Raw genomic sequence first — 144,179 nt, 5'->3', positions numbered from 1 at the left:
GCTTCCCAAATGACGAACAATCACCAACTGTGATTGAACACATCTGACACTCTTTTATAGAGCCTCACACCTGATTTGTAATTACGTGTACATTAAACCAAAGAACTAAAGTGTAATACCACTCACCACCACCGGGGCAACTTAGAACAAATGACACCACGTGTAATAATTCTAATGGCCACCGGGGGGCAATCAACCCACTTTGGCACCAAGCCAAAGGAAAAAAAGTTCACTTTGTCTATTTACTTGTCAGATCCACCTTGGATCATGACACCCTGACTTCCATACTGGAGATCCCTTTAAGAAAGTCCTGGGGTCAGTACCAAAGCGCAGAGTGGATTTGCCCTAACTTCCATACCAATGATCCCTTTAACCCCTTCACGACCTTTGACGCCACGTAGGCGTCATGAAAAGTCGTGCCAGAACGACCCATGACGCCTATGTGGCGTCATGACTTTAAAGCCCCCCTGCGGGTTGGGTGACCTAGGTCACTGAAAGGTCACCCGACCCGCAGATACAGGGGGCTTTGTTCTTCGCCACAGGGGGCGTGGCTTCACCCCCACGTGGCTACGATCGCTCTGATTGGCTGTTAAAAGTGAAACAGCCAATCAGAGCGATAGTAATATTTCATCAATGAAAATTGATGAAATATTACAATCCAGCCATGGCCGATGCTGCTGTAGCATCGGACATGGCTGGAGACACCGATTCCACCCCCCACCGGCGATCGCCCCCCCTGCAACTGAATGACAGCGGCGATCTGCTGCCGCTGTCATCATCTGCCCCCCTCCCATTCCCTCTGCTCCCCGCCAGCTTCCAATAACCCCCTCACCCCATCTCACCTCCCCCGGCACCTTCTAAATCCCCCTGTCGCTCCCGGTGTCCGGCGGGTCCGGTGCATGGGCGCCGCCATCTTGAAAATGGCGGGCGCATGCGCAGTGCGCCCGCCCGAATCTGCCGGCTGCAGATTCCATTCTTTCATTTTGATCACTCTCACAGTGATCAAAATGAAAGGAAAAGTAAATAAACTTTTGGGGTCCAATTCATCCTGTTACTGTTGTGAAAAAAAATTGCGGGCTAAAAATCTTTTTTTTTTTGAGGAAAAAAAATGATTTTTTATTTTCACGGCTCTGCGTTATAAACTTCTGTGAAGCACTTGGGGGTTCAAGGTGCTCACCACACATCTAGATAAGTTCCTTGGGGGGTCTAGTTTCCAAAATGAGGTCACATGCTGGGGGTTTCTACTGTTTAGGCACACAGGGGCTCTGCAAATGTAGCATGACACCCTCAGACCATGCCATCAAAGTCAGCATTTCAAAATGTCACTACCTCCCTGCTGAGCCCCGACGTGTGCCCAAACAGTGGTCCCCCCCCACATATGGGGTACCAGTGTACTCAGGACTAACTGTACAACAACTTTTGGGGTCCAATTTATCCTGGTACCCCTGTGAAAATAAAAAATTGCGGACTAAAAATATTTTTTTTAAGAAAAAAAATATTTTTTATTTTCATGGCTCTGCGTTATAAACTTCTGTGAAGCACCTGGGGGTTCAAAGTGCTCACTACACATCTAGATAAGTTCCTTAGGGGGTCTAGTTTCCATACTGGGGTCATTTGTGGGGGAGCTCCAAAGTTTAGGCACACAGGGGCTCTCCAAACACGACATGGTGTCCGCTAACGATTGGACCTAATTTTCATTTCAAAAAGTCAAATGGCACTCCTTCCCTTCTGAGCCCTGCCGTGCGCCCAAACAGTGGTTCCCCCCACATATGGGGTACCAGCGTACTCAGGACAAACTGGACAACAACTTTTGTGGTCCAATTTCTCCTGTTACCCTTGTGAAAATAAAAAATAGCGTGCTAAAAAATCTTTTTTGAGGAAAAAAAATGATTTTTTATTTTCACTGCTCTACGTTATAAACTTTTGTGAAGCACTTGGGGGTTCAAAGTGCTCCCTACACATCTAGATAAGTTCCTTAAGGGGTCTAGTTTCCAAAATGGTGTCACTTGTGGGGGAGCTCCAATGTTTAGGTACACAGGGGCTCTCCAAACGCGACATGGTGTCCGATAACGATTGGACCCTGCCGTGCGCCCAAAGAGTGGTTTATGACCACATATAAGGTATCTGTGCACTCAGGAGAAATTGCCCAACACACTTTAGGATCCATTTTATCCTGTTGCCCATGTGAAAATGAAAAAACTGAGACCAAAAGAAAATTTTTGTGAAAAAAAAGTACTTTTTTTTTTTACCGATCAATTTGTGAAGCACCTGGGGGGTTCAAAGTGATCACTATGCATGTAGATAAGTTCGTTGGGGGGTCTAGTTTCCAAAATGGGGTCACTTGTGGGGAAGCTCCAGTGCTTAGGCGCACAGCGACTCTCCAAACGCGACATGGCAAGCGCTAAATATTCCAGCATATTTTCCATTCAAAAAGTCAATTGTGCTCCTTCCCTTCCGAGCCCTGCCGTGCGCCCAAACAGTGGTTTATGACCACATATGAGGTATCAGTGTACTCAGGAGAAATTGCCCAACAAATTTTAGGATCCATTTTATCCTGTAGCCCATGTGAAAATGAAAAAATTAATGATAAAAGAAAATTTGTGGTGCAAAAAATAAAATGTCCATTTTTTCCTGCCACGTTGCTTTAGTTCCTGTGAAGCACCTGAAGGGTTAATAATCTCCTAGAATGTAGTTTTGAGTAGCTTGAGGGGTGCAGTTTTTAGAATGGTGTCACTTTTGGGTATTTTCTGCCATATAGACCCCTCAAAGTGACTTCAAATGTGAGGCGGTCCCTAAAAAAAATGGTTTTGTAAATATTGTTGTAAAAATGAGAAATCGCTGGTCAACTTTTAACCCTTATAACTTCCTAACAAAAAAAAAAATTGTTTCCAAAATTGTGCTGATGTAAAGTAGACATGTGGGAAATGTTATTTAGTAACTACTTTGTGTCACATCACTCTCTGGTTTAACAGAATAAAAATTCAAAATTTGAAAATTACGAAATTTTCAAAATTTTCGCCAAATTTCTGTTTTTTTCACAAATAAACGCAAAAATTATCGACCTAAGTTTACCACTAACATGAAGCCCAATATGTCACGAAAAAACAATCTCAGAATCGCTAAGATGCGTTGAAGTGTTCCAGAGTTATTACCTCATAAAGGGACACTGGTCAGAATTGCAAAAAATGGCCAGGTCATTAAGGTCAAAATAGGCTGGGTCATGAAGGGGTTAAGAGACCCTGGGGTCAGAACCACAGAGCTGAGTGGAACGGTTTTAACTTCCATACCGGGGATCCCTTTAAGAGAGGCCTGGGGTCAAAACCAAAGTGTTCTGTGCTCCTTTCTGTGGGGCAGACAATGGCTGGGAGCTTATGTTCCCAGGGATGCCAGATTTCTCCCACATAGTCAGTGTCCGCTGAGGTGTTGTCAAGTGGGAAAACTTGCTCATAGCAACCAATCACAGCTCAGCTTCTTTTAACCAGCTCTGGTGAAATGAGAGATGCTTAGTGATTGGTTGCAAGGAAAACTGTTGCTCATAGCAACCAATCACAGCTCAGTTTCCTTTAAACAGCTCTGGCAAAATGAAAGATGCTTCATGATTGGTTGGTGATACAGACATACATACATTCAGATTTATATATATAGATAGACAGAGAGATGCATAGTAGAATAGCTCCCGATTGTAAACTATTTAACCCCCAGATATGGATTTACGCTGTGGGACTGACTGTACGCTGGACAGGTATGGTATATTGTTGTTTTTTTTTATTTTTTACAGGAGATCTAGGGCTTCATTTGGATTTAGCAGAAGAATAAAGATGGCCAAACTGTGTGTTCTTTTATTTCATTAAAATACTTTATTCTGCGTGTGTGTGTTTATTTAACCCTTTACAAACTTCAGGATTAGTAATGGATAGGTGTCTTATTGACACATCTCTATTACTAAGCCACGCTTACAATACAAAGGTGCCATTAACCCCTTATTACCCCATATGCCACCCCTACAGGGCAATGGGAAGAGAGAGGCTAAGTGCTGGAATTGGCGCATCTTACAGATGTGCCTTTTCTGGGGTGGCTATTAATATCTGCCCTCAGTCATTGGCTTTCCCTCTCTGGCGCAGAAAATTGCGCGGGAGCCCACATAATTTCTTCCCGTGAATACATTCTTTTATTAAATACCTACAGCTCCCAAATTTTACACACACATTCTACTAACACTATTAGTCACTGACATATATAAATCTAACTGTTCTGCAATTAGTTAATAAAAGGTGTAAAAAGGTGTTGGCAGTGTTGATGGTGAAATAGGGTGCAATAAGTGATGAATAAAATAATAAAAAATTGGTAAAAAATAAAAATAAATGTAAAAAAGATAAAAAATGAATAATAACGGTAGGGTTGTTAAACAGACAATACTATGAATATAAGTAAGTGAGGAATAAATAAATTCATATTTATGTGAAAATAATATCACAAAGTTGACAATATAAGGCGTGAACAGATATAGAAATAAATAATTATGCTATCATAAAATATATATAAAATACAGTAACGATTGTTAATGAATAATAATGTAATACCACTGGTCATAAATTATTATACATGAAAAAAAAAATAGTTCAAAATTGTTGAAAATGTGATGATACAATTAGAAAGGAAAAAAGTCCATAATTCTGTTATGTAAAAATTTACGTCATTCTTCTTTGTTGTTTATGGTAGGTTAATGCTGTAAGGCACCGCGAACCAAGTGATGTCATCAGGGGCACATAGAGGCACAGGTATAGTACAAATAGAAAAATAAAGTAAGATGTGAAAAAAGGATAGTGAAAAATGCATGGGGGAATAAAATCAGTTAAAAACATTAAAACACCTAAAAGGAGGCGTTTAGAGGAGGCGGAACTTACTGACGTGCGCTATTCTGACCTATGGGGGCACCTTTCCGGGCACATGTTAAGCACAATGCACCTTAGTTTATAAATGTGCATCACACCTGAATACCTCCACACCCCTGGAAGAAGCTACAATAGCGAAACGGCGCCCGTCGGGCAAGGGGAACACTCCCTGGCATCTGATTTGTGTACATGACAGTTGCATTCATCCACCAGCAGGTAAAACCTTTATATCTAACTGCCATCATACACCTGCTGGTCTCTTTATAACACATTTATATGAGCCTTTTTTGCATCATCAGTATTGGGGACCAATCTTATGATAGTTTATATATTGTTTTCCCACTTTACCGATCAGCGCGCAATATTGTTACTACAAAACTTGGTGGTAAAAAACAAGTACATATCATTGTCTCCACCAAGTAGCCCCCTTTTCTATTCTTTGGCCAGCCGCTTCCAGTATAAGTGCAAAAAAATCCTTTTTCTATTTATCCTGTATTTTATAAGGTTCTAATGGAACTCAACTGTATTTGTAACGTATATATTATTCTCTGCCACGAAACAACATGCCCCTCCTATTTGGAGGCTAAATACCCTGTCTTTTTAAATTGTCTATTTTAATGTTAACTAATAAAGATAATCATTTTTATTTATTTCCTTAACCCCTTCACTTTATTTTCGTATGGTACCTACCATCACGAAATATGTGTAAATTCAAAACCTGATACCTGCGGTTTTTGCTGCATTTTTGTACTTACTCATTGCTTTCTATGGGTTAAAACACGCTGAAAGAAGTGACCTCCTGCAGTTTTCAAAAATGCAGCAATTTTCCAATTCAGTCAGGAAAAAAACCCAATGTGTGTGCATGAGATTTCCGAAATCTCAGAGCTTTGCTTGTGCTGTAAATCACAGGTTAAAAGTTGCATTTAAAAAATCAGCACAAACACAACATGTGAACATAGCCTAAGGCCTGTTTCACACATCAGTTTTTTTGGTCAGACAAAATCCGCTAAAATGGCGGATAACGGATCCGTTCCTGTACTGACCACAACGTTTGGCACCGGACCGTTATTTTAACGGATCCGTCAAAGGAAGAATTTTAAAGGAACCGCTGCCTGGGGGGGGGGGTAGAGAGAGAGAGAAAAATTTTCAGCCGCCAGAACAGAGTTTAGGGTTAAATTTGCGGCTGAGTGAAGTCTTTCGGGCATGCGCAATGAGAAATGCGGATCCGGCCGCCCGAAAAAACGTTGCATGGTCCGTTCGGGCATGTTGGCGGACGTCAAAATTTTGGTGGATCCACAAAAAAACGGATCCAACGGATGGCCATCCGTCAAGATCCGCCGGTAATGCAACTCAATGGGAAAAAAAACGGATCCGCCAAGAAAAATGGCAGATCCGTTTTTTTTGCAAAACGGCGGATTTTGACTGATGGACACAAATGGATGTGTGAAACAGGCCTTAGTGTGCAGATTTCTGCTAGTATGCAAATTGTCTCTTCAGAGAGGAAGACGACTAGAACTCTAGTGCCACCTATTGGAAGTAGCAATCCTAAAAGTCAATGTCGACCCTTTAACGAGCCTTGTCTCATGACTTAGGATAAAAGCCAAACCAGAAGCCGAGGTATGTAAACTTTTGAGCACAACTGTGTATATACAGTATGTGTATATATATATATATATATATATATTAGTTCTCAAGATGAAAGCAGCACACCAAGAAGATTCCAGTTAAAGTGCTATTTATTAGCCCATCTGGCAAATAGCCAGATGGGCTAATAAATAGCACTTTAACTGGAATCCTTTTGGTGTGCTGCTTTCATCTTGACGACTATATTTGAGGTTTGGTATATGCCTAGAAGGCCTGCACCTGCATTGTTAATATTTTTTTTGCTGCTTTTTTCCCCTTTTTCTATATATATATATATATATATATATATATATATATATGAATACAATATTGCTAAAGTCATAGCACAACCCCTCCCCCCACAGACACAAAAAATCTCTTAGGCCTCTTTCACACTTCAGTCTTTTGGCGTCATTCAAAATCCGTCAAATTGTGAAAAAACGTATCCAGTGAAGATTGCCAAAAAACTGATGCACCGGATCCGTTTTTTGGACGGATCCGTTGAAGCTGCAGCTTTTGGAATTTAAAGGAATAAGGAGAGAGAGAGAGAGAGAGAGAGATTTTTTTCCAGAATGGAAAATGCAGCCGTAGGGTTTAAAATAAAGACAGAAAATCTTCCGGGCATGCTCAGTTTCAAAAGACGGAATCCATCACTGATTACGTTTTTTGACGGACGGCGACAGATCCTGCGCACATTGGCTTCCATTATAGCCAACGATGGATGGCGCAGGATCTGTCTCGATCCTCTTTTCAACGCAGACAAAAAACGTTACAAAGTCCATCTACTCCAGACGACTGACGCTGAAATTCCGACGGATCAGTCAAATGACGGATGAAACGGACAGTCATCCGTCGCAATCCGTCGCTAATGCAAGTCTATGAAAAAAAACGGATTCCGCTAAAAAAACCCGACAGATCCTTTTTTTCAAAAAAGGGTGGATTTCGACTGACGTCAAAAGACTGTAGTGTGAAAGAGGCCTTAGCTAGGCTGAAAAATAAATAACGTGTAGCCGTTTGTAATGTACATGGGGGAATGTGTTAAATTTTGTTGGTAACTGTGGTGGTGTGTGGGGGTTGCCAGGGCATTGTGGACCATAGTACTTGTGTGTTCTGTCTCTCTACTCTGACATGCCTGTGTACTTTATTCTGGTGTTATGATACTGACTTTATTATCTGTGCAATGTTGTCAGGGTGGTCCTTAGCCTTTGGCCGGCGTCACACACAACGTATAAAAATAAATAGTGATCCGTATGTCATCCGTTGTCAAGGTGTGGCCGCATATTTTTCCCATGTAAGCCTCCGTATGTAATCCGTATGTGATCCGTATAGCGTTTTTTTCTTGCAACCTTGCAAAATAGACATTTAACGGTTTTGAGGTCTGCACATAATTTAAATCATCATCAGCAACCTTATTTTTTGCCTCTACACCAGGTGCCAGCCTCCAATCTGACCATTTTGGTGCTGTGCTTGTGTTGGTGTCTTGGTGGTTGTTTCCAAACATGTCAGACACACTTCAGTTCACCCCAACTGACCGTGTTCTGTACAACTGGGCTTTGTCCCGCCTCTTTGGCCAGCTGTGGTAAGGACCAGGATTGAGGGGTGGTCCACTGCTTACCGCGACCAGACAACACAAAGACGAGATGGAGGCAGATTTCAGTTGCAACAGGTCCGAGTTTATTGGCCGTCCTACTGACGACCGTAGCCATACACCGCAGTACCTTTACAGCTCTCCGTTTCCAGGTAACTTCACCTCTCCTTCAGTCGTAGTCATGTTCCTCGTGGATCTTTCGCTGGGACTGTCCTAGACCTATCTACTGCCAGCGCTTCACCTGCCCGAGGTCATCGTCCAATCGGTACCCCCGGGGCCTCGTCTGTCCTGCAGTTCTTGGTGTCAGGGCCACCCCCTGACTGTCTCTTCCTGTCAGTCCCCTGGTCGAGCTCTCCACCGTTGTCAGTCTTCTGTCCTGAGTCTTCTCCTCCTGAGCTCCTCCCGGGGTTAGCCTATCCTGGAACCCTGTCCTGTCCTATTTATCCCTCTCCTTGGGAATTTCCCTCCTGGGCTCCTATCTCCCCATCCCCCATGACTAAGTGGTTTCCTAAGCCCTAAGCTGATGTCCAGTCCTGAACTACGCTCCCCCCTGCCATCTTGTGGTCAATTCTAGGTATTGCACTCCCTTTTCCATCTACCCCCAGCTGTCTCCCTTCTGTCATTACTACCATCCGTCTCCAGTGCACAAACCATCCCTTCTCCCTCCAGTCAAGTCCGTCCATCAAGTCACCTTCCCCACACAGCCATACCCAGTGATTATGGATCCGAGGAGGAGGAGACGAATGTGGGTGCATCTGCATTTGAGATAACGCCTCAATAAAGGCCATTTTCACAGGCTTTATGCATTTCTGAGGACACATCCCGACAAGTTTTTCCTCTATTGTCGGATGACCGTTTCTACCTTTGATATTTTGTTGGAGACATTGCACCCAGGGATCACCTTCCAGGACACCCAGATACGCATATGTATCTCTGCTGAGGAGCACCTTCTCCTCACGTTACAGTATGTATTCCTCAGCTACAGAATGTATGTAGATGATTCGTTTTCTAAATAATTCTCTTACTCAGTAACCCCTTTTTTGCTGAGTGACATTCTTAATGTTTCCCAAATCTATAGTCTAAGTAAGAATACTTTGATGTTTTATTACACATTACATAGCCGTGTTACATGTGTATATGTACAGTACTGTAGTGTAAGCCTAGCTTCTTACCCACTGTTCTGGTGATATATATGTAATGTGCGCATCCTTTAGCTTGTAGTAATGTATATATTTTCTCCACTTGTTTAATTGTAGGTTCCTCACAACTGGCCTTTCTTATGCTGCACTCCATCTGGAGTTTTTGATTGGGCGATCGACAATATCTGGCATAGTTCGGGCTACATGTTCCCATATCTGGACCAGACTTCATCAACTGGTCATGCCAGAGTCAAAGATGGGAGACTGGTTGAGGATTGCCAGGGGATTTGTGTTGCACTGCCAATTCCCCAAATGTGTTGGAGCCCTGGATTGGAAGCACATCCGTGTGCGTAAGCCGCAAAACTCAGGGTCCCAATTCTATAAGTATAAACAATATTTTTTTGTAGTTTTGTTGTCTCTGGTTGACAGTAACTACAGGTTTATAATTGTAGACATTGGGGCTTATGGAAGAACTGGAGACTGAAGAACTGGAGACTCGAGAGTCTTCAATTCTTCCATTATGGGTCGGCGGCTGCGCAATAACCAGTTGGACCTACAACCACCACGTCAGCTGCCAGGCTCCATTCAAGAAGCGGTGCCTTGTGTCCTAATGGGGGATGAAGCCTTCCAATTGACCAGGCACGTAATGAGGTCATACCAGTGCAGAAACCTTGACCACCGGCGCAGGATTTTTAATTTGCGCCTTTCACGTGCCCGAAGACTAGTGGAGTGCACCTTCAGCATTCTTTGTGCCAAATGGTGTGTCCTCCAGTCTGCCATTCAGCTGAGTGAAGCCAATGTCAATGGGGTCATCAAACTTTGTGTGGTCCTCCATAACTTCACTAGACTGCATGATTGCTCCTCATCTGATGTGGCTGAAGGTGAGGTGGACAATGGGGATAGGCCTAGGCTACATGTGCTCCCTTTGCGTCGTCCTCTCTCAGGACTTAAAGCCCGTGATGTGCTCGCACAGTATTTTGTTTCACCTCAGGTTGCTACTACCTGGCAAGATCAGGCTGTATCTATGTTGTGATGTTCTTATGTGTGTGTATATAAATATTATTTTTTCCTGTCATATGGTTTGTGTGTTCTGTTAATTTGGCTTAAAGATGTGTTACTTATTAGATTTATTAAAATAATGAAAGAAGAGGCAAAAAGTTGCATTTTCATAATTTTTATAATTGCAAACTTAGGATAGTGGTTACCATATTGTGTGCATATGGCAGATATTGCCCTTAACATTTGGGCTTTTCAGGATTCAACATTATTTGGACAACCAAATAGATAACATTTGCTAATGCAAACAAATAACCAACTTTTTTTTTATAATTGCTGATAGCTTGGTGGAGGTGAGGGCGGGAGGCCTTCATCTCTTTGTTGGGGGTAGGGGTGCCCAGCTTGACCATCACCCTGTTGGGGTGGAAGATCTTGGCCCTGTGGTAATATGTGTATCAGAGGCAGTGTTGTCTCTTCTCCGTCTCCCACGGCGGCCTACGGCTGCAGGCTGGGGGGAGCCCTCAAGACGGCCAGTAGGGCTGCTGATGTTGCCGGGGTCTTCTACATTGGTGGGTGCTGGTGGCTTTGCTGGTTCAGGACCAGGTCCAGAAACAGATGCTGCTCCTGGTGCTGGTGGAGCTTGGGGGTTGCAAATGCTAGGCTCAGAACTTGGGCCAGCCACCTCTTCACCTCCCCCGGCCGGGTCTATAATGGCCTCAGAATCCGACCCTGTCTCCCTCTCTGTGAGGTTGGACTGAGTTCTGTTAGGAAATGTAATAACAAAAAAAATGTAGCTCTGACCCTAAACAGCATATGTGTCATGTGGTGTGATGTCTGTACTTAAGGTCTGAGATCCATAAAGGGTGCCAAAAAAGACAAGCGGTCAAAATATATATATATTTTCGCTTGGTCGTTGCTGCTGCCCCACTCCTGGCCCTCTGCTGTCTTTCCCGCCGATACTGGTCGCGGATGCTGCGCCAGCGTCTCATCACATCTTCAACTGCAATGTGAAGGGAAAATGTAATTTTACCTTTGGGAAATGTGCCAAGCAACTTTCCTAACATTTCACATAGTCGTGTGGCCTAGTAGGGTGTGCTTTATTTCCTAAATTTACTTTTACAAACAAGAATAACTACATACACAGTATAGGATTTTAGGGGCTACTTTAAAAAAAAGCTGACTTCTGGCCTTTAAGATGATTGTTAAAAAGGGCAATTACTTACTCATTAGTTGCTGCTCCTCACGTGGCCGTTGCCCAAACTTTAGAAACATCTGCACACATATGCGCCTCCATGCCGCCTCTTTTCTGGCCCTGTTGGAATAATGGGCATTCCGTTGGTCCCAAATTTTGTGCCTTTCCTGGACCAACACAATCAACAGCTCCACATTAATGTGGGTAGACATGATGCTGTACTCCGTGGAGGCGTACTTCCTGGATGTCTGGAGCACTTTTTGAGCTAATTTGCATGTCTAAGCTTCCTGATAATGGATTTGCCAATTTCCTGTCACCAGGAGAAGTCTTGCGTATTTCTCACAAGTCATACATGTGGTCAGTGTGTAATGCGTTTTTTTTGCACACCTATAGACTTGCATTGGCTTACTACGGGCATACTACTCTGACAATCGCAGCATGCTGCGATTGGCACAGCCCGTAAAAAATATGCGAGAAAAATACGGCTGATGGGAGCTACCCCATAGAGAATCATTGGTCCGTGTGCAATGCGTGTTTTTAACGCCTTTCACTCGTCCGTATTTCTCTCTAGTGTGATGCCGGCCTTTGTGTGGTCCTCACTACTCTGTTCTGTGACATCACGGTTGTCAGGCACGCGTGCATCGTGGACCAACTGCGCCACTATCCGGGCTTACCTCTTTATTACTTAAATGCACTTTTGCTTTTTATTTATTTAATTACAGCAGGGTTTTTCTCATTTTGTTGGTTTTGTATCCTTTATGGCCAATGTGAACATGCGTTTATATGTTGCATGTAAACCAACTCAAACCAAGCTCAATTTTTGTGTTTTTTATTTCTTTGAATTTTTGCATTCTGTGCAAGCCGGGGTGTGGCTTCCCTCTTCTGAGCTGGAAATTGTATTTAAAGGCTTCCCCTGACTGGTATCCACTGGTTGGGACCCGATCCTGTTGTCTACCCTTATTCACACACTGACGTCAACTTTGTCACAGGATAAGGTTTTTAATATTAGACAGTGTAGGACCGCCCCGACCACAGAGTCACCTTGTCGATGGTGAGACAGCTTTTATGCTATATTTGATCAAATACAGTATTAATAAGTACTCTGTATTGCTTAAATGCACTTTTACTTTTTATTTATTTAATTACAGCAGGATTTTTCTCATTTTGTCTTTTGTAGGTTTTGTATGCTTTATGGCCAATGTGAAAATGCGTTTATATACTGCATGTATACCAACTCAAACCAAGCTCAATTTTTGTGTGTGCTTTTTTTTTTTTTAACCTAGAAAGGTCGTGGCTAAGCAGCAACCTGGTTTTCGCTAGAGCTCCTGATGATGGAGTTAGAATTGAGGTGCAAGTAGCCCCCGGTACCACGCCTAGGCAATCCCTGGTAAGGCCGGGGTCACACTAGAGAGGAATATGGACGAGTGAGAGGCATTAAAAGCATGCGTTACACACGGACAAATGATTCTCTATGGGGCAGCTCCCAACAGCCGTATATTTCTCGTCCGTATTCTACGGTCCGTGCCAATCGCAGCATGCTGCGATTGTCAGCGTACTACGCCTGTAGTACGCCAATGAAAGTCTATGGGTGCGCTAAAAATACGCATTACACACAGACCACACATGTGACTTGCGAGAAATACGCACCCGGTGTCTTTTAGAAAAGCCGGCAATTCAGTGCGCTATACAGTAAACTCACACTGACAGGTTTAATAAAGAAACGAAAGAATAGATATATACACATATAATACATATATATATATATACATACATGTCATTGTGACAAACATATATACATATTTATATTTCACAGAGTTCTTCATAGCAGAATAGCCGCTAATTAAATTGCCGGCTTCTATGAAATTATTCCCCAACCCGACATGAAATGACACATGGTTTACATTCAGTAAAGCATTTCATTTCATGTTTTTTTATATGTCCCTGACTAATAATTAGATGAGAGTTTGTGTGCAAAATTTGGGAGTTGTAGTTGTTATTTTAAGGGGTTAATTCGTTGTTAAAAAATGCGTGGGCTTCCCATTGCCCTATAGTGGTGGCGAGTGGGTTAATCTAACAAAGGGTTAATGTCACCATTCGATTGTAAGGTGAAATTAACCCTTTGTAAGATTAACCTATTCGCCACCGCTACAGGGCAATGGGAAGCCCACGCATTTTTTAACAACGAATTAACCCCTTAAAATAACAACTACAACTCCCAAATTTTGCACACAAACCCTCATCTATTTATTAGTCAAAGACATAGAAAAGAACATGAAATGAAATGCTTTACTGAATGTAATCAATGTATCCTTTCATGTCGGGTTGGGGAATGATTTGATAGAAGCCAGCAATTTAATTAGCGGCTATTCTGCTATGAAGAACTCTGTGAAATATAAATATATATATATATATATATATGTTTATCTCAATGACTTGTGTGTATATATATATATATGCATTCTATGTGTCTATATCTATTATTTCATTTCTGTTAGAAACCCTGTCATAGGGCTCCATTATATGTCCATTTTGCAAGGCGGCAAGAAAATATTGCCATACGGATTGCATACGGATGCCATACGGATGCAGACATGCGCAAAATACGTGACCACACCTTGCTTACGGATGACATACGGAGCACTATTTAGGGGTCATTCATTCGTATTACGCATGTAAACTACGGACCGTATTTTGCATCGGTTAGTGTGACCCCGGCCTAATGCATCTGCTGACCCAGGGGGTCAGGATCGCAGACATGGACAGGGCTCAGAGTCACTAACAGGACAGGATTCTGACTCTGTTCAGACAACACAGGTTACAGATCGTCGGGCAGAACGGATACTGACGCGGAGTCACAGGCAGGGCTGGATTAGGCTACTGGAACAGGCTCCGACAGAACAGACTTTGGAACGCTAACCAGAGGAGACACCGGTGCTAGTTGAAGTACCATGGGTGCGGCCTCAAGGTTCAGGAACTGCGGGTGCGGGTTCAGGTACTGAGAGTGTAGCTACAGGGTTCAGTTACCACCGGTGCGGGTTCAGGTACCACCGGCGCAGATTCAAGGTCCAGGTACCAGCGGTGTAGGTTCAGAATTCAGGTGCCACCAGTGAGGCTTCAGGGTTCAGGTAACACCGGTGAGGCTTTAGGATTTAGGTACCGCGGGTGCATCTTTTGGCATAGGTACCGCAAGAAACGGTGTCAGACACAGGTACTGCAGGGAGCAGTATCAGCGTTCTGGTACCGCAGATGCGGTTTCAGGATTTAGGAAACAAAGGTGATGGAAGAGGGTCTGGGTTAAACAACCATGGTCTTGGGCACAGGTTCAGGAGCTAACAGAGTAGGTACAGGAATAGGTTCAGGGACCTGACAACTTAGCAGGAAAGCCTAAATACAAATGAGGGCATTGTACAGGTGTAGTGACCCAGTCCAGAGTGTGTCTGTCCCTTTAAGAATAAGGACAACACTGTAACTTGAAGAAATGCACAATTATACAGCAACACAGTTTGTGAAATGGAAGGCTTCCCCTCTTGAATATAGCACTGCTGGAAACGAGAATTTGCACTTATCTGTATAACTTGAGAGGCAAGAGAGGAGAGAAGCTGTTGCAGAAGTCGGTCACAGTTTTGTGTGCAAAACAGGCAGGCACCGTCCAGCCGTGAGAAACACAAGGATCACAGTTCTTGGCTTCACGCACAAATACAAGCAGCAGCAGCAAGACAGTCTTTAGCAGTATTCACTAGCAAGATAGAGGTTAATGAGCAGTGCTGGGACTTGTAGTGCAGTAACAGTAAACAGGCACAGAGGAATAGATCCTGTTCGTGACGCCATTTTTTCAGCCTTGTAATGACCAGGCTGAGCATTTCCTGCTATCCACCCTCACACGGTGTCCGCAGCCGAAGGAATTATGACACACACCGGTCTTGGGGATAACAGTTGCTTTTACTTCAGCAAGAACGGGAATTATAACTTGGAACAAATAAGGAACAGTCTCTCATGGGTAGTCCACGGCAATTACAGTTCACACTTAGATGCTGAGATGTGATTGGGATCTGGAGCTTTAAGAGCACTAGATAGACAGTGTCTTTTGGTATTTTACAGAGGGAGGTAGAGGCAGCAATTAGAGGTTACAGACCTGTACTCTGGGTTAGCTCCACAGTGTGTCACAGCACGTGCACAAGTACTTATAGGTGAATGTAGAAACTGTGGTGAATCCAGTCAGAAATACTTTAGATGTGGTGAATCATGTCAGCAATACTTTAGATGTGGGGAATCCTGTCAGCAATAGAATGATTTCTGGACAGATTAGAGGGAACTAAGACTTTTACACCTGCAGCAGATCTTGAGGTAAAAACCTCCTCCACGTGGGTTTGCTCTCCCTGAAGGCATCCCTCAGACTAAAGAACATTCTAGACTTGCCTGGAAAACAGCTCCTCCTATTGACCATGTGACTAGGAGCTGGCCAATAGGAGACCAAATTCACATCTCAGATCCTTACAAAACAATAATTCAGTCATTGTACACTTTCACCATTAGATGGCAACAGAACACAGCAAACGAGAAATGCATTGCATCTAAAATGAAGGTGACTAGAAATGGAGAATTACCTCACAAATAATGTAGAGAGCCAGCTAGAGAGTGAGCAGTAGTGTACAGAGGCTACTCACAATTCAGTATTACTTAAAGGGACAGACACACTCTGGACTGGGTCAGTACACAGGCACCTCCCTACAGGGGAGGTTGCGTTAAATACTAGATGCCTCCCAGCTATTGACTGGGGGCATTTGCAAAGTGCGAGTGCAGCCTCTTCAAGAATTGGGGAAGTTCTCGCACTAGGTACTCTGCCAGGATGGTGTACGCAGGCCTCACGTTGGCATAACGTTACAACAGTGCTCATTGTGTGACATTAAATAATCCTTTTTAGGATTTCATTATGTGTATTATCTGTATACTGCATACTCTCTGTTAGGCACCGGATTCCTGCAGCTACACAACAGGAATCCAGAGCCTCACATGCTGCTCTGCATCAAGTCATTCTTGAGGCCAAGTTCCTCTGCCGCTCCACTGAGCATGCTCACGAGACGATCTCCCATTGGAGGTCGGGAGCCTCGTGATCAGGTCCTTCTCCAGATCTGATTGGTCCATCTCATAGATCTGGAAGGTCCCGCCAGCGCATGGCTATAAAAGGCCCGCATGGCCGCTCGGCTAGTATAGACTCTTCTTGCTAGATGTGTGAGTGGGGATGGATGTATGATTCTGGTGACTGACTTATTAAGATTCCCCTCCCTCTGATATTACGCATGTGGATAGGGAACTATAGAAAGAGTCAGCGCCAGTCAGTGGCAAGCCATAGGCCACTGTGCACACCACACCTCTACATTAGCATCCGATGGTGTCACGTCTCTCACGGCACTATCGCATAGCGGCTGTGTGTGCCACGGCGCTGCATTCAGCAGCACTTACCGACGTCCGCAGTAGCAACGCCGCACGCACGGTAGGTCTAGACAGACGCCGTCCCCTGTCTTGGACCCGTGTCCTGTGACCTGATACCGTGCGTGCAATTTCGCTGAGACCTGTGAGTCTAACAGGCTCGGTGTTTATGTTACAGCGCCTCTGTGAGTTAACAGAGTCCGCTCTGCGCACATCGGGTGACGTTGAACCCGTGCGCATTATACCGCCATATAGCACGTCTGCCATTAATTAGCAGCAGTTTAACACCTTCTGCACGGTGGACCCCGAGCGGCGAACACACTTTATTATTTATTTAGTGTGTTCCGCCGTTCCTAACACTCTCCTCAAACATCTGGAAGTCTCCTGGAAAAAAGGTAATACCTCCTAGTTCCTCGGAAAGACACTAAATCTCCTGGGTGCATATTAAAGTCTCTAAGGTTTCTTGTGCATTCTGTTAGGATGCTCCACCACTAGATGAAGCCCCATTGTCCAAATGAACACTCAGAGGAGGGGCCCTTGTGTGTCCTGAAAAAGCGACCATGTTAATGGGGAAGAATTTTTGCCAATGTCTTTCACACTAAATCCACCTTCATTACCTTTGCCTTCAAGCATTTGAAAAAAATCATGTTATTAATTTCATCAAATCTTGATCAAATCTTGATCGAATCTGCTCCAAATTGGATACTCTCAAATCAGAAGGCTGCAAAAGCACTTTAGGAAAACACTCAGGAAAAAGTAGAACCTTTCCAAAAATGAACGTTTCCTGAAAAACTCATATCTTGAAAACCTCGTAGGCCCCGATTCATCAAGACCAACGTGAACAATGCCGATCTTGATGACAGGGCAAGTTGAAGTAAGACACTCCTGATTCATTAAAAGGCGCACACCTCTTAGTGAATACAGTACGTCTGAAAAGTGGAGGGTGCCTCTCTGTGCCGCATCACAAATTTACTCCAGTGTAAGATTTCATGCGTAAGGTATGCCACAGCTCCTCATGAACCAGAAGAGCTCTGCCGTTACACTGGATTACGCCCCAGCTCTGCTCATTTTAGCAAACATGGGTGCCAAAAGTTGCAGAATTTTTGCACAACTTTTTGCACAACTCTAAAATCACTTTTATGAACCAGGGCAGTAGTTTTTAAATGCCTAAAAAAAAAACAAATCTAAATATAGCCTCAGGGATTTGTTACAGATTTTACATTGAGGATCATCAACTTCAAATTAGGTTTCTGAGTAATTCACCAATATGATATTCTTTTATATCTTTGGCTGAATCAATGCCTGCATTTGTCTAATATTAATATTGGTAGATTTCCCAGGCATAAAGTCCATCTGATCTGGATCAGGGTTGCCAACTGTCCAGAAATTCCAGGACAGTCCATAAAAATTGGTCATTCTTTGCCCTGTCCGTAAAAAAAACAAATGCAGCACAGGATGCAGTAGCTGCCCTTAAAAAAAAAAGGAAGAGGCTAAACAAGGGCAAAATACTGATTAAACAACCACTCACAATATATCAATTCATGAAGGGGGTGGTCACCTAGTATTAGGATTGCACTCTAATAAGGTTGTATGTTGGGTGCTAGTCACACAGATATAGTGCACAGTGACTGGCTTTTAGCCTATTAATGACCCCCCTATACTATTAGATTTGGAGGCTGTCCAACACTATATAAGTGTACTCCACAGGGACAGGAACCCTTGTTTACAAGGCCAACATTGATGGGCCTGGCTGCAACCTGTTTAAAAATGAAAACAAAAATTGCAGGAAAATATACATTGGACAGCATGGTGGCTCAGTGGCTAGCACTGTTGTTTTGCAACGCTGGGGTCCTGGGTTCAAATCCCACCAAGGACAACATCTGCAAGGAGTTTATATGCTCTCCCCACGTTTGTGTAGGTTTCTTCCCACACTCTAGAGACATACTGATAGGGAATTAAATTGTGAGCCCTGATGAGGACAGCAATGATAATGTATGTAAAGCACTACGGAATATGATGGTGTTATATAAGCAAAGAACAATACGGTACATAAAATATTCCATTTGTTCGTATTTTGGCCAAAATACACATGTTTTAACCAATGTCAAGGATCCTCATTGTCTTCCAGACGTATTCTGTAGGCTAAGTGCACGGACGCAGTGTTCACCTAGCCTAGACGATCTATGGACTGCATATAGCAGTCTGTGCTTGTCAGCCGCTATCTGAGTACTTCATACATTCACTTCAGTAGGTGATAAAGTTGCATACTAAAAACTCTGATTTAGAAAAATGTACCGTAGTTGTTTTTGCATCGCCATATTCTGAGAGCTATAGTTTTTTTATTTTTCCGCTGAAAGAGCTTGTTTAATTACATTTTTTATTCATACTTTGTTTTTGTTTGCTATATTTTACCTGATTTTTAGGTGTTTTTTACACACCATTCACAGAGAGGTAAAATTCATAAGAAAACATTATACTTCGGGTCAGTACAATCACAGTAATAACACACTTATATACTTTTTTATGTATTTTACTACTTTTGCCCACTACAATTTAATACAAACCATAATTTTGTTTCTCCATCATCATATTCTGATAACTACTTTTTTTTCCTGACAGAACAGTTTAAGTACCTGTTTTTTACAGGATTATATTTTTTTGTATATGATTTTTACTGGGTAACCTGATAGGTGAGTGGTGTCCAATGGTAAGAAAAGTTTTTAATAAATCTTCTTCATTCCTCTGGTAAATCCAAAGCAGAAATGGTTCCTTTGAAAGTTATAATCAATTTTGTGAGAAATTCCCACATGGAATGTTCTTCTTTCTCAGGATGGTGGTGAATTATTTGAAAGCTTTCCTTGCTGATAAAATTATTTGGAAAAGTCTGTAAAAAACCTTTAGGCTGGAGTCACACACAACGTAGAGAAATGCGGACCGTATTTTACGGCCATAATACACATAAATGGTCCCTAAATAGTGCTCCGTATGTCATCCGTTGTCAGGGTGTGGCCGCGTATTTTTCTCATGTAAGCATCCGTATAGCGTTTTTTTCTCGCAGACTTGCAAAATGGACATATAATGGAGCCCAATGACAGGTTTTCAAACACAAATGAAAGAATAGATATATACACATAGAATACATATATATATTGTAAGGTAGCGCTGTTATTCAAGTAGGGGTTACTCGCTTAGCCGCCACAAAACCAGATCCGGCACAGGTTTTCCATAACCAATCATAGTCCATGCAGTTTATTTAGCATCATAAACCCACAGCAGCAACATAAACTTCATAAGATCAGCATAGCGTCCATGACAGAGTTCAGCTCTGTAATCCCTGTGGTCACACAGGTTATGCATACACAGACTCTTCAGCCTCAGTTATCTCACACACGTCAGGGTTTCCTCATAGTCCCTTCATCATTCTGCAGACGTCCATTCCCTCCAGGGAATCATCAGGCACGTGCAGCCATTCAACACAGCGTTCCTTGCTGTCAGGAAGACAGCCCCCATCTCTCCCAAATGGGGCCTTCCAAAACGGACCAACCAGGTCCCTGCATTCACCCTATGTGACCTACCCTGGCCACCTTATATGGTCCATAGCCACGCCCACCGGGTCACATGGCTATGACCTCATCACAGGTCCTTGAACCACTCATATACACTTTATACTAGCATTCTTAACCCCTTCCTGACATCCGACGTACTATCCCGTCCATGGGACCTGGGCCCCTATGCCCATGGATGGGATAGTACGTCTTGCATACAGGTAACAAGTTCACACAAGTGCAATTAATACAAGTAATAAGTGCAGAGTGGAAGTGCTTCTTAACCCCTTTCTGCCATGAGAAGTACTATCCCATCCATGTGCCCTGGGACTTAATTCCCAGGGATGGGTTAGTACGTCATAGCGATCAGCGGCGCCCACGTGGTGAGCACCGCTGATCGCGGCCGGGTGTCAGCTGATTATCACAGCTGACACCCGGCACAATGTGTCAGGGGCGGTCACGGACCACCCCCGACACATTAACCCCTTGCACACCGCGATCAAACATGATCGCGGTGTACCGGGGGTTAAAGGGAAGCATCGGCAGGGAGGGGGCTCCCTCCGTGCTTCCCTGAGCCCCCCACGGCAGCGCAATGTGCAGCGCTGCTGCGGGGGTCTCCTTTCCTGCAGGCCCCCGAATCCAAGATGGCGACGGGGGCCTTCGGGGGCCTGCAGGAAGCTGGCTTCCTCAGTGCCTGCAAAGCGCAGGCATGAGGAAGCCTTCTGCACTGCCTGTGACAGATCGCTGATCTGTCACAGTGATCTGTGATGTGACAGATCAGTGATCTGTGATGTGACAGATCAGCGATCTGTTACAGGACAGTAAAGTCCCACCTGGGACTATGTAATAAAGTTAAAAAAAATAAAAAAAAGTGTTAAAATAATTTTAAAAAAATCGCCAAATAAATTAGAAAAAAAAAAAAAATATTCCCCCAATAAATCCATTTTTTGGAAATAAAAAAAACCAAACAATAAAAGTACACATATTAGGTATCGCCGCATCCGTAACGACCCGCCCTATAAAACTGTCCCATTAGTTAACCCCTTTAGCGAACCCTTTAAAAAATAAAAAACGAAGCAAAAAATAATGATTTATTATCATAGCGCCAAACAAAAAGTGCAATAACGCGCGATCAAAAAGACGCATATAAATATTCATGGAACCGCTGAAAACGTCATCTTGTCCCGCAAAAAACGAGCCGCCATACAGCATCATCAGCGAAAAAATAAAAAGTTATAGCTCGCAGAATAAAGCGATGCAAAAATAATTATTTTTTATATAAAATAGTTTTCATTGCATAAAACCGACAAAACATAAAAAACGACCTAAATGAGGTATCGCTGTAACCGTACTGACCCGAAGAATAAAACTGCTTTATCAATTTTACCGCACGTAGAACGGTGTAAACGCACCCACCCAAAAGAAATTCATGAAACGCTGGTTTTTGTTCATGCTGCGTCCCAAAAATCGGAATAAAAAGCGATCAAAAAGTGTCACGTGCCCGAAAATGGTACCAATAAAAACGTCAACTCGTCCCGCAAAAAATAAGACCTCACATGACTCGGTGGGTCAAAATACGGAAAAATTATAGCTCTCAATATGTGGTGATGCAAAAACTATTTTTACAATAAAAAGCGTCTTTTAGCGTGCGACAGCTGCCAAACATAAAAACCACCATAAATAGTAAATCAAACCCCCCCGTTATCACCCCCTTAGTTAGGGAAAAATAATAAAATAAAAAAAAAATGTATTTATTTCCATTTTTCCATTAGGGTTAGGGTTAGGGCTAGGGTTAGGTCCAGGGCTAGGGTTAGGGCTAGGGCTAGGGTTAGGGCTAGGGTTAGGGTTAGGGCTGAGATTAGGGTTAGGGGTGTGTTGGGGTTCGGGTTGGAGTTAGAATTGGGGGTTTCCACTGTTTGGGCACATCAGGGGCTCTCCAAATGCAACATGGCGTCTGATCTCAATTCCAGCCAATTCTGAGTTGAAAAAGTCAAATGGTGCTCCTTCCCTTCCAAACTCTGCCATGCGCCCAAACAGTGTTTTACCCCCACATGTAGGGTATCAGCCTACTCAGGACAAATTGCAAAACAATTTTTGGGGTCCAATTTCTCCTGTTACCCTTAGGAAAATAAAAAATTGGGGGCAAAAATATCATTTTTGTGGAAAAAAATGATTTTTTTATTTTCACGTCCGAGCGTTATAAACTTCTGTGAAGCACTTGGAGGTTCAAAGTGCTCACCACACATCTAGATAAGTTCCGTGGGGGGTCTAGTGTCCAAAATGGGGTCACTTGTGGGGAGTTTCAATAGTTTAGGTACATCAGGGACTCTCCAAAAGCACATAACACCCGCAGACCATTCCATCAAAGTCTGCATTCCAAAACATCACTACTTCCCTTCCGAGCCCCGACGTGTGTCCATACAGTAGTTTTCTCCCACATATGGGGTGTCAGCGTACTCATGACAAATTGGACAACAACTTTTGGGGTCCAATTTCTCCTGTTACCCTTGGGAAAATAAAAAAATTGGAGACTAACTGATCATGTTTGTGGAAAAAATACGATTTTTTTATTTTCATGCCCGGGCATTATAAACTTCTGTGAAGCCCTTGGGGGTTCAAAGTGCTCACCACACATCTAGATAAGTTCCTTAGGGGGTCTCGTTTCGAAAATGGGGTCATTTGTGGGGGTTTCCACTGTTTAGGTACATTAGGGGCTCTCCAAAGGCAACATGACACCCGCAGACCATTCCATCAAAGTCTGCATTCCAAAACGTCACTACTTCCCTTCCGAGCCCCGACGTGTGCCTATACAGTAGTTTTCTCCCACATATGGGGTATCAGCATACTCAGAACAAATTGGACAACTTTTGGGGTCCAATTTCTCCTGGTACCCTTGGGAAAATGAAAAAAATGGTGACTAAAAGATCATGTTTGTGGAAAAAATACAAATTTTTTATTTTCACACCCGGGCGTTATAAACTTCTGTGAAGCACTGGGGGGTTCAAAGTGCTCACCACACATCTAGATAAGTTCCTTGGGGGGGACTAGTTTACAAAATAGTGTCATTTGTGGGGGGGTTTCCACTGTTTAGGTACATCAGGGGTTTTCCAATCGCGACATGGTGTCCGATCTCAATTCCAGCCAAAAACGTCAAGTGGCGCTGCTTCCCTTCTGAGCTCTGCCATGCGCCCAAATAGTGGTTTACCCCCACTTGTGGGGTATCAGCATACTCAGGACAAATTGCACAATAATTTTTAGGGTCCTGTTACCCTTGGAAAAATAAGAATTGAGGGTGAAAAGATCATTTTTGTGGAAAAAATATGATTTTTTAATTGTACCACTGTACGTTATAAACTTCTGTAAAGCCCTTGTGGGTTCAAAGTTCTCACCACATATCTAAATAAGTTCCTTAGGGGTCTAGTTTCCAAAATGGGGTCACTTGTAGGGGGTTTCCACTGATTAGGTACATCAGGGACTCTCCAAACGTGACATGGCGTCCAATCTGAATTCCAGCCAATTTTGCATTGAAAAAGTCAAACGGCGCTCCTTCCATTCTGAGCTCTGTCATGCGCCGAAACAGTCATTCCCACCCACATATCAGGTATCAGCGTACTCAGGACAAATTGCACAATAACTTTTGCAGTCCAATTTCTCCTGTTACCCTTGGTAAAATAAAAAAATTGAACCTGAAGTATTTTTTTTGTGAAAAAAAGTTAGATGTTCATTTTTTTTTTAAATATTCAAAAAAATTCCTGTGACGCACCTAAAGGGTTAATAAACTTCTTGAATGTGGTTTTGAGCACCTTAAGGGTTGCAGTTTTTAGAATGGTGTCACTTTTGGGTATTTTCTATCATATAGACCCCTCAAAGTGGCTTCAAATGTGATGTGGTCTGTAAAAATAAAATGGTGTTGTAAAAATGAGAAATCGCTTGTCAACTTTTAACCCTTATAACTTTCTAACAAAAAAAAATTTTGGTTCCAAAATTGTGCTGATGTAAAGTAAACATGTGGGAAATGTTAGTTATCAAGTTTTTTTGTGTGCCGTATCTCTGTGATTTAAGGGCATAAAAATTCAAAGTTGGAAAATTGCAAAATTTTCAAAATTTTCGCCAAATTTCCGTTTTTCTCACAAATAAACGCAAGTTATTTGAATGAAATTTTACCACTATCATGAAGTACAATATGTCACGAGAAAACAATGTCAGAATCACCAGGATCCATGGAAGCGTTCCAGAGTTATGACCTCATAAATGTACAGTGGTCAGAATTGTAAAAATTGGCCCGGTTATGAACGTGCAAACCACCCTTGGGGGTGAAGGGGTTAAAGACACCCCCTGGGTGGGTTTGTAGGTAACTAGCCCCTGACACATTGAACCAGCATATCAGCAGTATCACTGCTGATTAACACACACATAAATCTCCATCTCAAGGCCACCCACCTTGAGATACATAACGGTCATTCAGTATTTTGCCATTCATCCACTCTCCTGGGACATCTATACAGCGCCCCCTAGCGGACACAGTGGTCACTACACCACAATATATATATATATATGTATTCTATGTGTATATATCTATTCTTTCTTTTATTTATTAAACCTGTCATTTACTGTATCTCGCACTGAATTGCCGGCTTTTCTAAAGGACACCGGGTGTGTATTTCTCGCAAGTCACACGGGTGGTCCGTGTGTAATGTGTTTTTTTTTGCGCACCCATAGACTTGCATTGGTGTACTATGGTCGTAATACGCTGACAATCGCAGCATGCTGCGATTGGCACGGACGGTATAAAATACGCGAGAAAAATACGGCTGACGGGAGCTACCCCATAGAGAATCATTGCTCTGTGTGCAATGCGTTTTTTTAATGCCTCACTCGTCCGTATTCCTCTCTAGTGTGACGCCGGCCTTAGAATGTAATATGGATGAGGAGCTTATTGATTTGAAAAAAGTGGATATGCAGGATAATACCGCAAGGTGGTTCCCTTGGAGCAAATCCAGGTTTGAGCAGTCTGGGAGCAGTCTAGTTTTGGGCAGTCTATCAATCAATTGCATTTGCATTCGGGATTATTTTCCCTACGAATTCTCTAACCAATGAAATAAGGTCAGACTGGGCAATTGTCTCAGGAATCCCTCTCATTTTAATATTGTTTTGCCTTATTCCGTCCTCCAAATAAAGCATTTTTGCCTTCATTGCTTTAAGCTCCTCTCTGAGGACCTTCTGCTTCTCATCTATGGTTCTTCGTAACTTTTCCACAGATTCTATCTGGTTTTCTGAACCAAGTACTCTTTAATTTCCGCTATAGATACGTGGAGGGATTCTATTTTTTATACATATATTTAATCCTATTGACATATTCACTGCAATGATCAAATGGTTTAGGTGAGATTCAGAGGTTGAGCGTTTAACTTCAGTATTAATGGCTATTGTCTCATTGAGAGGGAGATTGCTGCAACTATCAACATTCCACTCCAGCCTTGGCTGATGTTCATTAGGGTTAGCCAGTGAGGAGTCAGAATCTGATTAGCCCCCAGACCCTTCTGCATTCAGTGCCATTGCTCCATTACATGCCACATCATGTGCACCCTCCAACTCCTTCCTTTTCATTCTTCCCAATTGCAGGCCTATTGATGAGGATTTGTCATGTTCTAGCTGTATTGTCCCTCTCTCCTCTGCTTGAGGAGAGTAGAAGTGGATGTCACAGGCAAGCTGCGGACCTCTGAAGCCATCACCATCTTTGTCAGTGAGACAGGCTTGGAAGAATGTAAAGGAAGCTTACTTGTAATGCTGGTCTTATGGTGAGTGTCATCTTTACCAGGTAGGTATGAACGTTTTCTTCTCCAGTTCTATTTCCTACTTTCGCTTTGATTTCGGAATTGTAGCTGGAGGCTTTAGCAATATTTACAAAAATATTAAGGTTTGAGAGTCCTCAGTGGTTGATATCTTTTAATGGCTACCTGAAAAGATGGTAACACATTGCAAGCTTTCGAGACTACTCAGGTCTCTTCATCGGGCATAGAATAACACAAAATCTGAAGAGTCACATATTTATACACAACAAAGTACAGAAATAATGCAATAGATAAGACAAGTGATGTGAAGCAGAACTATAATTTTGGAAGAGTGATAATTAGTCCCTGTAGCAATATTTACAGACACTTATTGAAGCTAAAAGCTGTTCGGGGGGGGGGGGATGCTCAGTGTTGCTTTTACAGAAAATCTTAGTGGGAGTTCAGTCCAGTGCTGTATGCAGCAGCTCCGGCCATACCCCTATTGTTATTAGGTTACAATCCCCCTTGTAAGTAGTGCGCAGTACATATGACCTGTGATTAGGGCAGAGTTACCAGGCAGCAAGCTCAGGTTCCATGTACAATGATGTGTGAACAGAATAGAACTCCAGAACTGAATGTCGTCAATGGTTGCCAGGTAACGGACTGTACACATTCAGCGTTGCCGGGCACCAGCAGAATCTTTGCTGGAGTTACCAGAGTGAAGTTCTCGGTTCCACAGAGAGCGATAATGGGAGCCGAGAGGAAAGAGGAGCCGAGCCTGATCTATAAGGGGAGATTTATAGACCGCTACCCCCATATCCGCAGTGTGAGTAGCACCCTGTCCTCTGCTTTCTGCACAAATTATGGGGGGCAATGTTCTGTTAGTAGAGTGACATCTCATAAGATGTGGCTCCAATCCATAGGACTGTTCTGTTTGACTTCTTACATTACTGCAGTTACAGATGGGTTACAAACTGTTCTGTAGAATGTACAATGTCCTCATTCAGCCTCAGTGTCAGGTTTGTAATGTAGTGAGGGGAGATACGACTGTAAAATCAGCATTCTGTTTTTTTTTAAAGGGGAATCTGTCCCCACATTTGACCTAAACTATAAATATGGACACACATTATAGAATGCTGAAAAAGTCCTCCCTGTTTGCCTCATATCAGATGTCTTATTGCTGAGGAGGATGCTGTCTGGAAGTAAGGCGATGTTGAGGAGTTGCGTTTTTGCTGCATTTATCATGCAAATTTTAACCCCTTTCCGACCTTGGAAGTACTCAGTACGTCATGTTTGGTTGGTACTAACCGATCTTGGACGTCCAGGCAGTTTTGCGGCAACATATGCACGCTTAAGACGGCTGACACCCGGCTCTCAGTGCCAGGAGTGGTGCCCGCACCCCTCCCGGCACATTATCTTCTAAATGCTGTAATCGGTCCGATTGCAGCATTTAGCGAGCAAGGACCCCCGTGATGTTATCGTGGGGACCAGATCGTTGCCATGGTGGCCAGATCCAGGTCAACAGACTATGGCAAACCCCTCAGACCATGCGCAGAGCATGGGCTCAGGGGCTTGTGTCAGTGCAGACAGTTTTAACTCATTGCAATGCTCGTGCATTGCAATGGATTATAACTGCGATCAGGCTGCTGAAAATGTAAGTCCCATAGTGGAACAAAGTGAAAAAGATTAAAAAAAATAAAAAATATATATTTTTTAATCAGAAAATAATAAAAAAGAATAAAAATATATTGTACTGATACATTTCTATTTTTATATAAAAAACAAAAGTACACATGTTTGGTATTGCCGCATCCGTGACAACCCGCCCCATAAAACTGTCCCGCTAGTTTACCCCTTCAGTGAACACCGTAAAAAAAAAAAAAACAGGGGAAAAACCATGCTTTTTTATCATATCGCCAAATAAAAGGTGGAATAAAATGCTATCAAAAAGACGCATGTAAATACAAATGTTGTCTCAGAAAACATAATCTTCTCCCACAGAAAGTTATAGCTCTCAGAATAAAGCGATGTAAAAAAATATTTTTTTCTATAAAATAGTTTTTACTGTGTAAAAGCACCAAACATAAAAAATATAAATGTTGTATCGCTGTAATCGTACTGACCCGAAGAATAAAGCTACCTTATCAATTTTACCACATGCAGACCCCCCCAAAAAAATAATCCTGAATTGATGGGTTTTGTTCATGCTGTCCCACAAAAATCAGAATAGAAAGCAATCAAAAAATGTTATGTGACTGAAAACAGTACCAATAAAAACGTCAACTTGTCCCGCAAAAAAAACAAGCCATCACATGACTGTGTCAGACGAAATATGGAAAAATTATAGCTCTCAAAATATGGTGATGCAAAAACTAGTTTTTGCAATTAAAAGTGTCTTCTAATGTGTGACAGCAGCCAAACATAAAAACCCGCTGTAATCGCACCAACCTGAAGAATAAAGTAATCTAATTGCTTATACTGCATGAGAAATGGCTTAAAAAATAAATAAAACCAATTCTTCACCTGCTTTTGATTTTCTCATTCTGCCTCTCAAAGCTCTCAGTAAGGCTGAGCGCTTGCAATGGGGTTTCCATGTACAGTGGGGAAAAAAGTATTTAATCAGCCACCAATTGTGCAAGTCCTTCCACTTGAAAAGATGAGAGAGGTCTGTAATTGGCATCATAGGTAGACCTCAACTATGAGAGTCAAGATCAGAAAACAAATCCAGAAAATCACCTTGTCTGATTTGGTAAGATTTATTTTGCAAATTATGGTGGAAAATAAGTATTTGTTCATTAACAAAAGTTAGTCTCAATATTTTGTTGTATATCCTTTGTTGGCAATGACAGATGTAAAATGTTTTCTGTAAGTCTTCACAAGGTTGGCATACACTGTTGGTGGTATGTTGGCCTATTCCTCCATGCAGATCTCCTCTAGAGCAATGATGTTTTGGGCCTGTCGCTGGGCAACATGGACTTTCAAATCCCTCCAAATGTTTTCTATGGGGTTGAGATCTGGAGCCTGGCTAGGCCTCTCCAGGACCTTCATATGCTTCTTACAAAGCCACTCCTTCATTGCCCTGGCGGTGTGCTTGGGATCATTATCATGCTGAAAGGCCCATCCACGTTTCATCATCAATGCCCTTGCTGATGGAAGGAGGTTTGCACTCAAAATCTCATGATACATGGCCCCATTCATTCTTTCAAGTTCATGGATCATTCGTCATGGTCCCTTTGCAGAGAAACAGCCCCAAAGCATGATGTTGCCACCCCCATACTTCACAGTAGGTATGGTGTTCTTTGGATGCAACTCAGCATTCTCGCTCCGCCAAGCACAACGAGTTTTGTTTCTACCAAACACTTCTTATTTGGTTTCATCAGACCATATGACATTTTCCCAATACTCTTCTGGATAATCCAAATGCTCTCTAGCAACGTTCAGATTGGCCCGGACATGTAGTGACTTAAGAAGGAGGACACGTCTGGTACTGCAGGATCTGAGTCCCTGGCGGCATAGTGTGTTACTGATGGTAGCCTTTGTTACGGTGGTCCCAGTTCTATGCAGGTCATTCAGTAGGTCCCCCCATGTGGTTCTGGGATTTTTTCTCACCGTTCTTGTGATCATTTTGACCCCGTGGGGTGAGATCTTGCATGGAGCCCCAGATTGAGGAAGATTATCAGTGGTCTTGTATGTCTTCCATTTTTTTATTATTGCTCCCACAGTTGATTTCATCACACCAAGCTGCTTGCCTATTGCAAATTCAGTCTTCCCAGCCTGGTGCAGGACTATAATTTTGTTTCTGGTGTCCTTCGACAACTTTTTGGTCTTCACCATAGTGGAGTTTGTAGTGTGACTGTTTGAGCCTGTGGACAGGTGTCTTTTATACTGATAACAAGTTCAAACAAGTGCCATTACTACAGGTAATGAGTGGAGGACAGAGGAGCCTCTTAAAGAAGAAGTTACAGGTCTGTGAGAGCCAGAAATCTTGCATGTTTTTAGGTGACCAAATACTTATTTTCCACCATAATTTGCTAAATAAATCTTGCCAAATCAGACAAGGTGATTTTCTGGATTTGTATTCTCATTTTGACTCTCATAGTTGTGGTCTACCTATGATGACAATTACAGGCCTCTCTCATCTTTTTAAGTGGGACAACTTGCACAATTGGTGGCTGACTAAATACTTTATCTCAGCATGGGAACATTGTTTTTAAACCAATCCAATTGTGGAGTCTATTTTTATTCCTAGATCTATGGATAAAATATACTTTTGTTCATGGCACAACCCCTTAGCACAGTTTTTTTGCATTACGGTATATAAGTAAAAAGAAGAAAAGATAATAGATCTCATGTATATAAGTAAGTACCCACAAAATAGTTGTGCTATGCATATCTGTCCCACGAAGAGGCCAAAGGAGCAAAACTCTGGGTCGGGCAAGACAATCAGCTTATAGCTTTGATTTCCGAGAATGGATTATATTAGTGCAATGACTATCTTCTGCTCTTTTCTGAATAATTTAATCCTGTTTTTGAATAAAATTGTGTTATTGGTTTTACATGATGTTTTGGCTACTCTGATTTCTTAAAGAAGAAGTTACAGGTCTGTGAGAGCCAGAAATCTTGCATTTTTTAGGTGACCAAATACTTATTTTCCACCATAATTTGCAAAATAAATTTTGCCAAATCAAACAAGGTGATTTTTGGATTTGTTTTCTCATTTTGACTCTCATAGTTGTGGCCTACCTATGATGTCAATTACAGGCCACTCTCATCTTTATTTAGTGGGAGAACTTGCGGAATTGGTGACTGACTAAATTCTTTTTCTCCTACTGTAATTCTCTGAAACACGTGATTCAGACAGAGCCTCAGGCAGAAGATTCCCTATAACAAGGCAGTTGAAGCTACTGTGGACACCGTCTGTCTTATGATTAGGTGGTGTCCGTCTTTTAAGGTGTGAATAAAAGCACGGTCTTCCACAGTTTTGTGCACTTCTGAAAAGAAGGAAAAAGCTGAACAGAGGCCCGACGGAGTCCAGAGTAACTTTGCTCCCTCATTATAGTGAATGGTTCCCTTGGGGGTTTCATCTGAAACACGTCACTCAGCGATTTAGATAGAAGCCCCAAAAGTAAAGGCTTATCATAGAGCGTCGGATAAATGTGACTCGAAATGTTTTATAAAATGTTCCCAATAAAAGCTTCAACTCAATCCACAAAAATAGCAAGTCCCCACTCAGGTCCGTCATCTCTGAATGGAAATATAGAGAGCTTCCAGGTTACTGGTAGCACAAAGGCTCTGGAAAAATGCTATTGCTCCTCGCACCCCAAAAGAAATCCAGCGAATTCTACACTCTCAAATCCAAATGCCCCCTTTCCTTCTCAGCCCCACAGTGTGTCTAACCCACATTTAGTGCCCACATGTTTGGCATTTCTGTAGCGATGAAACCCCGCCTAATCTACAAGTGTGTGTCTTCAGAAGAATAAGTTGGGCACCACGACGTACTGGTCACTAAAGCGTACTGGTCACTACATCAGCAGTTTGCAATTTACTCAGTAACATCCTATGCTTCTTGTTTGTGAAAAACACCCATGGAGTCAAAATCATCACTACACCTTTAGATAAATTTCCAAAGAGGTATAATTTCAAAAATGGCATCACTTGGGGGGAGATTCTGCTCTTCTAGCACTTAGGTGCACTCAACATGGAGTCCGCAAACTATTCTAGGAAAATCTGCCCTCCAGGAGTCAAATAGCGTTCTCTATCTCCCGAGTCTCTCCGTATCACTAAGCAGCACTGTACAGCTACATACAGTATAGGGGATTTCTACATGTAGCAGAAATTGTGGGACACATTTTGGTGCCATTTTTACCCATCTTTCCTTGTGAAAATGTAAAATTTAGGACTAAATCAAATATTTTGTGGTAAAAATGTAATTATTTTTTCTCTACAGCCCAATGGTGTAAAATTCTGAAACACACCTGTTCTGTTAGTCAATATGATTACTGCACCCACCCCTAGGTTAATTCATCAAAATTTTGTAAAATGGGGTCACTTATGAGGAGTTCTGCTGTTATGGCACCTCAGGGTGTCATGATCTCAGTGCGGGTTTGACTCGCACACGTGGGGTTAATGTTTGGAACCAGTGCTGATGACTGGCATTTCTGGGGTTAAAGGTTGTGATCCCGGTGCAGGCTTACCTGCACACCTGGGGCTATGATTGTGGTCTCTCCCTGGTTCTGGGGGAGGCTTCTTATAGCCTCAGGATGCTCCCATCCCTGTCAGTTATACTTTCGCCCTTGGCATTGTGTGGTGACCCCTGAGTGTGTTTGTGCTGTGTTCTGGTTACTTGATTCTCTGTGTATGACTCGGTCTGTTCCCTGGATATCGCTTTGGATTCTGCCTGGTACCTCCTATGTCTGTTTGGTTTTGATCTCTGCTTGGCCCTGATTATCCGCTCTGTCTCCTCCCTGGTACTGTACTGTGATCCTGTGTATGACCTTTGGCTTTGTCTGACCTCCCATCTGTTTATCTCTCCTGTACCTCGCTGGTCTGTACTGTGCATAAGGCTACTTTCACACATCAGGTCTTCGGCGTCAGGCGCGATCCGGCGTCGTGCCGGAATGCCGGATCCGGCAAATGTTTTGTAAAACCTGATGTGCCGGATCCGGTTTTCTGCCGGATCCGTCTTGTTCTTGACAGACAAAACCGGATCCGTCTCATCCGGTTCATCCGTTTTTCTATCCGTTTTTCGACGGATTACGCCGGATCCGGTTTTTAAAATTGACCCTTGTGGCCCCTCAAGGCAGAGTACACTGGCAGGATGACAGAGTGTGAAAGATTTGTGCCCTAACCAAACTTGTGTACCTTCTGGACCAACAGTATATACCTTTGCCAACCAAAGTTGGCTATCTTGTCATGGTCTACTATTTTTAGCTTTAGGCCACAGGTGTGTACCTGGTTGTGTTTTATGCAAAGTATTTCACCTTTTAACAAAAGTTGTGTACATTGTTAGGAAATCACCAACAATAAACACAACTTTTTAGGTGAAATACTTTGCTTCAAACACAACCAGGAACACAACTGTGGCAAAAAGCTAAAATTTACCCACAGTTATATACCTGGTTTTGAATACCTTTTTACCTTTGAAATACCCTGTATTTAACCTTTTTTTTAAACATAGTTCGCCGCAGAAAGAAAAGACAGACAACCATTGTGAAACGATAATTTAACTTTTATTTAAAATTTTTTTTTTTTTTTGTAAAATGTTTTTAAAGTGCAAAAAACTTTTTTAATAATAGTTTTAAACCCAATGGGCATTTTTATTAAAAAACACACATTACAAATCTGTGTAGTGTGGGATGGAAATACTGCTGGAGGGGCTGCGGGACACTTCGACACTGGGTGTGTGGAGAGAGGACTGGGATCGTGGTGGGGAAGGAACAGTTAGAGGTGAAGGTGTGGAAAAAGCTACAGAATGGGTGGACATGTTGGAGGCAGAAGAGGTGGTGGGCGGTGGAGTGGAGGGTTGGGCAGGGACTGTAGGAGCAGATGATGTTGATGGAAAGTTGTATGGGGAAGGAGTTTGGTATGGGGAAGGAGTTTGGTACGGGGAAGAAGTTTGGTACGGGGCAGGTTGCTGGAAGTGGGGAGATATCTGGTACTGGGGAGGTTGCTGGTACTGGTGAGGTTGCTGGTATGTAATAGGAGGGGGAGGATGGAAAGTGGCTGGAGGGGGTGCAGATGTAATAGGAGGGGGAGGATGGAAAGTGGCTGGAGGGGGTGCAGATGTAATAGGAGGGGGAGGATGGAAAGTGGCTGGAGGGGGTGCAGATGTAATAGGAGGGGGAGGATGGAAAGTGGCTGGAGGGGTGCAGGTGGAGGAACTACAGTGGTGGGAGGTGGAGGTTGGGAGGTAACCTGCTGTAGAGCACCGTGGCACGAATGCATTACATGCATCTGCTGGGTAGGAGATAGTGTTGCCATGCGCTCCACAACAGACCTGAAAAAGGTGTGGTTTGGCGAAGATCTTGCTTCTGAATGCATGGTTTGCAGAAGTGTCTTCACCTCCAGAATGCTGGAGTTGATCTGCTGAAAGCCTGCGGAGATTTGCTCTGACAAGACTTTTAGACAGTTCTGGAAAGATGCATTCAGATGCAAGAACTCTTGCGCATAACTCTTTTCCTGACCCCTCTGCCGCTGCCGCCCAGTACCCGCAGGTGTACTAGAGGTGGCAGGGGCAGAAGGGTGGGGTAAAGGGAAAGCGATCTCCTCACCAGCAGCTTCATGTAATGTAGGCGGCCACGATGCTCCTGTGCTGGTGGATGGGACAGATGGGTCGAATGTGTGGGAAGGCTGGGAAGGTGCAGATGTACCGGGGCGGTCGAAGTGTCCCTCGGTGCCGGTCTCCTCAGGGATCGCCTCAGAAGGGTCCAATCGTGCAGGCTCCCGAGTGCTGCTCACCGTGCTGTGGAATAAAGAGAAAAAAAAACAATTAAAATACTGACATGGTATGGCCCTGGCTGAAAAAAAAAAGTTACATCTAACATTTTTTTTCACATGTGGTGTGTAATATTTACCTTCTGGTGAGCATTGTTTCCCGGAGGAACGACAGGGCTTGTGCGTACTTGTACTTGCTCCTGCGTCCTCCAGATCCACTCGGGGCCCGCATCTCTTTATTGAACTCCTTCTTGAAACGATCCCTCACAGACCGCCACCGATTCACAATTCTGTTCCCTGAAACGAGAAAGGAGTGGTTAGTATACAACATCAGTGTTTCACAAACTCCAGTCCTCATGGTCCCCAGGGGTCATGTTTTCAGGATTTCCATAGTAAATAGAAATCCTGAACACATGATCCGTGGGGACCACAAGGACTGGAGTTCGGGAAACACTGGTTTACATCAAGCAACCGGTACTGTATATACTTACGCTCTTTAATCTGGGCCCGAACATCGAGGTCCTCCCAGCGGCCCACAAGGAGCGAACAGATTTCCTCCCAGAGTCGTCGGGTAACGATAAGGTCAGCGTGGCGGCGGTCAGCCATATTCCAGAGCGGCTCCCTTTGTCTGACGAGATCGAAGAGGTGGTCCACATCGAGTCCTCCATCCTCACCGTCAGAGTCGGGAGCACGCTGTGAAGGCTGTTAAAGAAAAAGACAAAAATAACATTAGCCTCCACAAAAGAAATGAAATAAAAAGTGCAAAAAAACAAAGCAAAAATATTTATACTTACACGCTGGTGACCTCTGCGTTGCTGTCGCCGACGACCCTGGGAGGCACTGCGAGGACCTCTTGGCCGAGCACCAGATTGGGAAGACTAGAGAAGAAAACAAAAAATGTTATGTCTTTGGATGTAGGCATTTGTTTGCTGTGTGTGGTCTGCAGAACATTGTTTTCTATGTGTTGTGTGTAGTGTGATGTTGTGTTTCTGCGTTTGATGCAAAAAACTTACCAATTGTGAGCCCACTCCAGGTGTCTGTCCACCCCTTCCTTCTTCTTCTGGGAGCTCCTCTTCATCTTGTGATTCCTGTTTTGAAATAAAAGGCAATGAATAGACATATATTACAGAGATGATGGATTTTGGAAATAAAAACTTACCGTCAAACGCTGACGATGCGAGGGAGGGCTCCTAGAAGAAGATGTGCTGTCCTGTTGATGGCCAGACTCCATGGCTGTGGGTATTGCTGCTGCTGTTGCTGCTGCCAGTGATGCCATTTCTGCTGCTGCTGCATCTCTTTGGCGGCTGTTGAATAAAGAGAAACAAAGGGCCAATGAATATCTTGATATTCCATGGCCCTAGTTTGGAGGAATGGGGGATTTGATAATTACCGTCTCTCATCTGCTGCTGGACTCCCCTCCTCAGCATGTTCCATTTGCTGCTCCATTTGGGGTGGTGCTGATGGTGCTGCTGCTGCAGATGTCTGCTGCCTTCTCCTGCTCCTGGTTCTTGGCTTGGGTGGCATGTTGGGTGTGGCTGAGGGTCCCATTGTCTTGCTTTTATATATCTCCTGTGGGCAGAGCTACTGAGCATGCTCAGACCAAAAAAACGGATCCGGCCGCCGGATCCGGCTTTCGCCGGATCCGGCGCATTGCAGCGCTCATAGGCTTTCATTGTGTGAAAAAGCCGGACGCGCCGGATCCGGCGTGTCCGGCTTTTTCGCCGGAGACAAAAAACGTTACAGTAGCCGTTTTTTCCAGACGCCGGATCGCGACACATTGCCGGATCCGGCGAAAACCGGATGAAACGCATGGCCATCCGGCGCGATGCGGCGCAAATGCAAGTCAATGGGGGGGAAACCGGATCCGGCATTGCATTTCGCCGGATCCGGTTTCTGTCAAAAGCGCCGGATCGCGCCTGACGGCGAAAACCTGATGTGTGAAAGAGGCCTAACCTCTGCTTTGCTTGGACTCTGAGTTCTCTTCCTTCTCTGTGTGCAGGACGCTAAGCCCCGCCCCCTTGCAGTCACATGACCATTCACATGACCATAGGTCCTATGCTGGCTTCCTAAACTTCAGCATCCACAGGTCCTGTGCATCGGTACTTTCTGGCTGTACCTGACCCCGGTACCCCTACATTGCGGGTGAGTCACTGCTCAGCGGAGGCTGCACGCCGGCGCTGACACTCAGGACACGCGCACTGGCTCAGTGAGCAAGTACAGTGCGGTGTTCCTGACATTATAACTGACCATTTCAGTTTTTTTTTTCTTCAGAAAAAAAAAAAAAAAGGTGTGTGTTATCCTCATGGATCCCATACAAGCCTTGGCTGATCAGGTCAAGCACCTGACCCAAATGTTCCATAAGCTCAATGTGGAACAACGCACGATGACCCAGCAACAGTTGGTAGTTACTGTGCAGGAGGCTGTCGATGCAGGGGCTTCTAGTTCTGGGGGTAGGGATGTGTCATTAGCGTCCCCCGAATCTCCGGTCAAATTGCCAGACTTTTTCTCAGGGGACAAAAAGGAGTTCAGGTCTTTCAGAGAAGGATGCAAGCTTTTTTTTTCTCTAAGGCCCCGCTCCTCCGGGGATGAGTTCCAGAGGGTGGGGGTCATTATTTCCCTACTTCGGGGGGCTCCGCAAGCATGGGCTTTCTCTCTGTCTTCCTCTGCTCCTGAACGTATGTCAGTGAACGCATTCTTTGAGGCCCTCGGGCACATTTATGATGAACCGGACCGAGTGCGATTGGCAGAGGATATGTTGATGAGTGTCTGTCAGGGGAAACATTCAGCTGAGTAGTTTTGTTCTGAGTTCCGCCGCTGGGCGGCAGAGGTCTCTTGGAGTGACGCCGCACTCCGAGGACTCTTTCGCAGAGGCTTGTCCGAGCGGCTGCAGGATGCCTTGGCGTTACATCCCCCACCTAACTCTCTCGAGGACGCCATGACCCAGGCCGTCCGGATGGACCGCAGGCTGCGGGCCAGAGGGGTGATGCAGGTGGATACTCCATTATTCCCCAGTGGAAAAGAGACTGCCCCTGAGCCCATGGATGTAGGCGCCCTCTCCCTGAAGGATACGGAGAGGAAACGCCGGAAGGACAAGCAGTTATGCTTTTACTGCGGTAAAACGGGACATTGGAAAAGGGAGTGCCCGAATTGCCCGTCTTCAAACCCGGTCGGCGGGAAACGACTAGGTCTGGGTAGTCAACGGGGAGGCTGCTCAGACCCTCAGGTACCATTTTCCTCTTTTTCTAAAGTATTACTGCCTGTGGAACTATTTGTGGACGGTAGTTCTTTTTCCTCTACAGCCTTCGTCGACTGCGGAGCATCTATTAACCTCATTGACTCCCAATTGGTCACACACTGCAAGATAGGGACAGTTAGGCTCAAGGTTCCGATCAAGGTGATGGCCATTGACTCATCTCCCCTCACTAAGGAGGGAATTCGCTTTATGTCTGATGTGTTTTCGCTCAGAGAGGGCGCTATTCATGTGGAAAACATAAGTTGTTTTGTGCTGGACAATCTACCTGCAGGGTTGGTGTTGGGCATGCCCTGGTTACAACGCCATAACCCAGTTATTATCTGGAAAACAGGGGAGATTGTTCAATGGGGGTTTAATGATTTTGAGTTATGTGATAAATCCGCACTGCTGGTTGAAACAGTTAAATCTGTGTCTGTATCATCTGTCGAGCTGGAAGGTATTCCGGAATGCCTGAAGGACTTCGAAGATGTATTCTCCGAAAGCGAGGCCGAGACGTTACCGCCACATAGACCCTTTGACTGCGCTATTGAGCTGGTCCCGGGGGCTAAATTACCCAAAGCCCGTCTGTTTAATTTGTCTGGTCCTGAGCGCTTGGCTATGAAGGAGTACATTACTGAAAGTCTGCGCAAAGGACACATACGTCCTTCAGTCTCACCTGTAGCGGCAGGTTTCTTCTTTGTAAAGAAAAAAGATGGCGGGTTACGTCCCTGACTCGACTTCCGGGAGCTTAATCAAATTACTGTACGGAATACGTACCCCCTTCCGTTGATTCCCGATTTATGTAACCAGCTATCAGGGGCAAAGTGGTTTTCTAAACTTGACCTTCGGGGGGGCATATAATTTGATAAGGGTCCGGGAGGGGGATGAATGGAAAACCGCGTTCCTCACGACCGAGGGACTATTTGAAAATTTAGTCATGCCGTTTGGTCTTACCAACGCCCCTGCCATATTTCAGAATTTCATCAACGTGGTATTCTCGGATCTCATTGGTCGTTTTGTCGTTATCTACTTAGATGATATTTTGATATATTCCCCCGACAAGTATTCTCATTTGGAACATGTACGAACTGTGCTCCAAAGGCTTAGAGAAAATCATTTGTATGCCAAATTGGAGAAATGTGTATTCTGTGTACAAGAGTTGTCCTTTTTGGGGTTAATTGTATCCGGTGAGGGTTTTCTCATGGACCCCAAGAAGGTGCAGGCCATTGCGGATTGGGTGCAACCCCGAGATCTTAAGGGTCTTCAGCGCTTCTTGGGGTTCGCCAATTATTACCGCAAATTTATCCGGGGGTTTTCGCAAGTGGTCAAACCTCTCACGGATCTAACATGCAAAGGTGCGGATGTGAGAAATTGGTCCTCGCTCACAAAAGAGGCCTTTGCAACGCTGAAAAAATGTTTTATGTCTGCTCCTGTGTTAGTGCAGCCAGATCCGTCCAAACCATTCGTCGTGGAAGTGGACGCCTCTGAGGTGGGGGTGGGGGCGGTGTTGTCCCAAGGGCCTGCCACTCTAACCAACCTCAGGCCATGTGCTTTCTTTTCCAAGAAGTTCTCTGCTGCGGAAAGAAATTACGACGTAGGCAATAGAGAGCTTCTTGCGGTCAAATTGGCGTTTGAAGAATGGAGGCACTTTTTGGAGGGGGCCAGTCACCCGGTTACGGTGATCACGGATCACAAAAATCTGTCGTACATTGAGTCTGCTAAAAGACTAACGCCCAGACAGGCCCGTTGGTCACTTTTTTTTTCCCGTTTTCAGTTTACGATTACATTTCGTCCAGGGTCTAAGAATGTCAAGGCCGACGCCTTATCACGCAGTTTTCAGCCGGTGTCGCCCCCTGAGCCACCGTCCTCCATTCTTCACCCTGGGGTTGTGATAGCAGAGGTCTCATCTGAATTGGAACGGGAGATTCTGGGGGCCCAGTCGCAGGCCTCGGCGGCCAAGCCGGAGGGGAAGTTGTTTGTCCCAGAGCAACTTCGCCTGAAACTCTTGCAGGAGTTCCATGAATCCAAGCTGAGTGCTCACCCTGGTATTTCAGCCACACGTCTGGCGGTGGCTAGGATCTTTTGGTGGCCTACCCTTGGTTCGGACATAAAAAAATTCATTGCTGGTTGTGGGGTCTGCGCTCGTTCTAAAAGCTCTCATAGCCGGCCGGCAGGGGAGCTGATACCCTTGGCAGTGCCCGAAAGGCCATGGACTCATTTATCCATGGATTTTGTTACAAATCTCCCTCCATCTAAGGGTAATACAGTGGTATGGGTAGTGGTGGACAGGTTTTCTAAGCAGGCTCATTTCGTACCCCTGTCCGCACTACCGTCAGCTGAGACGTTGTCCAGGTTGTTTGTGCAGCATGTGATCCGGTTGCATGGGGTACCCCTGAATGTGGTGTCTGATCGTGGTGTGCAGTTTGTGGCTAAGTTTTGGCGTGCTTTCTGCAAAAAATTAGGTATGTCTCTGTCCTTTTCGTCTGCATACCATCCTGAGAGCAATGGGCAGACGGAGCGCACTAACCAGTCCCTGGAACAGATCCTCAGGTGTCTAACCTCTGCTAGACAGAATGACTGGTGCGATGCACTGCCGTTGGCGGAATTTGCCTTCAATAGTCGGGTGAGTCAATCCACTGGTAGGTCCCCTTTCTTGATTAACTATGGGTTCAGTCCTCATTTTGGTGAGTTTTCTCGTCTGGATTCGGGGTGTCCCGGGGCTGAGGATTCTGTTCAGCGGTTAAAACATACATGGGCAGAAGTCCAGCGGCGTATATCTAGGTCTCAAGGCAGGTATAAGTTTTTTGCGGACAGGAAACGAACACCTGGTCCCATGTTTCGGGTGGGAGAGAAAGTTTGGCTCTCCACGCGAAACATTAAGTTAAAGATTCCGTCAGCCAAGTTGGGACCCAAATTCATTGGCCCGTACAAGATTGTGGAAAAAATCAATCCAGTGGCGTATAGGCTGTGCCTTCCACCCTCTTTCAAGATCCCTAACGTCTTCCACAAATCTCTACTGAAACCTTTTGAAGCAGTACGGGGAGACTCCGAGTCTGCTGCTCCTCCGGTTTCGGTCGAGGGGCAGGTGGAGTACGAGGTTGGTCATATCGTAGATTCCAGGTTGGTACGGCGGTCGGTACAGTACCTGGTTCATTGGAAGGGGTATGGACTGGAGGACAGGTCCTGGGTACCAGCCCGGTTGATGCATGCTGATCGCCTGGTGCGGGCTTTCCATGCTAAGTACCCGGGCAAGCCTGGGGGTCCAGAGGCCCCCCGTTGAGAGGGGGGTACTGTCATGATCTCAGTGCGGGTTTGACTCGCACACGTGGGGTTAATGTTTGGAACCAGTGCTGATGACTGGCATTTCTGGGGTTAAAGGTTGTGATCCTGGTGCAGGCTTACCTGCACACCTGGGGCTATGATTGTGGTCTCTCCCTGGTTCTGGGGGAGGCTTCTTATAGCCTCAGGACGCTCCCATCCCTGTCAGTTATACTTTCGCCCTTGGCATTGTGTGGTGACCCCTGAGTGTGTTTGTACTGTGTTCTGGTTACTTGATTCTCTGTGTATGACTCGGTCTGTTCCCTGGATATCGCTTTGGATTCTGCCTGGTACCTTATATGTCTGTTTGGTTTTGATCTCTGCTTGGCCCTGATTATCCGCTCTGTCTCCTCCCTGGTACTGTACTGTGATCCTGTGTATGACCTTTGGCTTTGTCTGACCTCCCATCTGTTTATCTCTCCTGTACCTCGCTGGTCTGTACTGTGCATAACCTCTGCTTTGCTTGGACTCTGAGTTCTCTTCCTTCTCTGTGTGCAGGACGCTAAGCCCCGCCCCCTTGCAGTCACATGACCATTCACATGACCGTAGGTCCTATGCTGGCTTCCTAAACTTCAGCATCCACAGGTCCTGTGCATCGGTACTTTCTGGCTGTACCTGACCCCGGTACCCCTACATTGCGGGTGAGTCACTGCTCAGCGGAGGCTGCACGCCGGCGCTGACACTCAGGACACGCGCACTGGCTCAGTGAGCAAGTACAGTGCGGTGTTCCTGACACAGGGGCTCTCCCTGTGAGGCATGGCACCCGCAAACCATAACAGTAAAATCTGTACTGTAATATGGTGCTCCTTCCTTTCTGAGCTTTTCACTGTGCCTGAAAACTATTTCCTGTTTACATGTAGGGTATTGGCACACTTAAGTGAAATTTTTTTTTACAACAAGCTAAGGTCCAATTTTTCTTATCAGCAATTAAAACTTGGGGCTAAAACAACATTGTATTGGTAAAAATGTAATTGTTCTTTCTTCACCGCCAAATAGTATAAAAATATGTGAGGCACAGATGTGTCAATATAATCATTGCACCCCTAGATAAATTCAATAGGGAGTGGAGTTTGTAAAATGAGGTCATATATGGGGGGTTTCATCTGTTCTGGCACCTCAGGGTCTCTGCCAATATGACATGGCACCCTCAAACCATTCCAGCAAAATCTGAACTTCAATATGGTGCTTCTTCCCTTCTGAACTTTGCACTGTGCCTCAACAGTAGTTTTCAACCACATATGAGGTATAGTTGTACACAGGAAAAATTGCACAACACATTTTGGGGTCTATTTTCTCCTGGTAGCCTTATTAAAATGAAAAAAAATGGGGTTTAAACAACAGATAAACGTGGTAAAAAAAAAACTTTTTTATTTTCTCAGAGCAACTATGTAAAATTCTGTGAAGCACCTTGGGGTTCAAAGTGCTCACCACATGTCTAGATGATTTCCTTGAGGGGTCTAATTTCTAAAATGGGGGCCCTTCTGAGGGTTTTCCACTGTTTAGGCACACCAGGGGCTCTCCAAACACATGACACCTGCACATAATTCCATCAAAGTCTACGTTCCAAAACATCACTCCTTCCTTTCTGAGCTGTGCCATGCACCCAAACAGTAGTTTTCCCCAACATAAGGGGTCTCGGCGTACTCAGGAGAAACTGCACAGCAAATTGTATGGTGCAATTTTTTCTGCTACTCTTATGAAAATGCAAAGTTTGGAGCTAAAAAACATTTTTGTTGAAAAGATGTGATTTTTTTTTTATTTTCATGGTTCAATGTTATAAACTTCGGAGAAGAACCTGGGGTTCAAGGTACTCGCCACACATTTTGATAAGTTCCCTGAGGGGTCTTATGTGTTATGAATGAGTCACCGAAGGAGGACAAAACAAAAATACAAGCTAAGTCCAGAAAACCGGAGAGGTTGGTACCTATAGGATTGCAGACCCCTGATCCTATTCACACAACTAACAGTAGCCGTGGGGGGTTCCTACGGTGCCCTAGACCCCTCGTTCACAGCCGGAGAACTAAATAAGCCTAAAGAAAGAAAGGGGAAATCTAAACTGCCCCAGAGCAGACCCCAAAGCAATAGACAGCCCCCAACATGTATTGTTGGTGAAAAGCAGATGAAAACACAAACACAGACAGAAAGACAGGTTGAGCAAACGATGGGGCCCAACTAACTAAATAGGAAAGAACAGAAAAGATGCTGGCTGCAATCCGCAAAAATTCTGCCAAAATAATGTCCAACACGTCTGATAGAAAAAAGGCCCTGAAGTCACTAGACTTCAAAATCACTATATCAGCACTCAGGTATATTCTGAAGACTAAGCAAAAGATCAACTTGACCAGAGACAAAAATGGAGCTCAGCCTGTACCAACAAGGGCAGGCAGAACACAAACACTAAGTAAACAGACACAATCTCATGGAAAAATAAGAGAGCAAAAACTTAGCTTTCAGAAGGCAGGTACTGAACTGGTTTGCAAGAGCTCAGAGCAGAAAGGATCACCAGCACCCCTGTAGGGCATCGGCTGCCTTATATCCACTCAGTGATTCCTGGTGTCCAATCAGGCTCCACCTGTTCAGATGACAGGTTCTTCCCAACCCAATCAATTTCACTACCTCTCCTCACCAGCAGAGGGAGTTCATCAGACATCAGCGGTGAAGGGGAAAATGAACTCACAACACTTATGATTCCAGGAAATTTTGCATTCAGAGTCAAATGGCGCTCCTTCCCTTCCAAGCCATGCTGTACGCCCAAACAGTAGTTTTACTTCACATATTGGGTATCAGCATACTCAGAAGAAATTGCCAACAGATTGTATTGTGTATTTTTTCCTGTTACCATTTTGAAAATGCAAAATTTGGGGCTTATTAATTTTTTTTTGTGGGAAAAATGTGATTTCTTTTCATGGCTCATTGTTATAAACTTCAGTGAAGCATCTGGGGATTAAAGGCGCTCACCACACATGTAGATAAATTCCTTAAGAGGTCTAGTTTCAAAAATGGTGTCACTTGTGTGGAGTTTCTACTGTTTAGGCACATCAGGGGCTCTCCAAACGCAACATGGCATCTGCTAATTATTCCTTCACATTTTAAATTCAAAAAGTCAAAAGGCGCTCCTTTCCTTCCTAGCCCTGCCATGCACCCTAACAGTGGTTTTCCCACACATATGGGGTATTGACATGCTCAGGAGAAATTGCACAACACATTTTGAGGGTCATTTTTTCCTTTTACCCTTGTGAAAATAAACAAAAATGGGTCTAAAGTAAAATTTTTCTGAAAAAAGTTAAATGTTCATTTTTTCCTTCCCCATTCTAAAATTTCTTGTGAATCACCTTGAGGGGTGCAGTTTTTAGAATGGTGTCACATTTGGGTATTTTCTATCATAGAGACCCCCTCAAAGTCACTTTAAATGTGAGGGGGTACCTAAAAAAAAAATGGTTTTGTAAACTTTGTTGGAAAAATGGAAATCGCTGGTTAATTTTTAACAATTACGGTATAACTTCATAACAAAAATAATTTTTGGTTCAATAATTGTGCTGTTGTAAAGTAGACATGTAGGAAATGTTATTTATTAGCTATTTTGTGTGACATATGTCTCTGATTTAAGGGTATAAATAAAAGTATGAAAGCACCAAATTTCTGTTTTTTTTTTACCATTAAAGGCAAGTTATATCAAAGAACGTTTACCACTATCATGAAGTACAATATGTCACCAAAAACCATTCTCAGAATCAGTGGGATCCGTTGAGGCATTCCAGAGTTATGACCTCATAAAGTGACAGTGGTCAGAATTGAAATGATTGGCTTGGTCATTAACATGCAAGCCACCTTGGGGGGGGGGGGGTAAAGGGGTTAAATGCATATCTACAGGTTATTAGCATTTTTCTGGTGACAGGTTCACTTTAAAGGGAGTCTTTCACCCCCATTAAACAGCATACACATTTATATAGGTGACGTGGCCTACAAAATACGCTTTTATTTAATATGCAAATAAGGGCATTTATGTCCGTACCCTCCGCAAAATGGACTTTGGATGCATGCTATGCACCAACAGAGCCATAGACTGTAATGGTGCCAGCAGAGCGAACATATGCTCTGTCATACATTATTTTAAGGCGTATACGCCCACTGTAGGCTTACACCCAAACGTAGTAGACTGCATCTGAGTGTTTGCCTCCAGTAGGTGTAAATGCCCGAAAATGATGCACGACATTCGCTCTGTCCACACCATTATAGTCTATGGAGCCGTCGGAACTTAAGTCCAAATCCTGTTTTGCGGGGGTCTTCGGACATATGCCCCCACGGGGCCACCGAGAGCGTGTGCCTAAACGTAATGTGAAAGTGGAGCGCACTACAGGGCCAGGGGTTACTCGGTATCGGGCCGGTCAGGCTCTTTTAAAGGGGAAGGGTGTCACGGTGGTGATAGTGACCCTGTCCGTGGCCCTGGGTGTCCAATGAAGATGGAAGTTCAATGAGGGGAAGGTGGGAAGATGGTAGGATAATCATAGGGAAAAGGAGAATCGTGACGCCATCTGTGATATTCGGCAATGGGTAACCAACGCTGCAATGCAGATCCACTGGGACGTTGTTAGGGCAGCAGAGATGGTGAAGCTCTCCACAGGCAGAGCTGTGTCCCAGGGCAGTTGAGCCGGTGATGGCGATGGTGAATGCGGTGTAAAGCAGGCGAGATATTAATAACACGAAGGACACAGTTGGGTGCAGTTTCTGGGTTTTTACTCACAATTCTTGTGCACACGATGACCTGCTTGGCACTGTGTCCTTTGGGGGAGGGGTCCAGCCAACTCACAGGTAGATTGGTGACACCTTTTCAGGACTCCTCTTTATGTTCTCCTTTCTTGGCCATCTCTCTGCGCTACTCTCCACCTCTTTCTCTCCTGCCCTGCGCCTTCACAAGCAGTGTCCCCAATCCAGCAGCCTTGGACCTTGCCGAGCGATGTGGGTCAGGCCCCGGGGTCCTTTATCTCTACGGCTGCCTTTTTGAGGAATGTTTGTGGTTGTGGCTGAGTCACTTAAAGTTACCTCAGCCTCCGGCTTTCTAGCTGAGCCATGTAGTTCTCCACTAGCTTCAGGGGCCGGCTCCCCCACTGTGGCCTGGTCCTTCCCTTCCGGGATGCGGGCCCCACAGGTGGCTTATCGCACTACCCGTGCCCCAAGGACCCCTTCTTTCCTGTCTAGGAGCATACTCAAGATGTTTCTCATTTCTCTGACCCTCACTCCTCTCACGTCAGTCCTGCTCTTCCCCTGTCCTGCCACCGACTGACTGGATCTTTCCAGAACAATCTTCCATTTTCCTCACACTAACTCCTCCCACTAACTGTCACCTCACTGTCACTGATTGGATGTTCTAAATCACCCCACTTCCTAAGCTCCTCCCCTTCTACCTACCTTCCCCACTAACTCCCCAAAACCTTTCATAGCCAGCCTGGGATGAGGCCATCCTCCCGAAGGGTACACCCATATGCCCTGACTAAACTAGTGTGTGTTGGGTGTGAGTGTTAGGAGTCCTGGGTGGTGCCCCCTCCTTACCTGAGGGTGGGATACCACACCTCTGGATGAGGTGCAGTACCTCTGTGGCGACTGGACCCTCAGGGGTGCCACAAAAGCATCCTTAGTATGTTAAAACACATAAAGAGTAACAATGAGCGAGAAGCGAACAACATTAAGGTGGAGGCTTAATTATGACTTTTTTTTCAACACAGCTAAAGATCACTATGTGCTGCTCTTACATCACAGCATAATACAGGTATTCTATGGTACTGAATATGAGACAAGCAAATCAACAAAAACATAAGCAACATGTGCATGAGATTTCAGCGATCTCATTCACTTTTCTGGTACTGTAGAGTAAAAAACAATAGTAGACAAGGTGCAGTACCAACAGCGCTCATACTCACTAGCGTTTAAAACGGACGAGTGTAATCCGATAAAAAATCGAACTGCACTCTAAAGGTTCTGTCACACTTAGCGATGCACCAGCGATCCCGACAACGATATGACGCGGTCAGGATCGCTGGTGCATCGCTAAGTGGTCACTAGTGAGCTGCCACACAGGCAGATCTCACCAGCGACATAGCAGCGGTCAGCGGTTGCTACTTACCTGTCAGACGAGGCGATGAAGACGTCCTCCCGCCCGCGTCCACGCGTCGCTCGTCTCCACAGCAGGAAGCACAGCAGGAAGCTGACGACGAGAAACGGCCCAGGCCGCTCTCGCGCGATCAGCGATAATAAGCGGGGGAGCCGGTCGGAGGTAAGTATCACACATAGCGATATCGCTAGCGATATCGCTGCTGCATCACAAAACCAGTGACGTTATAGCGATATTGCTAGCGATATCGCTTAGTGTGACGGGGCCTTAACTAGTGGTAGTCAATGAATCATCTGTGTTTTTTAAGCTTGGATCACACTGAGAAAAAAATTGCAGCATCAGACGAGACTTGGCAATGTAAGTCAATGGGCGCAAGAAAAAAAATTTCACGGCACGCGGACCATGCATATGCCATGCAATGTTTGCACACCCATCTCATAGGAAACCCAACATTTCATTAGCTGAGTACAGTAAATTCACAGCCAGAACCATCAGACTAGAATAGATATATAGATAGAATAAAACAAAGAAATGGCATGGGGTCCCCATATTTTTATTAATCAACTGAGGGAGTTGATGTTTATAGTTTGGGAAGGGGGTAGTAAACCTGGAGCTTCCCATGCTATTAATATCAGCTTGTAGCTGTCTACTCAGCCTTTTCTGATTATAAACAAGGGGTGACCCCACCAAAATAATGATGTGGCATCTGCCCTATTATATTAATAACCAGCAAAAGCTAGGCAGACAGCTACAGGCTGATATTAATAACCACGAAAGGGGCCATGGATATTTTATCACGATGCGAGCAGTGCTGTTAGTAAGGGCACAGTGGTTCATCGGCTATGAACCCCAGTGACCTTACTCATATCAGTGCTAGACACTGCAGGAGCATTCTTACGCTGCTGTCTCTGTGTGTCTCAGCTGGCTTGCTAAGTGGTCACATCATTCCAATGCTAAACAAACCATCCAGATGTAGCAAAGCTGGAGCTCTTTGTGGGACAACATCCTGTAGGGATTATCTGTGGCCAGGTGAGGATTACTTTGTGTTTTTATTCTTATATAAATAAACTGGTAAAAGAGGGTTGGGGAGTTTTTATTGCAAATATAGGACTTTGCTCTGTGTTTATCTTTATTGCATTTGACTATAGGGTTAGTAATGGGGGTGTCTTATAGGTGCTACTCCATTACTAACCCCTGGGCTTGATATCAACTGACATTACAAAGCTAATATCAACCCCAATACTATTAACCAACTTGTCACTGTACTAAAGCAAATGACAAGAGCAGAGGCTGTGCCAGAATTGGCGAATATATTGGATGCGCCATTTCTAGGGTGACTGAGGGCTGATGTTCTTAGTCTGGTAGGGGGTCAATATGCATAGCCCATTCCTAAGCTATTAATATTAGACAGGAGCTGTCTGCCTAGTCTTTGCTAGTTATTAATAATATGCGGAAGCACATGTCATTTTTGGGGAGTCACCCCTTGTTGATAACCATTGAAGGCTAAATAGACAGCTGTGAGCTGATATTAATAGCCTGGGAAGCTCCATGTTTATTACCCACTTCCCAGGCTATTAAGACCACCTCTCAGCTGTCTGCTTTCTCTCAGCTGGTTAATAAAAATTAAGGGGACCCATGCCCTTTTTTTGCTTTTGTTTAATTTTGAAATAAATACAAGTACAGAAAACTACACACTTAAAGCACTGATTATGCATCTCAATGAGATCTATCTATCTACCTATCTATTTATAGTGGGGGAAATAAGTGTTTGAAACAATGACGATTTTGAAAGTTTGAACTTGATATCTGTATAAAAGACACCTGCCCACACAATCAATTACACTTCAACCTCTCTACCATTGTCAAGACCAAAAAGCTGTCTAAGGACACCAGGAAGAAAATTGTAGCCCTGCACAAGGCTGGGATGGGCAACAGGACAATAGGCAAGCAGCTTGGTGAGAAGGCACAACGGCACAATTATTAGAAAATTGAAGGAACACAAGATGACTCAATCTTTCTCAGTAAGCGGATCCATGCAAGACCTTGGCTCGTGGGGTAAGGATGATTCTGAAAAAGGTCAGGAATTGACCTAAAACTCCACGGGAGGACCTGGTCAATAACCTGGTCAATAACCTGAAGTGAGCTGGGACCACAGTCTCAAACATTACTGTTAGTAATTCACTACGTTGTCATGGATTTAAATCCTGCAAGGCACACAAGGTCCCCCTACTCATGCCAGCACATGTCCAGGCCCATTTGACGTTTGCCAATGACCATCTGGATGATCCAAAGGGGGCATGGGAGAAGGTCATGTGGTCAGAGGAGACCAAAATAGAACTTTTTGGAATCAACTACACTCTCCGTGTTTGGAGGAAAACAAAGGATGAGTACAACCACAAGAATATCATCCCAACCGTAAAGCATAGTGGGGAAAACATCATACTTTGGGGGTGCTTTTCTGCAAAGGGGATACTTGCACCATGTAAAAGGGAGGATGGGATCATGTATTGCGAGATTTTGGCCAACAACCTCCTTCCCTCAGTATGAGCATTGAAGATGGGTTGTGGCTGGATCTGCAAGCGTGATAATGACCCAAAACACACAGCCAGGACAACTAATGAGTGGCTCCGTAAGAAGCATTTCAAGGTCCTAGAGTGGCCTAGCCAGTCTCCAGACCTGCACCCAATAGAAAATCTTTGGAGGGAGCTGAAACTCAATGTTGCCCAGTAACTGCCCTGAATCCTGAAAGATCTGAAGAAGATAAAATGCAAACTAATTGTGTAAAAATCATACAATGTGATTTTCTGGATTTTTTTTTTTAGATTCTGTCTCTCACAGTTGAAGTGTACCTATGATAAAAATTACAGTCCTCTCCATTCTTTGGAGGTGGGAAAACTTGCAAAATCGGCAGTGTACGAAATACTTATTTTCCCCATTGTATCTCTATCTGTATATAACATTGTTTTATTAGTTAGAAATCTAGCTTGGAATGACAGAGAATTACTGTATGTAAAAGCTGATGTTAAAAACGCATTGCTTACGGATTGCATACGCATGTCAGACAGATGCTACTTGCTAAAAATCGCATTGGACTCGCATGACACTCATCCTACTCTTCAGGAACAACATCGGACCGATTTTATTTATGTGTGAGCCCTTATAACTTTTATTAAAAATGAATAAAGAAAATGGAATTGCAGGAGTCTTACAAAATGTAATTGCGGTCCTCCAAATTCACTGGCAGGGTGTGAGAGGTTCACACCTTGAGCTGTAACGCTGTGTACCTTTAGTTTGGAATACATTTTTTCATGTTTTTTGCTATGTTTGAAGTGCGACCTGTTTTTCTCCTATATTTCATTTAGGTAGGATTTAAAAAGACATATATATATAATGTATCTTTAACACAGTATGTAACAATAGTACAGAATTAAAGGTTTTGTCCAGGCTTGGGGTTAAATTCTGCAGTCACTCTATGAGACTGCACATTTGTCAATCCTCACAGTGCCATAAAAAGATTTGTATTAAGCTTACCCTTATAACGATTTCCACAGCTTGAAATTGAGTCTAAGAACTAGTGTTGAGCGATACCATCCGATATTGTGAAATATCGGATCGGATTGGATCGGACCGATATCCAATTATCGGAATTAAAAAAAACCCTTCCCACGGGCCTGCCGGGGGTCTGTGCGGGCTGCCGGGGGTCTATACGGGCCTGCCGGGGGTCTGTGCGGGCCTGCCGGGGGTCTGTGCGGGCTGCTGGGGGTCTGTGTAGCCTGCCGGGGGTCTGTGCGGGCCTGCCGGGGGTCTGTGCGGGCTGCCGGGGGTCTGTACGGGCCTGCCTGGGGTCTGTGCGGTCTGCCGGGGGTCTGTGCGGGTCTGCCGGGGGTCTGTGCGGGCCTGCCGGGGGTCTGTGCGGGCCTTCCGGGGGGTCTGTGCGGGCTGCCGGGGGGTCTGTGCGGGCCTGCCGGGGGTTGTGTGTGTGTGCAGGCATCGTCCGATGGGACTCCAAGTCCCATCGGGCGATGCCTGCTACAATGACAGTGATTGACACATTAGCCAATGATGGGACAGTAGTAGTCCCATCATCCGACTAATGTGTTGAATGTAAAGAAAAAACATGCATACTACATACATACTACATATATACAACATTCCCACGACATCATTTCAGCAGCCAATCACAGCCATGCCATTAGTTCACATGGCTAACAAAACTGGCTCATTGCATTATGGGAACTTCCGATTCCGGTATTCGATATTGTAAAAATATCGGTACTCGGTATCGGAATTCCGATACAGCGAATATCGGCCGATACCCGATATTTGCGGTATCGGAATGATCAACACTACTAAGAACACACAATGTGTTAGAAACGCATTCAGTTGATTTAGGCACTCTTCCTCCGATATAACGGCACACATGTCCAACAACTTTGTCTTTTTATTTTTAATGATGGGGCTGACAACACTGGGGTCCTGGGTTCAAATCCCACCAAGGATAACATCTGCAAGGAGTTTGTATGTTCTCCCCGTGTTTATGTGGGTTTCCTCCTGGTACTCCAGTTGCCTCCCACATTCCAAAGACCTACTAATAGGGAATTTAGATTGTGAGCCCCATCGGGGACAGTGTCAATAATGTCTGTAAAGCGCTGCGGAATTAATGGCGCTATATAAATGAGTAAAATAAAGAAAGAAAGTGGATTTTAATTCCGGAGCTGGATATTTTCCTAATTTTCACATGCATGAATCCTCACAGTGCGCAGTGTGCTCTGTCAGTATTCTCTGGTGCCGATGCCAGGAGCAGGCAGACATGTGACCATAAGTAAACAGTTTGCATACATGAATGCCAAATAGACATGTGTGTCCTTGCTCACTACAAGTGAATTGAGCAAGGCCGGTCTCGTCTAGTAGGAATGTGGCTGAAAGTATGCAAATCGTAAATTTGCGGTCACATTACACCCTGCTCCAGGCACCAGATAATTCTGACAAGGCTCACTGTGCACGCTGTGAGCATTCACAAGTCTGCAGTCACATAGAGTGAATAAAGACTTGAGCCTCAAACCTGGAAAACGCCTTTAAATATACATGAGAAGAGAAGCAGATCGCAATGGAGTGCCAAAGAAAGGATTCACTGAAGCCAAGAATAAAATGGAGTAGATGCTGAAATAGCAAGATATGTCAGTTCAACAATCAAACACATCCAATACACGTGTTTCACAAATGCTTAGTCAGGGGTGGTTGGTGGTGGGGCCAGGACAAGGGGTAGGCAGGGTAGGCACCTGCCTAAGGCCCTAATTCAAGCCTACCTGAGGGGGAGGCACAGGCACGGAGGTGAGCAATTTCAGTCACTGACACTGCTCACCCCTCTCTGTCCTGCATCCCGGCTGTCCCTCCCTCCCTGCTCTCAATTGCATTCGCGTCTATGAGACGCAAATTCAATTGCTGTGTGTGTCGCTGGCAAAGGGACAGAGGAGCTATCATTTCCCCTGCTCTGCTGGGATCCCCAGAAAGACACAAGCCACTTCCAGCCTGTGCCTTGTTGGAGAAGGATCATGCAGGGGACATTGGATGGCGCGGTGCAGTGATGTCATCATGCCATACAGCATTTACTGCTGCACAGCACAAAGGATACAGTGGACCGGTATAATTCATATATTATTGTGCAGGGGGGCATAAAATGAGGGGAGGGGCTGTGCAAATGGAGGGGGGAATGAAATGATGGAGGGGCTGTTCTGATGGAGAGTAAATAAAATGAGGAGAGAGGCTGTTCTGATGGGGGAATAAAATGAGGTGAGGGACTGTGCTGATAGGGGGAATAAAATGAAGTGACAGGCTTTGCTAATGGAGGGGAATAAAATAAGGTAAGGGGCTGTGCTGATGGAGGGTAATAAAATGAGGTGAGTGGCTGTGCTGATGGGGGAATAAAAGGAGATGAAGGGTTATGCTGATGGGTTGAATAAAATGTGGTGAGGGGCTGTACTGATGGGTAAAGTAAAATTTGGTGAGGGGCTGTACAGATGGGGAATAAACTGACAGTCTGTGCAGATGAGGAAATAAACTGACAGGCTTGCAGATGGGGGAGTAATCTGAGGGGTTGTGCAGAGGTGGGGAATAAAATCAGGGGTTGTGCAGATGGGGGTAATAAGCTGACGAGCTATCCAGTGGGGGGCTAAAATGAGGTGCTGGGCAGATGAGGGTAAAATTAGGGGCTTTGTAGATATGGGTGAATTAACAGAGGGTCTGTGCAGATGGAGGAGAATAAACTGACTGCCTGTGCAGATGAGGCGAATAAGCTTAGGGGCTGTGTAGATGGGGGTAATAAGTTCAGGAGCTATGCAGAGGGGGTAAAATGAGGGGCTGTGCAGAGGGGAGAATAAAATGAGGGACTGTGCAGATAGGGTGAATAAACAGTGTTGCTCTGCAGATGGAGGAATAAACTGGCGGACTATGCAGATGAGGAAAAAATGATGGGTTGTGAAGATGGGGGAATAAAGTGATGGGCTGTGCAGATTGGGGGAATAAAATTAGGGGCTGTGCAGATGGAAGAATAAGCTGAGGGGCTGTGCAGCGGGGGGTAAAATGAGAGGCTGCACAGATGGGGGAGTAAAATGAGAGGCTGTGCAGATGGGGGAATAAACTGAGGGGCTGTGCAGATGGGGGAATAAACTGAGAGGCTGTGCAGATGGGGGAATAAACTGAGAGGCTGTGCAGACGGGGTGAATAAACTATGGGGAATAAACTGAGAGGCTTTGCAGAGGGGGGAATAAAATGAGGGGCTGTATGGGTGGACCTGCGCACTGCAATACTTTGCTCTGCCCTCAACAGTGCGATGCCGGGAGTGAGGAAGCAAGCAGGAGGGCGGTGTCGCAAGAAGATGGGAGGTGCCGGACCTGGACCTGCGACACCCAGCGGATCGGATCGCATCAGACCACCCCCCCGGGTGAGGATAATAAAACTTATTTTTCTTATCTTTCAGAATGCTGTAGATAAGCCCTGAAAGGCAGCGGCAGCATCTTATAGCAGCCAAAGCAGGTGACAGGTTCCCTTTAATTATGGCTGTTAATAACTACTCCCATTTTTAAGGACATACTGGGAGTTGTAGGGTTGTAGGTTCATGCGATACAATTGTTTATAGGGCTGACTTGATATTACAATAGATTGTTGTTGCTATGATCCAGGTCGGGGTTTGCTTTCTACTTCCCGACCTTGTCAGGCGGGGGATAATCTTCTCTGACTCTTTCTGGTGTGTGGGTGGCTATATCCCTGCGCTGTGGCTGTCAACTGATGTCAGTGATAGTTCATGCGAGAGTTCACTTCAGCGAGAGCACCTGACCTAGCGTACCCTGCGTGTGTCCTTTGCTACGTGTCTGCCTGTATTTGTATTTGCCCCATTCCCTACATCTGACTTAGTGTTTTTTGTGTGACTGTTCCCTGCAGTGTATGACCTAGCTTGACTTCTGACCTGCCCGTCTGTCTTCCATCCTGTTTTGGATTGTTCTGTCTGGCTCTGATCTTTGGCGTGATTCTGGCTGTGCTTTCATCTCGTCCTCTTGTTACTGCACTCCCGACCGGCTTTTTGATCTCTGGCTGGCTTCAGACCTTGCTCCTGCCTTCCCCTCTGACATTGCATTCCTGGCTGTTCCTGACTTGGCTTGTACAACCTCTCTTCTGCCCCCTAGTGGTGTTTGCTCAGCTATACAAGTCTTTGCTTGAGGTGAGCTCCTGCTACCTCCCTTCCTTGCCCTCTGGTGGTTGTCCCTGTATTGCACGACAGTTGTACTAAGCTTGGTTCTTGTATTCAAGAACTCTTGGTTCTGGTCATGTGTTCATGTACTTATGGTGGATCTAGTGATGCATTGATGTACTAATGATGGGTCTGGTGATGTATTAATGTACTGATGGTGTTTCTGATAATTTATTCATGCACTGATGGTGGTTCTGGTGATATTCATGTATTGATGGTGGTTCTGCTTATGTATTTACGGTTCCATGACAATTGTGTACAAGATAATTGTGTACGGACAATTGTGTACAGAAAATTGTGTACAGGCCAATTGTGTCCAAGGACAATTGTGTACAAGGCTAATCAATTGTGTACAGGGCAATTGTGTACAAGGACAATTGTGTACAAGGACAATTGTGTACAAGGACAATTGTGTACAAGGACAATTGTGTACAGGGCAATTGTGTACAAGGACAATTGTGTACAGACAATTGTGTACAGGGCAATTGTGTCCAAGGACAATTGTGTACGGACAATTGTGTACAGGGCAATTGTGTACAAGGACAATTGTGTACAGGGCAATTGTGTACAGGGCAATTGTGTACAAGGACAATTGTGTACAAGGACAATTGTGTACGGACAATTGTGTACGGACGATTATTTACAGACAAGTATAGGGAAAACAAAAAATTAAACGTCCAAAAAAAGAAAATACTATATTCATCATTGATTTTAACGTAAGATTGCTTATTGAATAACAGTTTCAAAGCTTCTTCTATTCTTATTCTACAAATATTGCTGGTCTTGTCTATCGTGCCTGCATGTTGCTGATCGCTCGTAGATACCGCAGCTTGTCTCCTTGATTGTGATAATCAGCCACTTTCACACGCAGTCGTTCAGCTAGCTGGACATACTTGCTTCGTGGATGCTCAACATTCAGTACCTCAGCATTCTGGGCTGTAAGTCTATGAATTGCCATGTCACTAATGAGTCCGTTGAACAGTTTCCACACGGTAGGATGAGCACAAAGAAAGAGTGCTTGTAAGGCGTTATGAAACCCCTCGCAGCAATTCGTGGTCTTGGGGGCAGAGGCCAAAGCGTCAGCATAATGATTCCAGACCTCTGGAGTAAACCTTGCGTTTCGAAAGCGTCCACCTACTCCTGGCCCCCTAACGTAGGTATGCTCAAAGTAGGAGAGGAGCTGATTGGTAGCATCATCATCAGGGAAGATTTGGGCTAGTTCGTCATACCTTGCACTTACTTCGGCTGGTGGGACAAACGCCAAGGAGGCCAAAGATTTTACCTTGAGATTGAACTCTCCATCCTCAGCCTCAAATTCAGCCTTTAGGCCCAGCTCATTGACCTTTCGAATAATGGACTGGCTCAGATGAAAGAAGCAGCCAGAAATCGCTGCAGCTGGAAACTCATCTTGGAAAGCTGACATTGCTGCCATCTCAAAGTCAAGAAGAATTTTCTGGGGATTTGCACCTGGCATCAACCCTTTGAGCGCCGTGATCATTCGACGATAGGTTGGACCAGTCTTGTTTGGCAGCAGGCAGTAGATCAGGGGAGGATAGGAGTTGCCGACTTTTGCATGGAGAGAATACAGCTGAAAGAACATGGTTGGCACCACCTTGAACGTTCCATCGCCAAACCATGTGTCTCCTCTTTCGAAATAAGGCAACAGTTCATTGCTACCAATGACAAGAATCCTTTGGGGGTCATCTCTTGCAGAGTCATATAAAATGATGTCGCTGTATTCCTGGGGGATAGCAAAATTGATGCTTTGAGGAGGAGCCAGCATGGTGTTTGCTCGCTGCCTGACCCGACGTGTATTTCGCTCAACGTCACTTCGCTTGGGCATTCGAGACAACACGTCATCAGACCTGTCTCGAAGAACCTGTCCAACAATGCTTCTAGTAGATGCTTGAGAGCTGATTGCTTCTTGCCTCAGAGCAGCCATTGTAGCTCTGGCTTCAGCTTGAACTGGATCTGCAGAGTGACTGTGCTCAGTCGGCTGTTTAACAATCGCGGCTCCAGATGTGTGCATGCGTGCGGGACACTTGAATTTGTTGACTTGCCTGCACCGCCATTCTTTGATGCTGTCATCACGTGTCCTGTGCAGGATATACTCGTGTCCCCCAAGCCTAAGGACATCTTTGTCTTTTTCAGACTTGCTCATAGTAAAAGTCATGGTGAAAGTTGCAAGGGGTGAGTAATGAAACCGAAAGTAAGGGTCAGTGTGAAAGTGGCCTGTACAATTATCTTTGTCTTTTTCAGACTTGCTCATAGTAAAAGTCATGGTGAAAGTTGCAAGGGGTGAGTAATGAAAGTGAAAGTAAGCGTCATTGTGAAAGTGGCCTGTACAAGTGGCCTGTACACAACAAGTAAAAGTCATGGTGAAAGTTGCAAGGGGTGAGTAATGAAACCGAAAGTAAGCGTCAGTGTGAAAGTGGCCGGTACAAGTGGCCTGTACACAAATAATTGCCTTGTACACAATTGTCCGTACACAATTGCCTCTTGTACACGGTTCCATGACCTTGTACACAATTGCCCGTACACAATTGCCTTGTACACAATTGCCTTGTACACAATTGTCCGCAAAGTAAGCGTCAGTGTGAAAGTGGCCTGTACAAGTGGCCTGTACACAAATAATTGCCTTGTACACAATTGTCCGTACACAATTGCCTCTTGTACACGGTTCCATGACCTTGTACACAATTGCCCGTACACAATTGCCTTGTACACAATTGCCTTGTACACAATTGTCCGTACACAATTGCCTTGTACACAATTGCCCGTACACAATTGCCTTGTACACAATTGCCCGTACACAATTGCCTTGTACACAATTGTCCGTACACAATTGCCTGTACACAATTGCCTTGTACACAATTGCCCGTACACAATTGCCTTGTACACAATTGCCTTGTACACAATTGTACACAATTGCCCGTACACAATTGCCTTGTACACAATTGTCCGTGCACAATTGTCCGTACACAATTGCCTCTTGTACACGGTTCCATGACCTTGTACACAATTGCCCGTACACAATTGCCTTGTACACAATTGCCCGTACACAATTGCCTTGTACACAATTGCCTTGTACACAATTGTACACAATTGCCCGTACACAATTGCCTTGTACACAATTGTCCGTACACAATTGCCCGTACACAATTGCCTTGTACACAATTGCCTTGTACACCATTGTACACAATTGCCCGTACACAATTGCCTTGTACACAATTGTCCGTACACAATTGTCCGTACACAATTGCCTCTTGTACACGGTTCCATGACCTTGTACACAATTGCCCGTACACAATTGCCTTGTACACAATTGCCCGTACACAATTGCCTTGTACACAATTGCCTTGTACACAATTGTACACAATTGCCCGTACACAATTGCCTTGTACACAATTGTCCGTACACAATTGCCCGTACACAATTGCCCGTACACAATTGCCTTGTACACAATTGCCTTGTACACAATTGCCTTGTACACAATTGTACACAATTGCCCGTACACAATTGCCTTGTACACAATTGTCCGTACACAATTGCCCGTACACAATTGCCTTGTACACAATTGCCTTGTACACAATTGTACACAATTGCCCGTACACAATTGCCTTGTACACAATTGTCCGTACACAATTGCCCGTACACAATTGCCTTGTACACAATTGCCTTGTACACAATTGTACACAATTGCCCGTACACAATTGCCTTGTACACAATTGTCCGTACACAATTGCCCGTACACAATTGCCCGTACACAATTGCCCGTACACAATTGCCTTGTAAACAATTGCCTTGTACACAATTGTACACAATTGCCCGTACACAATTGCCTTGTACACAATTGTCCGTACACAATTGCCCGTACACAATTGCCTTGTACACAATTGCCTTGTACACAATTGCCTTGTACACAATTGTACACAATTGCCCGTACACAATTGCCTTGTACACAATTGTCCGTACACAATTGCCCGTACACAATTGCCTTGTACACAATTGCCTTATACACAATCGCCTTGTACACAATTGCCTTGTACACAATTGTCATTGTACACAATTGGCCTGTACACAATTGTCTGTACACAATAGTCCGTACACAATTATCTTGTACACAATTGTCCTGTCACCGTATTTACTGATTATATTTCTGCTGCCATATTCATGTATTATTAATTGCCCTTGTGTTCTATTTATGCACTGATGATGATTTTGGCTTTGTATTCATGTACTGATGATGGTTCTGGTGATGATTATATCACTAGAATCATCATCACTACATGAATACAGCACCAGAACAACCACCACTGCATGAATGTAACCAGAACCAGAATCCACCATCAGTTTTGTGCAAGTGGTATTTGTCGCATGACGCATGCAAAAAAAAAATGAGACAGATCTCTTTATTTATAATGGGGGTCTGTTCATTTTTCATTAGGATATTTGCCAAATGCTGGATGCCTTAATTGAAAGCAAACAGAGCCGATTATAGTTCCGCTTTATTAGTTTCCAGAACTATCCTTGGGTTCTACATTTTAAATATAGGAATGTATTGGCTTCATCTGCCTAGGGCACCAAAATGCCTTGTCACTGTCCCAGTTAGTGGTGATCAAGGTCTGAAATATTATATAAAGAAACAATTAAAGGACATATAAACAACACCTGGACAGATGTAAAGTAAACCATGAACATTGAATTACTTTCAAGGACATATGGCAGATAGCAGAGGCCGGCGCCTACTAAGGACATATAGGTTGGTTGCATGACCAGCGGAGTAATGTGACATCACATAATAAGAAACAAATCCAAAGCCCTTACTTACTTTATTGGGATCCATTTAGCCAATGGGAGATTGTGGTGGGGCATGACTGCGACATCAAGAGAAATGATAATATGAGAGATGGATCAATTGGGAGAGAATTAATTTGGTCCTGTAGGGGTGGCGAGGGCGAGGGGGCTGACGGCTGAGGGTGGCGATTAAGGTGGTGCTGAGGAGATTCTGATGATAGTGCGGATGAACGGGGAAGGTGTGCTGTGATGCTGATCCCACAGAACTGGGGGGTAACCCACCTCTTGGCGTCGGCAGACACGAGACAGAGACAAGGGTTGTGTCCAACAGTTCAGATTTTATTGGCCGTTTTCTGGACGACCACAGTACTTCGTCACAGGATTAGTCCACACTTCACTTTTTACACAGACCCGGGTACTTTCTCTTCCTTGTATTACCATTTGTGGCGTCCTCTATGGCTCTTTCCCGCTGTGGCTGCCCTAGGCACTTTCACCACAGCGTTGCGCCCTTTAGAGTACGCTGTCCACCTGAGACTCACAGTCTGTCTCTGTCCGCAGCCACTGTCCTTTTGGGTCACCCCCTGTGACCGTCTCCACTGTCAGTCTCTCTCTCTGAGGGTTCTCTGCTGCCTCTCCTCACAGCAGACCCTCCTCTCTTGTGAGCTCCCCTGGCTGACTGGAACTTCCAGAACCTTCCTTGACCTCTTATACTACCAGTCCCAGAAGTTCCGCCCACTATCACCTGACAGTAACCTCTGACCAATGGCAGTTACCTTGACCCATGGCAGTTACACAGTCATCCTCCTATACTCCCCACTGCCCTCCAAGGGTCAAACTACCACATAACACCCTTTTCTCTGTATCTCAGCCTACACTGCGCTATCTCTCAGTCTCTGACCACAGACAGACCTGTCCGTCAGCTCAACCTCCCCACATTCCCCCTTCATTGACTATTGTCGTCCTCGACAATCTTACTCTGAGGGATACGTAGTACTGGGGGGCCTGACTCATGTTCCCCGGCCTGTCTGCACTCTTCCTGTCTTGACGTCCTGTCCTCTTAAATACGTCGTGGTCGTCATACTGCATGTACCCGGAACCTGTTGAACACACAATTTTTTAAAAAAAATAACATTTCAACATAGCTATTTCATCACACACCTCACCATGTTTACTACAATACATTTTTTTTTCTTTAAATAAACAAACAAACAAAAAGAAATAAAATATCAACAGAATGAGAACAGGGGTGCTCCCCCTTCCTTTACGAACAACACCACCACTGGCATTCCTGGTACATCAGGAGGAGGGAATGCTTCGTATGGGGACACAGAACAGTCCTCTCTTTGTGCAACAGTGCACTGCAGTCCCGGCAGTTCATTGTATGGGCCCTCCAGGCCACCTCCTGGCGGCCGTTGTCTTGCCGTAGCAGGGGACTCTACCGCCGTAGAGTCTCTGGGATGCCAGTAGTGTCTCTATTTTGGGGGCTCCCCACTGCCCTCCAGTGGTCAAACTACCACATAACACCCTTACCTCTGTATCTCAGCCTACACCGCGCTATCTCTCTGTCTCTCACCACAGACAGACCTGTCCGTCAGCTCAACCTCCCCACAGTCCCACACTTTGTCTACTATTTGTTTTTGTTTTGAGTCAGTGCTCTGGAGCCTCAATCTTTACCCTGGGTTATGATTTTTGGTTCTTGGTATTGTAAACTGCATTTTTTTACGCTTGAAAAAACAGGGCAAATACACAGTGTGTGAAAAAGCCCTTATAAGCCCAATATAACTTTCCTAATATACTGCCATTATCCAAGTCAGTACTGGTGTTGATCCTGCTTGTATACATATTCCACTTTAAAGTACATACAGTCATGGCCAAAAGTATTGACACCCCTGCAATTCTGTCAGATAATACTCAGTTTCTTCCTGAAAATGATTGCAAACACAAATTCTTTGGTATTATTATCTTCATTTAATTTGTCTTAAATGAAAAAACACAAAAAGAATTGTCCTAAAGCCAAATTGGATATAATTCCACACCAAACATAACAAAGAGGGTGGACAAAAGTATTGGCACTGTTTGAAAAATCATGTGATGCTTCTCTAATTTATGTAATTAACAGCACCTGTAACTTACCTGTGGCACCTAACAGGTGTTGGCAATAACTAAATCACACTTGCAGCCAGTTAACATGGATTAAAGTTGACTCAACCTCTGTCCTGTGTCCTTGTGTGTACCACATTGAGCATGGAGAAAAGAAAGAAGACCAAAGAACTGTCTGAGAACTTGAGAAACCAAATTGTGAGGAAGCATAAGCAATTTCAAGGCTACAAGTCCATCTCCAAAGACCTGAATGTTCCTGTGTCTACCGTGCACAGTGTCATCAAGAAGTTTAAAGCCCATGGCACTGTGGCTAACCTCCCTAGATGTGGCCGGAAAATAAAAATTGACAAGAGATTTCAACGCAAGATTGTGCGGATGTTGGATAAAGAACCTCCACTAACATCCAAACAAGTTCAAGCTGCCCTGCAGTCCGAGGGTACAACGGTGTCAACCTGTACAATCCGTCGGCGTCTGAATGAAAAGGGACTGTATGGTAGGAGACCCAGGAAGACTCCACTTCTTACCCCGAGACATAAAAAAGCCAGGCTGGAGTTTGCCAAAACTTACCTGAAAAAGCCTAAAACATTTTGGAAGAATGTTCTCTGGTCAGATGAGACAAAAGTAGAGCTTTTAGGGCAAAAGCATCAACATAGAGTTTACAGGAGAAAAAAGAGGCATTCAAAGAAAAGTACACGGTCCCTACAGTCAAACATGGCGGAGGTTCCCTGATGTTTTGGGGTTGCTTTGCTGCCTCTGGCACTGGACTGCTTGACCGTGTGCATGGCATTATGAAGTCTGAAGACTACCAACAAATTTTGCAGCATAATGTAGGGCCCAGTGTGAGAAAGCTGGGTCTCCCTCAGAGGTCATAGGTCTTCCAGCAGGACAATGACCCAAAACACACTTCAAAAAGCACTAGAAAATGGTTTGAGAGAAAGCACTGGAGACATCTAAGGTGGCCAGCAATGAGTCCAGACCTGAATCCCATAGAACACCTGTGGAGAGATCTAAAAATGGCAGTTTGGAGAAGGCACCCTTCAAATATCAGGGACCTGGAGTAGTTTGCCAAAGAAGAATGGTCTAAAATTCCAGCAGAGCATTGTAAGAAACTCATTGATGATTACCGGAAGCGGTTGGTTGCAGTTATTTTGGCTAAAGGTTGTGCAACCAAGTATTAGGCTGAGGGTGCCAATACTTTTGTCCGGCCCATTTTTGGAGTTTTGTGTGAAATGATCAATGTTTTGCTTTTTGCTTCATTCTCTTTTGTGTTTTTTCATTTAAGACAAATTAAATGAAGATAATAATACCAAAGAATTTGTGTTTGCAATCATTTTCAGGAAGAAACTGAATATTATCTGACAGAATTGCAGGGGTGTCAATACTTTTGGCCATGACTGTAGTTGTAACAACCCTCCTGGCATTACTGCATGGCCTCCCATTCCCTGCACACCAACTTACTTTCTGCTTCAAGCCATGCTGTGAACTCTGCCTGTAGCTAGCCCTGAGCTCCAGGTGCTATGCCTCTTGTTTTCCTGCTTGCTCTCCATGTTTCCTGACTGTGTGTATAGGGGGCGGCGCCTGAACTCTCTGGTTCTTATGCAGTCAGGGTGCACCTGTGTAATATGTCCCTTACCAATCACCTAGAGCCCTTGACTATTTAGTTTTGCCGCACCCACTGACCTTTGCTTGAGCAATGTCTAAACTCAGTTAGCTCCTGTCAGAGACACCGCACTGCACTTGCTCATAGAGGCTCCCTAGCCGCTCTGTCTGCACGGCTCCCTAGCCGCTCTGTCTGCACGGCTCCCTAGCCGCTCTGTCTGCTCGGCTGCTTAGCCGCTCTGCCTGCTCGGCTCCTTAGCCGCTCTGCCTGCTCGGCTCCCTAGCCGCTCTGCCTGCTCGGCTCCTTAGCCGCTCTGCCTGCTCGGCTCCTTAGCCGCTCTGCCTGCTCGGCTCTCTAGCCGCCCAGCCTACGCCGCACTCCTGCGGCTCTGCCTACGCCGCACTCCTGCGGCTCAACCTACTCCACACTCCTGCCTATATCCATACCTGCACCTCCTGTGTGAACAGGTCCAAATCCTGTTCCAGCATACACCACTCCCTCCTGCCTACACCTCCTGTGTGAACAGGTCCAAACCTGTTCCTTCATATTCCACTCCTTCCTGCCTATATCCATACCTGCACCTCCTGTGTGAACAGGTCCAAACCTGTCTCTCATATTCCACGCCCGCTTGCCCAGTGTCTCCAAGCCGTGCCCGCTTGCCCAGTGTCTCCAAGCCGTACCCGCTTGCCCAGTGTCTCCAAGCCACGCCCACTTGCCCAGTGTCTCCAAGCCACGCCCGCTTGCCCAGTGTCTCCAAGCCACGCCTGTTTGCCCAGTGTCTCAGCCGTGTCTGTCGTGTCTACCTGCCTGCCAGTCTATAGCACCTGTCCAAGTGACTTGTCCCCGAGTGGGATCAGCAGCCACAGCCAGACACCACCCTGGAGTGGCACCCGACAGCTACCTGCCGCACAAGCCTGACCTCACCATCAGAGGCTACAGTGAAGACCGAGGTAGCTGTCATCGTCACGCCCCTTCCACGGTAGTCTGGTTTGTGGCACAGTGGGGCCACAAACCCCCGGCTCGCGCCATTCAGCCAGGGCGCGAGCGTGACAATAGTTTTGTTTTATGAAACTGAAGCAACAAGACATTGCCTTCAACGCCAGAACAAAGCAAAAGTCACAAAAGGAGCAAATGACTCTGGAAATTCAGTCCCTGCTGCAGACAAAGCAAGGGAGATAAGGTTGATAAATGTCACCCATCAGCGGTCACTTTCTCTGTTACATTTAATTGATGAATCATTTATAGAGTGTTACTATTTTGAGTTGTATGCGCCTGGGGCTTACACTGCTGTGCAGACTGAAAAACCTTTTTTACCTACTCATTGTAAACTACAGTATCTATACCAGCAGAAAAAGAGACAAAGAAAAATGGAGATTCTTTGCTTTTTATGATATTTGTGTCATATCTATTTGCTCTGAAACATCAAATCTGTGATTTTCTGACACTTACTCTTGCAATTTTGTACTGACTTTTAAAGGGGAAGCCTTATCCAAATTTACCTTATGCGCAACATACAGTAGTCCTTTTATAAAAACCAACTTCATATCTTGTGCCGATTTATTTCATTCTTATGACATTCTCAGTCGTGTTCAAGAATTCACTTGATATTAATTTTAGGGGATAAGACCCCCATAAATGCTGAGAATATTTGTAAGCCAAAACCAAGAGTAGGTAAAAAATACAGAAGTGGTGACGTGTTTCTATTTTACTTGTCCTCTGATTGTTTCACTCCTGGTTTTGGCTTACACAAACTGATGTAAAAAAAACTCAAATACCAAACCAAACACTTAAGGTGTGCACGTGGCCTTAGGTTACTTGCGTTTTTTACATGAGTTTTTATCTTGTTTTTGGTGCTGTGGTTTTTTACTCTTTTTGGTTTCTAATATTTTAAATAAAACTGCTTTTTTTTATACTTCTTGATGTTTTGCTTTGATAAAACTTTATTGATACAGTGATGTCTGTATTACATGCATTTTTACCTGTGGATTTTCTGCATCTAATGCAATTCAATTAAGAAATTCTGGGCATTAAACTGAGCATACCCACTAAAGAAACTGACAAGTTGTGGATTTGAAACACGCTGCACAGGTCAGTTTATGCACCGTGAAAAAGTAGTGGGCATGAACATACAACCATGTTGCCTGCGGCAGCTGTAGCCAGCTTGTCCCAATCACCACTTGTCAATTTTAGATTCTTTTCAAAGCCAATTAGGGACATCCAATGTTCCTTAACTGTTTAGGGGCAGACTTTAATGGATGAGCCCTAAGTCTGATGCATTTGATGTATTTGTTTGCTGTATTGGATGTACCTACTTGGTTTTGAAAAGAATCTACTATTGACAAGGGGAGATTGAGACAAGCTGGTTACACCTGCAGTAGGCAACATGGATGTATTTTCATATGTAGTCTACGTATTAAGCCCATATAGGGCTGCTGCCTGATATATCCCTGAACGTATTCAGCATTGTAATTTATAGAGACTTTGAGGATTATTTGCCAAGAAACGGAGTAGCAAAGTTTGATCACGGGGTCATCAACCTCTGTTGACAAGTGGCTCTAAACTATCTGGGTTTTAGTAATCTTAGAGGTATCTCGTCATCAATATTGGTAATGAAATATTTATATTTGGATTAATCTTAAGCTTTGGATGTTGTTGCAATATTCTTCCTCCCTTTAGTGCTATAGGAACAACTCTGTCTAGCATTATCAAAGATGGAAAGGTAACCAGCAACAGATCCATCGGTGAATAATTATTTATAAACAAAAATCTTTAATGTATAACATGATTAAAATTATGGTATAAAACCATTATTTTAGGAAAAAGGCAAGTAACCCGGGAAACTCATAGCCTTAACGGACTCAAACCGACTTTTTTCATAAGCATAGTTCAGAGTGTTCCCATTCTCAAAGTAGCCCTAAAATAAATAAGGGAGTGGAAGGAAATGAAGAGCGCAACTAACCTCTTTTACCCACCCCCTCTACCTCCACCCCAGACACTCCCACATAAGAATGCTCAATATCCTATAGAATAAGTCAGTAAATGTATTGCAAGTCTGTCCTATTATTCATGCTCATAGGAACTCTAGTATCTAGCTTTTGTATCCATTGAGCTTCTTTCATGTGAAGGGTCCTGGATTTGTCCCCACCACGTTTCAATTGTGGTATTTTTTCAAGTGCATGGATTTTACATGAACTAACATCACCCCTGTGGCAATTAAAAAAATGTTGTGATGCCCCTGAGACTGCGAGTTGTGGGATTTTGAGCACCATAAAGATGCTCAGATATACGTTTACGCAAAGTCCTCGTTGTGCACCCGTCACATTGTATATCACAATCAGTATATTTGATGACATATATAACATAAGTGCTGCTGCAATTTAAAAAGTCATATATAGGATAAACTTTTTTATCTGATGAAGAAATACAGGTTTTATTATTAGACATGCGCTTGCAGAGACCACATTGTCTCTCCACATTTATAAGAACCGCTGGTAGAGAACCAATTATTGGGTTTTGCTACCTATTTATTTATATTTTTATTCGTGTGATCGCTAGGGGCAGCCAGATTGCCAATAGTAGCTCCACGGCGGAATACAAATTTACATCCTCCCTTCAGTGTGTTTTGTAAAGAATTATCAGTATAAAGAATAGGTAAATATTTTTTAATAATACTAGCAACTTGATAGAAGTTGTTGCTAAATTCTGTAGAAAAAGCTACTTTGTTGTCATCAAAAACATTTTTATTTTGACAATTTTGGTTAGTTTTTTCTTGGAAAAGATATTCCAATCTAATTTTATAATTAAAATATCAATCCTATTAACAAAGGAAGCTATGTGCCAAATAATAAAATTACAATATTTTATTGTATATAAAAGAATAACACTATAAAACATGTACAAAATAAGGACAACAATGTGCAAAAAAAAAGCCACATCATTACGATAAGTAAAAAGCTATAAAAAAAATCCCATAACAGTATATGGAAAAAGAGTGAAAAAAATCTTATTACATTTGGCAGCAATCAAATCTCAGGACAATAGAAGAAAGCACCCATGTGTAGTAGAATCAGTATAAGTCCTAAATGGTACTAAGGGGCCTAGTATATAAAAGAGGCTCAAATAATTGCCTAAGTGTCCAAGTAAAAATATGCAACTCCAGGTAAAGAAAAGTTAATCCATGTGGCAGAAATGACCAGAGTACTTTCCATATACTGTTATGGGATTTTTTTTATAGCTTTTTACTTACCTTAATGATGTGGCATTTTTTGCACATTGTTGTCCCTATTTTGTACATGTTTTATAGTGTTATTCTTTTACATGTATTCAATAAAATATTGCAATTTTATTATTTGGCACATAGCTTCCTTTGTTATTAGGACTGTTTTTTGACTATTGAAGCTGCCTCTAGGCACTTACCTTTTTAGGATTGTAATTAGCTTTAATAAGGACAACTGAAGAGCAACCTCTTCTTTGGAGCCTGGAGCTAATATTGCAGCATTCAGAAATATAGCTGTCATTTTTTGTGCAACATCTCCTGGCTCTAACATATTCACCAACTGTTAAACTGTTTAACACATATCTCGGGTGTGAACTGTTGGCTAACAAATTGGAGTTACCTGCTGCAGGTTTTCTGAAAAGTTCACAGAGAACAATTGCATCATCTGTATCGCCTATCAGGAGAATGTCTAAGAAGGATATGACTTTAGGATGGAAGCAAAATGAAAAACTGATGTTAATAGAATTATTAATGATGTATGAGATAAATTTTGGCATGGACGCCTCATCACCCTTCCAGCTTTTCATTTCTGTCTAGCATTAGTATTTCCCTATGTGTTTTTGCTGTGGTAACAAACTATTTAATAGGGTTTATCAGGGCCTTATATGGATAGCTGCCGAGGAGTGGGGGTGCCACAACATTCCCCCCTAGGGTGCCAACCTCCACCGATAGCCAGAGGTTTAGCATAGATTCGCTATAGGGTTTATCAAGGTACATATACACAACATCCCATTGGCGTGTATTATTGCAATATCTGTATTATACCTTACATGTTGTGTGTTGTCTGTGTATTTTAAGGTGATTTAAATAAAGTTTTCATCTTAACATGTTAGGTCCCTTTATGATTTCAAAACACAAAGGCAACTACACCACAACACAATTTATAATGCATTTTTAGCTTAAGCAGTTATGGATAATCTTCTCCTGTAAGGTAGAGTTGACCCAGTCCTTCTTGGTAAGGACCCAGGAACCGGATCAAACAAAGTCCTTTAATCCGGTAACAATCCATTGGATTTGTCTGGTCCGGTACAAGAATAACCATGGCCATTTAACTTGATGACAGTTAATTGGACAGAAGCACAGTCGATAAAGTGCAGTGTTGGTTCTGGAAATGGCTCAGTCCATAGTTGAGGGTGTTTGACCCTTCAGCCACTTTAGCGCCTGTAATAAATAGAGGCTATCCTTCTAGTCCTGAACAAGAGGCTTGGTCAGCTGTAGACTATAAAGTCCTTATTTATTTTTAAAGATTCCTGGATTATTGGACCTTAGGTCCACTGGCAGTAACTGTTTAAGGAGTTTCATACTACTCATTTTTCAACTGGTGGTAAAACCAAGCACAACTTTGTAGTTTCTCCAGCTTCCGGCTCACTGAGATTTCTCAAGTATCCTCGGAATTCCACCCTCTTGTTCCAGAATCCCTTCAGCCTGGACCAAGCAACTCCCAGATGAGGTCATCACTTTGGCTACCTGTACACCTGCATTAGGCTCCCAGAATGAAGTCAATACCCAAAATCCTTTACCGTCCCTCGGCATAACACTGCTCGATGCTTCTAAGAAATTCACCACAGCTTCTTTGGGTTGATAACTGGGCACAATGAGATAGTTGTTGGTCTGTGTCCAGCGTGACCAGATGGGTTGGAGCTGAGGCCTGGTCTGTTGCGACTTTAGGCCTTACGGCCTGCATACCTTCTCTAGTGGCCTTAGCCTTTGCTTGGTACTCTGGGGTGGTCACAGACTCTCCGATCCTCCAAGTGGTGAACACTGAGTGTGTCGCTTCAGGTTGAACCATAATAATTGGTAATGGAGGTATTTCCTGAACTATTTGATCATGGTCAGTGGCGTAACTACAAAGTTATGGGCCCCGATGCGAACTTTCAAATGGGGCCCCCCCACCCCGGGCTGCTATTAGGAATTTCAAGGCCCCATACTGGCAACATTTTCTGGGCCCCCTTGAGACTCCGCCCAGGCTCCATCCCTCGAACTGTCTACAACCCCACCGCTCCCATAACTCCACCCCCCATAGAGAATGAAAGGAGCGGAGGGCAGGTGTCTGACTTGCTACGCCATCTTGTAAAGGGGCTACAAGTCCGCAGTAATGCTGATCAGTGCAGACCCCCAGCAGTCATAACTCAAGTTACCATCTATCCCATGGATATCCTGTAGCTGGTGACAACATGAGGAGGACCCCAATAATGTTTTAGTGTACTATTCTAATTGACAAAAGACTATATGTCTGACGTAGGTGTGAAAAGATGGCATTTATGGTGCAAAAATGGGAAGAGGAGTACCATGTTTCCAAAGCATCATCTCGGTACTGTGTGGCTGGTTCTTCAGTCTGGGGTGTCTGTGCAATATTGTCTCGGGTTTCCTCCCGAAGCAAGAAGCCTCAACAGCTAAGCACAACACACAGAGCATGGAACAGCTCTTATGGGGCAGGGTCATGAAATGTCTGTGCTCCCACAGTAACCAATCAGAGCACTGTTTTCATTTTTTAAACATCTCTAGTAAGATGAAAGCTGCTGTCTCATTGGTTGCTATGGACAACAAAGTTTTTTTTTCTTTAAGACAGTGTCATCAATCTGCCCCTGTCTGTTTGCTGTGGGGTAATGAACTCTTGCACACAGTGACAAAACTCAGCTCTGCTGCCCTCAAGCGCTAATAATGCAACTACTGTGTGTGTATACACTGTGGAGAATCTCCCTGGGAAGTGGTGCCTTGTACTGCGCAGGTCACACTGCACCACACCACAGCCATGTCCGACAGAAACTGAGCCCTGCCACAGAGCCGTATGCTACCTCACTGCAGCATCAGTCACTGGTGGGAGAAAGGACCTTCGCTGACGTCATGCCCACCTGAGCAGTCACATGTGTGGGTGGAGTCGGGCTGCAGTGGTGCAGAGTTGGGGAGCAGAGCAGTGTTGTTCACTCTCCTCTGTGTGCGCTAATGGTAAAGGTCACTGTATTGTGGCCATTAGCCTGCACTGGGGCCTGATGCGGGCCCCCTCTGCTCATTGGGCTACATACACCAGTCAGGGCAGTAATGCCCTGATGGCAGCCCTGAGGCCCGGGCCCCTTAGCGTTTCAGGCCCCATCGCAGCTGCGACCCCTGTGACCGCCGATGTTACGCCCCGTGATCATGGTTATCACAACCCCACAGCAGGTAAAAGGCTCCAATTACTCGCCAGTACTCGTCCACTGCATACTGTTCTCCATATCGGCTCTCAGCACTCATTTCCACATTTTTTTAATAGTCTATATTTTAATAGTCTGTATGTGACACCAAAAGGGTTATTCAAAATATAGTAAGTTATCCACAGCCCTCATCTCTTTACAGCACTCCCACAGACAATAAATGGTTGCAGCGGCCGAGCAATCGCATCTGTGCTCCATTCAAGATGGGTATTTGCAAAGCCTATTTACTGGGTTCATTAACCCTAATCTCAGGATCGCAAGGAGTACCCGGGATTAACAGGCTATTCCCTGTCCTAATGATAAGGGATAAATTAATATTTTAGGAAAAACCCTTTCAATATTCTGTAAATTGCATAATAATTGAGAGATTATAAAAATTTTACCCTTTTATACCTACAGTCTTATTCTTGATCTTTTAGGCTGGAAAACTGTTCCCTACTGGAGAAAGAGCGTCAAGCTGTCTAGCTGAAGTTAACAATAGGGTAAGAAATAACCAGTAATCATAATCATTTTCTACATGGTATAAACAATCAGTTTTTTATCAGTGGGGGTCGACCTTGTGAACCCCCTAAATCAGCACATAAAAAGGGTCGCCATCTCACCTGCAATCACTGTAGCCACTTCATTGTTAAATGGGCATAACAGCCTACCTATTACTGTGGCTTCTAATAAAGCAACATGATCCATTTACTTGAATAGTGCCGATTTGTAGTTTGGTGCACAGTCACTTGTATGGGTGGAAACATGGTGCTTACAAGACTACTTTGACCCCATTCATTATACTGATTGGGGTGGTTCAGGAGGTGAAACCCTCCCCATTCAAACCTCAAGTGCCCATTCCTAGCATATTTGTCACGATATCGCTGTCGAGTGACCCAGAACCAGGGGCACCATCCCTGTCCGTAACACAAGGGGGCACCCTAGCTCGCTCTATTCCCCCGATACTTCTGAAGGTGAAGATGACGGGGCCTCCACCCTTGCCTTATCTCCTGAATCAGCCCTCCGTCTGTTCCCTTCCCCCACCCAAGGAAGAGGGGAGTTGCCGTGCACCACAGTACACCAACCCGACAAACAAGGTAAGGCGAACAAGGCTAACTGAAAATACCAGGCATGCAAATATTCACTTAACCTATAACAGAAGAATGAATTGGGGAGTGAAGGATGGGGAAAAACCAAAGTATGGCTATATGCACACGATGCATTTTTGATGCGTCACCCTGCAGCTGTGACTGTCACCCGTGGTAATGTTACTGCAGACCGTCGGTCAGAGTGCTGCGGGGGTCATGCTGGAAGATGTCAGCAAGACCCCTCAGCTGTGACTGTGACCTGCGGTAACATTACCGCAGACTGTCGGTCAGAGTGCTGCAGGATCATGCTCTTAGATGTAAACGTGACTCTGCAGCTGTGACTGTGACCTGCAGACATGGGCCGATGAGACTATTGCTCCCATCAGGCTATGTCTGCTGTCACTGATAACAGTGACAGCAGGTGGCGCTGATGGGAGACGTAGTCTCATCTTCCGGCGCCTTTGCTCACATTTAAAAAAAAAAGAAAAATTACATACTTATTCAAATAAAAACCCATTATACTCACCGTAACGCCCAATCCCCGATGCCCTCGTCTCCTAGAAATAATGTAAAATAATAAAACAACATATGCTCACCTGTCCACCGTAGTCCAGGTAATCCGAGTGTCCCACGGCGATCTCACGTGTAGAACAGTCACATCGGGAGTTGTGACTGCTCTACCCAGATGCCGGCGATACACTAACAGGAGGTAGACGTTCCCACAGTGTATCAATGCGCTGCCGTGAAAGAGTTCACCGGAGTTCATCAGCTCCGCTCCTCTCACTTACGGCACCACTGCGTGAGAACTTTCCCACGCAACAGTGCTGATGTTTTCGTCAGGGAGGGGCCAATATCCATGGCCCCCTCCTAGGCTATTAATATCAGCCCGCAGCTGTCTGCATAGTCTTTGCTGGTTATTAATTATATGGGTACCCCACATCATTTTTTGGGGGGGTCCCCCATTTTAATAGCCTGGAAAGGCTAAGTATACAGCTGTGAGCTGATATTAATAGCCTGGGAAGCTCCATGAGTATTACCCCCTTTCCAGGCTTTAAACATATTCCCCCAGCTGTTGGCTTTCCCTCTGTTGGTTATTAAAATTACGAGGGAGCCCACGCCATTTTTTTTCTTTAAAATTAACAGTTACCGTCTGGTTACAGCCTATGTACGTTCGTTCTGTTAATGCTCCTACATAGGCTGGTGACAATATGTGTGTAGGTTTGTGTTAATGTCACGCTCACCTGTTGTAGCTGTCAGGAGTGGCGTGACAGGCGAGCATCAGCGGGCCCTGAAGATGCTGAGACTCCAGGGGAAGGTAACTCTTGGTGGCCGGGCAGGGGCGCAGTATCTGAGATCAGGAAAACGGTCACAGGACCTGCGGGAGGGGAGGAGTGATGGAGAGGCACTCAGTACCCGCAGGACCTTTCACCATGTGACCGCTTGTCAGAGGAGGGGGTGGGGCTTACCCCCAGGACGCAGAGGTGACAGGCAGGAGACTAAGTCATGCAGGGGCTGAGCAGCGGTGATAGTCAGATAAAGCAGGGAGTCATGCACAAATCTAGCAACGCAGTACAGACTCAGAAAGGCAGAGGATCGTCAGGTGTAGCAGAGGGTCAGACACGGGTCGGGAAACGCAGTACAGAATCAGGATGATAGAGAGCAGTCAGGGGAAGCAGAGGGTCATACACGGGTCGAGCAGTACAGTACCAAATCAGAAACCAAGAGACATAAACCAAGTCCAGAACAGATCATACACCAAACAACATACGAGAACAGGCGAGAGGCACTAGCGACGCAGGGTCGGGCACACTCTAGTTAGGAGTATAAATGACAGGGAGGGGTGCTCACCTGAGGCTATAAAAACCCTCCCTGGTGTCAGAGAGGCTCTCCCTATTAACCCCTGCACCATCTGTCCAGAATCGTAAATAACTCATGACAGTTATTTGTATGTTTGTGTTTACTTATCGGCTTAGTAATGAGGGTGTCAGGCTGACACCTTTTCATTAATAAGGTGTCAATGACAGCTGCTGACACCAAGACCTAATCCTATTATTCTGATTCCACTGTATCAGCATGAAAAATGTGGTGTTGAACCAATAAATTGCATCACAAAACTTTTTTTTAAACATCTTTATTTAGCTCAGAAAAGCATTCATTGCTGTACCAAAATGCAGCAAAAATGCATGCAAAAACATAGCAAAAACGCACATTTTTGCCGCAGCACTTTTCCTGTCAAGAGATGCAAAAACCTTGCAGAAATTTCTGCAAGCAAATACTAAACGTGCGCATATAGCCTAAGAGCAGGGAAGGATATTTTCATACTTACAAACCCAACCAACAGTCACAGATAACTCCTCCAAACTCCTTCTGTGACCTGTGGAAGCACACCTTTCACAAAACGATCGTAGTCACTCCTGTTCTCCAGCTCCCATTCTCCCATTGAAGATTTCCTAATAAAGCCTTGCACATTTTACCCGGTGAGTGCCATTCATTTTTTCTTGTGATCTGGCTTATTCATAAATGTGATGTGTTAATCAGTGCCAAGGCTTTGATTGGTTTAAGGCTTGACATATTGTCTACGCCAGAAGAAAAGCCTCGGAGACCAGTGGTGACTTGAGAGCTGAATGGAGGGGATCGACTGGTGAATATAGATTTTTTTTTTTATTCTTTTTACCCTTGCTCAGGCTTTTTTTGTATTGTACTGGACAACTGTAAAATGTCACTGATATACTTGCCATAGTGGTCACATCTGGCCGTGTCCTCGACTTCCAGCCTACAATTGTTCATAACAACGCAAACTAATCCTTATTGTTAAATTAATCAACAAAAGCACCTCTTCATGATTGAACTTCCACATACAGCAGACCTTTATAAGAATGCTGCTGTAATGTCTAGATTTGTTACAAGATTGGTGCTGCCCGTGTGTAAGGATTCCTGACTTTCCTTTGTGCCTGTTCACCCTGATCTAAGATGTAGTCTTGTATCTCGCCCTGTCATGGAACTTCCTGTCTGTCCTGATTATTTAAGTCCGGGTCATGTGTTCTCCTGTGCCTGAGTATTTTGTTGTTGTCTTGCTCCTGAGCTCCTGCCCATCTGCTAGTGGACTCCCTGCTGCGGCTGCTGATCGTTACTCAGTGCTCTTCCTCTCTACATTCTGCTGCCTACTGCCCTGCTGTGCTCTTCTACAGTGTGGACTGTAGAGCTGATCACCCTTGGAGCTGCTGTGGCCAGTAAGGAATCCTGACTTTTGCCATCTCCTTTGGGTCTGTGTCTGTTTGGGCTGCGTTGCTGGACTTTCAGCCCTATAGGTACATATAGCGATCTTCTCCCGTTTTGCCTCTCCTGTGTCATGCTGGACTTCTACGTTTGAGTACCATGTGCATTTCACCCTTATGTTTGCTGGACTTCTGCACCCTAGTGCTGTGTGCATGCTGATTTACTACATCATGGGACTGCCTCATTAATACGTTGTACTTCCTTACATATCTGCTGCTGGACTCCTACGTTCTGTGCTCTGTGTGCACTTGAGTATTTTTACTGTTGGACTGGTTATTATTAGCGGTCTTACCCCACTCTTCAGTCACTTAGGACATTTCCATATTGTACAGAGTTTTTGTTACAATTGTAGGAAGTGCTCTGCCTGTTTTGCTTTACTTATATCATTTCCATAATGTTCTGAGTTTTCATTACAATTGCAGAAAGTACTCTATCTGTTTTGCTTTACCTTCATCATTCCATATTGTACTGTGTATCTGTTACTATTGCAGGAAGTACTCTGTTTAGTTTTCACTCTTGCGAAATATACTTATTTACATCAGTTTTGGTCTCAGTCTCATATTGTCCCATGCAATCAGATTCTGTAGTACCCATATAATAATTACACCGTGTAGTGGTACCGTGTTTCTAATAAAACGGCAACTTTGCCCCTATGCTGACCTGTGTGTTTTAAGTATTCAAGACTAAAAACAAACCTTATGTAGTCTAATTCTGAAGTTGTACACCCTTCCAAATGTGTCTATCTTGCCTTCCTACCAGATATATGTTAGCAACCAGTAAGGGAGAGATTGGAGAGAGTATGTCTGCAGCACTAGACTATATAGGCATTATGGTTTACCCGGTGAGGTGGATTCTCAATGTTGTGGGTTTGGAGGAGCAGCACAGACCAGAAGCGCTGACTCAGTGAAAAGCGATTTAAGCTGGGCTGAATATGTTGGACAGTCACTTGAATTTCATGGAATAGCAAACCGGAACAGGTTGGACGGCACCTTACGAAAAGGAATAGTAGATATGAATGTGCAGACGGCACTTTGAATGTAGAACAGCAGAGCTGAATGGCACTTTAGGCATGGAATAGCAGAACTGGGCATGTAGGATGGCACCATGGTGGTGGATTGGCAGAGCTGTGTATGAAGAATGGGCATCTTAGAACAACAGAGCCGATTATGCGGACATCAGAGATGACTTCAGGACACTTACTTTGTGAGATATACAGAAGACCCCACCAGTTAAGCAGTGCTGGATATGTCTTGTGAGTCCTCGCATAATGTAGCAGTGAGGAAACCCACTTACCTGAATATTCATGGCCGGACTATAGGGTCTTTTTGACATGAGAGCTGCATGCCAGGTTAACTTGGAAACCCCATGCGCTCTGCAGCAGAGGGGGAGCTGGCCGCCGGGGAAGGAGGAAACATAGCCTAGAACTGAAACAGGAGGGTAACAATTTGTTTGTCATCTGTTACCATGGAGATGTGTAAATCTTCTTAGAAGATTTAAAACACAAAAAAGGGGTTTATAACAAAAGATTGTGCAAAAGTCAACATAGCGGGTAAGCGCATTAATATCTCAGTGTTAATTTTGTTGTGGATTTTTAGTATTGTTTTATTAAATATTTGTTTGCTTTTAGCCTCCTACTCCTCCTGTTGTACTGAAGTTTCTTAACTCAAGACGCCCCAATCCTGGTGTGCCAACCGTATTATATGGCAAAGCCAATGACCCTAGGAAGGAAAATGATATCATTCATGGCGTGAGCACCCGTCCTTCACTGAGCGTGAGTAGCTTCTGTAACTATTCATTTCTATTTTTTTAAATGTTTCTCTATATGCAATAATTTAATTGTGTTGATATTCAATTGTAATCCTACATTCTTCATTTTGTTTATTTTGTTTTTATCCTTCTTTGTTGGTTATATAACTCTGTGATAAGATTATTCTACGATTTCTTGCACCATTTAGGCTGGCTCCTTAATAAATGTGCCCTTAAAAACACTGTTCCAACAAAAATTATTGGAGAAGAAAGAATCAATATATGCCAGCGCCACGCGAACTCCTCTCGGGAAATCTTACGATCAAGCAGCAGCGTTCCCTGCCAACATCAACTTCAATGAAACTACATTTGGACGAATGTATCAGCGCAGTTAGTACCCGTTCTATTCAGCTTTGTAATTTTATCTGAAAGATTACATCATACAATTTCTTTCTAATTAAGTTATGTTTCTTTTTTAGATGATGTCAAACAATTTACCACTAATTTACTACAGATATACAGAAAGTTATTATCGGTGAAGTTGTGAAAACTCTTAAATCGCTCCTGATTCAATTTCTTCTAGTTGTTTAAACCATACCATCAAAATGAAAAATACTTTAACAGAAGAATACACTGAGAAAAATATTGTATTCAGTGTTATAAGCAATACCCAACGTAGATGTGTGAACCACTTAAAAGGAACCTGACAGCTGATACATTCTGCCCGAGCTACAGACATGTATCAGGCACTGATTGTATGATTTCAGCTGTATACAGTATGTTTAATTCTGACGCACTGCAGTGTTTCAGAAGAAAACATAGTCTAATAGCCGTCAGGGAAAGAACCGCTAGGAAGACTAGTCAGACCGGAAACCCACCTGTCAGACTAGTCTTCCCAGTGGCTCGGTCCCTGGTGGCTTCTCCTCAGTTGCTGCCAGTGACTGACAGATCTCTCCCTGAAAACGTCTATAGGGAGAGACCTATTACTCCAAGACAACAGGTGGAAAGAAGCCTCAGAGGTCTCACCTGGCCAATAGTTTCCCATGCAGCTTGGTTCCCGATAGCTATTGAACTATGTTTTTCTCTGAAACACCTTAACATTTGTATTATATAAGCAATCGGTGGATTTCCTAGTGGGAATAGAGGGAATTTGTCAGCAGGTTTGTGCTACCTCATCTGAGAGCAACATAATGTAGGCAAAGAGACCCTGAATCCAATTATGTATCATTTTATTTACTTGGTGCTGCAGTTGTGACACATTAAGCATGAAGCAGAGCTAAGAAAGCTAATCTGGCCCACATGTACACAGTCTATTGAGAGTGAGCTGCTTATCATAGGAGGTGGCAAAATCAGTCTAGCAAGTGTGTCTAGACAATGATAATCACCAGGTAATAAAACCTTCACTGTAAATAAACAAGTGACACTGCTGAATACTGTGTTTTTAACCCCTACCTCATGTTGACCTCAGACTACATAGCAAAACCCTGCTGACAGTTTCTCCTTAATTGATATTATCATCTTAGTGAGTGACTCCTTGTGACCTACACCAATCCTGAGAATGATTCAGCGCTGAACCCCCTTAATGGGGTTGTCCAGGTTTATCATGAAAGTGATACTGCAGACATGTGAATCCTCACATCACGTGCACTGTGTGGTGTCAGGGTTCTCCAGTGCCCGCGCCGAGACCGAATGTGATATGTTGTGAATTCTCTTGCTTGGAGTTCTGAGCCAAAGCTCCCTCTGCTCCCTCTGGTGGTTGCTGAGAGTAGTGGAGCTGGTCAGGTGGATGGAGGTTCCCCACCTGATGACGATAATTGGAAACCTGTGATTACTGGCTGGGAGCATATAATTAAGCTGGCTGCTCTTGGAGGTTGCTGGTGATTTCCTCAGTGTGCATTTGGAGCTCTTTTGTCCCCTGCCTGATCTGCATGGTTCAGCTAAGTAATTATTTTGCTAATCCTTTGCATCTAATCTGGTTGTGTCTTTTTTTATGCTTTCTGTTTTGCTGCTAGGGTTCAGCGTGCTCCTGCTGGGGGCAGCGCTGGGCCCTGCTTCGTATGTTGCAGCTTGTTCAGTCTCCTGTTATGTTAGTATCTTTTTGCTTGCCGCCAGTTTATACCAGAGTGCTGATCTAGCGGGGGTGAGATCATGTGATCTCAGGTTTTTTGGTATATCAGTATTGTTGAACTTTTTCAGGGTTTTGTGCATGATTGCAGTTAGTATATTTTCTATGCTGTCCTGTCTAGACAGCTTGGGCCCCACCATTTGCTCAGTCTATTCTCTGCCTGTGTTTGTGTCTCATCTTGTCTCACCGACAATATATGTTTGGGGGCTGTCTATTCCTTTGGGGATCTGCTCCGGGGCAGTTTAGATTTCATCTTTCTGTCTTTATGCTTAGTTAGTCCTCCGACTGTGACGAGGCATCTATGGCATCGTACGAATGCTCCATGGCTACTGCTAGTTGTGTGGATAGGATCAGGGGTCTGCAATCCGCTTAGTTACCAACCTCTCTGGTCTTCTGGTGGCTTAGCCTGTTCCTGCCATCCTCCTTGGTGACCCATTCATAACAGCGATATGCATGTTCCCGTCCACATTATGACTAGACGTGCACGGCCTTATTTAATTCACTTGTATTGATCCTAGCTACATACTATTACTAAGTGCCTGGGAATGTCTATTTTAACCCCTTACCTACAATGGACGTAATATTCCGTCCATGTGACCCTGGACCTAACTACCATGGACGGAATATTACGTCCCAGCGATCAGCGGCGCCTACGTGGTGAGCGCCGCTGATTGCGGCCGGGTGTCAGCTGATTATCACAGCTGACACCCGGCACAATGTGTCAGGGGTGGTCACGGACCGCCCCCGACACGTTAACCCCTTGTACACCGCAATCAAACGCGATCGCGGTGTACCGGGGGTTAAAGGGAAGCATCGACAGGGAGGGGGCTCCCTCCTTGCTTCCCTGAGCCCCCCACGGCAGCGCAATGTGCAGTGCTGCTGTGGGGGTCTCTTTCCCTACAGGCCCCCGGATCCAAGATGGCGACGGGGGCCTTCGGCGGCCTGCAGGGAGCTGACTTCCTCACTGCCTGCAAAGTGCAGGCATGAGGAAGTCTGCAGCAGTGCCTGTGACAGATCGCTGATCTGTCACAGTGATCTGTGATGTGACAGATCAGCGATCTGTCACAGGACAGTGATGTCCCACCTGGGACAAGGTAATAAAGTAAAAAAAAAAAAAAAGTGTTAAAAATAATTTTAAAAAAAATCGCTAAATAAATTAGTAAAAAAAAAAAAATATTCCCCAATAAATCCATTTTTTCAAAATAAAAAAAAACAAAAACAATAAAAGTACACATATTTGGTATCGCCGCGTCCATAGCGACCCGCTCTATAAAACTGTCCCATTAGTTAACCCCTTTAGCGAACCCCTTAAAAAATAAAAATATAAAATGAAGCAAAAAATAATGATTTATTATCATACCACCGAACAAAAAGTGCAATAACGTGCGATCAAAAAGACGTATATAAATATCCATGGTACCGCTGAAAACGTCATCTTGTCCCGCAAAAAACGAGCTGTCATACAGTGTCATCCGCAAAAAATAAAAAAGTTATAGCCCGCAGAATAATGAGATACAAAAATAATTATTTTTTATATAAAATTGTTTTCATTGCAAAAAACCGACAAAACATAAAAAACGACCTAAATGAGGTATCGCTGTAACCGTACTGACCCGAAGAATAAAACCGCTTTATCAATTTTACCGCACGCAGAACGGTGTAAACGCACCCCCCAAAAGAAATTCATGAAACGCTGGTTTTTGATCATTCTGAGTCGCAAAAATCGGAATAAAAAGCGATCAAAACATGTCACGTGCCCGAAAATGGTGCCAATGAAAACGTCAACTCATCCCGCAAAAAATAAGATCTCACATGACTCAGTGGGTCAAAATACGGAAAAATTATAGCTCTCAATACGTGGTGATGCAAAAACTATTTTTACAATAAAAAGCGTCTTTTAGCGTCTGACAGCTGCCAAACATAAAAACCGCCATAAATAGTAAATCAAACCCCCCGTTATCACCCCCTTAGTTAGGGAAAAATAATAAAACTAAAAGAAAATGTATTTATTTCCATTTTCCCGCTAGGGTTAGGGCTAGGGTTAGGGTTAGGGTTAGGGCTAGGGTTAGGGCTAGGATTAGGGCTAGGGTTAGGGTTAGGGCTAGGGTTAGGGCTAGGGTTAGGGCTAGGGCTCAGATTAGGGTTAGGGGTGTGTTGGGGTTAGGGTTGGAGTTATAATTGGGGGGTTTCCACTGTTTGAGCACATCAGGTGCTCTCCAAAGGCAACATGGCGTCTGATCTCAATTCCAGCCACTTCTGCGTTGAAAAAGTCAAATGGTGCTCCTTCCCTTCCAAGCTCTGCCATGCGCCCAAACAGTGTTTTACCCCCACATGTAGGGTATCAGCCTACTCAGGACAAATTACAAAACAACTTTTGGGGTCCAATTTCTCCTGTTACCCTTAGGAAAATAAAAAATTGGGGGCAAAAATATAATTTTGCGGAAAAAAATGTTTTTTTTATTTTCACGCCCAGGCGTTATAAACTTCTGTGAAGCACTTGGGGGTTCAAAGTGCTTTCCACACATCTAGATAAGTTCCGTGGGGGGTCTAGTTTCCAAAATGGGGTCACCTGTGGGGAGTTTCAATAGTTTAGGTACATCAGGGGCTCTCCAAACGCACATGACACCCGCAGACCAATCCATCAAAGTCTGCATTCCAAAACGTCACTACTTCCCTTTTGAGCCCCGACGTGTGCCCATACAGTAGTTTTCTCCCATATATGAGGTATCAGCGTACTCAGGACAAATTGGACAACAACTTTTGGGGTCCAATTTCTCCTGTTACCCTTGGGAAAATAAAAAAAATGGGGACTAAAAGATGATGTTTGTTGAAAAAATACGATATTTTTATTTTCACGCCAGGTCGTTATAAACTTCTGTGAAGCACTGGGGGGTTTAAAGTGCTCACCACACATCTAGATAAGTTCATTAGGGGGTCTAGTTTCCAAAATGGGATCACTTGTGGGGGGTTTCCACTGTTTAGGTACATCAGGGGCTCTCCAAAAGCAACATGACACCCGCAGACCATGCCATCAAAGTCTGCATTCCAAAACGTCACTACTTCCCTTCCGAGCCCCGACGTGTCCCCATACAGTAGTTTTCTCCCACATATGGGGTGTCAGCGTACTCAGGACAAATTGGGCAACAACTTTTGGGGTCCAATTTCTCCTGTTACCCTTGGGAAAATAAAAAAAATGGGGACTAAAAGATGATGTTTGTGGAAAAAATACGATTTTTTTATTTTCACGCCCGGACGTTATAAACTTCAGTGAAGCACTGGGGGGTTCAAAGTGCTCACCACACATCTAGATAAGTTCCTTGGGGGGTCTAGTTTCCAAAATGGTGTCATTTGTGGGGGGTTTCTACTGTTTTGGTACATCAGGGGCTTTCCTAACGCGACATGGTGTCCGATCTCAATTCCAGCCAAAAACGTCAAATGGCGCTGCTTCCCTTCCGAGCTCTGCCATGCGCCCTAATAGTGGTTTACACCCACATATGTGGTATCAGCGCACTCAGGATAAATTGCACAATATCTTTTAGGGTCCTGTTACTTTTGGAAAAATAAGAATTGAGGGTGAAAAGATCATTTTTGTGGAAAAAATATGATTTTTTAATTGTACCGCTGTACGTTATAAACGTCTGTGAAGCCCTTGGGGGTTCAAAGTTCTCACCACACATCTAGATAAGTTCCTTGGGGGGTCTAGATTCCAAAATGGTGTCATTTGTGGGGGGTTTCCACTATTTTGGTACATCAGGGGTTTTCCAATCGCGACATGGTGTCCGATCTCAATTCTAGCCAAAAACGTCAAATGGCGCTGCTTCCCTTCCGAGCTCTGCTATGCGCCCAAATAGTCATTTACACCCACATATGGGGTATCAGCGTACTCAGGACAAATTGCACAATAACTTTTAGGGTCCTGTTACCCTTGGAAAAATAAAAATTCGGGGTGAAAAGATCATTTTTTGGAAAAAATATGATTTTTTAATTGTACCGCTGTACGTTATAAACTTCTGTGAAGCCCTTGTGGGTTCAAAGTTCTCACCACATATCTAGATAAGTTCCTTGGGGGGTCTAGTTTCCAAAATGGGGTCACTTGGGGGGGTTGCCACTGTTTAGGTACATCAGGGGCTCTCCAAACACGAAATGGTGTCCGATCTGAATTCCAGCCTATTTTGCATTGAAAAAGTCAAACGGCGCTCCTTCCCTACTGAGGTCTGCCATGCACCGAAACAGTGGTTCCCCCCCACATATCAGGTATCAGCGTACTCAGGACAAATTGCACAATAACTTTTGCAGTCCAATTTCTCCTGTTACCCTTGGTAAAATAAAGAAAATTGAACCTGAAGTATTTTTTTTGTGAAAAAAAGTTAAATGATCATTTTTTTTAATATTCAAAAAATTCCTGTGATGCACCTAAAGGGTTAATAAACTTCTTGAATGTGGTTTTAAGCATCTTAAGGGGTGCAGTTTTTAGAATGGTGTCACTTTTGGGTATTTTCTATCATATAGACCCCTCGAAGTGGCTTCAAATGTGATGTGGTCCCTAAAAATAAAATGGTGTTGCAAAAATGAGAAATCGCTGGTCAATTTTTAACCCTTATAACTTCCTAACAAAAAAAAATTTTGGTTCCAAAATTGTGCTGATGTAAACATGTGGGAAATGTTATGTATTAAGTTTTTTGTGTGCCGTATCTCTGTGATTTAAGGGCATAAAAATTCAAATTTGGAAAATTGCGAAATTTTCAAAATTTTTGCCAAATTTCCGCTTTTTTCACAAATAAACACAAGTTATTTGAATGCAATTTTACCACTAACATGAAGTACAATATGTCACGAGAAAACAATGTCAGAATCACCGGGATCCATGGAAGCGTTCCAGAGTTATGACCTCATAAAGGTACAGTGGTCAGAATTGTAAAAATTGGCCCGGGAGTTAACGTGCAAACCACCCTTGGTAGTGAAGGGGTTAATAGTCTAATTTAAAAAAAAGTTTTACTTTTTCACCATTAAATAGTAAAAAATATTTATATATTTTTATATTGGTTTTGACTTTTTTTTACATAATGGTGAATAACATAAAACAAATCTCTAATGATAAGAGTTATATGAACTGCTGAAAAGTTTAACTTCTACTGCAAAAAACAAGTCGCCATAAAGCTATGTTAATGAGAAATACAGTTATGGCTCTTTTATTATGCAATAAGTTACTAAAAAGAAAAAAAAGGAGTCTGCCAAGGCAATATGTTATCAAAAGTTACTTACAGTGGCATGTAAAAGTTTGGGCACCCCTGGTCAAAATTGCTTGTATAGTGAACAGTTAAGCAAGTTGAAGATGAATGATCTCTAGAAGGCCTAAAGTTAAAGATGACACATTTCCTTTGCATTTTAGGCAAAAAAAATTGTCTTTTTTACATTTTAAAAATTACAAAAGGAAATTGGCAACACAAAAATTTTGGCGCCCTTGTAGATTTTGTGTGCTCCGAAAACTTTGACCAAGGTTTCAGACCTTAATTAGCCTGTTAGGGTTATGGCTTGTTCACTATAATCATTAGAAGAGGCCAGGTGATGCAAATTTATATAAACCCAGCCTCATCTACCTTGTGCCAAAAAGCAGCAGCCATGGGTTCTTCAAAGCAGTTGCCTAGCACTCTGAAAATGAAAATGGTGGAGGCACACAAAAGCAGGAGAAGGCTATATGAAGATGGCAAAGCGATTTCAAGTGGCCCTTTCCTCAGTTCAGAATGTAATTAACAGGAACAATGGAGGTCAAGATAAGGTCTGGTCTGACGGCAAAAGACCTTCAGAAAGATTTAGCAGGAGTTGTGGTACATTTTTCTACAGTTCACACAAATATGCTCAGATATGTATTTCATTAAAGAGTCATCAGAAGAAAACCTCTCATGTGTCCTCAGCATAAAATTCAGGGTCATGCGTATGCAAAAGAACATCTAAATAAGCCTGATGCATTTTGGAAACATGTCCGGTGGACCGATGAGGTTAAACTAGATCTCTTTGGCCACAATGATCAAAAGTATGTGTGGAGAAAACAGGGCATAGAATTTCAGGAAAAGAAGATCTCGCCAAACATTAATCATGGGCGTGGATCATTCATGCTTTGGGGTTATGTTACAGCCATCGGTACAGGGAACATTTCACAGGTAGAGAGAAGAATGGAGTCTTCCTTTTTTATTTTGGGCTGACACTGCTGTGAGTGACAGCTCAGCCACCTTATGGATAGCAGGGGCATGTTGGGCTATCAGTGTTGTGTTTGGGTTTCCTCTAGGTGTTTTCCTTTCCAAATAATTGTCAGGCCAGGCTATTTAACTGACTGAAATGTGAGATCATTGCCAATTGTAGCTTCAGCTAAGTGGCTTGCTTACGCTGTGCTCTGAATTTTGATATTCTGATGCTGATTGCACAATGTTGTGATATGGGGCCATGCAGTCTACAAAAGAAAGGGACTGATCCAGCACTTTAGATAAAATGCAAAGTGTACTCCATTAATTAAAACATTGTTCAAAGAATGATCACCATCATCAAATAGGTAGCTATATCATCCAAGGAAAAAGTCCCAGGCCAAAAAAGGATTCAAAGTCCTGGTTGACGCGTTTCAAAGTGATATTTCTTATTTATAACCTGCCATGCACTTGTCCGATTTTTTTATTCCTTGGACAGAGCTGGCCCAGTGAAAAGAATCGCTGCATGCCCGAGTTTGTTCCGATATTCGGATTGCATTTTGCTGTGTAAGTCACTGATCCCACGGAAACCATCAGACTGCATTTGAATGACATATGAGTGCAATACAATTTTCAAGGATTGACTGAATGGAGAATGTTTTTTCCATATTCTCATCCAAGAGAATTGGATCACACTATGATCAGAGTGTGATCAGTGTGATTTGCCTAGTTAACCTGATTCTCATGGATGAGAGAATATACGCTAGTGTAACCCTAGCCTTAGGCTTAGTGGGTAGTATGAAAAAAGAGTATCAATAGTTATGAGTGAACGTGCTTGGATAAGGTGTTAACTGAGCATGCTCGTGTGCTAACCAAGTGACTTCGTTGTGCTCGGAAAATATGTTCGAGTGCCTGAGGCTGCATATCTCGTGACTGTTCGTCAGCCGCAATATATGCGGGGATTGCTTGTTTGTTAGGCAATCCCCGCATGTGTTGCCGCTGTCCAACAGCCGCGGGGACTTGAACATATTTTTCGAGCACGCCGAAGTCACTTGGTTAACACACGAACATGCTCAGTTAACACCTTATCCGAGCACGTTCGCTCATCACTAATTATCAATGTAATTTTAACATATAAACCTGATTTAAAGGACAGGTCATTTTCTCATGCCACAATGCCTTTAAGGAGTTAAAGTACCGTATACAATATTCATTATATTATTATTTATTATTATAGCGCCATTTATTCCATGGCGCTTTACATGTGAGGAGGGGTATAAGTAGTAAAAAACAAGTACAGTAATCTTAAACAATACAAGTCACGACTGGTACAGGAGGACAGAGGATCCTGCCCGCGAGGGCTCACAATCTACAAGTATTCAGAGCATGCTTTAGGGTATAGCACACTATACCATGACAGGGAGACTGTATCCACAGAAAGTTTGCTAACTTTTCAAATTATTTAAAAACTTTGGAGCTCAATGTGTTGCTGTTTTTAGAAATGTAATTGTACAGCCAGGATTAATCTGTTGCATTTATTTAACCCAGTCCAATGTGTTGTAATGGTAAGAAATTCCTAATTAGTCATATAAAATCTTTCCCTTGTTTTGCATTAAGGTTCATCAGCGGGTGTTCTTATTAATCCTACTAAAAGCTTTCAAGAAGTCGAGGAAGAATCACACAGAGGACATGATCTCTATGTGGTTACACATAATGATTTTGACGTTGGTGAGTGCTTAATACATTTCACAATGACAAATTAGATAGGAGTGAAATACTTGCACCATGTGTAATTCCAATTTTGTTTCTCTCATATATAATAATTCACGGTTTACATTTCTATAAAAAAGAGTCAACTTAGGGAAAGTATGGGTTCACCTTAGGGCTGGAGCTACACAGAGACTGTGGCCACGATACATGTAGCTACATTTTAGCGACATACAAGTGAACAAGTGTCACAAGCAAGTTGGACTTTTTGTGACTTGCTTGTCGTGGTCGCAGTACCCTGCTTCACAATGCAACCTCATTCACTTGTATAGCACTACAATGTAGCACTGACACCTAGCGAACTTTGGTCACGTGACAGATGTTGCGGACAAAGTTTTTGAGTAGCCCCCCGCCGTAAAAGACCAGCTGGGTTTGTAGTCTTACAAGCAATTTTTTTCATGGAAGAGAAATATTACAAGTAGCTCTTTTGCAGAATTTACCTCTGGTCATGTTACAAGACCTGGTTTGGACAGTGACATTTATGATAGAATATTTTTTGTTCTAGAGAAATAAAGATCAAATACTGTACATTTGATATCAGAGAGTTGCATTCAAATTAACATTATATGTTAACCATCCTTTTTTTAATTTGTGTTTTTTTTATCTTTTATGTGACTATCCATGAATAAATCTTTAAATATTCCAATTATCACACTGGCCTTGTCACAATGCGCTGATACTTCCTATTTTATGTAGCATACTTATCGTATTTCACTGTATAAGCTTTTACTGTATAAACTACACCAGGATTAGAAAAAGCATTACATTTGATCATTTGACCCCCATCTGTTGTGAATTCGCTTTCTGGCCTCCCTATTGTTATTACTAAAGGTAGTGGAGCTGGTCAAATTGACAGAGGGGTTGCAAGTTCTCTTTCTGGGCTCCCTCCGGTGGTTACTGGAGGTAATGGAGCTGATCTGATTAACAGTGGCTTGCCACCTGAGAATGAGGACGATGATTGGAGATCTGGGGTTTCAGATTGGGATTTAAGACAGCCGACTCCCTCTATCCCTGCTGGTGATTTTCTTCCTGCCTCCTGAGGTCTTTGTTTCCAGCTTAGTCCCTGCATGTTCAGCTAAGTGTTCATTTGCTATTCTGTCTCAGTTTTGTGTGGGTCAGCCAGCTCCAGCTGGGGCTGTGCTGAATCACCGTCCATATGTTACTGCTTGTGCCAATTTGTTTTTGTCCCTTATTAGATTGACCTCTTTTTGCTCTGCTTTCAGAATATACCAGAGTGCTGATATAGTGGGCGAAGTCGTGCGACTTCAGTATTTTTTGCATCAGATGTGTTGGACGTTTTGCAGGGTTTTTTGCGTGATTGCAGACAGTGTCTTTCCTTTACTGTCCTGTCTAGTCAGTGTGGGCCCCATCATTTGCTCAGTCTATTTTCCTGCCTGCGTTTGTGTTTTCATCTTGTCTCGCCGACAATATATGTTTGAGGGCTATCTATTCCTTTGGGGTCTGCTCTGGGGCAGTTTAGATTTCCCCTTTCTTGCTTTAGGCTTAGTTAGCTCTCCGGCTGTGCTGAGGCATCTACGATCATCGTAGGCATGCTCCACAGCTACTGATAGTTGTGTGGATAGGATCAGGGGTCTGCAATCCACTTAGTTACCAACCTCTCTGGTATTCTGTGGCTTAGCCTGGGTCTCCTATCCTCCTCGGTGACCTAATCATAACACCCATCGATCCCGAGATTAAAAGGGCTGCAGAGAAAAATGCAGCCACTCCAGTTTCCTGCACAGTGAGTGTCTAGAGTGGTTTGTCCAGGAAAAAAACAGCAAATGGGGGCGGAGCTAAACCAGTGCTGCCCCTACTTCATTTTTAGGATCAGTGAGTGTCCCAGAGGACGCACCCCACCATCCCTTACAAGATAGTAAAACATATGCAGGATAACAACACTAAATGCAAATTAAGCCATGCATACATCTACACTATCAATCCCGTGTCTCTGAAGCAAGGGACTATATTCACACTCCTCCTGAAAACTGTCATAATTTCTCACATTTTTCTGTCAATCGACTCCCCTCACGTTACAAAGACAACAGACTCACACATACACTGCACAGTCACACATACAGCCACACAACACACTCATACATATACCCTGCTTTGTAAGGGTGTCTGTTACCAATATGACTGCTCCAAAAAAGTTTTAAAAAATAAAAAAGTTAATTAATGATTAATTAATTAAACTAAAATGAGATTGTTTTTTTTTTTTTTTTTTGCCAAATCTACATTTTCTATGATACTCTTTTTTTGAACCTTTGACTAATATTATTCTTTTGGCATCTTGAAGTATGTCAGGAATTCGTCAGGTGTACGAGTATATACCAAATACAGATTACAATTGTGATATGAACATTTCCCAAAATAAAAGACAAAAACCAAGATATAGATTTTGGATTACAATTAGTGTGTTATGACGGTTTTGTTTATCATTGTATTTTGTAAGTGATGTGCTAAGATAGTAATGTTTTTTTACATTGTAGGCGAAATAAGAAACAGAAAATACGACTGGACAAAATATAAAAAAGGAAACAGATTTGGAATCTCGACACCACACTTTAATGATGGAAGAAACGTGGCACGAAGTTTAAGGTGGCTTCAGGAAATGAAAATGTAGGTTCTCCAACACTGAACTGTGTGTTCATCTTTAGTGAGACTCGTTATCATGTGTGGGGACAATTCAATTAATGTAAAACATTTATTACAGGCTTGTGTATGGTAAACTACATACACATAAATATAAGTAATTTATTTAATGAAGGATTAGATAAACAGTATTTAGCACCTACCTGCTGGATAGATGATACATGTAATTTAGCTGGTGGTTCAGCTGATGAGAATTCCACTTTGTTCCCACTGTGTGAATGATGCTTTACTGATTACATGCTATTAACTGTTCTGTACTTCTTGTAGATTCTTAATAGATGGTTAATTGAGCAGTAGTCAGTAAAATTTCAGATAGAAAACTTTGAAACTCCCATTCTCAAAACCTGTGGGTATACAAGTATTCCGATGTTCAGCAATCATACATTTATAACCCATCCTGTGTATAGGTAATTTTATATTGTTTATGGATAAGTCCTTTAAACCAATAGTGACCACATAACAAATTTACAGTGTCACGGCGGGTTTATCGTGCACACCCAGAAGCTGAGCCAGTGCTGCACCAGACAGATGACAGCTGTGATACAGGCTTCTGCCTGTAAAAGCAGCATCCAGAGCTTGTTCCAAGAGGTTGATACACAAAATGAGAATGCCGGGTGTGGGGGAAAATGTGTGTAAATGGGTAAGTAACTGGCTTAGTGATAGAAAGCGGAGGGTGGATACTGTGTTGCTGATGTCTGCACGCCGGCACCCCACCCACCCAGGTACTATTTGATACACGCTCCATGCCCAGCGCCTAGTGCATGATCAGGCACATTTAAAGTGACTATGGTGTCACTTCTATTATCGCACTGAATGCGATTAACTACTATACTGCAGTTCGTTACTGATGAAGGCCAGTGAGGCCAAAACGTCTATATTATTTTCTGGCTGCATTAGAAAATCCAAAAAATATTCTGGAAGTTGAGTGCCAAGTTTTCTTTATTATTCATGTATGGTGTGGAGCCCTACTTGAGCACCTTCTGAAGTTGTGCATACCGTGTTTTTCCTTTTCTGTGTCCCAAGGTCTGTTCATGCCATGCAGGTTCTCTCGCAAAGTGCTTAGGGCACGTGTGCTTCCTGTGTCTTAAATATATAGCGCACTCCTAATGTGTCCCCATCCAAAAGCTGGGAGGTACTTAATACTTAAGGCACCTCCACCTGTTGGGTGCCTGAGCAACAATTATAGTTAGTCAGTTGGCAAGCTGCTAGTTAGTGATCAGGTCCCAGTACCAGTCAAGTTTAATCTGTACCAGTACCAATTCTGCTTTCCTGTTCCCATCCTGTCTGTTTGGTACTTAAACCTGAAGCCGCTCCAGCGGTACCTGAATTCAAAATTGCTTCAGTGGTACCTGAATACAAAACTTCTCTGCGATACCGGAATACAAAACCACTCTGGTGGTACCGGAACCCGAAACTGCTCCCTCGGTACCTGAACCCGAAACCACACCCGGGGTACCAGAATCATGTAATCACTCTAGCAGTATCTGTGCCTAAAACCCATGCTGTCAGTTCCTATTCCATAGCCTGTCCTGTCTGAACAAGCGTCTACAGCAGTACCATCTTTATCTAGTCCTGTCTTGGACTCTGATTCTGCTTCTTTTGTCCTGACCCTTGGAGATTAGCTGCTGCAGTACTGGAACCTGTCCTGCAGTGGCACCTAGCATCCACCTGGGCTCAAGTCTAACCCCACCATCAGGGGCTCTAGGGAAAGCATAGGTGGCCACTTAGTCATTAATTCTGCCCATCGGTGACCCCATCACATGATCTCGGGTCACGATGGGTTGGCATGACAACCAGAGGTCTCCAGCAGACCTCTATGGTTGTCATTGCCAGATTGCTATGAGCGCCACTCGGTGGTTGACATACATAGCAAGTGAGCATTTCTGCTACATACAGGCGATCTGATCATCAACTGTGTGTAGCAGAGGTGATCGGGTTATCACAGCTTCTAGTCTCTCCCATGGAGACTATTGAAGCATGCAAAAAGTAAAAAAAAGTTTTAAAAAATATTAAAAATTTAAAAAAATATAAAAGTTCAAATCACCCCCCATTCTCCCTATTCAAAATAAAAAAATTTAAAAAATAAAATATGCACATATTTGGTATCGCCACGTTCAGAATCGCCCAATCTATCAAGCTATAAAAAAAATTAATCCGATTGGTAAACGGCGTAGTGAAAAAAAAGTAGAAAACACCAAAATTACGCTCTTTTGGTCACCGTACCATTGGATTAAAATACAATAACTGGCGATCAAAAGATCGTATCCACACCAAAATGGTATCATTAGAAACATCAGCTTGGCATGCAGAAAATAAGCCCTCACCCAGCCCCAGATCACGAAAAATGGAGACGCTATGGGTCTCAGAATATAACACAATTTTTTTTTTTTTAACAAACTTTGGATTTTTTTCACCATTTAAATAAAAAAGAACTTATACATGTTTGGAATCCACGAAATCATAATGACCTGGAGAATCATAATGGCAGTTTAGTTTTAGCATTTGGAGAACATGGTAAAAAAAAAAATCCAAAAAATAGTTGTGGAATGGCACTTTTTTGCAATTTCACCGCACTTGTAATTAATTATTTACCCATTTTTGAGCACACAACATACTAAACCCAATGGCTTCGTTCAAAAGTACAACTCATCCCACAAAAAATAAAGCCCTCAAATGGCCATATTTTTGGAAAAATAAAAAGTTATGGCTATGGGAAGAAGGGGAGCGAGAAACAGAAACGCAAAAATGAAAAAGGGCTGCGGCGTGAAGGAGCTAAACTGTCATTAAGGTTTATAAGGCTATTCTGAAATGGGTTTTCAAAGTGCAGCATTCTGGTCAGGTCTAAGAGATCTATTTAATAATGTGTACAATTTTTACTATGAAATCTGCAGGTAAATCAACTTGAAGATAATGGGAAGCGCTCTTTGTAAACCCTTTTTCTTGCATGGGCTCCCATTTTTACATTAAATATTCAGCAGGTTCGCAATTTAAAAATTAGAAGTCTCCGGTTTCTATCAATACCACTGATTTTTAATGACTTTTAAACATTCATGTTTCAGGAAAGAAGAAGCTAATATCGTTTCTAAAAGAGTTGATGATTTCCGAGAGCGCTCACAGTATCAGCTTGGGAAGGCTCTGGACCCGTAAGTACCCTCAACTATTGGAATTATCCTACACAGACTTATATCAAGAATACCTTTTTCATTCAAATGGCTTAGATTAACAAAAAATATGGAATAGATTTAATATTAATGTGAAACACACTAAACTCAGATATTATTCTAAGGGCTCATACCCATTTGCAAAAAAAAAAGGTCCGATTTCAGAACCGAAAAAGCGGACGAGTGCTTTGCGAGTGTCATGCGAGTGTAATGCGATTACCATGCGATTTTTCCATATGACATGCGTATGCAATCCATATACAATGCGATTTTAACCTGAGGTTTTACATAGAGCAGTTCTCTCCATGTAAAAACTCATGTTAATATAGCATTGTAAAAAAAACTGTACACACACACATATTTATATATTTATATATATATATATATATTATATATATATATATATATATATCTTTATATTTCATAGAGCGATAGATAGCAGAATAGCCGTTAATTCATTTGTCGGCTTTTGTAAAATAATTGCAAAAGCCGACAAGATATGAGACATGGTTTACATACAGTAAACCATTGCATATCAGTAAGATTTATATATGTCTTTGATTAATAATTAGATTAGGGTATGTGTGTTAAATTTGGGACATGTAGGTGTTAAATTAAGGGGTTAATTATTTGAAAAAAATTGCGTGGGCTCCCGCTGTAATTTCGCAACCAGAGAGGGAAAGTGTTATGAATGGGTCACCAAGGAGGAGAGCAGGTCCAGGCTAAGCCACAGAAAACCAGAGAGGTTGGTACCTAAGCGGATTGCAGACCCCTGATCCTATCCACACAACTAGCAGTAGCCATGGAGTGTACCTACGATGATCCTAGATGCCTCGGCACAGCCGGAGAGTTAACTAAGCCTAAAACAAGAAAGGGCAAATCTAAACTGCCCCAGAGCAGACCCCAAAGGAATAGATAGCCCCCAAACTTATATTGTCGGTGAGACAAGATGAAAGCACAAACACAGGCAGGAAAATAGACTGAGCAAATGATGGGGCCCACACTGACTAGACAGGATAGGAAAGGAAAGACACAGTCTGCAATCACGCAAAAAACCCTGCAAAAAGTCCAACACGTCTGATGCAAAAACACTGAAGTCACACGACTTCGCCCCCCACTATATCAGCACTCTGGTATATTCTGAAAGCAGAGCAAAAAGAGACCAATCTAATAGGGGATAAAACAAACTGGCACAAGCAGTAACATATGGGCGGTGATTCAGCATAGCCCCAGCCGGAGCTGGCTGACCCGCACCAAGAAGAGATAGACAAAACCAGATCAAATGAAAACAGAATAGCAAATAAACCACTTAACTGAACATGCAGGGACTGAGCTGGAGAAATCAGACCTCAGGAGGAACTGGAAGCAAATCACTAGCAGGGATAGAGGGAGTCTGCTGTCTTAAATCCCAATCTGAAACCCCAGATCTCCAATCGTCATCATCATTATCAGATGGCAAGCCTCTGTCAATCAGATCAGCTGCATTACCTCCAGTAACCACCAGAGGGAGCCCAGAAAGAGAACTCGCAACCCCTCTGTCGATCTGACCAGCTCCACTACCTTCAGTAATAACCAGAGGGAGGCCAGAAAGTGAATTCACAACAGGAAAGCCAGTGAATGAGGGCAGATATTAATAGTCTAGAGAGGGACCATTGTTTTCCCCCCCGGCTTATTGACACCTCCCCATTATTAATCCGGCTTAATGTCACCTTCCAATAGCAAGGTGACATTAACCCATTATTATTAACCCATTAGCCACCGCTACAGGGCAATGGGAATAGAGAGGCTAAGTGCCAGAAAAGACGCATCTTATAGATGCACCTTTTCTGGGGTGTCTGGCGGCAGATTTTTGTAGCCGGGGGGGCAAAAACAATGGTCCCTCTTAAGGCTATTAATATCCGCCCTCACTGACTGGCTTTCCCTCTCTGGTTGCAAAATTACCACTGGAACCCACACAATTTTTTTCAAAGAATTAACTCCTTAAGTTAACACATACATGTCCCAAGTTTAACACACATACCCTAATCTAATTCTATATATATATATATATATAATATATTATATGTAACTATATATATTATATATATATATCAAATATATTAGATATATCTTACATATATAATATATATTATGTATATGTATATATATTATTTATATATATGTGTGTGTGTGTCACTGACATGTGTGTGTATATACACTCACTGGCCACTTTATTAGGTACACCATGCTAGTAAGGGGTTGGACCCCCTTTTGCCTTCAGAACTGCCTCAATTCTTCGTGGCAGAGATTCAACAAGGTGCTGGAAGCATTCCTCAGAGATTTTGGACCATATTGACATGATGGCATCACACAGTTGGCGCAGATTTGTCGGCTGCACATCCCTGATGCGAATCTCCCGTTCCACCACATCCCAAAGATGCTCTATTGGATTGAGATCTGGTGACTGAGGAGGCCATTTGAGTACAGTAAACTCATTGTCATGTTCAAGAAACCAATCTGAGATGATTCGAGCTTTATGACATGGCGCATTATCCTGCTGAAAGTAGCCATCAGATGTTGGGTACATTGTGGTCATAAAGGGATGGACATGGTCAGCAACAATACTCAGGTAGGCTGTGGCGTTTCAACGATGCTCAATTGGTACCAAGGGGCCCAAAGAGTGCCCAGAAAAAATTCCCCACACCATGACATCACCACCACCAGCCTGAACCGTTGATACAAGGCAGGATGGATCCATGCTTTCATGTTGTTTACGCCAAATTCTGACCCTACCATCCGAATGTCGCAGCAGAAATCGAGACTCATCAGACCAGGCAACGTTTTTCCAATCTTCTACTGTCCAATTTCGATGAGCTTGTGCAAATTGTAGCCTCAGTTTCCTGTTCTTAGCTGAGAGGAGTGGTACCCAGTGTGGTCTTCTGCTGCTGTAGCCCATCTGCCTCAAAGTTCGACGCACTGTGCGTTCAGAGATGCTCTTCTGCCTACCTTGGTTGTAACGGGTGGCAATTTGAGTCACTGTTGCCTTTCTATCAGCTCGAACCAGTCTGCCCATTCTCCTCTGACCTCTGGCATCAACATGGCATTTCCGGCCACAGAACTGCCGCTCACTGGATTTTTTTTCTTTTTCGGACCATTCTCTGTAAACCCTAGAGATGGTTGTGCGTGAAAATCCCAGTAGATCAGCAGTTTCTGAAATTCTCAGACCAGCCCTTCTGGCACCAACAATCATGCCACGTTCAAAGGCACTCAAATCACCTTTCTTCCCCATACTGATGCTCGGTTTGAACTGCAGGAGATTGTCTTGACCATGTCTACATGCCTAAATGCACTGAGTTGCCGCCATGTGATTGGCTGATTAGAAATTAAGTCTTAACACACAGTTGGACAGGTGTACCTAATAAAGTGGCCAGTGAGTGTATATGTATTCTATGTGTATATATCTAGTGTTTTATGAACTGTCAGTGTGATTTTACAAAAGTCGACAAATTAATTATCACCTATTCTACTATGTATCTCTCTATGAAATATAAAGATATATATATATATATGTGCATCACTGACATATATATATATATATATATACACACCTATTCTATGTGTATACATGTATTATATCTTTTGTATTCTAACATGTCAGTGTGATTTTACTGTATAGCCGCACAGGAATTACCGGCTTTTCTTCTATCTATCTATCTATCTATCTATCTATCTATCTATCTATCTATCTATCTATCTATCTATCTATCTATCTATCTATCTATCTATCTATCTATCATAAATACATATATATGTATGTGTGTCACTGACATGTATATATCTATGTATTCTATGTGTATACATATATTCTATCTATTCTTTTCTGAGCTGACAGTGTGATTATACAGTAGCCGCATATGAATTGCCGGCTTTTCAAAGGACACCGGTGCATATAAATCAAACAGCACTCGCTTGGTCCGAGTGCTGTCTGATTTTTTTTTATCGCACCCATTGACTTGTATTGGTGATTTTCATCTGAAAATCGCAGCACATCGCAGCATGCTGCAATTTTTTTCTCAGTCCGATTTCAGCTGAGAAAAAAATTGCAAATGAGATGTCAACTATTGAATAACATTGGTCCGAGTGCAATCCGATCTTTTATCGGATTGCACTCGTCTGTTTTTATCTCCAGTGAGTATGAGCCCTAAAGCTGTTTCTCCAATATAATCATAAGAGAGCCCTGACTGCTTATGTGCTGCTATACTTGAAGCATACAGAATATATTATACTTTTATGAATCTGATCATCATTGAACACTTGTCTGATTTGTTTGCAGCTTAGGTTCTAGTTTGACATTGACGTGGCTATGCATTTCTTAATATATCTTTACAACATTTCGAGCTTTGTTTTCAAATACTATGTTCCAAATCAATGTAGAAACATTGATTTCTAAGATTACATACTAGCTAGCTGCGATTGCCACACGAGGGAGTAGAATTGCAGCATACGTTGTAATCTATATTAAAGGGAATTCGTCATCCCTTAAATGCATTTTCAATGGGCTATACAGTGCTGTAGTTAGCCCCTACATCAACCATACTAGCAATGCCCCTGCTACTGGTACAGTGCTTGAGAAAATAACCTTTCTGCCTCCTCTTAGAATATTGAGTCCTTTCCTCCGCTTCTGATTGACAGTTCTCACTTGCCAGAACAAGCACTGTCTTATTATCGCCAGCATGTGCTTGGCTGTGCGTGCAGGCAGCGGCTGCTCACATTTTCCTCCCTGTCTCCTTTCTTCTGATGCTGCTCGCTGCACTTCCAGGTGTATTAGTGTAGCGAGCAGAGTCAGAAAAATGGGGACAGAGAGGAGAACACGATCGGCCACTCATACCTTGGCAGCATTCTCACATTCCTCTTACTAGGAAGTGAGCTCTATCAGTCAATCAGAAATGAGGGAAGGGCCACAATGTGCAGTTAATCAGGTGTAACGGTGCACCAAAATCTTAAGCCCCCGTTACACACTGCGATATCGCTAGCAATATCGCTGTAAAGTCACCGATTTTGTGACGTTGCAGCGATATTGCTAGCGATATCGCTGCATGTGATACTTACCTCCGACCAGCTCCCCCGCTGGTTATCGCTGATCGCGCGAGAAGCTCCTGGACCATTCCTCGTCGGTCACTTCCTGCGGCGCTTCCTGTGGCGCCGACGAGCGACGCGTGGAGATGGGCGGGGGGACGCAAGATCGCCACGTCTGACAGGTAAGTAGCGACCCCCGACCCTGCGATGTCGCTGGTGAGATCTGCCTGTGTGGCAGCTCACTAGAGACCACCTAGCGATGCACCAGCGATCCTGACTGCGTCATATCACTGGTCGGGATCGCTGGTGAGTCGCTAGGTGTAACGGTACCCTTAGTCACAACACATTTGCATATCATAAAAAAAATTTTTCTCAGGCCTTGTACCAGTAACAAAGATAGTGTTAGTATAGTTGTTGAAGGAGCTAATTCCCCTCCAACACTGTATAGCCTGTTTAAAATGCATTTTGGAGTGATGGACTCCCTTTAAGACAGTATATAATGATCTCCTAAACTCCAACAGTATTGTTGTACTATATAAGGTTCTAATATTTGACTAGTAAAACAAATGAGTAAAAATTTGCACACTTTGTGAGATACAGTTGCAATTAAATGTGTGAATTTTCAGGAATATTCTCTTGTATATTTTGCTTCCCGGCTTCCTCTTTCTAGTACATTAAGAATATATAGGAAGGAGAGAAGTCCGGCTTTCAGGATCGCGCTGTTCCAGTCCAAAGTTCACAAGGAGTTAATCCAAGGACCAAGCAGTGATTATAACTTTCTTTTTATTCCATAAACTCTACGCGTTTCGTGTACACACTGTACACTCCTCAGGAGCAAAGTTACACTGGCATCACATTTCATTCTCCTTATATACTAGCTCCCCCAGGAAGTGAGGTAGATGCTCATTGCACTTAAAAAAATTCACACATAACTATCAACATAATGTAAAATCACAAAAAATCACTAAAATTCATCTATAAAACACACTTCTATAAAAACACACATATGTAAAACTTCACACTAGAAAAAATGTAAAACATTATAATAAAATTATGATTATACTCAATAAAAAACTAAATTTCTTGGTACATCATATCAATTAGCAGAACAACATTCACAAATCTCTTATATAACCGCACTTATATTTTCCTTTCAGTATTAACCCTTCATTCAACATATTATACTTTTACTTTCCTTATATTTCAGGCAGATGATCATATACTAATTAATGTATGTACTCCTATGCGGATTTGATCCTGCACAGCAGACCCATGCTCTGCACTCAAGAAACTTTTCTGTTCTCTCAGCCAAAGGCTCCACATCTCCAGAGCTGTCAGTACCTTTTCAAGGCACCAGCCAACTATTCCAATCATAGTAAATTACCGCCGATTGTATCTCTTTTTATGTTAGCGATATGATCATTCCCTTGCTGTAATGTTATAGCATGGACATCACACAATTATCAGATGCCAATACTACTCCAATCCTTAGCAGACAAATATGCAGAGCACCAAAATTATTTAAAGATGTCAGATATTTCATTTAAACCATATGGTTGCAGAGTCTGCAACCTATGAATCCAGTAAAATTTCCTTTCTCATCAGAATGACACTCCTGTTCACAGTGTCTTCTAAAACATAATCAATTGGGGCCACTTTAATACATGGTTTCTTCCCATGTCTTATAGTGCAATGTTTTGATACTCCATGGAACATAAAACCTTCAATTATATTGTGTCTGTGCGAATTCATGCGGTTATGCAGTTCTTGTGTGGTTTTACCCACATACTGTAAACCACATTCCCATTCTATCAGATATATCACAAAACTACTTTTACAATTCAGGGAAAACTTTATATCAAACACCTTATTATTCTGAATTGATCTGAATGTGGTCATATTATGCATAATCATGCCACAACACAGACACCGAGCGGTATTACATTTAAAGACTCCTGGTTTTTTGCATTGTTCATCCCTAATTTTTTCTTTTTTCAGGCAACTGGGGGCCAGTATATTTCTAAGAGTAGAGGATCTTTTAAAAGTTAGTCCTGGTTTATTCGGTAGCATACTCCCCAACACTGGATCATTAAGAAGAACAGACCAATGATCCTGTAAAATGTTCCTAATTTTTCGATTTTGTTTAGTAAAATTAGTTAAAAAGTTTAAGGAGAAACTATCATTCTCTTTTTCTCTTTTCTTAGGATTTACTAGGTCCATCTGTTCCAAACCTGCGCACTCATTATATGCTTTTTCTAGCAGTTTTTTTGGATAGTTTTTCTCAATAAACCTATTTTTCAATTCCTTGGCTTGTGATACAATATCTGACTCTAAACTACAATTTTTCTTAATCCTTTTATACTGGTTCTTCGGGACATTGATTAACCATTTATAATAATGGCCACTATTAAAATCTAACAGACTATTTGCATCACACTTCTTAAAAAAAGTTTTAGTAAAAATCTTCCCTTCTGAATGGAAAATGGTCAGATCCAAATAATCTATACTCTCCATATTATATACCCATGAAAAGGTGAGACCCCAATCATTCCTCTGAATGCTCTCCAGAAATTGTTCTATGTCCTAATGATAGTCTTTGATAATAAATGTAATAACATAGAACAATTTCTGGAGAGCATTCAGAGGAATGATTGGGGTCTCACCTTTTCATGGGTATATAATATGGAGAGTATAGATTATTTGGATCTGACCATTTTCCATTCAGAAGGGAAGATTTTTACTAAAACTTTTTTTAAGAAGTGTGATGCAAATAGTCTGTTAGATTTTAATAGTGGCCATTATTATAAATGGTTAATCAATGTCCCGAAGAACCAGTATAAAAGGATTAAGAAAAATTGTAGTTTAGAGTCAGATATTGTATCACAAGCCAAGGAATTGAAAAATAGGTTTATTGAGAAAAACTATCCAAAAAAACTGCTAGAAAAAGCATATAATGAGTGCGCAGGTTTGGAACAGATGGACCTAGTAAATCCTAAGAAAAGAGAAAAAGAGAATGATAGTTTCTCCTTAAACTTTTTAACTAATTTTACTAAACAAAATCGAAAAATTAGGAACATTTTACAGGATCATTGGTCTGTTCTTCTTAATGATCCAGTGTTGGGGAGTATGCTACCGAATAAACCAGGACTAACTTTTAAAAGATCCTCTACTCTTAGAAATATACTGGCCCCCAGTTGCCTGAAAAAAGAAAAAATTAGGGATGAACAATGCAAAAAACCAGGAGTCTTTAAATGTAATACCGCTCGGTGTCTGTGTTGTGGCATGATTATGCATAATATGACCACATTCAGATCAATTCAGAATAATAAGGTGTTTGATTTAAAGTTTTCCCTGAATTGTAAAAGTAGTTTTGTGATATATCTGATAGAATGCGAATGTGGTTTGCAGTATGTGGGTAAAACCACACAAGAACTGCATAACCGCATGAATTCGCACAGACACAATATAATTGAAGGTTTTATGTTCCATGGAGTATCAAAACATTGCACTATAAGACATGGGAAGAAACCATGTATTAAAGTGGCCCCAATTGATTATGTTTCAGAAGACACTGTGAACAGGAGTGTCATTCTGATGAGAGAGGAAATTTACTGGATTCATAGGTTGCAGACTCTGCAACCATACGGTTTAAATGAAATATCTGACATCTTTAAATAATTTTGGTGCTCTGCATATTTGTCTGCTAAGGATTGGAGTAGTATTGGCATCTGATAATTGTGTGATGTCCATGCTATAACATTACAGCAAGGGAATGATCATATCGCTAACATAAAAAGAGATACAATCGGCGGTAATTTACTATGATTGGAATAGTTGGCTGGTGCCTTGAAAAGGAACTGACAGCTCTGGAGATGTGGAGCCTTTGGCTGAGAGGACAGAAAAGTTTCTTGAGTGCAGAGCATGGGTCTGCTGTGCAGGATCAAATCCGCATAGGAGTACATACATTAATTAGTATATGATCATCTGCCTGAAATATAAGGAAAGTAAAAGTATAATATGTTGAATGAAGGGTTAATACTGAAAGGAAAATATAAGTGCGGTTATATAAGAGATTTGTGAATGTTGTTCTGCTAATTGATATGATGTACCAAGAAATTTAGTTTTTTATTGAGTATAATCATAATTTTATTATAATGTTTTACATTTTTTCTAGTGTGAAGTTTTACATATGTGTGTTTTTATAAAAGTGTGTTTTATAGATGAATTTTAGTGATTTTTTGTGATTTTACATTATGTTGATAGTTATGTGTGAATTTTTTTTAAGTGCAATGAGCATCTACCTCACTTCCTGGGGGAGCTAGTATATAAGGAGAATGAAATGTGATGCCAGTGTAACTTTGCTCCTGAGGAGTGTACAGTGTGTACACGAAACACGTAGAGTTTATGGAATAAAAAGAAAGTTATAATCACTGCTTGGTCCTTGGATTAACTCCTTGTGAACTTTGGACTGGAACAGCGCGATCCTGAAAGCCGGACTTCTCTCCTTCCTATGTATGCAATTCTAGTGACCGGCTGATTGGTGCAGTTCATCGGATCCTACCCATTTGTGCTTATGGTTGTTGTGTTCCACACAACTGAACCAGGTGAGTGGATCCATATCTGTGAAACGTTTATATCATTGGATAAGACCCTATTGTGCGCTTCTGTCTCCCCCTTTTTTATAGTACATTAAGAAGGAAGACAAAAATGTCTAATTGTAATTAAAATGCAGCATAACAGATGCTAGATACTCCACATCACTGATCAATCATAATGAGTCTGGTACTGCTGCTGTCACTTTACTTCTCTCTTCCCTATCAATGGACTCTACAGTCATATGTAAAAGTTTGGGCACCCCTATTAATGTTAACCTTTTTTCTTTATAACAATTTTGGTTTTTGCAACAGCTATTTCAGTTTCATATATCTAATAACTGATGGACTCAGTTATATTTCTGGATTCAAATGAGGTTTATTGTACTAACAGAAAATGTGCAATCTGCATTTAAACAAAATTTGACCGGTGCAAAAGTATGGGCACCCTTATCATTTTCTTGATTTGAACACTCCTAACTACTTTTTACTGACTTCCTGAAGCACTAAATTGGTTTTGTATCCTCATTAAGCTTTGAACTTCATAGCCAGGTGTATCAAATCATGAGAAAAGGTATTTAAAGTGGCCACTTGCAAGTAGTTCTCCTATTAGATTCTCCTATGAAGAGTGGCATCATGGGCTCCTCAAAACAACTCTCAAATGATCTGAAAACAAAGATTATTCAACATAGCTTTTCAGGGGAAGGATACAAAAAGTTGTCTCAGAGATTTAACCTGTCAGTTTCCACTGTGAGGAACATAGTAAGGAAAAGGAAGAACACAGGTACAGTTCTTGTTAAGCCCAGAAGTGGCAGGCCAAGAAAAATATCAGAAAGGCAGAGAAGAAGAATGGTGAGAACAGTCAAGGACAATCCACAGACCACCTCCAAAGACCTGCAGCATCATCTTGCTGCAGATGGTGTCACTGTGCATCGGTCAACAATACAGCGCACTTTGCACAAGGAGAAGCTGTATGGGAGAGTGATGCGAAAGAAGCCGTTTCTGCAAGCACGCCACATACAGAGTCGCCTGAGGTATGCAAAAGCACATTTGGACAAGCCAGTTACATTTTGGAAGAAGGTCCTGTGGACTGATGAAACAAAGATTGAGTTGTTTGGTCATACAAAAAGGCGTTATGCATGCGCTGTATTGTTGACCGATGCACAGTGACACCATCTGCAGCAAGATGATGCTGCAGGTCTTTGGAGGTGGTCTGTGGATTGTCCTTGACTGTTCTCAGCATTCTTCTTCTCTGCCTTTCTGATATTTTTCTTGGCCTGCCACTTCTGGGCTTAACAAGAACTGTACCTATGTTCTTCCATTTCCTAACTATGTTCCTCACAGTGGAAACTGACAGGTTAAATCTCTGAGACAACTTTTTGTATCCTTCCCCTGAAAAGCTATGTTGAATAATCTTTGTTTTCAGATCATTTGAGAGTTGTTTTGAGGAGCCCATGATGCCACTCTTCATAGGAGAATCAAATAGGAGAACTACTTGCAAGTGGCCACCCTAAATACCTTTTCTCATGATTTGATATACCTGGCTATGAAGTTCAAAGCTCAATGAGGTTACAAAACCAATTTAGTGCTTCAGGAAGTCAGTAAAAAGTAGTTAGGAGTGTTCAAATCAAGAAAATGATAAGGGTGCCCATACTTTTGCACCGGTCAAATTTTGTTTAAATGCAGATTGCACATTTTCTGTTAGTACAATAAACCTCATTTGAATCCAGAAATATAACTGAGTCCATCAGTTATTAGATATATGAAACTGAAATAGCTGTTGCAAAAACCAAAATTGTTATAAAGAAAAAAGCTTAACATTAATAGGGGTGCCCAAACTTTTACATATGACTGTATGTATTATTTGCAAACTACTACACTCATCATCTTGAGTGCTGCAGTTGTACAAAATATTCCTGTCTTGAATATTTGTCCAATGGTTTACAACTTTCTCTCTCTGTCTCTCAGCTGTAAATTTTGATGTCCTCTCTCTATCCTAAATCACCATAAAATGGCTGCTGCTTTTCCTACCTCAGCTTTTATACATGCTCTAATAGTCTCTCCTGAATGGCTGTGCTATACCATGTGATGTAATAGCTTCAAAGTTTTATTGACATGCCTGAATTCATGTGACCTTTCCTTGGCTCATAAAATCTTCTGCAATATTTTAAAATAAAAAACCTCAAATGTTATGGGCATTTTTCTGAAATGCAAATTCTTCACATTTTCATAAAATTCAACACAACTTTGATTTGCATTGAATCAATTTTCTCAATTTTCTTATCTCTAGTGTCTCCTATTAGTGAGACATCTCTTTATAAAAAACTAGGTGTTCCCCAAATTCAAGAGGTATATTGCTAGAAGACATCCAGTTTTTGTCGCACTGAACGTTCCCCTGCAGAAAAAGATCACTTTCTCCATCCAGTTGGTTCTTTCTTCTTTTTATACTTATTTATTTTTTTTCTCGCGGCGGTGGGGGTGGATGTAACATATATACATATGCGTGACAAAGCGGGCACATGATATCAAACAGAGTCAGGCGAAAAATTCCCATAATTCCCTGCGGCTATCACATCACATGGTCCAGCACAGCCAGTTAGAGGGAATTATCACAGCCGATACAGGGTAGGACTGGAAGGTCACAGTACACAGCTTATTCACATAGGGACAAAAATAGGTTTAAATTGGATTTTGTTACACTACTGCACTAGTGTTGAAGCACCTTGAAATTGGGAGTGGTAGTCTGTCTGGGAATAACAGTTCAAAGATTCCAGTGAGATAGAGAAGTGCTGTAATTCTATAGTTATGTGACTGTATGTTCATTGGTCTGTAATATACTATAACAGCACGGCACCTTAATAACAATAGCATTTTTTTTAAGTTTTCACACACTAAATCAGGAGGGCAGTTTAATACCCTGTATCCTAATTTTGCTAGTAAAAATGAATCCTAAAACCTAGGCTTGTGTGTTACCAGGAGGACAACTACAATATATTTTTTTTTAATACAAATCTCCCCAATACAGAATATTAAAATTAACTTTATACCTCACCAAGTGAGCATGTTGTTACAAATGTTTTTATTTTTGAACATTTATTTGTTTATTAAACATATACTGTAGATCCGGCAGTAAATTGGCCATACTGGGACCAAGAAGTGTCTCTCAACAACAATATACAAAAATAAGTTTATTAGACATCCAAAATTTATGACACAATGAAAATAACACACATGGTGCCTCAACCATGCAATCAGAGGCTAGCTAAAAGGAGAAAACACTCACAGCTACATTTCACACACTAATTAGAGGCATGGTTTTGCCTACAATAGAAACACCCATAGCCTACTGCCATTGTAGCGTTCATTCATGCACACATGTAAGCAATTTTGTCCCCACTCCTCTACATATTACCTGGACAGGCGTTTCACCACCAAATTTCACTCCAGTGACAAGCTAAACCTCCGGTCCCTGACTTGCGTTTCGTGGATGCTTCTTACTGGGGGCATGTCTATGGACCGGCGTCATGTGAATTATATAGTCAAATGGCCAATCAGGTTTAGATGGGAGAAGTTACACTATCAAGCCACCAATAGTAACGGGCGGGAGGGATTATAATTCAGTATACCGTCAAGTGGCCGATCAAATTTTAAATTTTTCTGATTTCTCTGCCCTGCATAGCTACTGCATCTCATTGTGTATGTGCACATGCAAGATAATAGTAGATTTTGGATATGCAATGATTTTACTGATGAATGTCTATCAATTTTCTCTATCTTTACTAGTTAATAATCTGTAAATTGACATAGTCGATATTTTTGTTTACTTGGGCATTTCAGTGTTTCACATTTTAGCTATCCTCTGATTGCATGGTTGAGGCACCATGTGTGTTATTTTCATTGTGTCATAAATTTTGGATGTCTAATAAACTTATTTTTGTATATTGTTGTTGAGAGACACTTCTTGATCCCAGTATGGCCAATTTACTGAAGGATCTATATGTTTAATACTTGCCTTGAAGTGTTGCCGATCCTTTTTTGGATTAATGGGCTTGGGTAGTACGCTTATTACATTTCTTTGTTGTAGTAGTCCAAATGGAATGACACCTGGCCAATAGTAGTCCAATATTAGATCCATAAACACCACCCATATACAGCGGTACGTTGAAGTTGTTTGCTTTTGAAATGATAACTTGACAAGCTGTTCTTGTCCCATTCTTTGTTTGGAAATTTCCAAAAGTGAATTTTTTGAAAGCCTGTTTTTATAGTCCAATTTATCAACTGTACACCCTCTGTACACCAGAGTGTACGCAGTTATGGTATATTATTGTCTAGGTGTAAACCTAGTTGTACCTACTCTTCAATGTAGCATTTTGGGTTATGCTGCATTTTTTTCAAAAGGGTGGAAATAACTTTAAAAAAATTTAAGGTTTTATAACTGTTTTAATAGTTGAATTTAAAAACCATATGCACCAGATTAATATTGCTGGGAAATTACTTTCCATATTAACATAGTCATTAACCTAGTATTTTATGGTTCTGTACATTGCCTTTTTGGCAAGGAGGATGGGTGGCTTTAAAAAAATATATAGAAAAAGTGTTAATGTTTTACAACTGTTATAGTATTCGAATATAAGGAGCATATTCACCACAGCAATACGGCTGACTGTTGCCGCAAATTACTTATCATGCGTATACTTGACAAGTTCGTTCAACTTCACAATTGTGTCCGACTTGTTGCTGATTCTTCACCAAAAATTTACATTTGGTATCTTTATGTTTGAAGCATGATATGTGGGAAAAGGTTGAAAAGTTCCAGGGGGCCGAATACTTTCGTAAGGCACTGTAGTTGTGGGTGACCCAAGGCTGGTTAGGTGTAGCTGGTAACAAATTTTACTAAAGGACTTAAATGTTATACTTGGGGTCAAAATGTATGATAAACTAAAACATGGCAGTGACAACAGACATGGTATTGTGATAGAAAAAACTTCCCATATCACAATAAAAAATCTGGGAGCCCTTAGATGCAGCACCACTGGTATTTTTGTAGTAGTAATATGAAATGCAGGTGACAATAGGCCTTTTTTTGCCTCTGGCAAGTGTTTCAGAGGGGAGGAAGTAGGGGGCATAATGAAATATATTATACATTTCTCATCTCACTCACATCAGGATGAAGTACCCTATAACAGCAACACCCTCAGCTTTAGTTAGTGTTCTGCTCAGGTCACCTCCTCCATCACCATACATGGATGAAGTACCCTCTAACAGCAACACCCTCAGCTTTAGTTAGTGTTCTGCTCAGGTCACCTCCTCCATCACCATACCTGGATGAAGTACCTTCTAACAATAACACCATCAGCTTTAGTTAGTGTTCTGCTCAGGTCACCTCCTTCATCACCATACCTGGATGAAGTACCCTCTAACAATAACACCAACAGCTTTAGTCAGTGTTCTGCTCAGGTCACCTCCTCCATCACCATACCACTTAATGTTATACAGAACTGAACTTCCATTCTGTCCATGACACCTAGCTGTTTTCTGATACATGCTTGCATTTTGTGTATTGGAGGTCTTTTGTTAGTTTCTGAAAAACAATTTCTTTGCAGTCTGCAGGCTGTACAAGAGAAAATTAAGCTGTGAATGTCCCAGACTGCATAGAATAAGAGCTATGGCTATCCATCAGCACATGAAGTGATATTGCAAACTCATTTGGGAAAAGCAAGTTAGCAGTAATCAGAGAGAGCCTCAAGCTGTCCTCCCCCTTCTTGTCTGCTGATTTTTCTGTCAATTAGATGACACCTTAAGGTAGTAACTGATTGATGTCATCAGCACCATCCACCATTAGTGATGATTAGGGGTGAGCGGACCCATGGATGTTCGGGTTCGAGTGAACTTTAGTCCAAAGTTTGGTTTGGGTATCAGAAGTTTACCCAACTTGAACCCGAACCCCATAGAGGACCCAAACTTTGGTGCTCTAAAATGGTCGTAATAAGGGCTAGGGGGCTGCAAAAGTCTCTCTTCGCTCTCTTCTCTCTTTTCTCTTCCCTAAAATGGACTTCTGGGAGAAATTCGTGATTGGAGTTCAGCACTAGTAGTACGGACCCCGAACTTTACAGTTCGCGTTTGCTCATCTCTACTGATGATTTTATCCCTCATGAGCATCAAAGTCCAGAATATTCTAGCTGCCTTATGGTTAGGTAAAGTATTTCATGCTCCTGGCAAGACTCATACCCTAAATTTAATGCTGCAATATTTATTTTGCAAATATACCAGCTTGAGGCAGGTAGTTGCTATGGCTAGGAAAGCGTCAGTTCAATTCAACTGTTCTTATTTGGCAAAGCACCCTCTCTTAGCTTTGCAAAAACAGAATGGTCTGCCAGAGCGCTGTCTAATTTGCAATATCACAACCCACTGGAATTCGACTCTACATATGTTAAAGTATCTGCACAAGCAGCCTAAAGCACTGATGGACTACAAACTGGAGTGTGGTGTACTTTGAGACCCGCCATTGGCAGCTGATGAGGAATTTGTTTTTCCTACTGATGCCCATCTGGAGATTTAGCCAAATTTGCCAGTAGGGACAAGTGTGGAATCAACAATATAAACATTTTTTTTTTTTACTTTACACTTGCTTTAATAGTCCCCATGGCATCTGATAGCCTCTACTACAAATAGCAGGGCTCCAGCTCTGCTCTGTGTAGCAGAAATGCTCACTTGGTATGAACACTGACTGCTGGGCGGCACTCAAAGCTATCCAGCTATCTGCTGCAGACCCCGGGTTGTCATTCCAACTGGTCAGGGACCTATGGTCATGTAACATGGGCGTCGATGTGAGGGGTTAGTGATGCGATTGTGGAGCGAGCATGTTAAATGGAGCTGTCAGAGATTGACAGTGGCATTTAACATGTTAGCTCCGGGTGGATTGCGATTCCACCCGCGGCTGTTAGTGGCTCATGTGGCTCATGTCAGCTAATGACATCAGCTGAAATGTGCCGGAGAGGTTGCGGGCTCAGCACACTTTTTTACCTTGTGACAGATCCTCTTTAACCCTTTCCCGACCCATGACGCCTACCCGACCCGCACACACAGGACCCTTTCTACGTCACCACAGGGGGGGTGGCTTAGCCCCCACGTGGCTACGATCGCTCTGATTGGCTGTTGAAAGTGAGACAGCCAATCAGAGCGATAGTAATATTTCATCAATGAAATTTGATGAAACATTACAATCCAGCCATGGCTGATGCTGCAGTAGCATCGGACATGGTTGGAGACACTAATCTGACCCCCCCCACTGACTGACGGCACCGATCGGCTGCCGCCACCAACTGACGGCACCGATTGGCTGCCACAGTCATCATCAGCTCCCCCCTTCCCTCCGCTCCCCCCAGCCTTCTGATCCCCCCTCACCCTCCCCGGTACCTCCTGTCCCTCTGGCGGTCCCAGTGTTCTGCATAAATGGGCGGCGCCATCTTGGAAAATGGCGGGCACATGCGCAGTGCGATATTTCACCAATGAAATTTGGTGAAATATTACAATCAAGCCATGGCCTATGCTGCAATGGCATCGTCCATGGCTGGAGACACCGATGAGACCCCCCCACGACTGACGGCACCGATCGGCTGCCGCCACTGACTGACGGCAGCGATCGGCTGCCGCAGTCATCATCAGCTCCCCTCCCCCTTCCTTCCGCTCCCCCCAGCCTTCCGATCCTCCCCCCTGCCTTCCGATCCCCCCTCACCCCCCGGTACCTCCTGTCACTCTGGCCGTCCCAGTGTCCTGCATCATGGGCGCCACCATCTTGGAAAATGGCGGGCGCATGCGCGGTGCGCCAGATTATATCTGCCGGCTGCAGATTCATTCATTTTATTTTGATCACTGTGATAAACTCTCACAGTGATCAAAATAAAAAAAAGTAAATAAACCCCCCCTTTATCAACCCCATAGGTAGGGACAAATAATAAAATAAAGAAAATATTTTTATTTTCCCATTAGGGTTAGAATTAGGGTTAGGGTTGGAATTAGGGTTACGGTTAGAATTAGGGTTAGGGTTAGAAATAGGGTTAGGGTTAGAAATAGGGTTAGGGTTAGAATTAAGGTTAGGGTTGGAATTAGGGTTAGGGTTGGAATTAGGGTTAGGGGTGGGTTGCGGTTGGGATTAGAGTTAGGGGTGTGTTGGGGTTAGGGTTGTGGTTATGGTTATGATTAGGGTCTGGATTAGGGTTAGGAGTGTGTTGGAGTTAGGGTTGGAGTTAGAATTGAGGGGTTTCCACTGTTTAGGCACATCAGGGAGGTCTCCAAATGCGACAAATTATCAGTTATGGAAATTCAAAGTAGAGATGTTATCTAAGAACAATTTATGGGAAGTTATCATTACAGATAGACCTGATGAAGATAAACAGACATGGGATAGAAAGAATAGAGAATTGAGAGCCACCATTAGCTGATTAGTGGATGATGCTCAATTAATACACATAAGAAATGAGGATACAGCGAAAGGAATGTGGGACGCATTAAGAAAATTACATGAAAGACCCAGTTTAAATCACAAGTTATTTCTATTAGAAAACTTTACAGCATGAGTATGCTATAAAAGAGTCACAGGTGTTGCAATCAATGTTGGTGATAGTGTTCATTTCAATCATCCTTGGTGGAGGAAGGAGCTGAGAGCATTCCTTGCAGCACTGTCTTAGCCCTGGTGTGGAAGGAGTCATAGGGGATTTCCTTGTAGCTCTGAAAGAGCTTGGAGGCAGTGAGTCAGGAGGAGTGCTGCATTCTGGTGGTGGACTCTGTTGCCAGGAGCAAGTGCAACAGAGTAAAGCTAAGTGGTGTTTCCCCATTTGTTTTTTTCCTTAGTGTGTATTAGTACAGCGGTGGTGCTAGTGCCTGCGCCACCCAGCTCCCTAGCAAGGGATAGGTGTAGGGTGTGCCAGGGCAACAGGTTCCTGATAGGCGCCCGGTGCGTAACCGGCATAGGGAACATTAGGAGCGTTAGGGACACTGACTCAGGGGAGTGCAGGAGGTCTCCACGTCCCCTTTCCCTATCGCAGGGCCCACCATTGTAACTGTTTCCCTTTTCCCCATGTCTTGTTGTTTTAGTTACTGGCCTGCGAGCCGTGTCACACAGGACAGTATGACGTGCCGCGTCTTGTTGTTTTAGTTACCGGCCTGCTGGTCGCGTCACACAGGACGGGTCAACGTGACAGAGATTAAGTACAAATGACGACATGCAGAAGCACATATTCTCAATGATGGAAGTAATATCACAGCTACGGTCTATTAGTGAAGACATTAAAAAAGTCATGTAGCAGCAATATTATTGTGCCATTTATCAGATTCGTATACAGCTTTAATAAATGCACTAGAGAAAGGCCTGAAAAAGACATCACATTAGAATTTGTGAAGACCCGACTCATAGATGAATATCAGAGAAGAAAAGAACAAATAAATGATTCTTCTACTGAAAAGGACAGTGGAAATGCTCTTAAAGCTACAGAATTTAAAAAACCCTGTAATAAAGAGACAAGAGAATGTTTCAGATGTAAGAAAAAAGGTCATTTAAAGAAAGACTGTGTGATGAGCGTCAGCTTACACTGAGTCATTTTCCTTTTGAATGAGTGGACCCTCTGGGCCGTGGCACCCACCCACCTAGGGCGAGCTGACCTAGTGAGAATCCACCCACTATACAGGGAGTGTCAGGGGCAAGACCAAGGGGGTGAGCCACCACAGCAGCTGGACCAGACGGCCGGCTCAGGGAAACAAGACAAGGCAAGACAAGACGTTAATTCAAAGTAACTTCATTAAGGAACACTTCAGGGTAATAACAGGTGCCAAACGTAAATACACAGGGAACACATAGCAAAGTGCGTGCAAGGGCATGCCGAGGTCCAAGGCATGGTACGTGCAGATGGTAGGCAGGGAACGATGACATCGGACTCCGGACAGCAGGCAACGATCAACCAGTACATCAGGTTCTGTAGCTCTGAAGGTGATTGGCAGGTTCCGGACATCCGGTAAGCAAACCAGGGTTCCATGCAATCAGACAAGACAAAATTAGAAACAGGATGCGTGTCAACGAACACGCCTGGGTCAGGTTCACAGGACGGAGGCCTGCGCATGCGAAGGGGCATGCCAGGGACAGGTACAGGGACGGTGGCCTGCGCGTGCGAGGACACGCCAGGGACAGAGTATGAGAACAGGGTTAGGGCCTGTGCGTGCAAGAGGCAAAACCTGCGCATACTTTTATAGAAGCACGGGGAGGTATGCCATGGGCAGGCGAGGGCCTGTGCGTGCTTTAGAGAGCACAGAAAGCACAGTGCGGAAACAGCGTGAAGTGCAAGGAAGCACAGAGAGCACGGCTGGGGCACTGGCTAACTGATCGGGCTGCGGCACTAACAGATGGGCAAGACTCCAGCGAACCCGGCTGAGGAATGGCAGGCGACACAGCTGTCACTGATCAACGAGCACGGCTGCGGCACAGGCAGGCGGGCATGGCTAGGGCGGGCACGGCTGAGGCACGAACAGAAGGCTAGGAAGGCCAGGCGCATGCGAACAGCACACAAAGTATCAGAGACAAGGCATTGAGTATGAGGCAGAGTCCTGCAGATGCAGAGGACATGCCAGGGAGGTACAAGGCGAAACCTGCGCATGCCGAGAGGCACGCCAGGGAGAGATACAGGACTGAGGCCTGCGCGTGCAGAGAGACACGTCAGGGACAGGGTACAGAGCGGAGGCCTGCACGTGTAGAGAGACACGTCAGGGACAGGGTACAGAGCGGAGGCCTGCATGTGTAGAGAGACACGTCGGGGACAGGGTACAGAACATAGCATAACAATGAAGCATAGCGAGGACAAACAAAGCACGAAGGACAACACGAGACAAAGCACGAGACAAGAGACGGAATACGAGCACGGAGACGCACGACATAGCAAAGTGCAAGGGCACAGAATAGAGGGAGCGACCCAGCAGACCAAGCAGCCATGCAGGGAAGCAACACAATACTCAGGCCCTGAGCATAGGAAGGGGCGGTCTGATATAGGGCATAGCACCTCCACTTCCGGGTCAGGACCAGGGAAGAACTTCCAGTTCAGATCCTCCAGGATCACAGGGAGCAGTCACATGATCAGGATTCCAGACATGCAGGGATGATTGCAAAACCAGTGCTGAAACCTAGGCAGGTCACATGATCAGAGTTCCAGACATGCAGAGATGAATGCAGAACCAGCCTCAGCTGGAACATAGGAAGGACACATGATCAGGGGTTCTAGACATAATGAGACGATCACAGAAGGCAGAGCAGAAACGCAGGCATCCCGCAGCTCAACAGTCATGAGGTGAGTGTGCACACTGCTCTAGGGAACATGCAGGATAGCAGACATGAGATGCGCGGGCACACCGCTCCAGGGGTCATGAGACAAAACACATGGCCGACATGACAGACATGGCGGACATGACAGACTGTACCATATGGATAGCAGAACAACAAAAATTACAACATAAAGAGCATACACAGAAAGTGAAAAACACAATTTCCGATTCATGTGAGAATAATTGGAATGACACATTTAAAGTAACAGACAAGAAATCATCACTTGGTTGGTTTATTGATTCAGGAGCAACAAGTCATATGATAAGTGACAAGAATTTCTCCACTGATCTTCATTTAGATAAGAAAGAAGCCATTTATCTTGCAGATGGAAGCAAAATAACCGCAGAAGGTATAGGACAAGGTATACTAAACTGTTCAAACAAGTTTGGACAAAATTCAAAGATACTTGTGGAGGATGTGTTGTATGTTCCAAAATTGGAAGACGGATTGTTATCTGTGAAGTGTTTAACAGCCAATGGACTCATTGTAAAATTCAAAGACAATGAGTGTGCAATTCTAGCAGGAAACAAGGTGATAACCAATGTCAAGGCAGATGAACAATTATATCATCTTGACACACTAAAGGAACAGATGAAGGTATGTACACATGATCACAAGAACTGTATTCACGTGTGGCATAGACATCTAGGACACAGACACCCTGACAGTATAAGGGAACTACAAAGAAAAGAATTGACAAAAGATCTAAAGATATCAGATTGCTCAATTACCATAAGATGTGAATTTTGTGTAAAATCTAAAGCCACAAGAATATCTATTCCAAATGAAAGTGAAATGAAAAGCAAAAGACCACTTGATTTGGTGCATACTGACGTATGTGGTCCCATGAAAGTGACTACATCAGGAGGAATGTTCATAGATGACTACTCAAGATACACAGTCACATACTTAATTAAGAACAAAAGTGAAGTTTTTTGATAAACTTGTAGACTATGTAACAAGTTCAAGTAACAAATTTGAAAGGAAGCCAATTGTCATCAGAAGTGATACTGGAGGTAGATTTACAGGTCACAAAATAGAAAACTACTTAAGACAGAATGGAATAGAACACCAGAAAACTGTTGTGTACACACCTGAACAAAATAGAGTAGCAGAAAGGAAAGACAGAAATGATGAGATGTATGCTGACAGATTCCAAAATACCAGAGAAATATTGGGGTGAGGCAGCAATGACAGCTACATATCTACAGAACAGGCTTTTTTTTTTCCAGAAAACTGAAGAAAACTCCATATGAACTGTGGCAAGGTATGAAACCAAGTGTCAATCATTTAAAAGTTTTTGGATGTAAAGTTTTTGTATTCATTCCAACAGAAAAACGTTCCAAACTTCAAAACAGATCCATGGAGGGAATATTTGTTGGATATAGTGAAAATTGCAAAGGATACAGAATCCTAGATCCCAAAACAGACAGTCACGGTGAGTGACAGTGTGACATTCATTGAGGATCTAAATGAAGACACTATGATTTCAATTGACAGAAAAAATGAGAAAACCAGCAGTGACATAGCTGAAGAGGTATCTGATAAGAAAGTAGTTGAAATTGATGAAGAACAGAATACTGAAAATGAAGAAATACAACTACAAACAGATACAGAACCAAGACGTTCAATGAGAGAGAACAAAGGTAAACCGCCAAAACGTCTCTCATACAAGACAAGCACAAGTAAAATTTATGAACCTACCTCTTGGGAAGACATATCTAAACTCCCTAAAGAAGAAGCTAATAAATGCATAGAAGCAACAGAAACAGTCAATTGTGACACTGTCTTCAACAGAAGCAGAATATGTTGCCGCAGCACATGCAAGTCAAGAAGTTCTGTGGTTAAGACAATTGTTGACAGACTTAGGACAACCACAGTTTGAACCGACAAAATTGAATGAGGACAATCAAGGATGTCTTGTTCTTGCTCAGATGGAAAGAGTCAATCCAAGAACCAAGCATATTGATGTGAATTATCATTTCTTGAGATATCATCAGGAACAAGGAGTCTTGAAGTTAGAATATTGTCCTACTGAGGAAATGACAGCAGACATCTTCACGAAGGCGTTGAATGCTGATAAACACCAGAGACTAATAAAAAAGTTGGGTTTGATTGTATAAGTCCTTACTGTTGAGAAAGGGTGTTGGCATATGCAACAGAAATGGACTTATTATAAGTGAAGGTAGGACTTTACACTTGCCTGACAGCAGATGGCGATAGTGTGAAGTTATGTTTGCTGTATTGTGGTGAGAGAAGCTCTCTATTGTTGTTGTTACTTTTACTTTTGCGTTTGAGTGTATTATGGCAGCAGCACGGACTGTGTGCTTCTGAATTCTTATCTCATGTTTACCCATATGAAGTAAATACTGTTTATTCAAGATAACTTGCTCAGTGAAGTTCTCTTATGTGTACCGGTGGATTCTCAGAAGATACACTCTGCTACATTTGCGACCTTGGATGCATAGGTACATCCAAGGTCATCTCCCTGTATTGGATGTTGGCTCCGGCGCTGGGCCCGCATCTTTCACTGCACATGACAGCTGATCTGATCAGCTGACCTGATAGCGACATTTAACTTGCATAACCAAAAGACACACCCATTGGTGCCTTGCGATCACATGACAGGGGGACTGAAGGGTGTGTCCTATGCAGAAGACCCCATTCTTGTCTTTGTAAATTTCCTATAAACGCCAGCCCGAGACCGGAGTTCATAGTCCATGATTTATGCTACACATAGCAGGGCTATGGTAAAGTTGATGGTGTCATTCAAAGTACAACTTGTCCTGCAAAAAACAAGCCCTCATATGGCTATATTGACGGAAAAATAAAAAGGTTATGCTTCTGAGAAGAAGGGCAGCAAAAAAAGGCAAAATCACAAGGTAGTGAAGAGGTTAATAAAGGATGTGTATAACATTAGGGAAACATGGCTGCATTCTGTCTACAGTTTGTTTGGTATCACAGTCAGCAGCCATGTTTTTGTTGTCAAGTACAACCAATACAAATGTTTAATGAAAAGTGACTCACATTTTAATTCTCCTTCCTGAGTTAATTTCTCACGGTTTTTAAAACCTCAGTTTGCTGTTATTTTATAGGGTATGGTAGGTGTTTGGCTTTATACAACACATCGCTCCGATAACTGTGCTTCAGCAGTGATGAGTCTTGAGCCACGCCCCATGGAATTGATATACTAATACAGAGACAAATGTCAATCTCCCACTCATTAAAAAAATGTTGTTACATCTGTGATATTTCCCATTATGTACATATTTTATATACCTCACAGGATTGCAGACACAATGAAGGTTCCTGCTGATCATACGTTTGGGATGATATGTCAACCTGAAGCATATGGTAAGATTTGTTTCTGAATGTAAAAATATACCGTATTTTTCCATTTTACATGATTTCATATTTTTTCACTGATTGACTGATGATTGGGATGCATTAGTGAAATAATCTACTACTTTTAGTAATTCATTGAGGCAAATTTATCAGATAATTAGATTAATCGATTCTTTTATTACACAATGTGGACCAGTGACTCTGCCCTAGGAGTGCTAACCAAATTTCGTAATCTCAGCACAAAGCTCTATTTACTGGAGTTGTTTAGAACCAGCTTCCCCCTCACAGTTGATATCTCTTAAGGCCCAGTCACACACAGCGATATCGCCAGCGAGATCGCTGATTTTGTGACGCCACATGGATCAGCGACCGGCCCCCCTGCCGGGTATCGCTGATCGAGCTCCATCGTCCTGGGCCATTTTTTTTTCGTTGGTCTCCTGCTGGCTAGCGTGCATCGCTGCGTGTGGCAGCGAGAGACCAGCGATCAGCAACGCTGGACGCTGGTTTCCAGGGTAAACAGCGGGTATCCATGAGCCGTGTGGCTTAGATACCTGCTGTTTACATTGGAAACCAGCATGCTCGCTGGTCCTGATCGCTGGAGGGGCTGACTATGTGACAGCTCACCAGCGATCAGCCTAACGATGTCCCAGCGATCCCATCCATGTCGGATCGTTGGTGGGATCGCTGGGACATCGTTATGTGTAACGGGGCCTTTAGAGAAGAGAATTTCACCAGATTTTGTGCTCACTCCAGTTACCTTAAGTGAAAGTAAAACCTGCTACCCTGAAATACTGATGGAAATCTTCTCATTTGATAATAACACATACATTATATTTGAGGAAAGTCTTACCATTTCATCTACTATCACTTTTTGCATCTTGATAATTGATAGGTCCTCGTTAAGTTCATGTAAGGCTCCCATCACATGACCACTTAACCCCTTCACACGTCCACTTAACCCCTTCACGGCCTTGTTTTCCATTCTTGCGTTTTTGTTTTTTTGCTCCCCTTCATCCCAGAACCATAACTTTTTTATTTTTCCGTCAATATGGCCGTATGAGGACTGCCATTATAATTCTCCAGGTCAATACGAGTTTGTAGATACCAAACATGTATAGGTTCTTTTTTTGTTTAAGTGGTGGAAAAAAAATCCAAAGTGCTATTTTTCGAGACCCGTAGCGTCTACATTTTTCGAGCTCTGGGGCTGGGCAAGGACTTATTTTTTGCATAACGAGCTGATGTTTTTAGTCATACTGTTTTGGGGTACATACAATGGTTTGATCGCTTGTTATTACATTTTATTGCAATGTTGCGGTGACCAAAAAAACATAATTCTGGCTTTTTGATTTTTTTTCTCATTACGCCATTTGCCAATCGGATTAATTATTTTTATATTTTGTTGGATCGGGCGATTCTGAATGCAGAAATACCAAATATGTGTTGTTTTTTTTTTATTTTTTTATTGCTTTAATTTGAATAGGACGAAAGGGGGGTGATTTGAACGTTATATATACAGTATATATAAAAACTTCTTCTTTATTAATCCATTATGTCATAAAAAGTAAGAGGAACTCCAATCAATTATGTAGCATTCCAGCAAGGGACAATTGATTGATAATTGATTGGAGTTCCTCTTACTTTTTATGACATAATGGATTAATAAAGAAGAAGTTTTTACAAATCTGGTGAACTTTCATCCTTTTGCTGGATCCCAATCTCCTCATATTTCTATTTGTTGGGGTATACTCCCTGCCTGGATCCGTGCAAAGCACAGGGTGAACACCGATTACTGCATCAAGAGGAACTCCTTTATGGTGAGCTGGCTATATGTTTTTCACATTGTTTGAATATACAGTATATGTGTGTGTATATATGTGTGTATATATATATATATATATACTGTATTTATATTTTTAAAAGCTTTTTTTTAACTTTTCACTTGCATAAATAGTCTCCTTAGGAGACTTCAAACTGCAATCTTGTAATTGCTTGTGCTACACATAGCAAGGTGTCAGCCCTACTATGTATAGCAGAATTGATCATCTGCTATGAATGCCGGCCACGGAGCGACGCTCATTGCAGATCAGCAATGACAACTACAGGGGTCTCCTGCAGACCCCGGCTTGTCATGCCAACCTATTGGTGCCCCGCAATCATGTGACAGTTGAATTGATGGGCGAAGCTAGTGACTCTCATCCAGTCGTGAAGGGGTAAAAACAACGTTTGCATCAGATGGTCCATTTTTACTAACCATGTGGTTTTCTGTGGCCATGTACCATCCATGTGCCGTCCATATGACACACACCAAAATAAAATGCATTCAATAAATTCATGATTTTTTTACATGTTAAAGTTGTTAAAAGATAAAAGATAGATAGATATCCGTTATATATATAATTTGTGCCTTGCATGTGTAACTTATTGTACATGTTTTAGCCAAATAAATGAATGAAACGAGATCCAGTGACTCTGGAGAGAGGTGACATCTTTAACTTTAGCTCTCTTCAGGCGTTCCAGGTCACGCTGCGCTGCACGAGACCCAGTGACTCTGAAGAGCAGTGACGTCAGTAATGTTACTGCTCTTTACAGTTTCCGGGTCAGCTCTGGTGGTTTGCAAGACCTACGTATGGAGCTTCATAGGCTTTGTATGGCATATTTTCACTTAACTTCGTTGTATTTGCTGGACTACATCGAATTCGAACCTGCCTAGGATTTTTTTCTTTTTCTAATAAAGTGGTGATCCATTTAGATATGTTTTTGGGTGTGTTTCATTTATATTATTGGATCAGTAATGTGGGTGTCTAACAGACACATCTCCATTACCAACAACTGTGCTTGAAGTCAGCTGTGTTTTTGGACACTTCAAAGCTGACCTCAACCCCTAGCACCATTACCCTGATTGCCATCGGACCAGGGCACCGGGAAGAGCCAAGGCAAAGCACCAGAATTGGAGCTTCTCATGTGAGGGCTGATATTTTTAGGCTGGAAAGGGCCCAATAACCATGGACCTTCCCGGCCTGATGTCCGCAGCTCTCAGCTGTCTGCATTACCTTTGCTGGCTACCAAAAATGGGGGGACCTGACATCATTTTTTTAATTTATTTTATTAGATTATACATGTACAATAAGCTACACATGTAAGCTACAAATTATATATCTATTTACCTCTCTATTATCCATGTAGCTATCTATTCTTTTTGCACATCTTTAACACATAAAATACAGGAATTTCTTGAATGCATTTTATTCTGGCATTTGTCACACGAATGGCACATGGATGTCATCCCTGTGCTGTATGTATGTAACCATGGACCCATTGACTTGTATTGACCCTTGTCATCTGTACTGCTGTAAATTTTTCTTTCATGTGAACATCACCATAGGATTTTATAGTTGTCTCTGGTATGCGTAAAAACGGATACTTCATGTATCGGAGACATGTACATGTGAAGAGGGCCTAACAGTGTCTTTCTTTTCCTCTTTCAGGAGTTGGAGATCTTCTTCACTACCGAGCCTCCAAAGATTTTCTAAGGGGTAAAGAAAAACAAAGGGCCGTATTGGCAGCTGTTCAGCAACACTTAAAGAAAGCAAACCATCATTGTTTTACCTCATTACTGGACGGTTTTAGGCATTATGACAAGGTTGGCTGCTTATTGCAAAACAATAATATTTGTCATGTGTTATGGCTAGTGTTGAGCATTCCGATACTGCAATATCGGGTATCGGCCGATATTCGCTGTATTGGAGTTCTGATACTGAGTTCTGATACTTTTAGAATATCGAATACCGGAATCGGAAGTTCCCATAATGCAATGAGCCAGTTTGATTTTATTCAGCCAAAGAGGAATCCTAAGAAGTGTAGGCACATCTTGTTATGCATGTTAGGCATGTTAAGTAATGGCATGGCTGTGATTGGCTGCGAGCAGACCACCCAGCTGCTTCTCCCCCAGACACACGCTGAACAGTGATCTATGGAAAGTGAAACTAGTGAGGGAGGAGGAAACGACCAGTTCTCATTTCAATGCCAGAACACCCCCCCCCCGGACGTTTATCTTAGAAGCAAGAGATGATATCTTGGAAACCGTGCAGACTAGCCACAGAAGGTAAATTACTTATTGTCAGCATTCTGCAGCCCAGATATGCACTGAGATTATGTGAAAAGCCCGGACAACCCATTTAACATAGTCAATATCTTTGTAACTCCGAATGTCTTAAAAAAAAATTAATTCCTGCTATTCCATTTGATTTGGCTAAACCTCTATGCCTTTAATGTCTCCTCCACCTCCCCCAATACATTCTACATTATTCTTAGTTGTTTTCCTTCATGTAGAATTAACCTACAAGGAAAGTAAGGGTTTTTTTTCATTCCGATATTTGTGTCCCATTGACTTGCATTGGTTTCCGGTATCGGAATCGGCAATATCCGATATTTTTGGGGTATCGGTCCGATCCAATCCGATCCGATGTTTTCCGATATCGGAAGGTATCGCTCAACACTAGTTATGGCATAATGTAGAAGAGAGTGATAATAAGTATATGTTCACATCTAGAAAGGTGGTACGATTTTCTCACTTGTCATCCGTGTGTAGTACATATTCAAACAGTTTTTATACAGCATCAGCAATTAAAGATGTTGTCATGACTTTAACATTGATGGCCTACCTTTGGGATAGGTCATCAATGCCTGATCGGCAGAGATGTGACACCCGACCTCTCTGACGATGAGCTTTTCCGTGTGTCAGATGCGGTCGGAACTGCTCAGTTGCTTAGCTGCAAAGCACAGCTCTGTTTACTGTATTCAAATCAACAGGGCGTGGATGTGCAGTACCCGGCCGCGACCACTATTTCGTCGACGAAGCTGTGCACATCTGCAATTGAGCAATTCCAACCGCTGCTGACATCGGAAACAGCTGATTGGTGGGTGTGATCCAATCCTAAGGATAGGCCATCAATGTTAAAGTCCCAGACAACCCCTTTAATAGCTGATGCTGTAAAAAAAAAGATTACATATGGACCGAACACGGATGACCAATAGACTTGAATGGGTGAGTCTCATCCAATTTGCAGAAGAAACTAGTACATGCTGTAATTTTTTCAGAACGCAGAATTGATCAGTACTGCCGCACTGAATAACAGTAGTCCGAGCGCTGATCATAAGGAGGTATATGATGCCTCCATGTGCCATCGTATCAAAGGCATTTTCCTGTATAATGAATGTTTTTAGAGAAGATAGACTGTACATCCATAAATTCAGCATTGGACAGCTGTGTTTTTTTTCTTTTTAACTTCAACTTTTCATACTAGACTAATGTTACATGTAAATTGTAAAATGTTCCAAATAGATGAGCAGTGAATATTAATTCTCGTTTATAGCGGGCACAAGTGATTGCCCGGCGGCTGCAGGAAGCCACTGGCTGGAACTGAACTACTATGCCTGCTATTAAAGCCAATGAAAGCCAATATCCATTCCCTTTAGTAGTAATCACGCATGATCGCCTGGCGACTGCAGGAAGCCGGCGGCTAAGGTTACTGTGACCGCTAATAAAGATAAATGAATATTCACTTCTCTGCACGCCCATGGGAGTGGAGAGCAGTGAATATTCATTCTCTTAAGTAGCGGAGACAATACAGGGCCATGAGCTGCAAGAAGCCTGCAGCTGCTGCTAGCAGCATGTCTGCTATTAAAGAGAAAGGAATATTCACTGCTCTCCACTACCATGGGCAATGAGAGCAGTGAATATTCATTTCTCTTTAGCAGCAGGCACACATGATCACCTGGCGACTGCAGGAAGCTGGCGGCAGAGGTTACTGTGCCTGCTATTAAAGGCCCATAAATATTCACTGCTATCCACGCCCATGGTAGTGGAGAGCGGTGAATATTCATTCACTTAAGTAGCGGTCACACTTTAGAACCCAGCGCTGCAGGAAACCTGCGACTGCTGCTAGCAGCGTGTCCGCTATTAAAGAGAAACTTATATTCACTTACTTCCACTCCCATTGGCATGGAGAGCAGTGAATATTAATTTCTCTTTAGCACTGGGAACAGGTGTTAGCCGCAGCTGCTGCCTTTGCTTCCTGTGACCCGCTGCTTCACCAATGCCGCCCTCACTCCCCCACCTCCCCTTCCAAAGCCACAGCAGGTGCATCCGGACTATAAGAAGCACACCCATTTTTTTCCAATTTTTTTTTAAATCGGATACATTTTTATTGAATTTTTCAACAAAACAACAAAAGACAACACCCATCCAAACCCCCTCCCAACCTCCTTGTTCCAGACCACATAGCAATTAGCAATTTTCTTATTATATTGATCAACATATTTAAGTTGAATAACGCAATCTGCACACTCATGTACGAATCAACGTTCTTTAGCTTTCACCTGAAGCAGGAAGGACATTGTGGAAACAGATTTTATATGCATCATTTCAAGGACCTTAATCGGACATATCTCGCTCGACACAAGTAATAGCACCCCCAAGTAAGGACATAATATCCATGCCTTGGTGAATTTTCCAGACCTCCCATATTTTACAGGATTTATGCAGGGCTCTCCTCTTTAGATATACTCCTTTTTCGAGACGTAGCAGTAGATTCATTTTTTTCCATATATTCCCTAAACGCAGATGGCGCCCTGTCCAACCAGTGCGCTGCTATAATTTTCCTGGCTTGATATACAATGGGGATAAAAGTATTTAGTCAGCCACCAATTGTGCAAGTTCTGCCACTTAAAAAGATGAGAGAGGCCTGTAATTGACATCATAGGTAAATCACAACTATGAGAGTCACAATGAGAAAACAAATCCAGAAAAACACCTTGTCTGATTTGACAAGATTTATTTTGCAAATTATGGAGGAAAATAAGTATTTGGTCAACTAAAAACATGCAAGATTTCTGTCTCTCACAGACCTGTAACTTCTTTTTTAAAGGGCTCCTCTGTCCTCCACTCTTTACCTGAGAAAGCAAAAAGCGCAAATATCCTGAAATAAAAAGTAAAAAATAAACTGCAAATAATGCATAAAGGTAATAATAATAAGGGTATTTATTAAACATAATTTTGATCAAAATAATGTACAAGCCATCCCGCCACGTCACGGCAACCCATGTGGGACAGTCCTACTCTAGTATTTAAAACCTTTTTCACTTGCCAAGTGACGTGAATGTGAACAAGGATCGAGGGACTGACCCACTAGTAAAAGTATATGCCAATACTAGAGTAGGACTGTCCCACAAGGGTTGCCGTGACGTGGCGGGATGGCTTGTACATTATTTTGATCAAAATTATGTTTACTAAATACCTTTATTATTATTATTACCTTTATGCATTATTTGCAGTTTATTTTTTACTTTTTATTTCAGGATATTTGTGCTTTTTGTTTTCTCTGGTTAATGGTCATGTGTTAATATGCACTTACATTGTGCATACACATTAATTTACTTTCTCAGTTCAGACTCCAGTTTTTTATCCACTCTTTACCTGTAGTAATGGCACTTGTTTGAACTTGTTATCAGTATAAAAGACACCTGTCCACAACCTCAAACAGTCACATTCCAAACTCCACTATGGTGAAGATCAAAGAGCTGTCGAAGGACACCAGAAACAAAACTGTAGCCCTGCACCAGGCTGGCAAGACTGAATCTGCAATAGGCAAGTTACTTGGTGTGATGAAATCAACTGTGGGAGCAATAATAATAAAATGGAAGAAATACAAGATCACTGGTAATCTCCCTCGATCTGGGGCTCCACACAAGATCTCACACCGTGGGGTCAAAATGATCACAAGAACAGTGAGCAAAAATCCCAGAACCACACGGGGAGACCTAGTGGATGATCTGCATAGAGGAGGGACCACCGTAACAAAGGCTACCATCAGTAACACACTACGCCGCCAGGGACTCAGATCCTGCAGTGCCAGACGTGTCCCCCTGCCTAAGCCAGCACATGTCCTGGCCCATCTGAGGTTTGCTAGAGAGCATTTGGATTACCAGAAGAGTATTGAGAGAATGTCATATGGTCTGATGAAACCAAAGTAGAACTGTTTGGTAGAAACAAAACTCGTCGTATTTGGAGGAAACAGAACGCTGAATTGCATCCAAAGAACACCTACTGTGAAGTATGGGGGTGGCAACATCATGCTTTGGGACTGTTTCTCTGCAGTGCAGTGTCAGAGGTGTCCCCCTGCCTAAGCCAGTACAAGCTTGGGCCCATCTGAAGTTTGCTAGAGAGCATTTGGATTATCCAGAAAAGTATTGGGAGAATGTCATATGGTCTGATGAAACCAAAGTAAACTGTTTGGTAGAAACAAAACTTGTCGTGTTTGGATGAGACAGAATGCTGAGTTGCATCCAACAAATACCTACTGTGAGGCATGGGGGTGGCAACATCATGCTTTGGGGCTGTTTCTCTACAAAGGGACCAGGACGACTGATCCATGAACTTGAAAGAATGAATGGGGCCATGTACTGTATCATGAGATTTTGAGTGCAAACCACCTTCCATCAGCAAGGGCATTGAAGATGAAATGTGGATGGGTCTTTCAGCATGATAATGAGGCCAAGCACACCGCCAGGGCAATGAAGGAGTGGCTTCATATGAAGCATATGAAGGTCCTGGAATGGCCTAGCAAGTCTCCAGATCTCAACCCCAAAGAAACCCTTTTGAGGGATTTGAAAGTCTGTGTTGCCCAGCGACAGGCCCAAAACATCACTGCTCTAGAGGACATGTGCATGGAGGAATGGGCCAACATACCACCAACAGTGTATGCCAACCTTGTGAAGACTTACAGAAAACGTTTGACCTCCTGTCATTGCCAACAAAGAATAGAAAACAAAATATTGAGATGAACTTTTGTTAATGACCAAATACTTATTTTCCACCATAATTTGCTAAATAAATCTTGCCAAATCAGACAAAGTGATTATCTGGATTTGTTTTCTCATTTTGACTCTCATAGTTGTGGTCTACCTTTGATGTCAATTACAGGTCTCTCTCATCTTTTTAAGTGGGAGAATTTGCACAATTGCTGGCTGACTAAATATTTTTTTCCCCACTGTATTAGTAACTGGAGTAAACCTATCATTATTAAAGAGGTGCTTAATTTTTTCCCAGGTTTTAATCATAAGGACTAGAGCAGGGAGCTTCGTCTTCTTTTTCCCTAAATAACCTGCTTCCAAAATTAGATAATTGGGTTTCCCCACCGTGTACCCCTGGACAATGGAAGCTGTACAGCCCGGAAGCAGTTTAAGCTGTTGTAATTGTGAGGTTAGAAAGTACAGCCACGGGTTAGGGGCAGCCAATCATCCCTCCTCTTTCCCCCTCTGTAATGTGTGATATTTAATCTGAGCTGTGCCTTTTTTCGAAATTAATTCTCTGAACATAGCTTGAAATTTGTAATAGTGTTTCAGAGGAATCCACCCTTGGGCGTTATGAATGACATACTGTATAACAGCTGGGGCATAAGAATCATTTTAACCAAATTTGTGCGACCCACTGCTGATAAAAGTAATTTACACCAGTTGTTGATTTTTGCTTGGAATTTCATGTATAGCGGATCCAAATTTAGAGCTATAAACGATCTAACATTTTTTGAAACTTGAATTCCCAAATATTTAAATGCCTTCTCCACTTTATGTCTCGTTTGACTCACTTTGGATGCTTGAGAAAGTTCATACACTGACATTAACATAGATTTCTCCCAAATAATACGAAGCTGCGAAAAATGTCCAAACTGGTTAATCATAGGTATAGCGTTTAAAAATTAATCCTCTGCATCCCCAAGAAATACCAAAAGGTCATCTGCATACAATGCCACCCTTTCTTCCACAGACCGATGCATAAAGCCCTTTATCTCCCCACTAGTTCTGAGTTTAATAGCCAGGGGTTCCATCGCCAATGCGAACAGCGGGGACAGCCCTGCCTAGTTCCCCTACACATCTCAAAAGCCTCTGATGTACAGCCATTTATTTTAATTTTGGCACATGGATTGCAGTATAAAAGCTTGACCCATGATAGGAAAACGGAACTGAAACCCATGCCTTCATGACACACCAAGTACTCCCACTCGACGCTATCAAAAGCTTTTGTCGCATCGAGCAACAGTACTGCCCTCCCTCCTACATTCTGCGGCTGTGCCTGTAGATTAATAAAGAGATATCACAAATTTATGGCAGTAGATTTGGAAGGCATGAAGCCAGTCTGGTCACCATGAACTAAGTGAGTAATGACCTTTACGAGTCTCATGGCAAGCATTTTGGCCAAAATCTTGACATCAAACCTGCAACAGGGAAATGAGTCAATAGGAATTCGTATGGGTCGGATCTTTCCCCTGCTTAGGCAGCAAGACTATCACCGCTTCAGACATAGATTTAGGAACACCACCCATAATAAGGGATTCCCGGAAGACATCCAGCAAGTTAGGTAACAACACTGAACCCACCTCTTTATAAAATTCAGCTGGCAACCCATCTGTCCCCAGAGCCTTATTAGCTTGAAATGAGGTTAAAGCTTCCTCCATTTCCACCACTGTAAGAGTCTCATCCAATGCCAACCTTTGCTCCCCCAATAACTGTGGCAGAGGCAATGAGCCAAGATATCCATCAATCACCTCTGATGTCATAGAGAGTTTGGAAGAATATAATTGTTTATAGAAAAGGAAAAAATCGCTAAGAATTTCCTCCGACACAGGAGCGGTGGACCCATCCGATGTCTTAATTGCCGGAATAACAGGAGATCCCTGCTGAGCTCTAGCGACTGTGGCAAACAGATTCCCCACCACCCTCCCCCTCTGTATAGAAATTCTGTCTGACAAAAAATCTTTTATATTCCGCCTGTTCCAGAAAGTGATTATTTAGCAGTTTTTGTGCCCCCACCCATTCATCTCTATGAAGCTGAGTTGAGGAATTTACAAACCGCTGTTCTGCCCCATCCACACATTGTTGAATATCAATAGTATGGGCTCTACACTTAGTTTTAATTCTATAGAACTCTTTAATCAGAACCCCCCTTAAAAAGGCCTTCATTGTATCCCAAACTATCAGGGGCGATGCCGAGCCAATATTATCTTGAAAAAAGGTCTTCAATTTTCCAGCTAATTCTTCTCTGTCCTTCATTGTTGTCAGCCAGTATGGGTAGAGCTTCCATAGTCCTCTCAATGCAGTAGATAGGGGAAGAATATTAATAACAACCCTTAATGGGGAGTGGTATGACAACTGTCTCATGAGATATTCCACCTTGTCCACCATTGGCAATAAGAATTGATCACCTATGACCAGGTCTATCCTAGATAAGGAGGAGTATGATGCTGAAAAGCAAGAATACTGTCGTGTTGATGGGAATTTAGACCTCCAGATATCATACCACTGCATCTCCCGTAATACCTTAGCCAATGCTGAGTCCACACTCCACCCAACAAACAAGTTTCCCCTGTATTTATCTAGAGCCATATTGAGATACATATTGAAATCACCAATAATAATAGCTGGAGTATCTGGGTGCTCTATCAGCAACTGGATTATCAGCTGTATAGTTTCCATTGAGAATGGTGGAGGAATATATAAAGCTACTATGCACATCCATACGCCATAAAACAGACATACCAAGCAGATAAATCTGCCCCCGGATCTATTGTGGCTTTTACACATGTAAAAGAAAGATTGCAGTGGATAAGAATACTAGCTTGCCACTTGCCAAATGTAAATTAACCCATACTAGTGTGGTGAGGCAATTACTTATCAGGACTAGTCCACACCCAATGTTTGCAGTCTGACTGATGTTCCCTGCACTGCCACACCCTCTCCTCAATGTCTTTCTGCATGGCACTGCAGATACTGAGACTGGCCTTGCCTGGGTGAGGAAATGCCTTGCCAGTGATGTCCGGCTTCATTTGCATACAGTGAGCAGTTGTATACAACTTGATATTGCACAAATTGATGCATTTGTATGACACAATGAATAGGTTCTTATTATTTAAAATTATTGTATTATAAAAAGGTTCAAAATCATAATGCGGGGCAGTTTAACACTTTTCCGAAGTGAATTCCATTTTTCTGCACTTTTGTTTTTTCCTTCCCCTTCTTCCCAGAGCCACAACTTTTTTTCTTTTGTACACATAGACATAAGAAGGAATTGTGTTTTACGGGACGAATTATACTTTTGAATGATACCAGTAATTTTAACACACAATGTACGGGAAAATGAGAAAAAAATTCCAGCAATTCTGACATTGTTTTTTAGGAATTGCTTTATGGCGTACATTTTGTAGTAAAATTGTCCTCACAACTAGAGTAAAGTTCGGGGTCAGTACCGAACAACTAGTGTCCATGCACGGACCCAGAACATGGACTTCTCCAGGAAGTCCGTGTTACTGTTCAAGTTTGACACCCCGAACATCGGCTGTTTCCCTCGCTGTCCTCTGCGTGACAGTGCGAGAAGCACCTGCGGTAAGTTACTTCGTGACACCCGAGCTTGATAGAGACATATTCTGGTTGTAACACACAGCTATCACCTGCCGAGTGTGCGGGCTCACCCCTTGAGTCCTTGAGCCGTCTCCATACATCTACTACCGACTTGCGCCATACATGCACGACAGATGTCGGTAAAGGCTGTGGAGGAAATTGACAGGTTCTCTTTAGATGTCTGCTTTTTAGTAAAGAATTAAATATCCCATAGAGCAACAATGCTAGTGTATTTAATCTTACAACCTTGCGTTGTGACTTTCATATGCTATTCTTCTTGAAAATGCATGTATAATCTGGGTGTTAGTAGTCTCCTTGTTTATAGGGTATATTTCTACACAGTCTGAGACTTTCAGCACTTTTTGGACAATGTCAGACTATGTAAGAATTTTCAGGAGAAATAAAAAAGGAATGGCAGCGCTCAGTCTAATAAAATGTGACCACATTGTTATTTCATGAACAATAGAGATATTTACTAAATTAGGAGAGGTGACAGCTCTTTTTTAGACCATTCTATTTCCTACTCTAGTTGCTCACTGACAATCAATAGGCTTTATAAACCAAATGCATCTTTATATCTAACCCTTATAACTAATCCTAGGCTACAGTTTTTTTGAAGCTACATTTTACTAAGCAAAGTGGCCAAAAATTATAAGCAGTTTTTTTTAATCACTATTTCATTTTATTTTTTGTTTCCATAGAACAGTGATGGAAAAATTGATAAGGATGATTTAAAAAAGACTTGTGAGCAATTTGGCCTTTATTTGGAACCTGTTCTCTTGGACTCCTTGATAGAATACTGTGATGTTGACAAAGATGGATTGATTAACTTTGTAGAGTTTGCCAACTTTCTGAACTGGAAGGATAAACTGTCAATTGGAAAACAAGGTGAGAGTAATATCCACAATATTTATCTGTTCACATGTTGATGATTATGTGGTCCAAACTTTCTCAAGTTAATTGTGAGTGTTAGAGACATGCAGGAGATTTGCAGGATCCTGGTCTAGCAGCCTTGTCGATAATCCATGACCGCCAGACCAGAGCATTGCAAGCTTTCTACTACCTGTGACATCCCCAATGCCTTTTATCAGTTAACCCCCCCAAAGTCCTTAAGTTGCAGCAGGATGTACTCATAATGTCGCAGGAGCCTGCTATGCAGAAGAAGCATCTGGGATGCTGCAGGTAGTAGAAGGTTCACAGTGATCTGGACCAAAGTCTAGTGCTAATATTTTTGCTTAACTCTAATTTTGAGTTGTGATTGTGGTGACTATACAGGTGCACGATGCAAATAGTATAAAGTGCTGTGGTGTGTTCCACTATTTACTTACTGTGTGACAGCTGTCGTGTTGGTGGCAGCTACATCTCCATGCACGAATACAGCACTTCGCTACCTCTGGCAGTCCCATAGAGGATGAATGGAGTGTTGTTGAGCTTTTGCACTGTTGCTCTATTTAGATAGACGAAAGATAGACAAAAGTGCCTTGTCGAGGTCTCATCAGTCGGATCCCACAGTCGTATTACCTATCCTGTAGATAGGTAATAAATTCTTGTTACCAGAAAATCCCTTTAAATAACTACTAAGTATAAACTTTACACTTTCACTTTCTAATCTAAAAGGGTTGTCTCAGACTTAACAATTAAAGGTGGGTCATCAGTATGAAATCGGTGAAGGTCCTGTAAGCGGGTGAGGTAGAATTACCTCCTTGCTTCCATTCCTCTAATTGTTTTCCATGTGTTGATGTTAACATATGCTAATGTTGGTAATGTCTATCTATATATATAATCGTCTTATCGTGTCTATCTGTAACCGAAATCCCGCGGCGGTGAGTGGTCGCGGCTGCCAGGCGCAGCTGTTTGTAACAGTAAGCTGCGCCTGCCGCTGATTGGTCGTGGCCGCGGCAGGCGCAGTCGGGCGCAGCGCTCAATCGGGCGCAGCGCTTAATCTGTAAAAAATAGAATTAAAATAAAAAAAAGGTTATACTCACCTTCTGATGGCGAACGATCTCCTTTCCACGTTCCTGGCCTCGCGGTCCCAGTAATGTTTTGTGCCTTAGACCGGAGATGATGTCACTCTCCAGAGAGCACGACGTCATCAGCCGTGTTACGTGCAAAGCATTACTGGGACCGCGAGGCCGGGCGCATGGAGTGGAGATTGAGGGCCATCGGAAGGTGAGTATATAACTATTTTTTATTTTAACAGAGACCATGCATACCAGGAAAGGGGGGTGACAGGACCATGCATACCAGGAAAGGGGGGTGAGGGGACCATGCTTACCAGGAAAGAGGTGAGAGGACCATGTATACCAGGATTGGGGGGTGAGAGGACCATGCATTCCAGGATTGGAGGGTGAGGGGACCATACTTACCAGGATTGGGGGGTGAGGGGTACCATGCATATCAGGATTGGAGGGTGAGAGGACCATGCATATCAGGATGGGGGGGTGAGGGGACCATGCATATCAGGATTGGGGGGGTGAGGGGACCATGCGTACCAGGATGGGGGGAGGGGTACCATGCATATCAGGATTGGGGGGTGCATTATTGCATTATTATTAAAACTTCATAAATAAACTACATACATATTCTATATTACCCGATGCGTTAGAATCGGGCCACCATCTAGTGATTAATATTTGCGGCACTGGTTCATAGTAATATGTATTATCGCTCACATTTATGGTACTGCCACATTCATACATGTGTTACGATTCTTTTTAGAGCTATATTATATTTTGTGGTGTTCCTTTAGTGTAATACTGTAAATAATATAATGTGATGATGTGTACTAATTCTCATGTACAGTTAAGGGAAAGTAAAGTGCATACTTTTGGGACATTAGAGGAGGGCACCTTAGTACTATAGTTCTTATAGATAAGAGTAGGTGTAGTTCCTTTGTGGGCCACTAGATGGAGGCATACTAGTGTGCACTGTAGGTATAGTTTATAGGATGGTTATAGGAGGTTAAGTGTAGGAGGGGCTGCCTGGTGGTAAGACAGGCATTTTCTAGGATGTTAGGTCAGACGGGGCCAGGGTGCCCGAAGTGTCCACATGGGCTATAGGTCTGGACAGCTTGGCCGCCATGTAACATAAAATTGCTGCAGCCCACTTTATCCATGGCCACTGTGCATCATAGCAGTGGGCCAGAATAGGGAAGGAAAGATGTGGTGACTCATCGCCTGGGCGGATGCCTTTAGGGCAGGAGTCGGTTGGACTGAGGAGATAAAGAAAGTTGGAGCTTCGACAAGAATGGAACAGACTGGCCGGATGCTTTACCAGAGGCAACCAAGCCTGGTGACTGATGATTTTGAGTCTGGTGCCAAACAGGCAGAAGGAATTGTCATCATGGTGAGGTTAGGCCAGGAAGGAACTGGGGAGCAGTCTATGATGGTCCGGTCTGGGCGTGTGCTGCACAGAAGTGACAGCAAAGCAGCGAAAAATAAGGAAACAAGTGAATTCCATGATGTGCCAACTGTGGATGTACCGTGTGAAGTATTAAGTAAAGAGAATTTTCAAGTTATTCTAGACTGTGTCTCCATTATTGAGAGTCGCCTGGAAGAGGGACCATTGCCGCCTAGGAAGTTCCTGGGGGGACCTGAACTTGGAGATGCAGGTACGCTGAGAAGAAGAATACAGTTTTCTGTAGGGCAAGGTCAGGACACAGATGCTTCAGTGTCTCTGGTCACGGCTACAGTCCTGTACTCCCTTTACAGTCCAACAACTAGCGTCCAATATAGAAGAAAAAATTCAGCACTGCTGCAACCACTTTCCTACAGCACCATAGTGTGGTGCAAATTCACACACCTGGACTACACTCCAGCTATCCACAGAACGGGTGCTCAATCCAAAAAAAATACAAGTGTCTGTATTATGGAAAAAGAACAAAAAGGATGGCACTCACCGTTCAGAAGTAGTGTACTTTATTGTGGGATAAAAAGCATAGGCTTGGGAGCGATATAAAGACTGTGGACAACGGCCGTTTCACGCACTTGCGCTTCAACGGGTCCTGAGGACCTGTGTGGCTGGGTAGATTCGATATAAGGATACACGTGCAATCCTAAAAATGAGGAGATAATAAAATTGATGGTGAAGCCGTGCTTTCTATGTCTTGGATCCATGCTGTGCTGAAAGAAGCAGTGTCCGTAGCATTTCGGCCGGCTGTGCTAATTCCGACATCTGCTTGAAAGGAAAAAGTTGCCGCTGTGTGTCTGCATGACATAACTACACTACGGGATTTCTTCTGTAGCAAAAAAGAAGAGTGCTGCTATTCAACGTGTTTCTGAGAATGATACCTCAGAAACGAGTTACAAATATCCATAGGTGTTAAGCTAGGTTGAACAGAATTCGTTATTTACGGATCCCATCAAGGGACTGGAGACAATTTGGGAATTTTTGCTTCTTGGTTTGCTGATATCTACTAGATGTTTTCTTAGATAAAAAAATAAATGGATAATAATTCTGTTCAAATAGGACCCATTAAATCTTAGCATAAAGTCACAATTAAGGGTATATCAGAGAGTGCACAGGACATTGTTTGTCTTATTAAAAGGGCTCTCTGGTGAAAACAAGTGATCACTAATTCATATGATTGGTATGTGTATTGTGAGGATTAAACATTTAGATAACTGTATAGATTTTTCTTTAGTCTCACTTGAAGGTCATCTTAAACCTGAAGATTTAATTTTGGAGGAAGGGGCATCAGAAAAGTCACTCAGAACTCTTTCAAAGGGAAACCAAACTCCCAAATTCAACCAAACCTCATCTTCTAGGATCAATGCCACCATTGGAGGACCACTTTCTTCTTGTAAGTACAGTCTAATATACTGTCGCATAGGGTACAATAATAGATGCCACAAAAATGTCATTATTCACTGTTCATTGGATTTGAAGAAATGAAAATAAACAGGAACGAAGGTCTAGTAAGATGTCGGCTTGTTTTACTTATAAAATGTATTTATCTTTTTTTACTCAGGCTTTCAGACCCATGGCATACCTTCTATTCGAACAGATCTTGCTCCACCTAGATTTCGCAGGATCAGTGACAGAACTAACTATGGGGATGAGTCAAATGCTTTTGGCTTGTTGTGTCCCTCCATCTTTACCCAACACATGGTCTACGAACGTGATATTTTTAAATCCCGGACAAAAGAAGAGGTAATAGAAGTTTGTTGTACTGCAGTTTTGTTATCACTGATCACTGATTCTCATTTGTATCATTGTACACAAGAGGCTTTTTGCACACAAGTGAAAATTATCAACATTTACCAGCATGATTTCTAATAAATAGAGATGAGCGAGTATACTCGTTGCTCGGGTTTTTCCGAGCATGCTCGCGTGTCCTCTGAGTATTTTGGCGTGCTCGGAGATTTAGTGTTCATCGTCTTATCTGCATGATTTTGCGACTTGTAGACAGGCTGAATACATGTGGGAATTCCCTATCAAACAGTTATTCCACACATGTATTCAAGCTGTCTAGCAGTCACAAATCATGCAGATAAGACAAGGAAAACTAAATCTCCGAGCACCCCAAAATACTCAGAGGACACATGAGCATGCTCGGAAAAACCCGAGCAACGAGTATACTTGCTCATCACTACTAATAAAGCTACCTCAGATTAGGAAAAAATCTGGCCTCTCCATTATGCCTTTAACCCCTTCCTGACATGAGACGTACTATCCCGTCCACGGTACCCGGGCCCGTATGACCGGGGACGGGATAGTACGTCTACCGCGATCAGCGGCGCCCACGTGGTGAGCGCCGCTGATCGCGGCCGGGTGTCAGCTGATTATCACAGCTGACACCCGGCACTATGTGTCAGGGGCGGTCACGGACCGCCCCCGACACATTAACCCCTTGCACACCGCGATCAAACGCGATCGCGGTGTACCGGGAGTTAAAGGGAAGCATCGGCAGGGAGGGGGCTCCCTCCGTGCTTCCCTGAGCCCCCCACGGCAGCGCAATGTGCAGCGCTGCTGCGGGGGACTCCTATCCTCCAGGCCCCCGAATCCAAGATGGCGACGGGGGCCTTCGGGGGCCTGGGGAAGCTGGCTTCCTCAGTGCCTGCAAAGCGCAGGCATGAGGAAGCCTTGTGCACTGCCTGTGACAGATTGCTGATCTGTCACAGTGATCTGTGATGTGACAGATCAGCGATCTGTCACAGGACAGTGATGTCCCACCTGGGACTATGTAATAAAGTAAAAAAAAATTTAAAAAAAAGTGTAAAAATAAATTAAAAAAAATCGCCAAATAAATTAGTAAAAAAAAAAAAAAATATTCCCCAATAAATTCATTTTTTTAAAATAATAAAAAAAAAAAAACAATAAATGTACACATATTAGGTATCGCCGCGTCCGTAACGACCTGCCCTATAAAACTGTCCCATTAGTTAACCCCTTTAGCGAACCCCTTAAAAAATAAAAATAAAAAACGAAGCAAAAAATAATGATTTATTATCATACCGCCAAACAAAAAGTGCAATAACGCGAGATCAAAAAGACGCATATAAATATCCATGGTACCGCTGAAAACGTCATCTTGTCCCGCAAAAAACAAGCCGCCACACAGCATCATCAGCAAAAAAATAAAAAAGTTATAACTCGCAGAATAAAGCGATGCAAAAATAATTATTTTTTATATAAAATAGTTTTCATTGCATAAAACCGACAAAAACATAAAAAACGACCTAAATGAGGTATCGCTGTAACCGTACTGACCCGAAGAATAAAAGCGCTTTATCAATTTTACCGCACGCGGAACGGTGTAAACGCACCCCCCCCAAAAGAAATTCATGAAACGCTGGTTTTTGTTCATTCTGCGTCCCAAAAATCGGAATAAAAAGCGATCAAAAAATTTCACGTGCCCGAAAATGGTACCAATAAAAACGTCAACTCGTCCCGCAAAAAATAAGACCTCACATGACTCGGTGGGTCAAAATACGGAAAAATTATAGCTCTCAATATGTGGTGATGCAAAAACTATTTTTACAATAAAAAGCGTCTTTTAGCGTGCGACAGCCGCCAAACCTAAAAACCGCCATAAATAGTAAATCAAACCCCCCGTTATCACCCCTTTAGTTAGGGAAAAATAATAAAATAAAAAAAATGTATTTATTTCCATTTTTCCATTAGGGTTAGGGCTAGGGTTAGGGCTAGGGGTGTGTTGGGGTAGGGTTAGGGCTAGGGTTAGGGCTAGGGTTAGGGTTAGGGCTAGGGCTAGGGCTAGGGTTAGGGCTAGGGCTAGGGTTAGGGCTAGGGTTAGGGCTAGGGTTAGGGGCGTGTTGGGGTTCGGGTTGGAGTTAGAATTGGGGGTTTCCACTGTTTGGGCACATCAGGGGCTCTCCAAATGCAACATGGCGTCTGATCTCAATTCCAGCCAATTCTGAGTTGAAAAAGTCAAATGGTGCTCCTTCCCTTCCAAGCTCTGCTATGCGCCCAAACAGTGTTTTACCCCCTCATGTAGGGTATCAGCCTACTCAGGACAAATTGCAAAACAATTTTTGGGGTCCAATTTCTCCTGTTACCCTTAGGAAAATAAAAAATTGGGGGCAAAAATATCATTTTTGTGGAAGAAAAATGATTTTTTTATTTTCACGTCCGAGTGTTATAAACTTCTGTGAAGCACTTGGGGGTTCAAAGTGCTCACCACACATCTAGATAAGTTCCGTGGGGGGTCTAGTGTCCAAAATGGGGTCACTTGTGGGGAGTTTCAATAGTTTAGGTACATCAGGGGCTCTCCAAACGCACATGACAACCGCAGACCATTCCATCAAAGTCTGCGTTCCAAAACGTCACTGCTTCCCTTCCGAGCCCCGACGTGTGTCCATACAGTAGTTTTCTCCCACATATGGGGTGTCAGCGTACTCAGGACAAATTGGACAACAACTTTTGGGGTCCAATTTCTCCTGGTACCCTTGGGAAAATAAAAAAAATGGTGACTAAAAGATCATGTTTGTGGAAAAAATACGAATTTTTTATTTTCACGCCCGGGCGTTGTAAACTTCTGTGAAGCACTGGGGGGGTCAAAGTGCTCACCACACATCTAGATAAGTTCCTTGGGGGGTCTAGTTTACAAAATGGTGTCATTTGTGGGGGGTTTCCACTGTTTAGGTACATTAGGGGCTCTCCAAAGGCAACATGACACCCGCAGACCATTCCATCAAAGTCTGCATTCCAAAACGTCACTACTTCCCTTCCGAGCCCTGACGTGTGCCCATACAGTAGTTTTCTCCCACATATGGGGTAGCAGCGTACTCAGGACAAATTGGAAAACAACTTTTGGGGTCCAATTTCTCCTGGTACCCTTGGGAAAATAAAAAAAATGGTGACTAAAAGATCATGTTTGTGGAAAAAATACGAATTTTTTATTTTCACGCCCGGGCGTTGTAAACTTCTGTGAAGCACTGGGGGGGTCAAAGTGCTCACCACACATCTAGATAAGTTCCTTGGGGGGTCTAGTTTACAAAATGGTGTCATTTGTGGGGGGTTTCCACTGTTTAGGTACATTAGGGGCTCTCCAAAGGCAACATGACACCCGCAGACCATTCCATCAAAGTCTGCATTCCAAAACGTCACTACTTCCCTTCCGAGCCCTGACGTGTGCCCATACAGTAGTTTTCTCCCACATATGGGGTAGCAGCGTACTCAGGACAAATTGGAAAACAACTTTTGGGGTCCAATTTCTCCTGGTACCCTTGGGAAAATAAAAAAATGGTGACTAAAAGATCATGTTTGTGGAAAAAATACGAATTTTTTATTTTCACGCCCGGGCGTTGTAAACTTCTGTGAAGCACTGGGGGGGTCAAAGTGCTCACCACACATCTAGATAAGTTCCTTGGGGGGTCTAGTTTACAAAATGGTGTCATTTGTGGGGGGTTTCCACTGTTTAGGTACATTAGGGGCTCTCCAAAGGCAATATCACACCCGCAGACCATTCCATCAAAGTCTGCATTCCAAAACGTCACTACTTCCCTTCCGAGCCCCGACGTGTGCCCATACAGTAGTTTTCTCCCACATATGGGGTATCAGCATACTCAGGACAAATTGGACAACAACTTTTGGGGTCCAATTTCTCCTGGTACCCTTGGGAAAATAAAAAAATGGTGACTAAAAGATCATGTTTGTGGAAAAAATACGAATTTTTTATTTTCACGCCCGGGCGTTGTAAACTTCTGTGAAGCACTGGGGGGGTCAAAGTGCTCACCACACATCTAGATAAGTTCCATGGGGGGTCTAGTTTCCAAAATGGTGTCATTTGTGGGGGGTTCCACTGTTTTGGTACATCAGGAGTTTTCCAAACGCGACATGGTGTCCGATCTCAATTCCAGCCAAAAACGTCAAATGGCGCTGCTTCCCTTCCGAGCTCTGCCATGCCCCCAAATAGTGGTTTACCCCCACATGTGGGGTATCAGCGTACTCAGGACAAATTGCACAATAACTTTTAGGGTCCTGTTACCCTTGGAAAAATAAGAATTGAGGGTGAAAAGATCATTTTTGTGGAAAAAATATGATTTTTTAATTGTATGGCTTTATGTTATAAACTTCTGTGAAGCCCATGGGGGTTCAAAGTTCTCACCACACATCTAGATAAGTTCCTTAGGGTGTCTAGTTTCCAAAATGGTGTCATTTGTGGGGGGTTTCCACTGTTTTGGTACATCAGGGGTTTTCCAAACGCGACATGGTGTCCGATCTCAATTCCAGCCAAAAACGTCAAATGGCGCTGCTTCCCTTCCGAGCTCTGCCATGCGCCCAAATAGTGGTTTACCCCCACATGTGGGGTATCAGCGTACTCAGGACAAATTGCACAATAACTTTTAGGGTCCTGTTACCCTTGGAAAAATAAGAATTGAGGGTGAAAAGATCATTTTTGTTTAAAAAATATGATTTTTTAATTGTATGGCTTTATGTTATAAACTTCTGTGAAGCCCATGGGGGTTCAAAGTTCTCACCACACATCTAGATAAGTTCCTTAGGGGGTCTAGTTTCCAAAATGGTGTCATTTGTGGGGGGTTTCCACTGTTTTGGTACATCAGGGGTTTTCCAAACGCGACATGGTGTCCGATCTCAATTCCAGCCAAAAACGTCAAATGGCGCTGCTTCCCTTCCGAGCTCTGCCATGCGCCCAAATAGTGGTTTACCCCCACATGTGGGGTATCAGCGTACTCAGGACAAATTGCACAATAACTTTTAGGGTCCTGTTACCCTTGGGAAAATAAAAATTGGGGTGAAAAGATCATTTTTGTGGAAAAAATATGATTTTTTAATTGTACCGCTGTACGTTATAAACTTCTGTAAAGCCCTTGTGGGTTCAAAGTTCTCACCACATATCTAGATAAGTTCCTTGGGGGGTCTAGTTTCCAAAATGGGGTCACTTGTAGGGGGTTTCCACTGTTTAGGTACATCAGGGACTCTCCAAACGTGACATGGCGTCCAATCTGAATTCCAGCCAATTTTGCATTGAAAAAGTCAAACGGCGCTCCTTCCATTCTGAGCTCTGCCATGCGCCGAAACAGTCGTTCCCCCCCACATATCAGGTATCTGCGTACTCAGGACAAATTGCACAATAACTTTTGCAGTTCAATTTCTCCTGTTACCCTTGGTAAAATAAAAAAAATTGAACCTGAAGTATTTTTTTTATGAAAAAAAGTTAGATGTTCATTTTTTTTTAAATATTCAAAAAAATTCCTGTGACGCACCTAAAGGGTTAATAAACTTCTTGAATGTGGTTTTGAGCACCTTAAGGGGTGCAGTTTTTAGAATGGTGTCACTTTTGTGTATTTTCTATCATATAGACCCCTCAAAGTGGCTTCAAATGTGATGTGGTCCTAAAAATAAAATGGTGTTGTAAAAATGAGAAATCGCTGGTCAACTTTTAACCCTTATAACTTCCTAACAAAAAAAAATTTTGGTTCCAAAATTGTGCTGATGTAAAGTAAACATGTGGGAAATGTTAGTTATCAAGTTTTTTGTGTGCCTTATCTCTGTGATTTAAGGGCATAAAAATTCAAAGTTGGAAAATTGCGAAATTTTCAAAATTTTCGCCAAATTTCCGTTTTTCTCACAAATAAACGCAAGTTATTTGAATGAAATTTTACCACTAACATGAAGTACAATATGTCACGAGAAAACAATGTCAGAATCACCGGGATCCATGGAAGCGTTCGAGAGTTATGACCTCATAAAGGTACAGTGGTCAGAATTGTAAAAATTGGCCCGGTCATGAACGTGCAAACCACCCTTGGGGGTGAAGGGGTTAATGATCTTTCTAAGGGTGAAAGCACATGTGGTGACTGGCCGCCACCTCAATAGTCTCTGTAGATAAGCTGGTTACTGTTTCTAGTTGCATCCTGTGGATATTTAAATACAGCTTTCAGTGTGGATTTTGCACCAAATGTCTGCAGAAATGTACAATATAATACATTATTCCAACAAAACACCCTGAGGCCTGGTTGGCCTCTGTGTGATACAATTAGTGATGCAGAATGCAGAGCTCTGTTTCATCTGTATGCTGCTTTACAAGCTCAATTATTACAAGATGTTGCTTCAAATTGTGGGCCCTAAAAAGGAAAGTATTTAAAGTGAATTTCCACTTTAATTTCTAGTCACCAAAAAGTTTTTTGTATAGTATTATTGGATATTGGATGGTGTATTGTATTATGGGATTTGGCTTGATTAAATGTAAAATTATTAAGTAAAAAAAAGAAGCAAAAAACTTGTGACATCAGTTGGTCACCATGCTTTTTTGAGATTGTTTTCATGGCATTCACCATTATTTTATACCAACCTTCACTTAGTCTGGACCTTTCCATAGCAGTAAATTCCAAGTGGCGAAGCTTCTCAAAGTACCTTTTGGTAAGCGTTTTAAGTTGGCGTATAGTTACTGTTATTTTTTAAACAGTTGTTTATTAATAAAGGGCTGGTGACAAACAGTGACATCGGCTCCTAGACTTCAACTCAACTTTCACAAAGGAACACACAGTTTTCTTTATTTTAGAAACTGTATGTGAGCATTTGTTTTTTTTTTTTTTTTTTTTGTTTAATTTGAAAATTAGGACACTACTTGAATACTCATGGATAGAGGTGAGCGAATATGTTTGGAATCGATCGCCGAATCTGAATTTGCCATATTCATGCCATATTGGTACCCTTATTGTGCCGAATTTATGTTTGACAATCGATTCCGAACATATTTGGTCATTTCTTCTCCCATTGACTCCAATAACGTTCGGCTGTGTTCAGTGAATATTGCAATTACAATATTTGCCGCCGTCGCCGATCGTAATCGGAACCGAATTTTGAAAAATTCTCTTTCATATTTTCTGATAGGGTACATAAACAGAACTTTTGTTTATCAGAAAATCCCTTTGAGTTGTCTCAAGTTTAGAAATGGGTAAAATTGCAAAGTGCTTGTGAAAAACAAGCAACTTTGCAATTTGTCCCTTGTCAAAAATTCTTAATTCAGTTCAAAAGGACCGCAGCCACATTAGATAAGAGTATTCAGCTGACAGCTTTCTCTTCTTTCTCCCTTATACACAGAAATATTCAGCTTAGGCTATGTGCACATGGTGTGGATTCACCCGCAGATTTTTCAGCGCGGATTTTGCACAATCCGCAGGTCAAAAGACCTGCGGATTAGCCTGCGGTTTTGCCCTGCGGTTTATCACCTCCACAATGGAGGAGATGGTAAACCGCAGCGGAATCCGCAGAAAAGAATGACATGTCGATTCTTTCTGCGGATTTGAAACCGCAGGCAAAACCGTGTGGAAAAATCCGCACCGTCTGCACAGCGGTTTCAATTTCCCATAGGCTGGAATGGTACTGTACATCACCTGCAGTTCTGCTGCGGATCCGCAGGGCCAAATCCACTGTGGATCCGCAGCAGAATCCGTACCGTGTGCACATAGCCTTAGACGAGCATTTCTGTGTACTCTGAGAAAGAGCCACTGCCAGGGAAGAACCAGAGGCCAAGCCATTGGAAAGCCAAGAAACATCATATGTCGTGGAAGTGTCAAGAGGCCCCCCCATTCAAATTAGACAATCAGCCGATCCCGCCAATACATTTTAAACTTATTTCTGCTAATTTTGGCAATAGTACTATCAAGTAGAGGGGGTGCTCTAAGGGTTGTCCTGTAGAGCTGGTGATGAATCTTGCACAGATTTTTATACATGCTGTCATGAGAATTATTAAGTTCCAATAAACTTTTAATATTTACTTAATGTGAAAACATTCTCTTCTTTTTCAGATGGCTCAGATTCTGCATACTATTGGTGTTAATATGCCAGATAACATATTTGAGGAGCTCTGGAAATTGGCTGAAAAAAGACATCCAAAGGGAGAAGTTTCTGTTGAGACAATGAGAAGTGTCTTAGAAGACTTGCAGTCAAACACCAAATTATACTCAATTGCTTGAAGCAAAATGTTATTAAACATGTCATTGTCTCAAAATTCCTTGATGAGCAAATCAGAACTTATATTTTGTACTGCTAATAATAATAATAAATGATAATTTTTATTTTTATATAGCGCTAACATATTCCGCAGCGCTTTACAGTTTGTACACATTATCATTGCTGTCCCCGATGGGGCTCCCAATCTAGATTACCTACTAGTATGTCTTTGGAGTGTGGGAGGAAACCGGAGTACCTGGAGGAAACCCACACAATCACGGGGAGAACACACATGAATCTTATGAAAAATAAGTGATATGTATGAGTAAATGTTTGTTACATTATTCCATTGAAACATGCATTGTTTCATGATATGACTGATGTATTTTGAAAGCTCTTTTTTAAAATTTTCATTTTGGATGTTCAAGAAATGACAGTGAAATCAAGTTATCACACAGGTGAGGTTTTCAATGGATGTAAACCCATCTAGAAGCCATATACAGGAAGGGTATCATTAATGTCTGAATGATAATATATCGGCTGATAGTTGATGTGCCATCCATCGGTCATGAAACTTCCCATTTAGTTTTGCGCAATTGGTAATCTGATTGTTAAAAGGAATCAGTAAACAAGTTTTTCCTATGTAATATGACAGCAGTATGAGGTAGAGAAAGAGACCCTGATTCCAGTGATGAATTACTTAGTTAACTGGGTGCAGGAGTTATGATAGAGTCACACCTTTCTCTGCTGCAGATCTAACAGAGCTCTGTTGTTGAGCTGGGTATAACCAGCCCACACCACTGATTGACAGTTTTGTATAGTGAGAGAGAGCTGTAAATCAGTGCTTGAGGTGTGGTGTGACTACAAGGCAGGAGGTCAGTTGTCCTGTAGTGATAATCTCCTTGTCGTGGTACAGTTGCAAGAGTATGGGCTCTTTCCCTACTTCTAAAGCTAGGGGTGCCCTAGCTATCCCTGCTCTGCTGATTATTTCTGATGGTGAAGACCCCGAGGGTACGTGTCTTACTGAGCTTTTAAATCAGCACATATCTGTCCCC

The 144,179-nt window shown here is 42.9% G+C and overlaps 1 protein-coding gene across 2 annotated transcripts; it reads left to right on the top strand.

The window, feature by feature from the left end:
* The first annotated feature begins 25,982 nt into the window (after positions 1-25,982).
* Positions 25,983-143,255, top strand: EFHB (EF-hand domain family member B). 2 transcript variants are annotated; one of them, XM_073568127.1, is made up of 13 exons: positions 25,983-26,200; positions 71,390-71,452; positions 76,941-77,084; positions 77,269-77,449; positions 86,978-87,088; positions 89,617-89,746; positions 92,839-92,922; positions 117,236-117,303; positions 120,780-120,934; positions 130,446-130,632; positions 134,387-134,545; positions 134,714-134,895; positions 142,980-143,255. In XM_073568127.1, exons 1-13 carry the CDS (start codon positions 26,198-26,200, stop codon positions 143,145-143,147), a joined length of 1,635 nt encoding a protein of 544 aa, XP_073424228.1. In that variant the 5' UTR covers positions 25,983-26,197; the 3' UTR covers positions 143,148-143,255. The 2 variants fall into 2 exon arrangements, with proteins under 2 accessions (XP_073424228.1, XP_073424220.1); XM_073568119.1 differs by lacking the exon at positions 25,983-26,200 and adding an exon at positions 26,868-26,999.
* The last annotated feature ends 924 nt before the right edge of the window (positions 143,256-144,179 follow it).

The sequence above is a fragment of the Dendrobates tinctorius genome, unplaced genomic scaffold (assembly GCF_039654945.1).
Source record: "Dendrobates tinctorius isolate UK_male_01 unplaced genomic scaffold, ASM3965494v1 ptg000005l, whole genome shotgun sequence".
In the NCBI taxonomy this organism is placed as follows: Eukaryota; Metazoa; Chordata; class Amphibia; order Anura; family Dendrobatidae; genus Dendrobates; species Dendrobates tinctorius.
Note: the sequence above shows the minus strand (reverse complement) of the source record. Positions and strands in the feature narration are given on the sequence as shown.

Bases quoted from the DNA above. Each gene is read 5' to 3' on its own strand.
- EFHB (XM_073568119.1), top strand. From the start codon at position 26,922: ATGGGAGCCGAGAGGAAAGAGGAGCCGAGCCTGATCTATAAGGGGAGA. The intron at 77,085-77,268 runs GTGAGTAGCTTC...TGCACCATTTAG, and splicing joins GCACCCGTCCTTCACTGAGC to GCTGGCTCCTTAATAAATGT. The intron at 92,923-117,235 runs GTAAGTACCCTC...TATACCTCACAG, and splicing joins CTTGGGAAGGCTCTGGACCC to GATTGCAGACACAATGAAGG.